Genomic DNA, 121,896 nt, shown 5'->3' with positions numbered 1-121,896 from the left:
CCCCTTTCCCCTCATCTGTCTGAATTTTGGAAGGCCAGAAGCTGGGGGGGGGACCGTCCTGCCTGCAACTTTCCTGCGAGGGTTGGACTAGATGGGGGTACCTTCTTGTGAAAACAGGAACGCAACCGATGGCTTTGGCCAACAAAGGTTGGCCCCAGTGGTGTAGCGTGGGGGGTGCAGGGGAGGGGCCGGCTGCACCGGGCACAACATCTGGGGGGGCGCGCTCGCACTCACAGCTCTCTGCCCCTACCTGGCTCACTCACTCTCTCTCACTGCAGTGCTGGCTGTGCGAATCCGATCCGAGCCGCCGGGTCGCCGCCCACTGTGGAGGGGAGGGTGCCAGGCGTGTGGTGCGGTGCAGAGAGAGAGCGAGGGACTATCTGGGGGAGGGACAGTGCAGTGGGGGGGGGGTTATTTGCCTTGCCCCGGGTTAGGGGGCGCAAATTACTTGCCTTGCCCCGGGTGCTGACAACCCACGCTACGCCACTGGTTGGCCCCCTTGGGTATCTTGACAACAGGCTTTCTAAGCAAGGGTCCGAGCACCTTTCTGTTTGTGCTGCCCAGGAAAACCCATTCTTTAGCATGGAATTTCAGCAAATGACGTTTGTTCCGATTCAGCACCAAAGAGTGGGTTTTCCTGGAGGAAAGCGGTGGGACAAGCCAAAGTCTGGATGAGACGTGGCCAGCTGAATAAAGGATGGCCTCCAAGTGCCACCAGACTGGCTTTCATTGTGAGAACGCAACCGATAACATGCAACTTTCAGGAAAAGAAATCAAAGGAAATCTAGCCGCTTTAACTGTATGCTGATGTATGAATACTGGAGAAGGGGAATAATCAGTAAGGCTGTTGTGGGGGCAAAACAGTTTGTGGAAGTTCTGCCTTAATAATGTATCTGGTGGTCTTCCAGGTCCCACCAAAGGACAAATGCTAACTCCTTCCAAAAAAAGGTCTAAGCTTTCTCTTAGCTTAGGGAGAAGAGTCAGTGGAAGAAGATTGGAAGAAATTTAAAGACTATTTACAGAAATACTGTAAAATTAATGAATGTTAGAATGATGCTGGATTGAAGTTAAGTGGGATTTTTAGCAGCAATGTTAAGGAATATGTAAATGGATTTTTAACAGGTGATAATTTAAAGCTATAATATATTAAGATAAAAGATTAAGATAAAATTAAAGAGGGAAAGGATTTGCTGAATTAACCAATTGAACTGGAATGCAAGAAAGGGAGGTGTGAGGAGGTCAGGGAAATAAGTAAAGGAAAGATAAGATATGGAAAGACTGGTTTGTTTTTAACTGTTTTTATTTTGTATTTTATTTTTATTTTTATTCTTCTTTATTCTTTTTAATTTTTGTAATATGTTGAAAATTTTAATAAATATCTTTTTAAAAAAAAGGTCTAAGCTTTCTCATTTGAAAAAATGAAGGATAAATAAATAAATAGTGGTGCAATTGACTTCCAACAAGCACACAGAGTGCGAACAAGACTGAGTGTATGTGGGGGGGCTTGTTTAATTTCACTGCACACAGGTGGTGTATTGACAATAAAGCTATTTATTTATTTGTTTATACATACATACATACATACATACATACATACATACTATTTTGTTAAGAGCATCCATGCTTCTAGTGGACAAGGGGCGCCCTCTGCTGGAAGATCCACACAATGGCGCCAGGTCTTAAGCTATGTAGTGTTTTGGTTACCTTTCTTCGTTGCTAATCATTCAAATGACAGATCCGTCTCCATGCTCTCCCTGTGCTCATGGCCCCTGGTTCCTAGAACAGCCCAGCATGAGCACCGAGTGGAGCAGTCCAGCTTCCCCAGAGCTGGATTTCCACGGTGTCATGCCTAAGAAGGCAGAGGAGAGCAACTTGGAGAACAATTTGCCGAATAGAGTTGGGACGAGAAAGCAACCCTGTTTCACACGGCTCTTTATAGGGAAGGCATCCGAGGATGAGCTGCCGTCCTGGAGAGTGGCATGCATGCTCTCGTGGAAGGGACACAATTATCTTGGTGCAACCATAGCAGTGACCAGAGGACGCACGACCGCTGGAAAGAGTGCAGAGAGAACAAGCATTGTGGTACATCTACAGCAGCACAACCGGGCGCCCAGCTGCAACAAAACATGTCTCTCCTCCAGTGGCGTAGCGTGGGTTGTCAGCACCCGGGGCAAGGCAAGTAATTTGCGCCCCCCCCGCTGCACTGTCCCTCCCCCAGATAGTCCCTCACTCTCTCTCCGCACCACACAGCACAGCACGCCTGGCACCCCCCCTCCACAGTGGGCAGCGACCCGGCGGCTCAGATCGGATTCGCACAGCCAGCACTGCAGTGAGAGAGAGTGAGTGAGCCAGGTAGGGGAAGAGAGCTGCGAGTGCGAGCGCGCCCCCCCCCCCAGATGTTGCGCCCGGTGCGGCCGGCCCCCCCTGCACCCCCCACGCTACGCCACTGCTCTCCTCCATCGGTCTCTACAGCCACAACAGGTGCTGTAACACTTCCAACAGTTTGACTTCATCCCTGATGGGGAACTCAATAATAATAATAATAATAATTATTATTATTATTATTATTTATTTGTACCCTGTCCATCCGACTGGGTTTCTCCAGCCACTGTGGGCAGCTTCCAACAAAGATTAAAAATACATTAAAATGTCACACATTAAAAACTTCCCTGAACAGGGCTGCCTTCAGATGTCTTCTAAATGTCAGGTAGTTATTTATCTCTTTGACATCTGGTGGGAGGGCGTTCCACAGGGCGGGTGCCACCACCGAGAAGGCCCTCTGCCTGGTTCCCTGTAGCTTTGCTTCTCGCAATGAGGGAACTGCCAGAAGGCCCTCGGCGCTGGACCTCAGTGTCCTGGCAGAACGATGGGGGTGGAGACGCTCCTTCAGGTATACTGGGCTGAGGCTGTTTAGGGCTTTAAAGGTCAATACCAACACTTTGAATTGTGCTCGGAAACGTACTGGGAGCCAATGTAGGTCTTTCAAGACCGGTGTTATATGGTTCCGGCGGCCGCTCCCAGTCACCAGTCTAGCTACCACATTCTGGATTAGTCGTAATTTCCGGGTCACCTTCAAAGGTAACCCCACGTAGAGTGCATTGCAGTAGTCCAAGCGGGAGATAACCAGAGCATGCACCACTCTGGCGAGACAGTCTGCAGGCAGGACAGTCCTGAGATGGACAGTTGCTAATCATACATAAGAATTAAATATCTACAGCAGGATAGTAAAGGTACAGGTAAAGGTACCCCTGCCCGTACGGGCCAGTCTTGACAGACTCTAGGGTTGTGCGCCCATCTCACTCAAGAGGCCGGGGGCCAGCGCTGTCCGCAGACACTTCCGGGTCACGTGGCCAGTGTGACATCGCTGCTCTGGCGAGCCAGCGCAGCACACGGAAACGCCATTTACCTTCCCGCTAGTAAGCGGTCCCTATTTATCTACTTGCACCCAGGGGTGCTTTCGAACTGCTAGGTTGGCAGGTGCTGGGACCGAACAACGGGAGCACACCCCGCCGCGGGGATTCGAACCGCCGACCATGCTTTCGGCAAGTCCTAGGCGCTGAGGTTTTACCCACAGCGCCACTCGCGTCCCACAACAGGATAGTAAATCCCCATAAAACACTAACCAGCAATACAGTGGTACCTCGGGTTACAGACGCTTCAGGTTACAGACTCCGCTAACCCAGAAATAGTACCTCAGGTTCAGAGCTTTGCTTCAGGATGAGAACAGAAATCGCACGGCTGCAGCAGGAGGCCCCATTAGCTAAAGTGGTGCTTCAGGTTAAGAACAGTTTCAGGTTAAGAACGGACCTTCGGAACGAATTAACTACGTAACCCGAGGTACCACTGTATAATGAAACTTAGAAGAAAGAAATGGCCGATTTCTTTGTGTATCTGCCTCCATAAGGACATAGGAACAGCCTCCAGGATCAGGCCAGCCTAGTCCAGCATCCTGTTCTCACAGTGGCCAACCTTCTCCCCTCCTGTGGTTTCCAGCAGCTGGTGTCCAGAAGCCTTGCTGCCTCCAGCTGTGAAGGCAGAGCCGAGGCCTCACCATGAACTTGTCTAACCCTCTTTTAAAGCCATTTAAGGTCCCCATTGCTTACTGGGGGAGGGAGTTCCACAGTTGAATTTTGTGCTGCAAGAAAAAGTCTCTTCTTTTATCTGTCCTGAACCTTCTGCTTCACTGGATGTCCAAGAGTTCTAGTGTTTTGAGAGAGGGAGAAAAACTCTGTCCACTCTCGCCATGCCCTGCACGATTTTATTAATGTCTATCATGTCACTTGGGACGCGGGTGGCGCTGTGGGTTAAACCACTGAGCCTAGGACTTGCCGATCAGAAGGTCGGCAGTTCGAATCCCCGCGACGGGGTGAGTTCCCGTTGTTCGGTCCCTGCTCCTGCCAACCCAGCAGTTCGAAAGCATGTCGAAGTGCAAGTAGATAAATAGGTACTGCTCCGGCGGGAAGGTAAACGGCGTTTCCGTGCGCTGCTCTGGTTCGCCAGAAGCGGCTTAGTCATGCTGGCCACATGACCCGGAAGCTGTACGCCGGCTCCCTCGGTCAATAAAGCGAGATGAACGCCGCAACCCCAGAGTCAGTCGTGACTGGACCTAACGGTCAGGGGTCACTTTACCTTTACCTTTTTATCATGTAACTGCATAGAACAGGGGTCAGCAAACTTTGCCAGCAGGGGGCTGGTCCACTGTCCCTCTGTCTTTGTGGTGGGCCAGACTATATTTTGGGGGAAAAATAATGAATTCCTATGCCCCACAAATTACCCAGAGATGCATTTTAAATAAAAGCACACTTTCTACTCATGTAAAAACACCAGGCAGGCCCCACAAATAACCCAGAGATGCATTTAAAATAAAAACGCACATTCTACTCATGTAAAAACACGCTGATTCCTGGACCATCCGTGGGCAAGATTTAGAAGCTGATTGGGCCGGATCTGGCCCTCCGGCCCTTAGTTTGCCTACCCATGCCCTAAGCCAGGGGTCGGCAAACTTTTTCAGCAGGGGGCCTGTCCACTGTCCCTCAGACCTTGTGGGGGGCCGGACTATATTTTTTTGGGGGGGAATGAACGAATTCCTATGCCCCACAAACAACCCAGAGATGCATTTTGAATAAAAGGACACATTCTACTCATGTAAAAACACCAGACAGGCCCCACAAATAACCCAGAGATGCATTTTAAATAAAAACGCACATTCTACTCATGTAAAAACACGCTGATTCCCAGACTGTCCATGAGCCGGATTTAGAAGGTGATTGGACCGGATCTGACCCCCGGCCTTAGGTTGCCTACCCATGGCATAGAATAGTTTTAGAGCTGGAAGCGACCCCAAGGGTCATCTAGTCCAACCCCCTGCAATGCAAGAATGCCTCGCCTTTTCTCTGATCTAAAATGCCCCAAACGCTGCAACCTTTCAGGAGAGTCGCTCAACCCTTGATCGTTTTGGATGTCCTTTCCCGAGCCTGTCCCAACTCTCACACATCCCTTTGGCAGCGAGCACCGCGTGCAGCCTTCCCAATGCGGTCGCGCCATAGGTTTATGGTGTATAGATCGCCTTATGGTCTCAGGATCGCTGGCATGAAACTGCGAGGCGTGTGTGTTCGAGAGCGCCTGGCGCGCTTCTGGAAAGCGCCTCCGGCGAGCTGCAAACGCGCGCATCTTGCAGAGAGCCCTTTGCAGGATCCCACCCCTTCTTTCCCCCCGCCCGCCCCACTCTCCCCACCCCAATCAGGCCCGGGAGGGGTCCGCCTGCAGCTGGGATGGCTGCCTGGGAGCAAGAAGAGGACGGGGAGCTGGTGTTCGCGTTTGCTGCGGGGAGAGGCTAAAAATACGCACCGGCAGGAGGAGCAAAGTCCCCGGCAGGGGAGCGCAGTCGTGGCGGGGAGGCGGGGGCGCTGGCCAGCCTGAGCGAGCGGGGCAGCCCTCCAAGCCCAGGCACAGCAAGGGGGGCCGGGAGGCTATGGGCTGGCGGGGGGCGGGAGGAGAAGGAGGGCCATCAGCTGGGCCGGGCTGATAGCCTCCTATCTCCCGGGTAAAAGGGAGCAGGCCGCCTCCTCGCCTCCTCCTCCTCCGCGCCAGCCGCTGTCAGAGGATGGGCAGCATCGCCAGGGAGCCCGCCGACGGAGCCATGGAGCCCCGCGCCGAGCTGAGCGCCCCCGAGACGCGCGCCCCCGTCAAGCGGGACTACCATCACCGGTAAGGGGGCAGGCGTGGGGAGGCGCTGCTACCTCCAGACCCAGGGAGAGCATACCGGGTGGCATCCGTCGAACTGGAGAGCTGGAAGGGGGACCCCAAAAGGTCATCCAGTCCAACCCCCTTGCAAGGCAGCAATCACAGCTCAAGACTCCCGGGCAGATGGCCAGCCAAGGAAGGAGAGCCCAGAGCCCAGGGCCAGCTGCTCTGTAGAGTTGGGGTGGGGGTGGGAAAAGGGGGCAGCGGGCTCCCCCTCTGAGCGCGTGGGGCAAGGGAGCGTTTTTGAGCGAGATCTCTTGGCAGCGGCTGTGATGGTTGTTTATCCAGTGGCAGGGAGTTCCTCTGGTCCCCTTTGAGGATGTGGGGGCTTGTTGGGCAGGGGTGGGGGAATATGTCTCTCTTCAGCCGAATATGGTGCGTGGGGGGGACAGTGAAGAAAGTGGATTATTGAGGGGAGCAGTGCAGCTCCGGCCTCCTCCACCTGCACTCAGAGATTTGCAATGGTTGCTGATATAATCCCTGGCCAAGTTCAAGGTGTTACTTAACAGCCTTGTTACCTGTTACTTAACCAGTTTACCTGCAAGATCACCTCGCCCCATAAACGCCTAATTCGACTGCTTCCATCAGCAGAACTGACTCTGCCACATAAGACCTCAATACTCTAGATTTTAGGGTGACAGCACTCTCACTATGGAACTCCCTGCCTCTTGACTGTGCTCTTTCTGTTGCCTGCTAAAATCATTTTCGTTAGGGCAAGCCTATGCAGGTGTTCAGGAAGCTGATGCTAGTCTTAATCGGTTTCTAGTCCATTGCCATTTTAATCTTACGGATGTCTTCAATTATGATTGCAAATTTTTCTTGGCGATCATTTTATTGTTTTATCTCTTTCGTGAACCCCTTGGAGGTTTCTCCTTTACAATCAAGTAGGGTAAAAATGAAATACCGTATTTTTCGCTCTATAAGACGCACCAGACCACAAGACGCACCTAGTTTTTGGAGGAGGAAAACAAGAAGAAAAATATCTGAATCTCAGAAGCCAGAACAGCAAGAGGGATCACTGCGCAGTGAAAGCAGCAATCCCTCTTGCTGTTCTGGCTTCTGGGATAGCTGCGCAGCCTGCATTCGCTCCATAAGACGCACACACATTTCCCCTTACATTTTAGGAGGGGAAAAGTGAGTCTTATAGAGCAAAAAATACGGTAAATGTTACTGGGGACGGGTGAGGACCAGGCCGTCCCTGGTGAGAGAAGGAAGCTTTGCTGCATCCAAATTGGCCTCCCTTCCACTTCAGGACTCATTTCCATCTCAAAAGCGCTTTCTGCTCTAACAACTTGTATTGTCTCTCTCTCCCCCCCCCCAGTCCTCCTCCTCCTCCTCCTCTCCTGGCAAGGCCTTTCCTTGCTTTCTCCTCCTGCTGGCTCTTTGGGGCCAGGACTACACGCTCCCCCCCCCCCATGCCCCAAGGACAATGTCAGCAGGGAAGCTGCCCTGAAGACAGGGCCCAAAGGACAGGAAGGCTGGGGGAATGGGGTGTCCCTGGAGGGCGGTCAGTCCTGAACTGCCAAACAGCATTGCAGGCCCAGAATGTCAAGCTGGGGGAGATAGGAGGGGAAGGACTTTTCCTTTGGGGTGCTCCTGTATTATTATTATTGTTGTTGTTGTTTATTTTAATTTTTGTTATTTTATTTACCGTATTTTTCGCTCTATAAGACGCATCAGACCACAAAACGCACCTTGTTTTTGGAGGAGGAAAACAAGAAAAAAAATATTCTGAATCTCGGAAGCCAGAACAGCAAGAGGGATCGCTGCGCAGTGAAAGCAGCAATCCCTCTTGCTGTTCTGGCTTCTGGGATAGCTGCGCAGCCTGCATTCGCTCCATAAGACGCACACACATTTCCCCTTACTTTTTAGGAGGGAAAAAGTGAGTCTTATAGAGCAAAAAATACAGTATATCCCACCTTTTTCTCCACAGAGCTCAAGGGGGCATCTATTTATTTTTTATATAATTTTTTATTAGTTTTTTTTTAACATACCATTTTCAACAGTAATTAAACATATTTTTACATATTATTCAATTTTTTCTTGACTTCCATCAGTCCTGTCTGAAAATGTTCCCATCTAATCTCTTAATATACATTTCTTATTTTCCCTGTTACATTTAAAACTCATAACCAATATCTCTGTTCTTTATCTCCTTTGTAGCGCTTCATTATATTCCTCCTTACAAAACTTCTTGCAGTCCTACTAGCGTAATTTGTTGGTTACAATTGCTTTTCAAATAGCTCATATATGGTACTTCTTCCAATCTTCTGTAAATCTCTGGTCCTGCAGGTTTCGAATCCTTCCTGTCATTTTGTCCAATTCTGCACAGTCCATTATTTTCGTCCGCCATTCTTCTTTCGTCAGAATTTCTTCTTGTTCCCTCAAGGGGGCGTTTAATCCCCCACAACAATCCTGTGAGGTAGGTTAGACTGAGAGGCAGTAAGGGACCGGCCCCAGGTCACATCCAGTGGGCTCTGTGGCTGAGTGGGGAGTTGAACCCTGGTCTCCTGGGTCCTAGTCCAACACTCTAACCACTATGCCACGCTGTCTCTCAACAACAAGGGTCCCTCCTCTCGGCACTGGCGGCTGAATATGCAACCTAGGTGGGGGTGTCAAAAGATCCCTCCTGAGGCCCTTCTGTGGCAAAAGTGTCACTGGGTCCTTGTGGCATCTCCTTTCTTTCTCCCCCCCCCAATTTTTAAAAATTAATTTCCCAAAAATTCAAAAACAAACAGACACACAAACATACAGACACCCTGTTTCAATCTTGGTAACATTATTAAGTGACTTCCTCAAATGCCCTTGATTGAATTTCATTATACAGTGGTACCTCGGGTTACATACACTTCAGGTTACATATGCTTCAGGTTACAGACTCCGCTAACCCAGAAATAGTACCTCGGGTTAAGAACTTTGCTTCAGGATGAGAACAGAAATCGTGCTCTGGTGGCGTGGCGGCAGCGGGAGGCCCCATTAGCTAAAGTGGTGCTTCAGGTTAAGAACAGTTGCAGGTTAAGTACGGACCTCCGGAACGAATTAAGTACTTAACCTGAGGTACCACTGCATATCATTTTAACAGTTTTCCAAAATCAATTTTCTCAAAAAAATTCACTGGATCACTTAACATCTTTCGTTCTTTCTAATTTAGCTTTAAACATCTTAAATCTTATCGTTACATATTTCAATCCCAAGCCTATCTAATATTTGCAAGCTTTTCCAATTAAGTTATCTTGACATATTTAGCTAAATAGTCTTTAAATTTCTTCCATTCTTCCTGGTATTCCTCCTTCTGGTCGCGGACTCTTCCAGTCAGGTCGGCCAGCTCCAGAAAAATCCATCATCTTTATCTGCCATGTGACATCTCCTTTCAACCGTCAGTAAGGAACCCAGATCAGCCTCATCTGCATTCCAAGAGGGCTTTGGTTCAGATCTGGGTCAGGGAAGCTTGGATGCTTGACGGCACTTTCCTCGCTTCCTTCAGATTCCGCTCACCTCTTGTTGGCAAGGAGGATGGGAGAGACCCTGACCTCATGGCTTTTCCTGCTTCCCTGTTGCACCTGTGGCACCTGTGGCCTGGTCCATCAGGGCAAAATGGGGCACTGCCAGCTTCATACTTTGACCAGGTGACCCTGGAGGGTCCCTTCCAACTCTTAGGAAAAGGTAAAGGGACCCCTGACCATTAGGTCCAGTCGTGGCCGACTCTGGGGTTGCGGTGCTCATCTCGCTTTATCGGCCGAGAGAGCCGGGTTTCCCCAGCCACTCTGGGTGGCTTCCAACAAAGATTAAAAATACAGTGGTACCTCGGGTTAAGTACTTAATTCGTTCCGGAGGTCCCTTCTTAACCTGAAACTGTTCTTAACCTGAAGCACCACTTTAGCTAATGGGGACTCCTGCTGCTGCCACACCGCTGGAGCACGATTTCTGTTCTCATCCTGAAGCAAAGTTCTTAACCTGATGCACTATTTCTGGATTAGCGGAGTCTGTAACCTGAAGCGTATGTAACCTGAAGCGTATGTAACCCGAGGTACCACTATACATTTAAATGTCACACATTAAAAACTTCCCTGAACAGGGCTGCCTTCAGATGTCTTCTAAATGTCATGTAGTTGTTTATCTCTTTGACATCTGATGGGAGAGCATTCCACAGGGCAGGTGCCACTACCGAGAAGGCCCTCTGCCTGGTTCCCTGTAACTTGGCTTCTCGCAGTAAGGGAACCGCCAGAAGGCCCTCGGCGCTGGACCTCAGTGTCTGGGCAGAACGATGGAGGTGGAGACGCTCCTTCAGATATACTGGGCCGAGGCCGTTTAGGGCTTTAAAGGTCAGCACCAACACTTTGAATTGTGCTTGGAAACGTACTGGGAGCCAATGTAGGTCAGTGTAGACAGTATTGCGCTAGATGGACCAAAGGTCTAATTCAGTATAAAGCAACTTCTTGTGGCTTTAAAAGAAGGTAAGACAAATTCATGGAGGAGAGAGCTATCAAGGGCTACTAGCCATTTTGGCCTCCACAGTCAGAGGCAGCAATGCTTCTGAAAGCCAGTTGTTGCAAACCACAGGAGGGGAGAGGGCTCTTGTGTTAGAATCCTGCATAACAGGTTTCCCACTGGGTGGCCACTGTGAGAACAGGATGCTGAGCTTTGGTCTGATCCAGCAACCTCTTCTGATGCTCTTTTTTTAAAAAAAAATTATAACTAACATATAAAACACATACATATACATTTACACAATACACGTACACAACACACTACCTTATTTTCATGACATAAAACATACCTCCATTACTCTATATAATACCTACCTATACTGTACATTTCAACATACAGTGGTACCTTGGGTTACATACGCTTCAGGTTACATACACTTCAGGTTACAGACTCCACTAACCCAGAAATAGTGCTTCAGGTTAAGAACCTTGCTTCAGGATGAGAACAGAAATCGTGCTCCGGCGGCACAGCGGCAGCAGAAGGCCCCATTAGCTAAAGTGGTGCCTCAGGTTAAGAACAGTTTCAGGTTAAGTACGGAACTCCAGAACGAATTAGGTACTTAACCTGAGGTACCACTGTACCTACACTCCTACCCCACACGGACACCCACCATGTGACTTGACTTCCAGCCGTTCTTGTTACGCTACTTTATTTTTCCAACTGGCTTAAACGCATTTCATTATTTCTTTAATCTCTTCTTCTATCTTGACTTTACTCTCCTTTCACTCTAATCATTTTCTGGATTAACTCAAAAATCTGTCAGAAATTCTACTTTTCCCACATAAATTTTGATGTATTCCTTAAAGATAGCCCACGCCTTATTCAATTTTTGTACCACATCTCCTCTTATCCTCCCTGTTAGTTCGGCAACATGGAAGTATTCCATCATTTTAGATAAACAGTCTGTTTTCGTTGGGACGCTGCTGCTTTTCCAATTTTTGGCAATCAATAACCTTGCCGGCGTAGTTGCATACATAAATATTGGTCTGACTCTTCTTTTTATTTCCTCTGACACGATACCTAGGAGAAAGGATTCTGGTTTTCCCCCCAAATGAAAATCTAAACATCTTTTTCAGTTCGTTCTAGATATTTTCCCAGAATCCCACTATCAGTATCTTATGATGTTCTTATGTAAGCGTGAGCCATGAAAAAGTGGTGTCCTCCCAGACTCAGGACTATTTGCACTGGCTCAAAGCAAACAGGAGGGTCTCTAACCTTTGGCCGGGGCCTCCTCTCATCCTACCAGGAAGGCTTTTGGCTACACACCTCCTTCCTGGCCTCTCCTGGCGGACCTTGCTTTGGCAAGAGAGGGATCCGTCCCCAAGGGAGGAAAGGTCGCCCTCCTGTGTGGGCACAGCCTGAGGCCATTACATCAGCCGGCGCTGGGGGAATCAGCCAGGGGACCCTTTCCAAACTCTGACAGGGAAGGTAAAGCCACCGCTTATGATGCAAGGCTCTGACGCACGCCCCGAGGTCAGGGGCGTCCCTTGGCCGTTCAAGGCCTTTCTGCTAACACCTCCCTGGGACAGGGTGGACAGGACGAATCGCTGCATTCCCAGGGGTTGGACCTGATAACTTCTTGGGTCCTGTTGTAAACAAAACCTGGCCTTTTTCGCTTATGGGGTATCCAAGAGCCCGTATAGAGTCCTTAAGTGGGTTCCCTATCGGTAGGAGAAAATAACAGAGGCCAACCAGAGAATATTGAGAAGCAAAGCAGCTAGTAAGCCTGATCTTTATTAAAGCTGTTGCAACAGGGTGCTCCACTCACACGCAGGACAACGGAGGAGGACCCAGAACAAAGGTGTGCCTGCCCTTATACAGTGGTGCCTCGCAAGACGAAATTAATTCGTTCCGCGAGTTTTTTCGTTCTGCGAGTTTTTTCGTCTTGCGAAGCACCACTGCATTTAAACACTGACAACGGCGGGGAGGGGCGGGGAGAAGCAGGACAGCTGCCGCAGCCGGTACCTCAAACTCACCCGCGCGTTGTGGCCACCGTGCGACCCGGCTGCTGGAGGGCGGCGGGGCTCAGGAGCGCGACTCCAGGGAGAGAGAGGGGCTGGCGGCAACGGCTCTCTGAGGGGAGCGTGCGAGGGGGGTGGGCAGCGGCGCGAGGCACCAACCGTCAGCAGGAAGGTGGGAGGGAGCCGGAGGAGCTGGGAAGCAAGCGTGCGTGCAGTGACCGTCGCCATGACACGAGAGGCAGGGCCGTTTCGTCTAGCGAAGCAAACCCTTAGGAAAATCCGTCTTGTGAAGCACCTCAGAAAACGAAAAACCCTTTCGTCTTGCGAGTTTTTCGTCTTCCGAGGCATTCGTCTTGCGGGGTACCACTGTATAGACATTTTAAATTCCCTGCCCTGGAGCTCAAGACCACCCCTCCATACATCATACCTACATCACAGAAGGGGTGTAACCCAAGACCACCCCCCACAAACATCATACCTACATCACAGAAAAGGCGGTCTACAGCAGAAATTTGAATGTTGCTGTTTTTCCTGTCTGCCAGGTTATCTGATAATGCCTTATCGGATTGCCTTTCCTGGTAGTCTGGCCATTCCTTTGAGATGGTGATTTCCCAATTCCTGAGACAATGGGAAGGTTCCCTCACCCCCTCCCTCCTTGCAGAGAAAACATTTGGCCAGTTTGGGAGTCAAAATGGTTTCAGGATGGTCTTGTGCTGCTCCAAACATGTGGCCCACATAGCTATCATAGCTGTCAACGTTTCCCTACTTTTAAGGGGAATTCCATTATTCCGAATAGGATTCCTCGCAAGAAAAGGGAAAAGTTGACAGCTATGATATCTATGTACAGAGGTGCCTCACAAGACGAAATTAATTCGTTCCGCGAGTTTTTTCGTTGTGCGAGTTTTTTCGTCTTGCGAAGCACCACTGCAGTTAAACACTAACAACGGCAGGGAGGGGCGGGGAGAAGCAGGACAGCTGCCGCAGCCGGTACCTCAAACTCACCCGCGCGTTGTGGCCACCGTGCGACGCGGCTTCTGGAGGGCGGCGGGGCTCAGGAGCGCGACTCCAGGGAGAGAGAGGGGCTGGCGGCAACGGCTCTCTGAGGGGAGCGCGCAAGGGGGGTGGGCAGCGGTGCGAGGCACTAACCGTCAGCGGGAAGGTGGGAGGGAGCCGGAGGAGCGGGGAAGCGAGCGTGCGTGCGTGCAGTGACCGTCGCCATGACACGAGAGGCAGGGCCGTTTCGTCTAGCGAAGCAAGCCCTTAGGAAAATCCATCTTGCGAAGCACCTCAGAAAACGAAAAACCCTTTCGTCTTGCGAGTTTTTCATCTTCCGAGGCATTCGTCTTGCGGGGTACCACTGTACGTGCTTGGTTGGTACATTTATGAACATTTATTTTATATATATAAGACCTTTTTTTTTTATTGCACTTCTTTCCAATGCTACGATTCTACGATTCTTCACTACTAGCATTTTGTGGCTGGCCACAGGGCCTTAATGGCAGGCTCTGTGCCTTGGACGTGGCTGCGTCTACCCAGTTAAGGAGCTGGCAAGCAGCCTCTGGCAGGCACTGACTCCTTCCCTACAAAGTGGTCCGCTCCCTCCCCCCGTCCCTTGCTCATTCAAGGAATCTGTTTGGAGTCTTCCAACTAGGCCACATTGCATTTAATGTAGAACTTGGAAGCTCCTTTGGAAGAATGTGAGTGTGAGATCTGCTTGGGCATTTTGTTAGCAAGGGGGATTAGTTTCTAGACCTCATGGTGAGGGTGGGAAGCCCTCCCCCAAAGGCAGGGTTGGTTTCAGCTTGTGAAGGGGTGGTGTGGGAATTTAAGCAGTTAGGTAAAGGGACCCCTGACCATTAGGTCCAGTCGCGGACGACTCTGGGGTTGCGGCGCTCATCTCACTTTACTGGCCAAGGGAGCTGGCGTACAGCTTCCGGGTCATGTGGCCAGCATGACTAAGCTGCTTCTGGTGAACCAGAGCAGTGCACGGAAACACCGTTTACCTTCCCGCCGGAGCGGTACCTATTTATCTACTTGCACTTTGACGTGCTTTCAAACTGCTAGGTTGGCAGGAGCAGGGACCGAGCAACGGGAGCTCACCCTGTCGTGGGGATTCGAACCGCCGACCTTCTGCTCGGCAACCCCTAGGCTCTGTGGTTTAGACCACAGCACCACCCGCGTCCCACAGCAGTTAGGGATCCTCAAATAAGACTTCAGGGAACACATTGCTGAAAACATTAAGATCACCGACCAGAAGCTCTTCAAATATATTAGCAGCAGGAAACCATCTAGAGAGGCAGTTGGGTGACAAGGGAGTCAAAGGAGGATAAGGAAATTGCAGAGACACTGAATGAGTTACTTGCATCAGTCTTAGAATCATAGAATCATAGAAGAGTTGGAAGAGACCACAAGGGCCATCGAGTCCAACCCCCTGCCAAGCAGGAAACACCATCAGAGCACTCCTGACATATGGTTGTCAAGCCTCTGCTTAAAGACCTCCAAAGAAGGAGACTCCACCACACTCCTTGGCAGCAAATTCCACTGTCAAACAGCTCTTACTGTCAGGAAGTTCTTCCTAATGTTCAGGTGGAATCTTCTTTCTTGTAGTTTGGATCCATTGCTCTGTGTCCGCTTCTCTGGAGCCGCAGAAAACAACCTCTCTCCCTCCTCTATGTGACATCCTTTTATATATTTGAACATGGCTATCATATCACCCCTTAACCTCCTCTTCTCCAGGCTAAACATGCCCAGCTCCCTTAGCTGTTCCTCATAAGGCATCGTTTCCAGGCCTTTGACCATTTTGGTTGCCCTCCTCTGGACACGTTCCAGTTTGTCAGTGTCCTTGAAGTGTGGTGCCCAGAACTGGACACAGTACTCCAGGAGAGGTCTGACCAGAGCAGAATACAGTGGCACTATTACTTCCCTTGATCTAGATGCTATACTCCTATTGATGCAGCCCAAAATTGCATTGGCTTTTTTAGCTGCCGCGTCACACTGTTGGCTCGTGTCAAGTTTGTGGTCAACCAAGACTCCTAGATCCTTTTCACATGTACTGCTCTCAAGCCAGGTGTCACTCATCTTGTATTTGTGCCTCTCATTTATTTTTTTTGCCCAAGTGCAATACTTTACATTTCTCCCTGTTAAAATTCATCTTGTTTGTTTTTGCCCAGTTCTCTAATCTGTCAAGGTCTTCACAGTGCAGGATGTTGGACACACCCCAGGGCCTGAACTAACTTTTGCAGAAGGTGTGTCCTGGAAAGACAGATAGTAGTGAGGAGAGGTCAAGTTCTAGGCCTAGTAGTCATTAAGTATTCTTGTGCTTGAATCCTGCAAGCTGGTTTCCCACGGGTTGGCCACTGGGAGAACAGGATGCTAGAATAGATGGGTCATTGGCTTGATCTAGCAGGCTGTTCTTCTACTCAAGGAACCCAGGAGGTAGTTGGCAGGACCAGAAGCCCACAGCAGGGTGGTGTGGGAAGGGGTGATCTCACCAAGAGAGATGCTGATGAGTGGATGGCCTTTTCCCTTTCAAGAAAATGACCTTTGCCACCCCGGGAATATTGACCCAACCAGCTGCAGCAACTCGGCCCCCAAACAAGCCACAGGGACTTCCAGATACTGTGATTATTGGGCACTCATCCTGATTAAGGACAAGAAGGACCACTTCTTCCCATATCAACCTACCTGGTCCCCCTGAGATCATCTTCTGAAACTCTCCTTTGTGTGCCTCCTGCTTGAGAGGTCCGGATGGTGGCAGCACAAGAACGGGGCCTTCTCTGCAGTGGCTCCCCGCCTGTGGAATGCTCTCCCCAGGAAAGGTCGCCTGGCACCTTCATGATACACCTTTAGGCACCAGGCAAAAACATTCCTTTTTAACCAGGCTTTTGGTTGATTTGATTGACATCCTATGCCCTTCCCAGCGGAGAGGTGACGGTGGTTTTCCTTGCTGCATCCCCTTTGCCGGGTTGCTGCGCTGTGGGAACCACCGCTTGAGGCTTCGTTTGGCTGCTGGTTGGGCTTTCTGCCTTTGGCTTGGAGGGACTCAGAAGTTGAACATACCTGTGCTTGGAAAATCCCTTATTTTGGCTGCTGATCCCTTATTTCCAAGGTTGCTGGTCCCTTATTTTCAAATCTGTAAGTTGACAGCTATGCCTTCCGCGCAGTGGGGAGACCCCCGGGGGAGAAAAAAGAAGAGCAGCGTTTTGCCTAGGTGCCTTTGGAAGCAACAGTTGGGCAATTGCAGAGCCCCAGTAATGATTCTCAGTATCATAAAACATAATTAGAAAATGCCTGGGATGCCTGTGGCAGAACCCTCGCTCAGTGTCAGGGAATGTGGGTAGGAGAGAGAAGCCCGCCTTTTCTGGAAGGCTGTGGGTGTATAAGGGCTGGCGGATGTATTAAAAACTCCTTTGCGAGCTGGTCTGGGTCTCGAGATCTCGCATTGAGGACTCTTTCGGTGAATGTTAGGTTCACGTGAGGTGTGTGTGTGTGCGTTAAACAGGCAAGGCTGAGTTTCATAGCTCATAAATCCCTGTAATGGGAAACCTGTTGACATAGCCTGCCCAGGAGCCCTGCTAATGTTACACAGCTACGCTTAGTGCCCTCCAAGCCAGCTCCCTCCCTCTCTGTGCATCAACGATGGTCTGAGGCTCATCACACAGAGCCACCCAGGACCAGCAGCCACGAGTCAGGCCTGGGTGTGCAATAAGGTAAAGGTAAAGGGACCCCTGAGCATTAGGTCCAGTCGTGGACGACTCTGGGGTTGCGGCGCTCATCTCGCTTTATTGGCTGAGGGAGCCGGCGTACAGCTTCCGGGTCATGTGGCCAGCATGACTAAGCCACTTCTGGTGAACCAGAGCAGCACACAGAAACGCCGTTTACCTTCCCGCCGGAGTGGTACCTGTTTATCTACTTGCACTTTGAGGTGCTTTTGAACTGCTAGGTTGGCAGGAGCAGGGACCGAGCAACGGGAGCTCACCCCGTTGCGGGGATTCGAACTGCCGACTTTCTGATTAGTAAGTCCTAGGCTCTGTGGTTTAACCCACAGCGCCACTCATGTCCCTGGGTGTGCAACAGCTGCAGTGAAAAAAATGGAAACCTGAAGAAATGGGATGCAGGGGAGTCTTCCAGGAAGATTGGGCCATCTAGTCCAACCCCCTGAGCTACAATTCGCACTCAGAACTCAGGGCTCTCCGTAGCCAGATGACCTCCCAAGTGTGACTTGGAGTAACTGGAAGATGGTTGGGCTTTCTCAGTTTCAAAAGGACTCCACACCAGTGAAGGCAGAGAGTGGAGTGTGTGTACCTTTCGAAAGAGGGTTTGGGTAGAAAACCTTCCATGAAATTGCATCGCAGTTTCCTAGCTCCTTTCCAGACAAAGCACAGCCGATTAGATGAGGCACCAAAATTGCCGGCAAGTCAGGGGGCAGATTGTGGCTCTTGAGAACCTCATGACACAGCCTCTCCTTTTCAGGATCTTTGTGAACCGGAGTCTGGCGCTGGAAAAGATCAAATGTTTCGGCTTTGACATGGACTACACTCTCGCAAGTAAGTAAGAGGCCGCCAGAAAACAAGCTTGCTCCATCTTCCATGTGACACAAAGGAGACGGGGAACAGAGCCCTGTGCATTTTAAGCTGAGGAGCCAGGTGATAAAAGTTGTGCCCCATGATGGCTAAAAACTCTTGTTTTTATACTTTATTTTAATGCTTCCTTTCTGAATCACTTTGAGCTACAGTGGTGCCCCGCAAGACGAATGCCTCGCAAGACGGAAAACCCGCTAGACGAAAGGGTTTTCCGTTTTGGAGGTGCTTCGCAGGACGAATTTCTCTATGGGCTTGCTTCGCAAGACGTCTTGCGATTCCTGGGGGTTTTTTTCCCGCTCCCCACCCCCTTTTTCTAAGGCACTAAGCTACTAATAGCCTTTTAGCAGCTAATCCGCTAATCCCTTAAGCCTTTAATAGCCGCTAATAGCCGCTAAACCGCTAATAGCACTAATCCGCTAATCCGCTAATGGGGTTGCTTCGCAAGACGAAAAAACCGCTAGACGAAGAGACTCGCGGAACGGATTCTTTTCGTCTTGCGAGGCACCACTGTATTTTTGTGAAAAAGCAACTAATAAAGGGGGGATATACCGAGTCCTTGGGGGGTGTTGGGCTATCAAAGCCAACCCCCCATTTTTTTTCTTATATCAAATACTAATACTAAATGGTTCCTCCTGTTCAGGGGCAGTCTACCTCTGAGTATACAAGCAACAGGGGAAAGTTAGCCCAGCTTGGGTGCTCCCAAGGGCACCTGGTTGCAGTTCTTGTCCACAATGCATAAATACTTCGTTTTGATTGCTTTCTAAAATTTGCTTGTTTGTTTATTTATTATTTCATAAAATGTTTGCACCGCTTGACTGTAGAAAACATCGAAGCGATTTCCAAAGAAGCCCCCAAACAAACAAAACACACACATACACAAAACACAACACTAAGAAAATTAACAATAATTGAAGACATTAAAATAACGATAGACTAAAAAATAATAATTGTTTAGGCTTGTTCATAGTTCTTTGACACAGAATAAAAGTAGAATCCAGTTGACTCTAGAATATGCAAAGCAAGATGATGAAAAAGAATTTGAGGATATTGACAAATACAGAAGTGCAAATGGAAGTTTGCTTTATTTAGCAAACATATCCAAGCCTGATAAAACAAATGCAACTAACGTACTTAGCAGAAAAACGTCCAAACTTATAATGAATGCTTCCTTTAAAGTATCCTAAAACACGTTTCATTGCATTCCAATCTTGCTGTATTGGCTTGGACATTTTCCTGCTAAGTACGCTAGTTGCATTTGATATGTCCGGCCTGGATATGTTTGCTAAATAAAGCAAACTTCCAATTGCACTTCTGTATTTCTCAATATCCTCAAATTCTTTTTCATCATCTTGCTTTGGATATTCTAGAGTCATTGGAGTAATCATTGCAAAGGGGGAAAAAGACCACCGGGCTGTATTTGATAGATGGGGCCCAAGATTTCCTGAGTTTGCTTTGCAACTTTTTTTGGGGGGGGGGGCAGTCAGACCAGCCTGCAAAGATAAAGCCAGGAAATGCCTCCTCCAAAGGGCCGGATTTAGGTTTGATGAGGCCCTCAGCTACTGAAGGTAATGGGGCCCTTTATATGTCCAGCTGTCCTTGGTCAACAACAAATTGTAGCTGTTTTTTGTGTTGAATATATATGCTATATGGTAATTTATGGACCTAATAGGTATCTAAAGCCATTTGGACAGAACAAAATATGTATTTTATCAAAGTAATTGTTGAACTGAAATACAATTAAGAAGTACAGTGGTACCTCGGGTTACATACGCTTCAGGTTACATACACTTCAAGTTACAGACCCCGCTAACCCAGAAATATTGCTTCAGGTTAAGAACTTTGCTTCAGGATGAGAACAGAAATTGTGCTCTGATGGCGCGTCAGCAGCAGGAGGCTCCATTAGTTAAAGTGGTGATTCAGGTTAAGAACAGTTTCAGGTTAAGTACGGACCTCTGGAACGAATTAAGTACTTAACCCAAGGTACCACTGTAAGAAGTATATTAATAGTGAAATACACACTGTTGCTGTATGTAGGTTTTACTTTATTTGTTTGTTATCTTATATTTTGGAAATGTACATCCAGGGTTTTTTTCCCCTTTGGGGCCCCCAAGAGCGCATAGCTGTCAAGTGTCCCTTATTTGAAGGGACAGTCCCTTATTCCAGCGCCATGTCCCTCTGCTGTCCCTTATTGATGGATGTCCCTTAAATGTCCCTTAAATGATGTCCCTTAAATTTCAAAGGAAGCAGCTCCTCTCCCTCCCTCCCTGCCGGCCAGGGAGGAGGGAGGCTCCAACTGTGTTGCTTGGCTGTGTTGCTCACCCAATAAGAAGTCTAAGAACGACTGGGGGGTGGAGCTTGCATGCCTTGTGTGTGGCTAGTTAATGCAAGCTGAGGGGGGTTTTGAATACTGGACACACGTGCTCCTGCAAACTTTGCAGTGCAAAGCCAGGCCGGGGAGCCATCTTAAGTTGAGGCTGCATAGGCCTTGTGGTGCATGTGATTCAGATTCTATTCAGTTGAACCTCTGGTTACAAAGTTGGTTGGGCAGTGTTCTCGAAGCTACCAGCATGAGTTTGACCAGACTGCAGAAGGACAGGAAGACTGGAGTGCCTGGAACAGGGGAGGCTGCATGTCCCTTATTTTGGCTGCTGGTCCCTTATTTTCAAGGCTGCTGGTCCCTTATTTTCAAATCTGTAAGTTGACAGCTATGAGAGTGTGGGGCCTTAAGCTATAGCTTGTTTAGCTTATCTGTAAATCCTGCACTGCTCCCCAAACTGCCTTTTGCCTCTGCAGTGTACAAATCTCCAGACTACGAGGAGCTGGCTTTTGAGCTGCTGCTGGAGCGCTTGGTGTCCATTGGCTACCCCCATGAGATCCTGGAGTATAGATACGACCCCACTTTCCCCACCAGGTAAGGGAACAGCGATGCCTTGGCAGCCCAGAGGTGGACAGGGGAAAAGGACCCACCCTCCTCATGTTACCGGAAAAATCCGAGGGCTCCCTTGGACAAAAAGTAAAGACACCAACCAGAGTAAATTGGAGCAAATCAGCAGCCTGTAGGCTTGGCCTTTATTGAACTGTTGCAGCAGGGTGTTCCCCTCACTCGCAGGAGAGAGGAAAGACACAGAAAATGGTGTGCAAGACCTTATAAAAACTTTTGAAATTCCCCTCCTCTAGGTCAAGCCCACCCCCAGAAACATCATGCATACATTACAGAAAGGAGGGGTTGAGGGAGGAGTTGTGGTGGTAACCTGAGTGTCCTGTCACCTGGCTGGTTCCCTTCTACCCCTCCCCATGAGTCATTTTCTGAAGACAAAAGGTAGTCGCAGTTTCCTGCCTCCTGAGGGAAGATCTGATCATTGTCCTTTGTTCCAGTCTGTGCTGAATCCACTCCCATATGCAAGTTCTTTGTGATCTTGATTGTCTTCTGTCTGGGATCATCAGGGTTGGCATAGCAACTGGGCAGGGCTCCTGTGGATGTGCTGGTATGGTGAAGGGATTATGGCGCCCTGTATCAACCTTCCCCATTTTGTAGTCTTTCCTTCATGGAGTAAAATAAAAGTGGAACAGTGCAAATCCGATGTATGGTTGATTTTCTATGAATTTATAACAGAAGTGTAGCATATGTAGTGTGTGAGTGTGAGTGTGTGTGAAGTTTGTACAAACTGAATGATGGGGGGGGGGTGTTTCCTGCTACACTCACCCGCCCTCTCCTCTTCCTCAGGGGCCTCGTATTTGATGCCATGTACGGGAATTTGCTGAAGGTGGACTCCCACGGGAACCTGCTGGTCTGTGCCCACGGCTTCCGCTTCCTCAAAGGGTAGGTGACGTCCTCCAACACAAGCAGGACCACATAACACCAGGGACCACATAACACCTGTCCTGAGAGACCTGCATTGGCTCCCAGTACGTTTCCAAGCACAATTCAAAGTGTTGGTGCTGACCTTTAAAGCCCTAAATGGCCTCGGCCCAGTAAACCCGAAGGAGCGTCTCCACCCCCATTGTTCTGCCCTGACACTGAGGTCCAGCGCCGAGGGCCTTCTGGCGGTTCCCTCATTGTGAGAAGTGAGGTTACAGGGAACCAGACAGAGGGCCTTCTCGGTAGTGGCACCCGCCCAGTGGAACACCCTCCCTTCAGATGTGAAGGAAATAAGCAGCTATCTTATCTTTAAAAGACATCTGAAGGCAGCCCTGTTTAGGGAAGTTTTTAATATTTAATGCTGTATTGTTTTTAACACTCGATTGGGAGCCGCCCAGAGGGGCTGGGGAAACTCAGCCAGGTGGGCGGGGTATAAATAATAAATTATTATTATTATTATATTTACTCTCTTCAGTCCCCACCAGCTGTGGGCTTCTGTTGCTCCCCCAAGAAAAGCAGTCAGCCCTGAGAAGCCCCAAGGAGAAGGTCCTCTTACGTCTCCTGGGATGTGGGGGGGGACGGGACTTTCCTTCCTCTGAGGTTTTTAAGAAGACCATCTGCAGGGATTCTTTAGCTGTGGTTCCTGCATTGCAGTGGGTTGGACTGGATGACCTTTGTGGGTCCCTTCTGATTCTGTGATTCCAAAACATAAAAATAAAGAAGGTCCTTTCGAACCTTCGGACCTCCTTCCCTCCCTCCATGGGTTCCATTTCCAAAAATGTAAACTTTTTTTCTGCATCTTTTACCGTTACCAATCTATTTATATATATATATAATGTTAATTTTTTATTTTTTATTATTTTTTACCAACAACCAAACCACAGTGAACCCCCCCCCCAAGGCGGCTGATACATTGGGTATACATAATCAATAATAACATATTCAAATCAACCATATGTACAATTTTATATACGTTAACACTCTTCCATCCACAAGGTTTGTTTAACTTTTAACATTTTAATTGCCCCAAATTGTTCAAACCTACCCAAATAATTCAATATCTTCTCAAACCAATCCTCCTCTTTCTCACTGACCTGAAACCATTTCATTCTGTGTATCTTCACAGTTAGATATTCTAAAATTATAATATTATCCAGTTTTTTCCTCCATTGGTTCACCCCTAACTCTTCTGCATTTTTCCAATTATTCGCTATAACCTGTCTGGCTGCAGTTACCATCAGTTTTACCCATTTACATTCCTCTTTTGTTTTTAACTCAGTGCTTCTCAGACTAATAAGAACCAATAAAATTGTGGGTAGGAAGGTGGGAATATCTAAATTAATGGTTCTTATCAATCTGTCATATTAACCAAAGTTCATTTCAATTTACAGGTGTCAACTGTTTACAGTGATCTTTTAAGTATATTACAAATTTCTTCCAGTCTTTTAAGAAATACTTGGTCTTCCTGGTTTCTGATCTTTCATGTCAGTCTTGCCATTTCTGCATATTCCATCAGTTTGGTTTGTCATTCTTCTCTGGTCGGTACTACTCCTTCTTTCCATCTCAGTTATACTGGGCAGAGGCCATATACCTTGACAATATCAAATCCATAAAATGGGATTCTCCCGTGACTTCCCTCTGCCTCCCCCCCCCCGGTTCCTTAAATTTTCTTTTCAGCTGCGTATCATTTCTATTCCAAATTATTATTATTTTTACCTCAGATTTCCAGTACTATTTCTAAAATTACAAGTGTTTCTAAAATCCTGCCAGTGTATTAACCTGTTTACAATACTTTTGAAAATGCATAATAAACATTTCCCATTATGTTTCAAATTTCTTGTCATCTTGATTCCTGAGCTTTCCAGTTGGCTTTGCCATTTCAGCACAGTTCCATTTACTTGGTTTCCAAATCTTCTTTAGTCGGGACTGCTTCCTCTTTCCATCTTTGCGCTAACAATATCTGGGCAGCCATCATAGCATACATAAACAATCCCCCCACCCCCTGGTCTTTTAGAATCTCTGCTCCTACAATACCTAATAAAAAGGCTTCTGGTTTTCTTTTAACAAAGGTTACTCTAAACATTTTTTCATTTCGTTATAAATTGTCCCCCCCCCCCTTTTTAACCTTCCTACATTCCCACCACATCTGATAAAACGGTACCCTCTGTTTCTTTCCATTTCCAACCCTGATTAGGTCTTCTTCTATACATTTTTGTTAATTTAACCGGGGCTAGATACCATCGCGTTCATATAATTCTCTTTCAATAGAGAATTTCATATCTGTCTTCCAAAGCCTTTCCCAACCCGTCATTAATATGTTATGTCCCACGTCTTCCGCCCATTTTATCGTGACGCATTTGACCTGTTCCTCTTTGGTGTCCCACTCCAAGATTGTACATAGATGGGTCTTTCACCTTCCCTCTGTGGGTTTTCCTACAGCAAGGTCACCAGATTTTTTCCAATGAATCCTGGGACACTTTAATTAATTAATTAATTACTACACATCCAGGACGGTGATGCTGCAGCGATGGCGGTGGCAGAGGGGCCACCACCTTTTGAGTTGTTGGTTCTTTGGTGGTGGTGAAGTGGTGCACAGTGGGTCAGTCAGGGCTCAGGCAGCGCGATGCCTCCCTTCCCATCGGAGCAGCCCCAATCCCATTCCTACTTGCGTGCAAGCAGAAGGGGCAGGGATCCCTCAGTTGGGAAGGGAGGCTTCACACTGTCTTTCGGAGCAGCCCCATCCCAACTCCTACTTGCGTACAACTCCTACTTGTGTGCAAACAGGAGGGGGAAGGGATCTCCCTTCCCATTGGAGCAGCCCCAATCCCATTCTTACTTAGAATCATAGAATTATAGAATCATAGAATCATAGAATCATAGAGTTAGAAAAGGCCACAAGGGCCATCGAGTCCAACCCCCTGCCAAGCAGGAAACACCATCAGAGCACTCCTGACATATGGTTGTCAAGCCTCTGCTTAAAGACCTCCAAAGAAGGAGACTCCACCACACTCCTTGGCAGCAAATTCCACTGTCAAACAGCTCTTACTGTCAGGAAGTTCTTCCTAATGTTTAGGTGGAATCTTCTTTCTTGTAGTTTGGATCCATTGCTCTGTGTCCGCTTCTCTGGAGCAGCAGAAAACAACCTTTCTCCCTCCTCTATGTGACATCCTTTTATATATTTGAACATGGCTATCATATCACCCCTTAACCTCCTCTTCTCCATGCTAAACATGCCTAGCTCCCTTAGCCGTTCCTCATAAGGCATCTTTTCCAGGCCTTTGACCATTTTGGTTGCCCTCCTCTGGACACGTTCCAGTTTGTCAGTGTCCTTCTTGAACTGTGGTGCCCAGAACTTGCATGCAAGCAGGAGGGGGCAAGAATCCCTCAGCTGGGAAGGGAGGCTTCACACTGCCTTTCGGAGTAGCCCCATCCCAACTCCTACTTGCGTGCAAGCAGGAGGGGGCAGGGATCACTCAAGCCGCGCAATGCCTCCCCTCCCATCGGAGCAGCCCCAATCCCATTCTTACTTGTGTGCAAGCAGGAGGGGGCAGGGATCCCTCAGCTGGGAAGGGAGGCTTCCTGTTGCCTAACTGAGAGATCCCTGCCCCCTCCTGCTTGCACGCAAGTAGGAATGGGGAGGCTGCTCCAATAGGCAGCATGAAGCCTCCCTTCACAGCTTAGTTACTGGGGTCAGGGAAGGTGGAGGCAGCCCGGAAGCTGCATCTTAGAGCCCCTGCGCCACCATCATGTGGGGACTTCTGAGCAGCTCCTGAAGCCAGCCAGAGCCAACTGCTCCGGGCTGCTGAGACTGCCGCCGCTGCGTTTCCCGGGGACATTAGATGAAATCCGGGGACGGAATTTGTCCAGGGACTTATTCACAAATCCGGGGACTGTCCCCGGGAAAAGGGGACATCTGGTAACCCTATCCTACAGGGCCAGAGCTGGCAGTCACCTTCTCAGGTGTGATCTTGGCGGTAGCTTCAGTTTGCCCCTTGGAAAGCTGTTCTACCTCCCCCCCCGCCAGCACATTCCTGCCTTGCATTGTTCTGATATCTGGGATGGTTCTTTGCCCTCTACTGCACCCAGGCCTGGGCAGGAAGGAGAAGGGACTCATGGCAAGGTCACTCCCTGCCCCCCTGTCTCCCCAGGGCTTCCCAAGCTCTGGGCACCCAAAACACCAGCCGGGCATTTGCTTGCTCTGAACCAAGAACCCTTTGAGGTGTGTCCAAAGGGACCATGCTCTCACAGTGGCCAGCCAGGGAGTCGGAATTCTGCAAGCAGGATTTGAACTCAAGAGCAACGCTCCCCGCTCCTGTGTTGCTGGTATTCAGGAGGAGGCAGAACACAGCTCTGGTGGCCGCCAGTAGCCCTCTCTGCCATGAATCTGCCCAATCCAGGAGGCTGGATTGCTGCCTTTTCAGGATCAAGGCCCCATACCTCCCCTCTTCCAGGGTCGGCCAGTTCAGATAATTGGCGTCGCTTTGCCTTTGAGTTTGCCCCCTTCCCTGCCAATTTCCCTGCCATTCTGAGAGCAGAACCAGCGCCCTCTTTGCCCTCCCTGCCAGCAAGATGCCCCTGCTCTTCCTTTCCCCACCAAGGTGCCCCCCCTCTGTTTTTGTCCTTGGAACAGGCTGAGAATAGCTTTTGCAGGCGATCCAGCCTGCAGGAGGGGGAGGCTGCAGTTGGGGGGGGGGGATAGTTCCCAGCTGCTGTCATGATGCTAAATCCTGCGCAGATGACTTTCCCTTTCCTATAGCGCGGATACTTCTCCTTCCCTAAGTGCCAGGCTTATTGTCCCCGGATTGCACCAGCTCTGACGCCCCTCCTGATGCCGCGGGGCACAGATCCCTCTTGCCTGAAACTAGGACAGGGTTGGGCAGCTGGGGGTGCAAGGAATTGGCAGAGAAATGGGGAGGCCCCAAATTAGACGTTGGTCCGAATGCAGGCAGAGCCTCAGTCAGTTGGGGAAAGCTGGGCTGCAAGGAGGCCCAGCTGATCACTGGGAAACAGGAAGAGACAGCGTGGTGCAGTGGTTAAAGTGTTGGATTGCGACCTGGGGGACCAGGCTTCAGTTCCCCACTGAGTCACGAAGCTCGCTGGGCGTGATCTTGGGGGTTAGTCCCTGCCCCTTGGTGCTACAGGGGAAAAGGTGGGATGGAAATAAATAAATAAACTTAAAAAGGCGATGGCAGCCAAAGCGGAGGACTTTCTGCTGCCCCCCATGGTATGGTGAGCCGAACAGGGTTTCGGTGGGTCCAGAGCCAGCTTGTCACTCACCTGGCATCAGGTGACATCAGGTGTAGGGTAGGTAAGGGACAGCTGCCAGGGAACCACCTGGCCGCACAAGCCTCCCCCCCTGCCCCCATCACGGCTTTCAGCAGGGAGCAGAATGTCCACCGGAGGTCAGGTGGTTGACAAGTGACCCATAGGTCAGTGATTAACTGGAACCCTAAGGTACATCACTGCCAAATGACGGACAGGCTATTCAGGAGGGTCGCACAACACATAATTTAATTTTCCGCCGTGGGGTTTAGAAAAATTCATGGAGAAGAATGTTATTTATTATGTTACGTTACTATCTGTGATTATATATGATGATAAGGGACGCGGGTGGCACTGTGGGTTAAACCACAGAGCCTAGGGCTTGCCGTTCAGAAGGTTGGTGGTTCGAATCCCCGCGATGGGGTGAGCTCCTGTTGCTCGGTCCCTGCTCCTGCCAACCTAGCAGTTCGAAAGCACGTCAAAGTGCAATTAGATAAATAGGTACCGCTCCAGTGGGAAGGTAAACGGCGTTTCCGTGCTCTGCTCTGGTTCGCCAGAAGCAGCTTAGTCATGCTGGCCACATGACCCGGAAGTTGGGTCCCTCGGCCAGTAAAGCGAGAAGAGTGCCGCAACCCCAGAGTCATCCGCGACTGGACCTAATGGTCAGGGGTCCCTTTACCTTTTATATGTTGTTGTTTAGTCGTGTCCGACTCTTCGTGACCCCATGGACCAGAGCACGCCAGGCACTCCTGTCTTCCACTGCCTCCCGCAGTTTGATCAAACTCATGCTGGTAGCTTCAAGAACACCATCCAACCATCTCATCCTCTGTCGTCCCCTTCTCCTTGTGCCCTCCATCTTTCCCAACATCAGGGTCTTTTCCAGGGAGTCTTCTCTTCTCATGAGGTGGCCAAAGTATTGGAGCCTCAGCTTCAGGATCTGTCCTTCCAGTGAGCACTCAGGGCTGATTTCCTTCAGAATGGATGCGTTTGATCTTCTTGCAGTCCACGGGACTCTCAAGAGTCTCCTCCAGCACCAGAATTCAAAAGCATCAATTCTTCGGCGATCAGCCTTGTTTATGGTCCAGCTCTCACTTCCACACATCACGACTGGGAAAACCATAGCTTTAACTATGCGGACCTTTGTTGGCAAGGTGATGTCTCTACTTTTTAAGATTTTATATATGATGATATTATTCTCCTCCATGAATTTATCTAAACACTGTGGTGGAAAATTAAATTACATGCTGCCTGAAGCCCCTGAGTAGTCTGTCCATCAGTTTGGAGGGGCGGGAGATTAACTTCAAATTTTATTTTATATACTGCCCCATCCCAAAGGAGCCCAGAACAACAAGACAGTCACAATGGAGTGTGTGTGTGTGTGTGTGTGTTTATCTCTCTCTGTGTAATCTCTCCTGCTGGGCAGAATCTGCCTTTGTTCTCCTACCCAGTTTGAGGGTTTCTCATTGTGGGATGCTGGATTTACTGGGTCCCCTCTGGCCCAATCCAGCAGCCAGCCAGGGGGCAGCGGTGAGCAATGGGGCCCCCAATTCACCACTCCCTTTGTACACAGCCTTACTCTCAAAACCTCTGAACAGAGGAGGAGGTTTGGGGGACCCAGTCTACCGGTTCCTTCCAGCCCCCCTCACCTGCTTCCCCGTTGCACCCCTCCCACCTCATGCCTGTGTGCTGTCCCCTCCCCCTCCCTGCTTTTAGGGCTGAGATCTGGAATTATTACCCCAACAAGTTTATCCAGAGAGATGACATGAAGAGGTTCCACATCCTGAACACGTTATTCAACCTGACAGGTGAGTGCAGATGGGGGAGACAGCGATTGATGGCTCCTTGCCACGATATCTCTGATCTTCCTCCACAGTTAGAGACAGAAATGCTGGAAGTTTCTGGAAGGCACAGGAGGGGAGAGTTGCTCTTGCGCTCACATTTTGTTTGCTGGTTTCCCAGAAGAGGCATCTGGTTAGCCACTGGGGGTAGAAGAGGGTGCCAACATGGGACTGCCATGCTCGTGCTGGTCAAGTGATCTTCGGCAGCCTAGGGACAGAGGTGGAAGCTGTTTCCTAGTTCTGCTGGATCTCTCAGCTGCCTTTGATACCATTGACCATAACATCCTTCTGGACCGTCTAGAGGGGCTGGGAGCTGGGGGCACTGTCATACAGTGGTTTCACTCCTTCCTCCAGGGCCATGTTCAGAAAGTGGTGGTGGGGGATGAGTGTTCAGACCCCTGGGCTCTCACTTGTGGGGTGCCTCAGGGTTCCGTCCTCTCCCCCATGCTTTTTAACATCTACATGAAGCTGCTGAGAGAGATCATCACAGGGTTTGGGCTGGGTGTTCATGAGTACAGTGGTACCTCGGGTTAAGTACTTAATGCATTCCGGAGGTCTGTTCTTAATCTGAAACTGTTCTTAACCTGAAGCACCACTTTAGCTAATGGGGCCTCCCGCTGCCGCCAGAGCACAATTTCTGTTCTTATCCTGAAGCAAAGTTCTTAACCCGAGGTACTATTTCTGGGTTACTGGAGTCTGTAACCTGAAGTGTATGTAACCTGAAGCTACTTTAACCCGAGGTACCACTGTATGTGGATGATACCTAGCTCTACCCCTCCTTTAAATCGGAACCAGTGAACATCCTGTGTGAGTGTCTGGAGGCAGTGGGGGTGGGGTGGTGGATGGCGGCTAACAAATTGAGGTTGAATCTGGACAAGACAGAAGTACTGTCATACCTTGAGAGCCAGTGTGGTGTAGTGTTTGAGAGCGGTAGTCTCCTAATCTGGGGAACTGGGTTCGCGTCTCTGCTCCTCTACGTGCAGCTGCTGGGTGACCTTGGGCTAGTCACACTTCTTTGAAGTCTCTCAGCCCCACTCACCTCACAGAGTGTTTGTTGTGGGGGAGGAAGGGAAAGGAGAATGTTAGCCGCTTTGGGACTCCTTAAAGGGAGTGAAAGGCGGGATATCAAATCCAAACTCTTCTTCTTCTTCTTCTTCTTCTTCTTCTTCTTCTTCTTCTTCTTCTTCTTCTTCTAAAGTAGCTTCAGGTTGAGTGCTTTCAGGTTGCATTCCACGGCGACCCGGAAGTAACGGAACGGGTTACTTCCGGGTTTCGCCGCTCGCGCATTAGCAGACGCTCAAAATGAAGTCACGTGCATGCGCAGAAGCGGCGAATCGCGACCCACGCACGCGCAGATGCAGGTTGCGTTCTGCTCAGGATGCGAACAGGGCTCCGGACCGGATCCCGTTCGCATCCAGAGGTACCACTGTACTGTTTTGGGGTGGACAGGACAGGAAAGTGTGAGGGACTCCCTGGTCCAGAATGGAGTATCTGTGCCCATAAAGGACCAGGTGTGCAGCCTAGGAGTAATTTTGGACTTGCAGCTGCCCATGGAGGCCTCTTCACTTCAACTGACCTCTTCCTTTGAGGTGCCCCACTGACGTCTCCCCCCTCTTTTCCTGCAGAGACCTACCTGTTTGCCTGCCTGGTGGACTTTTTCACCAACTGCTCCAGATACGTGAAGTGAGTGCCATGGATTGTTTGGCCTGGGGCGGTCTGTGTCGAGGGGGCACGAGGTGCTGAACAGTTTCGGGGGGAGGAAGGTGCCTGAAATGGTCCAGAAATCCAAACATCTGTTTGTGGTGTGTGTTCCTCTTTCCCCAGCTGTGACACAGGCTATAAACACGGAAACCTGTTCATGTCCTTCCGAAGCATGTTCCAAGATGTCCGAGACGCCATGGACTATGTCCACCTCTCAGTGAGCACCACAGGGTGGGCAGTGAGGGGTGGGCGTGGAGAGTGACAAGGGAGCGTCACCCACCTTTAGAAACCTTGCCCTCTGCCAACCTTCCCCAATTTGGCGTCCGCCAGATGTTTTAGACCTTGGCTTCCACCAGCCCAAATCCTCTCAAGATCTCATCAAATCAAATGCAGGAGGTGTTGATTGATGGCTGGTGCTTTTATGCCATGCTGCGATCTGTGCTGGGGGGGTCTGGGAAACCCTGAGGAGGCCCTGCTGGCTGCCCCCGAAGCCTTGCCAGAGTTGATGACCTCTTTGTGTCTTCATCTTCTAGGGCTCCCTCAAGGAGAAGACGCTGGAGAATCTGGAGAAATATGTGGTCAAAGACGTGAGTGTTGCCCTAGGTGCAGAATTACTGTCAGACAGGAAGCTTTCTTTGGGGTTGACCCCTTTGGCCCTTGACAGGCAGGCCTGTCCACCTTGAGCTCACCTTGCCTCCCTCCCACCAAGCCTGCTGAGGCAGGTGCCAGAGGGCCAGGAAGTGTGAGGCAGCTTCCGGCTCAGCAGCTGCAGCTGTCCATTTTTCAAATTTCCTGTGCTCGGTCGTACTTCAACAGCTGTTGACAAAGAATCTGGGGAGCGCAGATCCTTCCCCAAGGTCATTTCGCCCAGAGGAACCAGGGGGCTGAGTGACAAGTCCAGAAGTCCCTAATTTGAATCTCGTCTCTGCCCTGACTTCACCAAAAGGGGGTAGAGCTTAGGCAAGCCCCTCCCACCCAGCCTCAACCTTCCCTTCTGCAATATGGGGTAATCATACTCACCCTGCTGGACGTTGCAAGGATTACATCAGTCCATTGAACCTAAAGCCAATGCAATTGGCAAATCCTAAGTATTAAAAGGTTGGGACATGGGTGGCGCTGTGGGTTAAACCACAGAGCCTAGGACTTGCCGATCAGAAGGTCGGCAGTTCAAATCCCAACGACGGGGTGAGCTCCTGTTGCTCGGTCCCTGCTCCTGCCAACCTTGCAGTTTGAAAGCACCTCAAAGTGCAAGTAGATAAATAGGTACCGCTCCGGCGGAAAGGTAAACGGTGTTTCCGTGCGCTGCTCTGGTTTACCAGAAGCGGCTTCGTCCTGCTGGCCACATGACCTGGAAGCTGTACGCCGGCTCCCTCGGCCAATGGAGCGAGATGAGCCGCAACCCCAGAGTCGGTCATGACTGAACCTAATGGTCAGGGGTCCCATTACCTTTACCTAAAGCCCACAAGCAGGCCCTCTCCCCTCCTGCGGTTTCCAGGAACTGGTACCCAGAAACATTTACCGCCTCTGATTGTGGAGAGGCATGCAACATGCATGCAACACAACTAGCCGTTGTGGCTAGTAGCCATCAATAGCCCTCTCCTCCATAACTTGGTCTGTTCGTAAAACCTTTTATTGGTATCACATACAACATCCAAAACAAAACAAATCAATACAGAATTAGCACTTCCCAGTGGCACAAAACATTTGCTAAAAGAAAGGAGGCAGAGCAGTCTGTCGTATAAAAGGTTTTATGCATGAATTGGTCTGTTCCCCTCTGAGGTCTTGCTGCTTGCCTTCTCCATTTCCTCCTACCTTGCTTCCACAGCCACGGGTGTCTCTCCTGCTCAGCCGCATGAAGGAGCACGGGAAGGTCTTTTTGGCCACCAACAGCGACTACAATTACACAGATGTAAGTAAGCCCCGGGGACGCGGGTGGCGCTGTGGGTTAAAACACTGAGCCTAGGGCTTGCCAATCAGAAGGTCGACGGTTTGAATCCCCGCGATGGGGTGAGCTCCCGTTGCTCGGTCCCTGCTCCTGCCAACCTAGCAGTTCAAAAGCACCTCAAAGTGCAAGTAGATAAATAGGTACCGCTCCGGCGGGAAGGTAAACGGCATTTCCGTGCGCTGCTCTGGTTCACCAGAAGCGGCTTAGTCATGCTGGCCACATGACCCGGAAACTGTACGCCGGCTCCCTCGGCCAATAAAGCAAGATGAGCGCCGCAACCCCAGAGTCATCCGCGACTGGACCTAATGGTCAGGGGTCCCTTTACCTTTTATATGTCATTGTTTAGTCGTGTCCGACTCTTCGTGACCCCATGGACCAGACCACGCCAGGCACTTTTGACTGGACCTAATGATCAGGGGTCCCTTTACCTTTAAGTAAGCCCCACCCCACCCCACCCCACGGCTCACCAATGGTGGATGGGTGCACCTCTGTTCTCCCCCCTTTGTGTCTGGCTCCACCCATGGGGAGAAGACGTGGCCGGCTGCCAGACGCATGCAACACTCTGCCCCCCACTTCTGTGGGTCTTCCCCACTGAGCTATCCGCCGAGTGCCACTGCCCCACACAATGCCATTGCAGGCAGGGGGATGTTGTTGGCTGGCAGGGGTCAGAAGGGGGAGCCACAGAGTCAGAGAAGTGATGGCGGCTGGGGTGGCTCCTTTGGAAACAAGGAAGACGAGCCTGTCTTGGGTTCGGGTTCCTGAAGGAAGCTCCAGTGACACGTGGGTCTGTCCCTTTGCAGGCGATCATGACGTACTTGTTTGACTTCGGAGAAGACGACGTGGTGAGTCGCCGCTTTCTCCGATTGCTAGCTCTCGCTCTTTCTCTTGCTCCCTGCTCCCAAGTGTAGCATTCCCAAAGCAAGGAAGGATTGGACTCTGATTAATAATATACACACGAGGCTTGACCAGCAAGACTCTGGGAGGGGTGCCAATAATAATCCTGTCCACCCCTTGGCCCAGGTCGTTTTATTCACGAAAGAACTTTTTACACAGTGTTCGTAAGAACCAATTAGATTTCCTCTGAGCATTTTAAAAAAAACCCACGTGGGGACAAAGTTAAAACTACAAAGAGCTAATTTGAGCATGCATACATAGTTCAGAGTAAATAAAATAGGAATCAAGGAGGAATGCTTTTAGGAAACCCCGGAGGTCATAAACAGCAGAAAACAGGAGAGAAGGATGGCAGTATTTACCATCTTGTGAACTCTCTTCCTGGCCCTTAGATTAACAAAACTAAAGAAAGGTACATCAGAGAAGCTACCTACTATCTTTATGACCCAGGATGCCTGATGAACAACTGCCCTGTGTATTTAGAATGCTTATAGGTGCCTGTCAGGCGTAGAGAAAGCAAATGGCAGAGGTGCAGAGGATTGTGGGATTCGGTCAGAAATTATTGTCTTTTTTTAAAAAATAATATTTATTAAATGTTTAATAGTTACAGAAAAAGAAAAAGTAAGAAAAGAAAAAGAAAAAACAATAAAAAAATTAACAAGCAGTACATCAAAAATAAAAGGAAAAAAAAACAGAAAAAACAATACATCAAAACAAGAAAAACAAAAAAATTTAAAAACACATCCAATATTTCCATATCTTTACCTTTCATTTACTAGTTTCATCGACTTCCTCACACCTCCCTTTTTTGTATTCTAGTTCAATTAGCTATTTCAGCAAATCCTTTCCATCTTTCTTAATTTTTTGTTCTAAAATTTATCTTAACACAATCTAACTTTAAATTTTCCACTTTAACCCCTTAACAATCAGTTTTTACTTAATACTTTATAACATTTCTGCTAAAACCATATAAGTTCATTCCAGCATTTTTCTAACATTCATTAATTTTGCAATATTTCTGTAAATATACTTTGAATTTTTTCCAATCTTCTTCCACCGATCAGAAATTATTGTCAATGAATCAAACCCAGTCACACAATGCTTTCACCGCGGACGCAATGGCTTGCTCCATATTTCTTAACTCCTCATAGCAATCCCACCTGACCCCCACACTCTGGATATTTGCACCCCTACATCAAGGACCAGTTGGAAAACTCCACCAGGGGGCCTCATGTGAGGAGAGCTTCTTGTCTCCTGCTGGGTGACAGGAATGGGGGAGATTCCCCTTGGCGGGGTGCCGCTTCATGGGTGGGCCAGTTCTGGGTTAGAGTGTTGGACTAGGACCTGGGAGACACCAGGGTTTGAGTCTCCTGCATGAATCTGTCACTGGGTGTGACATTCCATCTCAGCCTGACCTAGCTCATAGGGTTGTTGTGAGGACAAAATGGGGAGGAAGAGACTCCCCACACGCCACCTTTCAGAGGAAAGGTGGAATAATAATAATAATAATAATAATAATAATAATAATAATAATAATATATTATTATTTATACCCCGCCCATCTGACTGGATCTCCAGCCACTCTGGGCGGCTTCTAACCAAATATCAAAAACAATACAGCATCAGACATTAAGAACTTCCCTAAACAGGGCCGCCTTCAGGTGTCTTTGAAAAATAAATAGTTGTTTATTGGCTTGACATCTGGTGGGAGGGTGTTCCACAGGGCAGGCGCCACTACCAAGAAGGCCCTCTGCCTGGTTCCCTGTAACCTCACTTCTCGCAGCGAGGGAACCACCAGAAGGCCCTCGGCGCTGGATCTCAGTGTTCGGGCTGAACGATGGGGGTGGAGATGCTCCTTCAGGTATACAGGACCGAGGCCGTTTAGGGCTTTCAAGGTCAGCACCAACACTTTGAATTGTGCTCGGAAACATACTGGGAGCCAATGAAGATCTTTCAGGACCAGTGTTATATGGTCTTGGCAGCCACTCCCAGTCACCAGTCTCTCTGCTGCATTCTGGATTAATTGCAGTTTCCGAGTCACCTTCAAAGGTAGCCCCACATAGAGTGTATTGCAGTAGTCTAAGCGGGAGATAACCAGAGCATGCACCACTCTGGCGAGACAGTCTGCAGGCAGGTAGGGTCTCAGCCTGCGTACCAGATGGAGCTGGTAGACAGCTGACCTGGAATACAAATGTAATAAATAAACCAATAAGCTTCCAGACTCAGAGGTCAGCCTCTTCCCAACAAAGACCCCCTCCTACCCAGCTCTAAGCTGCCCTGGTTTTTCCTGTCCCCCGGCAGGAAGCACCCCAGAGCCGGCCTTGGCGCTCCTACTTCGACCTGATTGTGGTGGACACTCGCAAGCCTCTGTTCTTCGCGGAGGGCACTGTCCTTCGGCAAGTCAACACGGTAAGTGCCCTTTTGGTACCAGCTGGCAGGCTGGATGGGGGTAGAGGCATTGCAGGGGGTTGGACTAGATGGCCACTGGAGGGCCCTTCCAGCTTTACTGTTCTATGATTCTATGATCCCTGCTGGGATGGGCCCAGGATCTCTGAGTCTGGCTGGGAAAGCCCCTCTTAGCGAAGTTTCTAGAGCAGAACACATGGACAAAGGCAATTCCTTTAGCTTGGGTTCCTGCATTGAAGGGGGTTGGACTAGATGACCCCTGAGGGACCCCTTCTTAACTCTACAATTATGTGATTCCGTGCTGAGCAGCTGGAAAGCCACTCACCCTGCCCTTCCAGCTTCCCTCGTTCCTCCCCTGCCCGACGTAACTCCCTGTCTTTTTTCTCAGGACACAGGGAAGCTGCGGATCGGTACCTACACAGGACCCCTTCAACACTGCGCTGTCTACTCGGGAGGTAAAGCCTGCACCAAAGCTATAGGCCACGTTGGGGAAACTGCCTGGCCTTTAAAAGAACCACTAATATTAGCCAAACGTGGGCTGCTGCAGAAGGGAGACTGAGCCACAGGGAGTGGCATGAATCCATCAGGTCTGGACTCTGTTGCCTCTGTTGTAAACAAATTCTGCCCTTTCTCCCTTATGGGGTATCCAAGAGCCCATACAGAGTCCTTACGTAGGTTCCCTATTGGTAGGAGAGAATAACAGAGGCCAACCAGAGAATATTGAGAAGCAAAGCAGCTAGTAAGCTTGATCTTTATTGATCTGTTGCAACAGGGTGCTCCCCTCACACACAGGAAAGGAGGAGGAACCCAGAACAATGGCGGGCAGGGCCTTATAAAGACTTTTGAAATTGCCACCCTGTAGATCAAGACCACCCCCAGAAACATCATACATACATCACAGAAGGGGTGTAACCCAAGACCACCCCTCAGATACCTACATCACAGAAAAGGTGGTCTACAACAGAAATTTGAATGTTGTTGTTTTTGCCAGGTTATCTGATTGCCTTTCCTGATAGTCTGTCTCCCATTAAAATGCTGATTACTCAATTCTTGAGACAATGGGAAGGCTCCCTCCCTCCTTGCAGGGAAAACATTTGGTCGGTTTGGGAATCAAAATGGTTTCAGGTCGGTCTTCCTGTGCTGATATATGTACGTGCTTGGTTGGTACACGTATGAACATTTGACATATATCTGTTACGGTAAAATCTGGGTGCGAGGCTGCTCTGCCACCCAGCTCGTCGGACTAAGTCCGCGGGTCCCTGCGGAGGAAAATGAGCTCAGCCGGAGACAGGAGCAAACTGCAGAAGATCCAAGTTTATTGCGCAACAGGTTCGAGGCGAGATTGAACAGCGAGAAAGGGGTGACATGAACTTTTGAAACTTCCCTCCATGTCCCAGAATACAGTGCAAAATACATCCCAGTTACATCATGAATACATTAAGAAGAGGTTGGGTTACACAGGATTAACATATGGAGGAGGGAGGGGAGAATATGCAGAGCTGGAGATATGCGCAGATAAGCACATCCTGAGTACCGGTGATGAGAAGACAATGGTCCATGTATGCATAGTCTGCCACCTGGCATTGCCCGGAGGAAAGGCTTGGCAGAGTGATTTGACAGGATTAGGGTCTTGACACCTTGCTTGAGGGATTATGGAGGACAGGGGAGGTGTCATGGAGTCCTAGAGAAATTGAGCAAATTGGCACGTTGATTTTCTATGAATTTTATAGATTTTAGTCCCTTTTGACATTGACAATTGGAAATAAATGGATATATTGTAGCGAAGAAGAAGGTGAAGAAGACATGCCCCCCCTTCCGTATCATATCTAAGACCTCAAAATTCCTATCACAACTCTTCTCTTTCCAGGCTCTTCAGACCTGGTGTGTGACCTTTTGGGAGTGAAGGGCAAGGACATCTTGTACATCGGAGACCACATATTTGGGGACATTCTCAAATCCAAGAAGAGGCAGGGATGGAGGACCTTCCTGGTGGTGCCTGAGCTGGCCAAGGAGCTGCAAGTCTGGACAGAGAAAAGCGGTGAGGAGGAGGAGGAGGAGGAGGAGGAGGAGGAGGAGGAAGGTTTCGGTGGGTGGAGGCAGGCTCCTCTCACCCCTTTGCAATGACCCAGAGAGCACCACCAGCCAGATTCTTTGCACAGTGCCTTGTTAATCTCTGGAACTCCCTCCCACAGGAGTCAGTGCTGGCTAGCAACTTGGGTGGCTTTCAAAGAGGATTGGCCAAATTTGTGGAGGAAGAGAGGGCTATTGATGGCTCCTAGCTAGGTGGCTCTGCTCTAGAGTCAGAGGCAGCGATGCTTCTGCATTCCAGCTGGTGGAAACCACAGGAGAGGAGAATCTTGCTGGTGGTCTTCATCTGGTTGGCCACTGTGAGATGAGGGTGCTGGATTAAATGGGCTATTGGCCTCATCCAGCAGTCTCTTCTTATGTTCTCTGCTCTCCCGTGGTTAAGGGGGTGTTCCAGCCCACCCTACCTCCAGATCTTGGCTCCAATTCTTTTACTGGTGCCCAAATCCCAGGGACATCTTATTTCCTAGATGTGTTTCAGAGAGATTTGCTATTTGCTGATACAGTGGTGCCTCACAAGACGAAAAGAATCTGTTCCGGGAGTCTTTTCGTCTTGCGGTTTTTTCGTCTTGCGAAGCAAGCCCATTGACGGAGTAGCGCTATTAGCGCTATTGGCACTTTAAGGGCTAAAAACGGCTTTTTTAGGGGTGGGGGATTAGCGGTTTTGCTGCTAAAATGCTTTTAGCAGTTTAGCGATTCAGAATAAGGGGTTTTGGAGCAAAAAAAATAATTCAATTTTTTTCATCATTTTTCGTCTTGCGAAGCAAGCCCATAGGGAAATTCGTCTTGCGAAGCGCCTCTGCAGACGGAAAACCCTTTCGTCTTGCGGGTTTTCCATCTTGCAAGGCATTCGTCTTGCGGGGCACCACTGTACCAAGAATCTAAAGACCCACCTCACCCCCAGTCCTAAGAGGTTGAGCTGGCAGGTCTTTTGCACCTCTTTTTCAGAAGCCACACTTAATAGTGTCCGTTTCCCCCTCCACAGAACTTTTTGAAGAGCTGAGGAGCCTGGACATCTTCTTGGCTGAGCTATACCAGTAAGTCGGGATTTCTGCCCATTAGCACTTTGCCCGGGTGCTGCCTGTTGTGCGCACGTGAGAAATTTGCAAGGAGCCCATGTTTCATATTACTAGAAGAGAAACTTTGTTTTTAGAAAGACGAACAAGATTCTGAACGTGGAGTCATTGCCAGGGACAGCTGCCTCTGTTGGAGGCGTTGCCATGGCTGGAACTGGACTGGACATGTCCTGCGGTGCCCCCTGCCCTGATTATGGCGATTATAGAATCACAGAATTGTAGAGTTGGTTGGGACCACCAAAGGGTTATCAAATTCATCCCCCTTAAATGCAGGAACCACAGTTTAAAAAGCCCTGACAGATGGCCATCCAGCCTCTGCTTAAAAACTTCCAGCGAAGGAAAGTCCACTACCTTCCAAAGGAGTCCATTCTACGGACAAACAGTTCCCACCCTCAGGAAATTTTTTCTGATAATTAGTTATAATCTCCTTCCTTGCCATTTGAATCCATTGGTTCAGGACTTGCCCTCTAGAGCAGCAGAAAACAAGCTGGCTCCAACTTCCATGGGGACAGCCCTGAAGATGCTTAAAGATGGCAATCAGATCCTCTTTGTTTATGTATTTAGAGCATCTGTATGTTGTCCTTCAGGGACATGGGTGGCGCTGTGGGTTAAACCACAGAGCCTAGGGTTTGCCAATCAGAAGGTCGGCAGTTCGAATCCCCATGACGGGGTAAGCTCCCGTTGACCGGTCCCTGCTCCTGCCAACCTAGCAGTTCAAAAGCATGTCAAAGTGCAAGTAGATAAATAGATACCACTCTGGCGGGAAGGTAAACGGTGTTTCCGTGCGCTGCTCTGGTTTGCCAGAAGTGGCTTAGTCATGCTGGCCACATGACCTGGAAGCTGTACGCCGGCTCCCTCGGCCAATAAAGCGAGATGAGCGCCGCAACCCCAGAGTCGGTCACGACTGGACCTAATGGTCAGGGGTCCCCTTTACCCTTTTTATGTTGTCCTTCATCCAGAAAGAATGGGCTTACATACAATATGATAATTGTCATTGTCCCATACAGAACAACAAAATTGAAATAATCTACATCAGACATTCAAAAACCAACAAGTCTGCTATCCCAGTCTGGTTAACCCCCTAAAAACTCTGATACCCCATAATTAAATACAATATACTCCCATAGAGACTACCTTACACTGTGTTTAAAACCAAAATCGCATTTGGATAGAAACTGTTTCTCAGGCGGCTAGTCCTAGTCTTTATAACCCTGTACCTTCTTCCAGAAGGCAGAAGCTGAAAGAGATCATTTCCGGGGTGCGCACTATCCTGCGCTATCTCTGCAGCTTTCTTATGGCACCTGGAAGCGTAGATTTGATCCAAGGTGGGAAGAGTGCACCCAATTATTCTCTCCGCAGTCTTTACAACCTTGGACAACATTGTTTTTCCCCTGACCATGCAGCTCCCAAACCACACACATACAGTAAAAACAAGACAGTCCATACTTGCAGGCTTACAATTAAAAAAAAGGGCCTATGACAAACAAAGGAAAAATGACAGAGAGGGAATAGGAAAATCAGCATCCAAATTTAAGCACCAACTTCAAAACAGCTGTTCCTATAATCCCCAGCTTGTACAGTTCTGGGGCAAGGAAGTGCTGGGTGGAACTGGGCCCACAGGCAGGCAATGTGACCTCCACACAGAAGGGATCCAGGTGAGATTTTGAGCACAGGTGTCCTCTTTTTCCCCCCAGGCACCTGGACAGCGGGAGCAACGAACGGCCGGACATCAGCTCCATCAAGAAGCGGATTCAGGTATCCCCCCCAGTTCCCAAGCAGCATCTTGGCCTATGGCCTTCCTGAGCCCATCACTCAACCCTTTGGTCTGCTGGTCAAGGCTTATGGGGCCAGAGCTCAGCCTCACTCAGACATAAATCCCTTTAGGGCTTGCTTAGTAGGCAGCAAGGGACACGGGTGGCGCTGTGGGTTAAACCACAGAGCCTAGGACTTGCTGATCAGAAGGTTGGCGGTTCGAATCCCCGCGATGGGGTGAGCTCCCATTGCTCTGTCCCTGCTCCTGCCAACCTAGCAGCTCAAAAGCACATCAAAGTGCAAGTAGATAAATAGGTACCTCTCCGGCGGGAAGGTAAACAGCGTTTCAATGTGCTGCTCTGGTTCGCCAGAAGCAGCTTAGTCATGCTGGCCACATGACCCGGAAGCTGTACGCTGGCTCCCTCGGCCAGTAAAGCGAGATGAGCGCTGCAACCCCAGAGTCGGCCACAACTGGACCTAATGGTCAGGGGTCCCCTTTACCCCTTTACCTTAGTAGGCAGCAGAGTTGGTTAAAGAATGGAGCCTTCTTTAAGGCTCTGCTGTCTTATGGTCCAGATGCCCAGCCACATCGTTCTCTTGGTTCCTACCTGGGGGGCTATGACAGGCCGCAGGTGACAACCAGAAGCCCCAATGGAGAAACCTGCAAACCAGATCTGAGAGCAAGAGTCCTCACCCTCCTCCTGTAGTTTCCAGCAGCTGGTGTTCAGAAGCATTGATGCCTCTGCTTGTGGAGGCAGAGAATAGCCTTCTCCATGAATTTATCTAGTTCTTTTTTAAAGCTGTCACTGCCTCCTGCAGGAGTGGGTTCCATAGTTTAACAATGCGCTGCATGAAGAAGACCTGGCTTCTGTGGGCCGGAGTGGGGGGAGGCGGGTTTCTCACAGAGCCTGTTTTCTCCCACAAAGCAAAGGTCGTCTTGCTGGTCCGAGGCAAAATCCCAAAACCCACATGAGGGCAGGAGCTTCTTTAAGCCAAGCAACACGTTGCACAAAAGCTCCTCTTTATCAGTGGAGAGAAAGTCTGTGGGCAATGACAGAAGTGTGGGAGACACCTGTTTTAAGAAAAATACCTCTAATTCCCTTATGGGGTTATCTAGAGCCCGTATAGAGTCCCTCAGGAGATCTGGAAGCAGAGGCCAACCAGAGTTTATTGAAAGCAAAGTGGCTAGCAAGCCTGATCTTTATTTCTATTTTTTTTTGAAAAAAATAATTGGTTTTCTCTTATAACACAAAAACATAAACACAAAAGAAGTCTTTTAGCAATGTAAATACCAGGAAATAAGAAGAAACAATTCTTCTTTTATTGTTTTGTTTTTATTGTTATGTTTTTATGTTGTGTTAAGCCTGATCTTTTAGAAGGGACGGTGGTGGCGCTGTGGGTTAAAGCCTCAGTGCCTAGGGCTTGCCGATCGAAAGGTCGGCGGTTCGAATCCCCGCGGCGGGGTGCGCTCCCGCTGTTCGGTCCCAGCGCCTGCCAACCTAGCAGTTCGAAGGCACCCCTGGGTGCAAGTAGATAAATAGGGACCGCTTACTAGCGGGAAGGTAAGCGGCGTTTCCGTGTGCGGCTCTGGCTCGCCAGAGCAGCGATGTCACGCTGGCCACGTGACCCGGAAGTGTCTTCGGACAGCGCTGGCCCCCTGCCTCTTTGAGTGAGATGAGTGCACAACCCTAGAGTCTGTCAAGACTGGCCCGTACGGGCAGGGGTACCTTTACCTTTACCTTTAAGCCTGATCTTTATTAAAGGAAATAAACTGTTGCAACAGGGTCCCCACTCACCACATGCAGGAGGGAGGAGAACCCTGAATAATGGTGCGCAAGCCCCTATAAAGACTTTTGAAATTGTCCACCCTGCAGCCCAAGACCACCCTCCAAAACATCATACCTACATCTCAGAAGGAGGTGGTCTCCATCAGAAATTTGAGAGTGTTGCTTCTTTCCTGTCTGCCAGGGTGCCTGAAAATCTCTTATGGATAGTTGGCTCAGCTTAGCAGATACTTGCCAGGCTGTATTTACAGGGAGGTGTAAGCAGTCCGAAGAAAATTGGAAAACATTTCCCATTTCCTTCCTCCTTGCAGAGAAATATTTGAGTCCAATTTGGGAGAGACAAAATGGCTTCAGGGTTGCTCTCCTGTACTATTTCAGACACGTGGTTTATATACTTCTGTGTGCGTTTGCCTTGTACGTTTATGAACATTTATTCTATATTTGAGACCTTAGGATTCTTATGACAACCCTCTTAGAATGGAGTGTGGGAGGAGGGAGAAGTGGGGCTGGCTGTGATTGGGACAGGATGCTGGACCAGATAGGCCATTGGCCTGATCCAGCAGGCTCTTCTTATGTTCTTAAAGGTAAAGGGACCCCTGACCATTAGGTCCAGTTGCGGACGACTCTGGGGTTGCGGCGCTCATCTTGCTTTATTAGCCAAGGGAGCCCGGCATACAGCTTCCGGGTCATGTGGCCAGCATGACTAAGCCGCTTCTGGCGAACCAGAGCAGCGCACGGAAACGCCGTTTACCTTCCCGCTGGAGCGGTACCTATTTATCTACTTGCACTTGACGTGCTTTCGAACTGCAAGGTGGGCAGGAGCAGGGACCGAGCAACAGGAGCTCACCCCGTCGCAGGGATTCGAACCGCCGACCTTCTGATCAGCAAGCCCTAGGTTCAGTGGTTTAGACCACAGTGCCACCTGCGTCCCCTTTCTATGTTCTTATGCTAGGCCAAATCAACACAATAGCACAGGTAGAAGTTGCCTTCAGGTGGGGGTGCATGAGCTCTCAAGGCTTCCCATCACAGAAGGGGTGTAACCCAAGATCACCCCCCACAAACATCATACCTACATCACAGAAAAGGCGGTCTACAACAGAAATTTGAATGTTATTTTTCCTGTCTGCCAGGTTATCTGATAATGCCTTATCTGATTGCCTTTCCTGGTAGTCTGGCCATTCCTTTGAGAAGGTGATTACCCAATTCCTGAGACAATGGGAAGGGTCCCTCACCCCCTCCCTCCTTGCAGAGAAAACATTTGGTCAGTTTGGGAGTCAAAATGGTTTCAGGATGGTCTTCCTGTGCTGCTCCAGACATGTGGTCCACATATCTATGTACATGCTTGGTTGGTACATTTATGAACATTTATTATATATATGGTGACGTGGGTGGCACTGTGGTTTAAACCACAGAGCCTAGGACTTGCTGATCAGAAGGTCGGCGGTTCGAATCCCCGCGACGGGGTGAGCTCCCATTGCTCAGTCCCTGCTCCTGCCCACCTAGCAGTTTGAAAGCACGTCAAAGTGCAAGTAGATAAATAGGTACCGCTCCGGCGGGAAGGTAAGCAGCGTTTCCGTGCGCTGCTCTGGTTTGCCAGAAGCGGCTTAGTCCTGCTGGCCACATGACCTGGAAGCTGTACGCCGGCTCCCTCGGCCAATAAAGCGAGATGAGCGCTGCAACCCCAGAGTCGTCCGCGACTGGACTTAATGGTCAGGGGTCCCTTTCCCTTTATTATATATATAAGACCTTAATTTTTTTATTACAAAAATTTTTATTTTTATTTTACCTAGAGGCTCTGCATTGTGATACCAAAAGCGGTTCCCTCAGAGCCCACCAAGTTCGTTTTTAGCTCGATTTAAATATCAAATAAAAGAATGGAGTATTTTTTTTAAAAAAGTAGCGCAGAATATCTGATGGGCCAGCCTTTTGGAAGGCACCCTCAAGAGCTGTAGCTCTCATCATGTCCACTTTTCCCCATGCTCTTCCCCCCGCAAGCCCAAAAACGGTAATCCACCCCCACCCTGGTTTTAGGAGGTCATAGAGAGGTCTGCTCACGCAGCACAGATTATTCAGGCAGTCGGGAAACATGGGCTAGAACCGCCAGAACATTGCAACATAAGCTTGCCACAGAGGAAAGTTTGTTTTTTTCTCAGGCCCTTGAGCGATGCAATCCAGCTGACCACAGCTGGTTTTGCAACATCCTGAGGGGGTTACTCCAACTTTAATTACGCCACTCTCTGTTTCCTGTGTTAAAAGTTAACCAATCCTGATAAGAGACTTCTGGGTTTTTTCTCTCTCTCTCCAAATGTTCTGTTATAGAGAAGTGGTTCCCAAACATTTTTGGGCCACTGCCCCCTTGGGTCCATATTATTCGGCATTTTGCACACCCTATTATGGAAGATAATAACACAATGAAATTCAGAACAGTAAGGGTGAATTGCACATTTATTCAAAACCCAATTAGAACAGTTTTTGTTTAAAGAAGTCAACAAAAGTGATGAACTTGATCAAGTGATACCAGCTTTTTGAAACAGGATAGTCATTTATACCTCCAGCGCCCACCACCCGCCCCCTTGGTCATCCTATGACCTCAGTGGGTGCTACAACCCAAGTTGGGAACTCATTGTTAGGGAGTCCTGTATATTGGTTCTCAAACTCAATCCAATCTGGAAGTCCGTTTGACTTCCAAAATGTTTGAAAACCAAGGCACGGCTTCTGATTGGCCCCGGAAACCATGCCAACAGCCGAAATGGAAGTTCGGCTTCCAAAAAACGTCCGTAAACCGGAACACTTACTCTGGGTTTGCGGATTTTGGGAGCTGAATTGTTCGTCACCTAAGCTGCTCAGGAACCAAGGTACCATTCTACTTAAAATGCCCCTGGCACCTGGACATTGTTGGCTGGGTGGGGGAGCATTAAATGTTTTCCTGTTGTGAAAGTCATGGAAGAACATGAGGAAGAATACACAATTAAGGGTTCAATGCAAAAACTTAAAATACCCTATTTTTCACTCCATAAGACGCACCGGACCACTAGGCGCACCTAGTTTTTAGAGGTGGAATGCAAGGAAAAGAAATTATTTAAAGGGAGCGATGAGCAGAGCCTGTATGCATCCCAGGCTCTGCTCAGCGCTCCCTTTCATGAGCCGCGTGGAGCATGTGCGCAGCGTTTGCAGGCTTCTCCCTCCTCGGGGAAAAGCCCCCAAGACCTACACACACACTCTGTGCAGCTCTTTAAAGGGAGCATGGCTCTGGGGGGCTTTTGCAGGAGGTGGGGGAAGTGAGAGAGCCGCGCTCTGTCCCTTCCCCCACCTTCCGCAAAAGCCACAGATAGCCGCGCGAAGCCTCCGTAGGGCAGCGGGATGAAGGCTGCCCTGCGGAGGCTTTGTGTGGCTACGCCAGAAGCTAGAACAGCAAGAGGGAGCACTGCGCAGTGCTCCCTCTTGCTGCTTTGGCTTCTGGCGTACCCCGTGAAGCCTGCATTTGCTCCATAAGACGCACACACATCTCCTTACTTTTTAGGAGGGGAAAAGTGCATCTTATAGAGTGAAAAATACGGTATTAGTCGGAGCAGCCACAGATCACTTAGAATCATAGAATCATAGAGTTGGAAGAGACCACAAGGGCCATCGAGTCCAACCCCCTGCCAAGCAGGAAACACCATCAGAGCACTCCTGACATATGGTTGTCAAGCCTCTGCTTAAAGACCTCCAAAGAAGGAGACTCCACCACACTCCTTGGCAGCAAATTCCACTGTCAAACAGCTCTTACTGTCAGGAAGTTCTTCCTAATGTTTAGGTGGAATCTTCTTTCTTGTAGTTTGGATCCATTGCTCCGTGTCCGCTTCTCTGGAGCAGCAGAAAACAACCTTTCTCCCTCCTCTATGTGACATCCTTTTATATATTTGAACATGGCTATCATATCACCCCTTAACCTCCTCTTCTCCAGGCTAAACATGCCCAGCTCCCTTAGCCGTTCCTCATAAGGCATCGTTTCCAGGCCTTTGACAATTTTGGTTGCCCTCCTCTGGACACGTTCCAGTTTGTCAGAGTCCTTCTTGAACTGCGGTGCCCAGAACTGGACACAGTACTCCAGGTGAGGTCTGACCAGAGCAGAATACAGTGGCACTATTACTTCCCTTGATCTAGATGCTATACTCCTATTGATGCAGCCCAGAATTGCATTGGCTTTTTTAGCTGCCGCGTCACACTGTTGGCTCATGTCAAGTTTGTGGTCAACCAAGACTCCTAGATCCTTTTCACATGTACTGCTCTCTTGGGATTGCTATTAAGGCTGAGACCTTGTATAGGGTGGTATACAAATTTTAATATAATAATATGGTAAAACTTGCATACTAGAAAAAGCTACCTTAAATGTGGAGCAAGGCCAGCATGATGGGTCATTTGCCAAGAAGCTGCCCCCATTGGCGAGCTTTCTTGCTTATAGGATCTGCTGACTTCTTCAGGGACACTTCCCGGTTGAGGGAGTTGGGGATGTTTATCCTGGTGGAGACTGAGAGGTGACCTGATAGTCAATCTTCAAATACCTGGAAGATGGAGCGAGCTTGTTTTGTGATGCTTCAGAGGGGAGGACCCGAACTGATGGATTCAAATTGCATGAAAGGCGATTCTGACTCAACGTTAGGAAGAACTTTTTGATGGCAAGAGCCGTTTGCCAGTGGAACGAATGACCTTGGAAGGTGGTGGAATCTCCTTCATTTGTGGTTTTGGACGGCCATTGGTCAAGGATTCCTGCATTTCAGGAACCAGATGACTCTTGACTTCCCTTCCAACTCTTCAATTCTAAGATTCACTTGGGCTTTCATTTGCAAAAGTCCTGAGAGCCAGTGTGGTGGTGTGGTTAAGAGCGGTAGACTCGTAATCTGGTGAACCGGGTTCGCGTCTCTGCTCCTCCACATGCAGCTGCTGGGTGACCTTGGGCTAGTCACACTTCTCTGAAATCTCTCAGCCCCACTCACCTCACAGAGTGTTTGTTGTGGGGGAGGAAGGGAAAGGAGATTGCTAGCCACTTTGAGACTCCTTCAGGTAGTGATAAAGCAGAATACAGTGGTGCCCCGCAAGACGAATGCCTCGCAAGACGGAAAACCCGCTAGACGAAAGGGTTTTCCATTTTTCGATGCGCTTCGCAGGACGAATTTCCCTATGGGCTTGCTTCGCAAGACGAAAATGTCTTGCGAGTCTTGAGATTTTTTTCCGCTCCCCACCCCCTTTTTCTAAACCGCTAAACTGCTAATAGCCTTTTAGCAGCTAATCCGCTAATCCCTTAAGCCTTTAATAGCCGCTAAACTGCTAATAGCGCTAATCCGCTAAGCCGCTAATAGGGTTGCTTCGCAAGACGAAAAAACCGCTAGACGAAGAGACTCGCGGAACGAATTAATTTCGTCTTGCAAGGCACCACTGTATCAAATCTAAACTCCAAACTCCTCCTCAATGTACAGATAGTAGACTTGGAAGTTGTGGCTGCATCTCGCACTTGTGTTACCACCACAGAGAGCATTTGTGTTACCACCACAGAGAGACGGGTGTGTGTGTGTCTCCTCTCCCCTGACAAAGGTCATCAAACCAAAAAGGGGTACCTGGTTGCCAGGACGCCACCTCTCAAGCCTAGGTTTCCCTGCTTCTATCCTTGCCACCTGACTGAGCAGAGACTCCTCTTCTCTTGCAGAAAGTCACCCACGAGATGGACATGTGCTACGGGAAGATGGGGAGCCTCTTCCGCTGTGGGTCGCGCCAGACCCTCTTTGCCAACCAGCTGATGCGCTACGCAGACCTTTATGCCGCCTCCTTCATCAACTTCCTCTATTACCCCTTCAGCTACCTTTTCCGGGCACCACCCACCCTGGTATGTGGCTAGGGCATCCTGGGGCAGGAGATGGGTGTCTGTGTGTGTGGACCTGCCTCTTGGCCCAGGGAAAGGGCTGAGGATTAGACAAGTTCAGGGAGCAAAGGGCTATCGATGGCTGTCAGCCCTGCTGGCTGTACAGTGGTACGTCGGGTTAAGTACTTAATTAGTTCCGGGGGTCTGTTCTTAACCTGAAACTGTTCTTAACCTGAAGCACCACTTTAGCTAATGGGGCCTCCCGCTACCGCCGCCACACGATTTCTGTTCTCATCCTGAAGCAAAGTTCTTAACCCGAGGTACTATTTCTGGGTTAGCGGAGTCTGTAACCTGAAGCGTTTGTACCGTATTTTTCGCTCCATAAGACGCACCAATTTTTAGAGGGGGAATGCAAGGGGAAAAAAATTATTTAAAGGGAGTTCAGAGCAGAGCCTGTATGCATCCCAGGCTCTGCCGGGCTGCCCTTCTCCCTCCTCGAGGAAAAGCCCCCAAGAGCTGCACACATGCTCCGTACGGCTCTTTAAAGGGGGTGCGGCTCTTGGGGGCTTTTGCGGGAGCTGGGGGAAGTGACAGTCGTGTGCTCTGTCACTTCCCCCACCTCCCGCATGAACCACCCGCTCTTTAAAGGGAGTGCAGCTATCCCTAGCTTTTGCGGGAGGTGGGAGAAGGGACAGAGCTGCCCGCAAAAGCCAGGGATAGCTGCTCGAAGCCTCCGCAGGGCAGAGGGGAGCCTTCATCCCACTGCCCTGCGGAGGCTTCGTGGGCTATCCCAGAAGCCAGAACAGCTAGAGGGAGCGCTGCGCCGTGCTCCCTCTTGCTGTTGTTGCTTCTGGCTTAGCCGCGCAGCCTGCATTCGCTTCATAAGACGCGCATGCATTTCCCCTTACTTTTTAGCAGGGAAAAAGTGTGTCTTATAGAGCGAAAAATACGGTAACCTGAAGCATATGTAACCTGAGGTACCACTGTACAGTGGTGCCTCGCAAGACGAAATTAATTCGTTCCGCGAGTTTTTTCGTTATGTGAGGTTTTTTTGTCTTGCGAAGCACCACTGCATTCAAACACTGACAACGGCGGGGAGAAGCAGGACAGCTGCCGCAGCCGGTACCTCAGACTCACCCGCGCGTTGTGGCCACCGTGCGACGTGGCTGCTGGAGGGCGGCGGGGCTCAGGAGCGCGACTCCAGGGAGAGAGAGGCACTGGCGGCAACGGCTCTCTGAGGGGAGCGCACGAGGGGGGTGGGCAGCGGCGCGAGGCACCAACCGTCAGCGGGAAGGTGGGAGGGAGCCGGAGGAGCGGGGAAGCGAGCGTGTGTGCGTGCAGTGTGCGTCACCATGACACGAGAGGCAGGGCCGTTTCGTCTAGCGAAGCAAGCCCTTAGGAAAATCCGTCTTGCGAAGCACCTCAGAAAACGAAAAACCCTTTCGTCTTGCGAGTTTTTCGTCTTCCGAGGCATTCGTCTTGCGGGGCACCACTGTATTCTGCCTTCACAGTTGGGGGCAACAATGCTTCTGAATATCACATGGCGGTCGGGGAGAGGGATTCCCACAGGGGCATCTGGTTAGCCACTGTGAGAACAGCATCCCATAATATATGGGGCCCTTTCGGCCCGATCCAACAGGGCTCCTCCAATGTTCTTACATCACAGGCTTTCTCCATGAAATTGACTCCTCCCCTAAGCTGGCGGGGGGACAGGACGAGAGGGGCAACCATCTAGCCTTCTGGCACAGGCTTGCAGCTTTTGGCCAGTTCTGCGGCAGCTTCGCTTTTTTCTCGTCTGGGAGGCTGGGTCTGCCCTCCTGATGCCCACCCCCAACCCTGACAGTTGTGTGACAATTCTTGCCCCTCCAGATGCCCCATGAATCCACCGTGGAGCACACCCGGGTGGAGTTCAGCGAGACGGGTCTCCTGGCAGGGTATGTGATGCCCCAACACAGGCTGCTGCAGGTGAGTCTCTCTCTGCTCTTCTGCTTCCCCAACACACCCCTGTTTTCTTCCTCCTTTCCCGCCCGTGGTTTTTGGCTGCCCTCTACTGACACCCACACCGGCACACTGAAAATGGCTTTAGGTTTCAGTTAGTCATTGCCAATACAGTGGTTCTCAAACTTGATCAGTTCCGGATGTCCGTTCCAAAACCAAGGCACGCAATCAATCAGTAGCTGAACTGGGTTACACATAGCCACAAAAACAAAACAAAAAGAGCTGCAGAAACAAAAACGCAAAATGAAGAGCAAAAACAGACAGTAACACTCAAAATGGAAGTGTGGCACTCAAACTGAGCATGTTCGGCTTCTGAAAAAAGTTTGCAATCCGGAACACTTACGTTGCAGTGTTTGGGTTCCAAGTTGTTTGAGTACCGAGGCATTTGAGAACCAAGGTACCACTGTACAGTGGTACCTCTGGTTACGTACTTAATTTGTTCCGGAGGTCTGTTCTTAACCTGAAACTGTTCTTAACCTGAAGCACCACTTTAGCTAATGGGGCCTCCTGCTGCCCCTGCACGATTTCAGTTCTCATCCTGAAGCAAAGTTCTTAACCCGAGGTAATATTTCTGGGTTAGCGGAGTCTGTAACCTGAAGCGTATGTAACCCGAGGTACCACTGTACTCCCAAAAGCTTTGCCACACTAACTGAAACAGGCAAGGGTTTCTGCAATGCAGGAATATGCAGCTGTCCCACATGGGGATTGAACCTGCAACCCTGGCATTATCTGCACCATGCTCTAACCAACTGAGCCATTGTGAAAGGATGGAGCAAAGAGATCTTGACCTCTTGGACATCTAAGGGCCAGCACCCGAATACAATGAACACCCTGGGATCCGATGTCCGCACCCCACGCAGCTTCTTCAACGGGGTGGCACTGTTGAAATCCTCACTCGGCCCTGAAGCTCACTGGGGTGACCTTGGGACAGTCGTTGACTCTTAGCCTAGCCTACCTCACAGGGTTGTTGTTGAAGATAACATGGGTGAACTGTGCCACCTTTTTGAGCTCCTTGCAAGAAAAGGTAAAGGGACCCCTGACTGTTAGGTCCAGTTGTGGCCGACTCTGGGGTTGCAGCGCTCATCTCGCTTTATTGGCTGAGGGAGCCGGTGTACAGCTTCTGGGTCATGTGGCCAGCATGACTAAGCCGCTCCTGGCGAACCAGAGCGGCGCACGGAAATGCTGTCTACCTTCCCGCCAGAGTGGTACCTATTTATCTACTTGCACTTTGACGTGCTTTCGAACTGCTAGGTTGGCAGGAGCAGGGACCGAGCAACGGGAGCTCACCCCGTCGCGGGGATTCGAACTGCTGACTTTCTGATCGGCGAGTCCTAGGCTCAGTGGTTTAACCCACAGCGCCACATAAATGCAATAGATAGCCAGCTCCCCTCCGCCTGTCCCAAAAGAGGCAGTGAAAGGAGGGCAGTGGTGGCCCCCACCCTCTGCTGCTAGCAAGGGCAGGGTGGGGCTACAGCCAGGGCAGAGAGCACCCCTCTGAGGAATGGGCGACTTTGGCACGATGAGCCACTGGGGTGGAGCATGGGTGCCGCTGCAGTAGAGTGTGCAAGGCACCCACCCAAAAACCGAGGGAGAAGGGCAGGCATGTCTTCTGCCCGCTAGAGAAAACACACAACAGGTCACTAGCTTTTAGATAATTCCCCCCCCCCAATATAGACTTATTTCAATTTGCGTGTTGCTGTGAACTACCTTTAAAAAGGTAAAGGTACCCCTGCCCGTACGGGCCAGTCTTGACAGACTCTAGGGTTGTGCGCTCATCTCACTCTAGAGGCCGGGAGCCAGCGCTGTCCGCAGACACTTCCAGGTCACGTGGCCAGCGTGACAAGCTGCATCTGGCGAGCCAGCGCAGCACACGGAAACACCGTTTACCTTCCTGCCAATAAGCGGTCCCTATTTATCTACTTGCACCTGGGGGTGCTTTCGAACTGCTAGGTTGGCAGGCGCTGGGACTGAGCGACAGGAGCGCACCCCGCCGCGGGGATTCGAACCGCCGACCTTTCAATCGGCAAGTCCTAGGCGCTGAGGCTTTTACCCACAGCACCACCCGGGTCCCTGTGAACTACCTTTAGAGGGCTGCATAACCTGGAAAGGTGGGACACAAATACCTACTTAAACAAAGAGGAGCAAAGGACCCAGGCCAACCTGAAGAAGCGCCTCCGTCCCCATCATTCTGCCAGGACACTGAGGGCCTTCTGGTGGTTGCCTCCCTGCGATAAGTGATGCTACAGGGGACCAGACAGAGGGCCTTCTCAGTGGTGGCGCCCGCCCAGTGGAACGCCCTCCCATCAGATGTCAAGGAAATAAACAACTGCAGTGGTACCTCGGGTTAAGAACTTAATTCGTTCCAGAGGTCCGTTCTTAACAGGAAACTGTTCTTAACCTGAAGCACCACTTTAGCTAATGGGGCCTCCTGCTGTTGCCGCACCATTTCTGTTCTCATCCTGAAGCAAAGTTCTTAACCCGAGGTACTATTTCTGGGTTAGCGGAGACTGTAACCTGAAGCGTCTGTAACCTGAAGTGTATGTAACCCGAGGTACCACTGTATCTGACTTTTAGAAGACATCTGAAGGCAGCCCTGTTTAGGGAAGTTTTTAATGTTTGATTCTACTTTTAATATTCTGTTGGGAGTCGCCCAGCCAGATAGGTATCAATAAATTATTATTATTATTATTATTATTATTATTATTATTATTATTATTATTATCCTCCCCCCACTGCCTGAGGGTTACACTTCATGCAACTAGATTTGAGTCCAGGAAAGAAGCTGCTTAGCATGCAAAAGAGCAGCTTAGGGGCCTCTCTGAACGCTGTACCACTGTTTCCCTGTCCCGTAGAAGCTGCACAGCGCTTCCTGGGACGACGCCGACGATGAGCACGACTGAGCCAGACCCCAACGGAGGATGCGGAAGGAAAATCTTGAGTGGAACGAAGGCCTTAAGCTGCTAAGGGAGGGGTGGGGGGAGGAGAGGTCCGCCCCAGACCCTTCCCTGTGACGCTCCCGATTCCAAAGAGAGGCAAAGGGCCCCCACGGCTGCTTTCCAGAGTGGGAGCTTTCTGGGGAGCAGCCCCAGCTGAGCCCCTTATGGCTGCTGGCTTCAACCACCTCCCCAAAGGGCTTTTGAGACCCCCTTCCTACTCCCAAGCACCGCTGCGGTTGTGGGGCCAAGGATTTAAGGGAGAAATCCAGTGTGACCCTCTGCTGCTGTGCTGGAGGCAAGCCCCTTCCCTCAAGGCTCCAACCACTAGGCCGCCCTGCTCTTCCAAAGACTCAAGAAGTCCTGGGAAGAAACCAGGAGAGATGCTTACAGCAAAGGAGAGGCTCTCTGGTGGGGAAAACCCAAGCCCCTCTTCTGCCTGGGCACTGAGGGAGGTCAATGCAGTTGCCACAAATGTAGGGGGCTGTGGCTCTGTGCTTTGACAGGAACAGCTGTGGCCTCGTCGCTGAGCACTGGAAACCCAGACGAGGCCCTCAGCTGTCCCTTGAGCACAAGGACCTCCTAAAGGAAGAGAATGTCCGAGGGAGAAGAGGGGCATTTGGGGCCACTGAGGATGGCTTGCAATGGAGCGGATTCTAGTGTCTTGCAGAGAAGCCAGAAGGAGCCCTAGAAAGGAGTTTAGAAACTACCCCACGCCAGGTCCAAGGAGAGCCCCACGCCAGGTCCAAGGAGAGCCCTTTGCCACAATATCCCTCTCTTGCGAGAAACGCGGAAGAGCTCACAATCCACTCGCAGCGCCCAGAAAATCCACACAAATGCCACCGCCAAGGGGCTTCCTGTTCACGGGCACCGGGCAGCCAAGACTTGGACTTCGTTGGGGTCTAGGGTGAGACCTGGCGGTGCCAAGCCCAGGACGCCAGGCCCCCATCCCACTCTGAAAAACCCATTCCACAACCAGACCCTTCTCTGCTTGTGCCCACAAAATGGCAGGCAGAGGCTCCCCCCCCCAAATTCCTCTTGCTTAGAGACAAATCCAGCTGGGAGAGATGAGGGACCCCCCCCCCAAATTCTTGGCGCTTCCTAAAGCCACCCGTGTTGTCAAAAAGGTTGTTTTCTTTTTTTTAATCATTTCAAGAATAAAGATGCATATATATATATTATGAAAAGGGTCCCATGCCATGACCCCCACATTTCCAGTCCGCCGATGCAGCTCTAACAGAAAAGGGGCCTGCGCAGGGGTGAGGCTGGGGAGGTTGGCGCTGAGGTCCGTGGCAGAAAGCCCTCCACCTCCACCGTCTCTGGCAAAGCGTCGTTCTTGCGGAAGATGAAGCGACAGCCGTCCTCCGCGTCCATGATTTCGTCCAGGCAGGACACGACGGGGTCGTGGTCCCTCAGCATCTGTGGGTAGCGAGCAGACGCCCGCTCGATCCGCAGGGACCGCCGCACGGGGGTCAAGAGCTTCAGGCTTGGCCTCGCACTCGGCTCCTTGGCTCTGGGAAGGGACAGAGGGCATGGAATCATAGAGCCCCCTCAGAACCAGAAGGCCGCCAGTTGCCCTGACCTGCTCCGCCATCTTGTCCCTCCTTTCCTGGTTGCCTCACCTCAGAAAGGATAAGGTAGAGTTGAAAAGGACAGAGCTAAGCCCCACCCCTTACCTGGGGAGCGATGCCACTTGAAGCTTGATCGCCGAAAGAGGCTGGCAAGCCGGTCCTTGCCCGCTGCTCTGCGCCTGCTCCTTGCCTGGAAGTCGGAGTTCAGCCGGGGTTCCTGTTGGGGGAGAAGAGAGTGAGAGAAGCCATTGAAGGACAGGCAGTGGCTGAAGAGGAAGAGCCCTGAGCTGGGCCTGCCTTTGCCCAGAGCAGCCTGGAGGGGCCTTGCTGGCAAGGGCAAGAAGGGCAAACCCGTTCTGGTTTTGCAGAAACTGCTCAATTTCCCCATGCAGAAGACCGTCGTGCTTCCAGGGGCAGGCAGTCGCCCAGAGGGCCCATTGCCATTGCCTGGAAACGATGCCTTATGAGGAACGGCTAAGGGAGCTGGGCATGTTTAGCCTGGAGAAGAGGAGGTTAAGGGGGGATATGATAGCCATGTTCAAATATATAAAAGGATGTCACCTAGAGGAGGGAGAAAGGTTGTTTTCTGCGGCTCCAGAGAAGCGGACCCGGAGCAATGGATCCAAACTACAAGAAAGAAGATTCCACCTAAACATTAGGAAGAACTTCCTGACAGTAAGAGTTGTTCGACAGTGGAATTTGCTGCCAAGGAGTGTGGTGGAGTCTCCTTCTTTGGAGGTCTTTAAGCAGAGGCTTGACAACCATATGTCAGGAGTGCTCTGATGGTGTTTCCTGCTTGGCAGGGGGTTGGACTCGATGGCCCTTGTGGTCTCTTCCAACTCTATGATTCTATGCCACAGTTGGCAACCGACAGCAAGCGGGTCATCTTTCTTTCAAGCTGGCTCCAGAGGGTCCTGCCCATAGCTGTCAAGCGTCCCGTATTTGGCAGGAAACTCCCTTATCCCAGCGCTGTGTCCCGCTGCTGTCCCTTATTGATGATGTCCCTTAAATTTCCTGGGTTTCAAAGGAAGCAGCTCCTCTTCCTCCCTCCCTGCCGGCCAGGGAGGAGGGAGGCTCCAACTGTGTTGCTTGGCTTCGTTGCTCACCCAATAAGGAGTCGAAGAATGACTGGGAGGTGGAGCTTGCATGCCTTGTGCCGATCAAATCGGCCGCATTGCCTGGGGACTCGCCTTTGCTCAGCGCTTCCCAGCGGAGAGGTGACGGTGGTTTTCCTTGCTGCATCCCCTTTGCCGGGTTGCTGCGCTGTGGGAACCACCGCCTGAGGCTTCGTTTGGCTGCTGGCTGGGCTTTCTGCCTTTGGCTCGGAGGGGCTCAGAGGTTGAACATACCTGTGCTTGGAAAATCCCTTATTTTGGCTGCTGATCCCTTATTTTCGAGGCTGCTGGCCCCTTATTTTCAAATCTGTAAGTTGACAGCTATGGTCCTGCCCTGCTCCTGCCTCCTGCCTACCCAGCCATGCTGCCAGGGAGGCAAGCCCAGCGCTCTCAGGCCCAACAAGATTCAAACGGCACTGAGATTCTCCAGCGTTACTCCTCCCTGCCTGCCCCCTCCGTCCAGGTCCAAAGCTCTCTCCCTGCAGGGCTGCATTAGGACACGCAGAGCGAGCTATGGTGCATTAAGACACAAGAGAACCAAAATATAAACTGAACATAGACTTAGAAATGCAGAAATCGCAATTGGGTAAAAAGAAAAAAGAAACACGCACACAGCTTTCTCAATGAGCAATGCTTGAAAAACTCTGAAGAACAGGGAGCCGCCTCTGCTGAAGGAAAGCAGGGCATGAATCAGTCCATGGCCACTGTGGGGATCGAGGACGGGGTCAAGAGATCCACTGTGTTGTATTTGGAGGTGCATGGTTCCTTGCAGATACTAGGCCCAACCTGGGACACACTCCTTCAGGGAATGGTCCTGAGCTCTAAGGAAGCTTTGGCAAGAAGCAAAGGAACATCGCTCCCTCGCAGGAAGGTTTTGACACAAGGGCGCCAGAAAATGGAAGCTTTGACTGGGATCCACGAAGGCCCAAGAATGCTTAGCCCAATCCCATCTGGAAAAACCAGGAGCATTGCCTGCAGAACTGAGAGAGGGACGCAGGGCTCGCTTTGGGCATTGCCTGCAAAAGGCCGCCTGCGTATATTCCCAGATGCAGAGATACAACATTAACGTTTAGTTAGGAAACTGAAAAATCATTTTGTTTACAATTCCTTCGCTAGGCACTGGCCGTAAAGCAACAGTAAGGTACAGTCGTACCTCTTGTTACGTTCGGTTCAGGTTATGCTCTTTCAGGATACATCCCGCGGCAACCCGGAAGTAACGGAACGGGGTACTTCCGGGTTTCGCTGCTCGCGCATGCGCAGATGCTCAAAATGACGTCATGCGCATGCGCAGAAGTGGCGAATCGCGACCCGCGCAGACACAGGTTGCGTTCTGCTCAGGTTGCGAATGGGGCTCCAGAACGGATCCTGTTCACAACCAGAGGTACCACTGTATTCTACACGGGGGAAGAGAAGCTGCCCTCTCTCCACTCTTTCGTGTGTGTGTGGGCGGGGGGAAGAGTTTGGCTGGCAGACCCGAAGCCCAGACCAGCCAGCGATGATGGCTCTCCTCTGGCCTCCACAGCTGGAGGCAGCAGTGCTTCTGAATCTCAGCAGCTGGAAACCACAGGAGGGGAGAGGGTTGTTGGGTTTGAATCCTGCTTGCGGGTTCCCAAAGGCATCTGGCTGGCCCCTGTGAGAACAGGATGCTGGGACCAGATGGGCCCTTGGCCTGATCCACTGCTTACCCCAGGCTTGACTGGAACGCTTCAGAGTGTCAACAAGGGCATCTCTCAACTCTCGTAGAGGCTGGAATGAGAGCAAAAGGAAGTCCATCACTGAGTGACCAGAGCAGGCTGTTGCATTCCAAAAGCAAGGAAGGATTGGACTCTGATTAATAAAATACACACCAGGCTTGACCAGCAAGACTCTGGGAGGAAGTGTTAATAATAATCTGTCCACCCCCTGGCCCAGGTTGTTTTATAAACCAAAGAACCCTTTACACAATGTTCGTAAGAACCAATCAGATTTCCTTGAGCATTTCAAAAAACCCCACGTGGGGACAAAGTTAAAGTTAAAACTACAAAGAGCTAATTTGAGCATGCATACACGAAAGCACCTCCGGGTGCAAGTAGATAAATAGGGACCGCTTACCAGCGGGAAGGTAAACGGCGTTTCCGTGTGCGGCTCTGGCTTGCCAGAGCAGCTTCGTCACGCTGACCACGTGACCTGGAAGTGTCTCCGGACAGCGCTGGCCCCCGGCCCCTTGAGTGAGATGGGCGCACAACCCTAGAGTCAAGACTGGCCCGTACGGGCAGGGGTACCTTTACCTTTACATTTTGGGGTAAGTAAAACAGGACTAAAGGAGGAATGCATTCAGCAACCCCGGAGGTCATAAACAAGCAAGTAAAGATTAGGCATCTTTATCACTTCCATGTGAAACTCTGTTTCCTGGCCCTAAGATCTACCTAAAGGTAAAGGTAAAGGGACCCCTGACCATTAGGTCCAGCTGTGACCGACTTTGGGGTTGCGGCGCTCATCTCGCTTTACTGGCCGAGGGAGACGGCGTACAGCTTCCGGATCATGTGGCTAGCATGACTAAGCCGCTTCTGGCAAACCAGAGCAGCACACAGAAACGCCATTTACCTTCCCGCCGGAGCGCTACCTATTTATCTACTTGCACTTTGACGTCCTTTCAAACTGCTAGGTGGGCAGGAGCTGGGACCGAGCAACGGGAGCTCACCCCGTCGTGGGGATTCGAACTGCTGACCTTCTGATCGGCAAGCCCTAGGCTCTGTGGTTTAACCCACAGTGCCACCTGCGTCTATCTAAAGATTAACAAAAGCTACATCAAAGTAACCTACTATCTTTATGGCTCAGGATGCCTGGTGAAGCAACCAGTCTGTGTTTTAGAATGCTTTACGTGCCTGTCATGCATAGAAAATGGACAGTAACAGAAGATGGGCAGAGATGCAGAGGCTTATGGGATTTGATCAGAAACTACTGTCAATGGCTCAAACCCTCTCAACGCAATGCTTCCATTGCTAACACAATGGCTTGCTTCATTTTTCATAATTCCTCAGAGCAATCCCACCTGACCCCCACATCAGGCCTCAGAGCGCTGCCTGCAGGATTTCTCAGAATCATAGAGTTGCAAGGGCCCCCAAGGAGTCATCTAGTCTAACCCCCTGCAATGCAGGAATCCCAGGTGAACGGTCCTCCACCTCTGCTAAAAATACCATATTTTTTGCTCTATAAGACGCACCTAGTTTTTGGAGGAGGAAAAAAAGAATTCTGAATCTCAGAAGCCAGAACAGCAAGAGGGATTGCTGCGCAGTGAAAGCAGCAATCCCTCTTGCTGTTCTGGCTTCTGGGATAGCTGCGCAGCCTGCATTCGCTCCATAAGACACACACACACATTTCCCCTTACTTTTTAGGAGGGAAAAGGTGAGCCTTATAGAGCAAAAAATACGGTATATCCAATGAAGGCAAGTCCAACACCTTTCGAGGGAGCAGGTTTCATGCACCAACATCGTTTTGCTACAGCTGTTTGTGGGGCAGGGGGAGAGACGCACATTGTGGGGGCCCAGATCTGGCGGCCCCAGCAAGGGAGATTCCACAGGACTGGCTGCTTAACAGCTCCACCCCAGGACGGATGGTCCTTTATAGCAGAGGTGGGGTGACCACAGCCAATTGCAACCCCCTCCCCTGCCTGTGGGCACACGCTTCTTCCAGCAGCCCCCAGAGAATCATAGACTTGTAGGGACTCCCAGGGGTCATCTAGGAAAGTCCAGCCCCCATGATCTGAACAAGAGCCCATAGCAAGAAATGGCTCCTTACTGGGGGTGCACCCCACGTTCTGGGGGCACCTCTTGTGCAAATACCAGTCAAGCAGATGCTTTGAGCATTCTCAATCCAGGTGGGATGGGCAAAGGGACCCCGCTTTGGGGTTCAAGAAGCTCAAGCCCAGACGCTTAGGGAGGCAGGAGGCTGGCGTAGGGCTCCGCCTTTGCCTGGGAGCCCTGCACCTTCCCACACCTCTTGGCATGTCCTTGCAAGGGGAAAAGCTCCTTTGGGCCTCCGTGGGTCTGATTTTGAACCCTGGCCTCCCAGGTCCTGGCCTGCCACTCTAACCACTGTACTACACTGCCTCTCTGCCGCAGACACAGCGGACGAGAGGCCAAGAGCGAGGGGATTCCACCCACCACAGCTCCAGCGCAAGCAGCAGCACGGTACAGCCCGGCTGCATCCAACGGGCCTTGGCGGGCCAGCAGCTTCGCCTTGCAGGCCCAGAACCGGGCAAACTTCTCAGCCTCTGGGATGCGGGAGAGCATGGCCAAGAGCTCTTCCGAAGGAACCCCCTGGAGGGAAACAGAAAGGTGTCAGAAGGAGGCCGGCAGATGAGAGACATTTTGGGCTCGCTTTGTAGGCAGACTGTTTCCACTGGGCAGCGCTAGCCCAACAGTAAGGGTGTGTTTGTGCAAAATCGGTTTTTGTTTTCCTTTTGCCCCGGTGCTCAAGGATAGAACCAGCAGATGGCAAAGTCGCTGGCACTGAAGACAGAAAACTGGGTGGGCATTCCTGTACCTCCGGACATTACAGAGCCGGGCATGGAAAAGGAGGTGTAAAAAAAAAAATCAGTCCCTCTTGACCCCGGAGACGTATATTTTAGGACCCTCCGTATTTCTGTAATTTTGAGTTCTTTTAAATTGTTTTTTGTTTTGTTTTTGGTGTAATTTTGTGTTTTAATTGTTACCCGCCCCTTGAACCTTAGGTCACCCAACCTCCCTTTAAAAACCTCCAATGAAGGAGTCACCTAAACATTAGGAAGAACTTCCTGACAGTAAGAGCTGTTTGACAGTGGAATTTGCTGCCAAGGAGTGTGGTGGAGTCTCCTTCTTTGGAGGTCTTTAAGCAGAGGCTTGACAACCATATGGCAGGAGTGCTCTGATGGTGTTTCCTGCTTGGCAGGGGGTTGGACTCGATGGCCCTTGTGGTCTCTTCCAACTCTATGATTCTATTATTCTATGATTCTACCTACTTTCCAAGGTAGTCTGTTCCACTGTCAAACAGCTCTAATAATAATAAATGCACATGGGTCCTGCATTCTGACTTCCCCATAGAAAATGGGCTTGAACTCGCTGCCCGTCAGGCCTGACATTCCCCGCTTTGGTCTGCAAAGGGTCAGGGAGTTCCACAGGCTCAGTTCAGGAACCCCCCCCCCCCCATCTAAATGATTTAGGGAACTTTCCCTCTGATGTTGGACAACGGGCACTTCTGAAAACGTCTCTGTTTCAACTGACTCTTGGACTGCCCAGTTTGTTTCTTGAAAGTTACAACGCAGTGGGCCAAGGGCAGCAAACAATAAAAACCTGACTGACTTCCTCATTTCATTCATATCCTGCTCAATTGTGGAAAAACTCTGCTCCCGGCAGGGTGGGAGAAAGGATAGTTTCAAAGCAAAGAAAAACAATATTGAGGCTGCCTTGGTGTCCCATGACAGGTTTTTCTCCCTGCTGTTATCATTCCTTGTGGGTTTTAATGAGTGTGTGTTTTATTTTGTAAACGGTTCTGCTTTTAAGCCACACAGTGAATACTTATTGATGGGTGGTGCTTATCAGTCTAATCAACCAGGCCTGCACTTTCTGCCCCATCGAAGGATGAAGCTTCCGGGCAACTTTCCAGACTAGACGGAAGACCCAAAGCTCACCTCGTCTGCCAGCTTCATGCAGTCTGCCAAGGTGCTGGCGATTTGCTGTGCCACCTTTTGCTGCTCCATCTCTTCCTCCATGCAGTCCCAGAAGGAGCGGTCCAGGGCCTCCTTCTCCTTGGGCGGGGGCCGCCTTTTAACGGGGAAGGTCATCGGGGGCCGCTTGTATTGTTTTCCTCTGGATGCCAACCACTCCTCTAGCTGCTTCCTAAGGGAGAGCAAGGAGAGGACAGACAACGTGAGAACCGACAGCCGCCACTTTCATTTCACTTTTAATTTGTCTACCACCTTTCTGTATTGCTCCAAACGAGGCGGTTTGCAAGCTGAAGGAGCAACAAGACAGACAGCAAAGGTCACACGCCTAATCACAATCTGACCCAATACAAAAATGTCGTAACAACATATCTAATGAAGACATATTCAATAAGGCATTAAAACTGAACAGTACAGTGGTACCTCGTGTTAAGTACAGTGGTGCCTCGCAAGACGAAATTAATTCGTTCCGTGAGTTTTTTCGTTGAGCAAGTTTTTTTGTCTTGCGAAGCACCACTGCATTTAAACACTAACAACTGCGGGGAGGAGCAGGGAGAAGCAGGACAGCTGCCACAGCCGGTACCTCGGACTCACCCACGCGTTGTGGCCACCGTGCGACGCGGCTGCTGGAGGGAGGCGGGGCTCAGGAGCACGACTCCGGCTGCAACGCTGGCTGCTGGCGGCAACGGCTCTCTCAGAGGAGCGCGCGAGGGCGGTGGGTAGCGGCGCGAGGCAGCCAGAAGGTGGGAGCCAGAGGAGTTGTCAGCCGGAAGGTGGGAGGGAGCCGGAGGAGCGGGGAAGCGAGTGTGCGTGCATGCAGTGACAGTCGCCATGACAGGAGAGGCAGGGCCGTTTCGTCTAGCGAAGCAAGCCCTTAGGAAAATCCATCTTGCGAAGCACCTCAGAAAACGAAAAACCCTTTCGTCTAGCGAGTTTTTTGTCTTCCGAGGCATTCGTCTTGCGGGATACCACTGTACTTAATTCATTCTGGAGGTCCGTTCATAACCTGAAACTGTTCTTAACCGGAAGCACCACTTTAGCTAATGGGGACTCCCGTTGCCGCCGCGCGATTTCTGTTCTCATCCTGAAGCAAAGTTCTTAACCTGAAGCACTATTTCTGGGTTAGCGGAGTCTGTAACCTGAAGCGTATGTAACCTGAAGCGTATGTAACCCGAGGTACCACTGTAAACAGTAAAATTAAATGCCAGCAGATAATAATTAAATAGTTCACACTTAACAATAAAGAATTGCAAAAGTATAATCAATAAAAACGGCAGCAGTTTACAATGCGTAAAATACCGCAAAACATACCAAACCACGTAAAAGGATCAAATTGAGAAACGAGGACATACAACTTATGGACTTTTTTATTTAAAAAATTATCCCTTCTCTCTTCCCAGCTGCTTCTGCTGGTTCTCAAAGTCATGGTCTGGGAAAGACTCCTAGAGCTGAAGGGTAAGGCAGGTGGGAAAAGGCCTCTCCTCCTCCATGAATTTGTCTAATCCTCTTTCAAAGCCATTTGAGTTGGTGGCTCTCACTGCCACTCTTGAGGCATCTCCCAGGCTACAGTGAGAAGCCTGGTCTTGATCAGAACCTCTGTGGCTTTGAGGGCAATAGGATGGCCAAGGACAGAATCATAGAATCATAGAGTTGGAAGAGACCCCAAGGGCCATCGAGTCCAACCCGCTGCCAAGCAGGAAACACCATCAGAGCACTCCTGACATATGGTTGTCAAGCCTCTGCTTAAAGACCTCCAAAGAAGGAGACTCCACCACACTCCTTGGCAGCAAATTCCACTGTCGAACAGCTCTTACTGTCAGGAAGTTCTTCCTAATGTTTAGGTGGAATATTCTTTCTTGTAGTTTGAATCCATTGCTCCGTGTCCGCTTCTCCGGAGCAGCAGAAAACAACCTTTCTCCCTCCTCTATGTGACATCCTTTTATATATTTGAACATAGGGTGGCCAAGGACAGGGGTCAGGAAACTTTTTCAGCAGGGGGCCAGTCTACTGTCCCTCAGACCTTGTGGGGGGCCGGACTATATTTTGAAGGGGGGGAAAAATGAACGAATTCCTATGCCCCACAAACAACCCAGAGATGCATTTTCAATAAAAGCACACATTCTACTCATGTAAAAACATGCTGATTCCTGCACTGTCCACAGGCCGGATTTAGAAGGCGATTGGGCCGGATCCGGCCCCTGGGCCTTAGTTTGCCTACCCATAGTCAAGGAGGTCCAATTAATAGTTAGAGGCCAGAGCAAAATTGGGGTCATCTATGACCCCTTGTGGGATGCGAGTGGCACTGTGGGTTAAACCACTGAGCCTAGTACTTGCCGATCAGAAGGTCGGCGGTTCAAATCCCCGCAACGGGGTGAGCTCCCGTTGCTCGGTCCCTGCTCCTGCCCACCTAGCAGTTCGAAAGCACACCAAAGTGCAAGTAGATAAATAGGTACTGCTCTGGCGGGAAGGTAAACGGTGTTTCTGTGCGCTGCTCTGCTTCACCAGAAGCGGCTTAGTCATGCTGGCCACATGACCCGGAAGCTGTACGCTGGCTCCCTCAGCCAACAAAGCGAGATGAGCGCAGCAACCCCAGAGTCGGTCACGACTGGACCTAATGGTCAGGGGTCCTTATGACCCCTTGCAGGCCTATCACTTTTCTTCTTCCTTATCCCTCCTTTGTTTGGAGCTGCTTTCTGCATGCCTTCAGTATTCATAGAATTGCAGAGCTGGAGGGGACACGAAGGGCCATCAAGCCTGACCCACTGCAATGCAGGAATCACAGCTCATGGTTCCCAAGATACATCTCTTGCCCTTCAGCTAGAGGGTGGCTCCTCATGCACACAAAGTAACACATGGACATGATGTCCCCGGTCAAGTGTGGAAGGTCTATTTGCAAGCAGATTCACCCACAAGGAGGCACTTCAATGTGCCTTTTCCGCACTGTAATCTTGAATCTCCTATTAGTCCATCAGCAGAACCTGGTGGAGATATTGAGCACCTCAGCTGAATAAAGATCTAGGGGATCCTCTGCACATTACAACACACAGGTGCATGAAGGATTGAGGAAGCAGTTTGGCCATGCGCTGGCCCACCCTTAAGGGACACGCCTAGACCCCATTCCCCACACAGGAAAGACGGACAGATGGAACAAGACGGTGGCATCAGTCCTGTCCTGTGGAACTCTCTGCCACTAGAGATTCAGCAGGCAACCTCTGTGCCAAACTTTAAATGCCTGCCTGTGCAGACAATTAAGGATACATCATCCCACAATGGTTAATCGATGTATGTCCTAAACTTCTTTATACAGTTGCACCTTGGTCTGTTCGACCTTCAAAACGTTCGAAAACCAAATCACATCTTCTGATTGGCTGCAGGAAATTCCTGCAGCCAATCAGAGGCCGCGGAAGCCCCGTCAGATGTTCGGGTTCTGAAATAACGTTTGCAAACCGGAACAATCACTTCCGGGTTCGCGGCATTCGGGAACAAAAACATCCAAGTTCCAGGGCCTTTGGGTACGACTATATAGTTTTATGGCATAGTTTTATGCATTTATTGCTGTAAGCTGTTCTGATGTATTTTTATAAATGAATACCGTATTTTTCGCCCTATATGGCGCACTGGCCCATAGGACGCAACTCCTTTTTTGGGGGGGAAATGAATAAAACAAATTTATTCCCCCCCCCCAGCCCACAGAACAGGCTGCTGCCCACAAGCCTTGCGAGCCTGCAGGAACTCCCAAGGCTCACAAGGCTTGCGGACACCTACCCAAACCACGGGGGACGCTTCGTGCTGCAGGCTGCCGCCCCAAGCCTTGCGTGCCTGGCAGGACCTCCCCCCGGGCACGCAAGGCTTGTGGACATCTGCCCGAAGCACGGGGTGTCCTCCGGAGGGCGCCCCGTGCTTCCGCCTGCAAGCCTTGTGAGCCCGTGGGAACTCCCGCCATGCTCAGAAGGCTTGCGGATAGCTGCCTGAAGCCTGGAGAACGAGAGGGGTTGGAAAGCCTGCATTCGCCCCATAGGACGCACACACATTTCTCCTTCATTTTTGGAGGGGGAAAATTGCGTCCTATAGGGTGAAAAATACGGTAATTGAAGTGGGTGCAAGAGCCACACGGGCACCTACTTCTCGATCTGTTGTGAACAAGAGCCTAAACATTCCAGGCGCAAACCCTGACCCCCACCCCGCAAAGCCCAGACCCCCCACAATGCACCCTTGCTAGTCACTGCTCAGGGCAGCCTCAGCCCTGATGGGATGAGCGAATGCAACCTGCTCTGGGTTCAACTTGCCTCCGATCCAGATTGCCTGGGGTCTTGGGCTCTTGACCTGTCTCCCTCGCCGGCTGCTTTTCTCTGGGTGCGCCTCTCCCGGGTCTTCCAGACCCCTGCTCTGAGGCTCTGTGCCTGGATTTTGGCTCGGGAGTCCTGGGCGCTTGCTTGAACTTCTTGCTGCCCGGGTCCCTCCCTGCTGGGCTTCTGTTCTGCTTGGTGCCACCAGGTGCTGCTGAACGGCATCTCTCCGGAGTGGCCTTCCGTTTCCTCTGCAAGTGACCGGGCAGCGTTCTCTCCTGCAGAGCACCAGCCCTGGACCGACCCCTCTGAAGAATGCCCAGGGATGAGGATGACGCTGTTCCTTCCCTCCCAGCCAGAGACCCTCCAGGAACAGGCGGCCCAGCGGCCCGTGGAATCACCGCAGGCTGCTTTATCAATCTGGGATTTTGGCCCTGGACTCCTGGCCTAGAATCAGCCGAGGGCCGTCCACGGGGTGGTGAAGTCCGCACCACTGAGATGCTGTGGACTTGCCTCTGAGGACCCCCTAAGGGTGCTCTGGGCTTAACCTGTGCCGCAGCAGCCCTGTGGTTTTTCGAAAGGGTGCTGTTCCCCACAGCTTGCTTGCCATTCTTCACGGGCGGTTTTGAGCCAGCTTGGGATTTGGCTTGGAGGCTGAAGCGAGACGTCTCTCTCTTCTGAGGCTGCCCAACATGCTTCAGCCCGGAGTTCTCTTTATCCCGCTCTAAATTGCTCGAGTCTGAAAGGACTTTTGACGTCCCGGATGCTGTGGCCAATTCCTGCTTTCCAAGCTCTCTTGTCCTGCTGATCAGCTTCTCAGGGTGTTTTCTAGCAGGGGGCTTTGAGGGGAGAGGAGGTACGGGCCCCCGCTTCCTTGGAAGTTGTGTGGGTGCATTGTTTGGCTCCCCGTGCACGAGAGCCCTGGAAGGCTTATCTGGAAGGACTTTGCTAGCAGGTCCCGACCCCTTTGCCTCCCTGGTCGATGCACTTTTGGCTGTGCTTGGGACAACGTTTTTCCGGGATCCGACAGTCTGGAAATGGAGAAAATAATACGGTGAAATTATTTGAGAGACTATTTAAATCAACTTTTCACCAAATAGAGCTTTCGGGGCATTTTACATAAAACAGAATTAGAAAAATAGTACAGGCCTTTGAACAAACAAAAATATTCAATTGCCTTTAGTGCCATGGTTCCCATCCTGTGGAACTCTCTGCCACTAGATTCAGCTTCTGTGCCAACTTCTAAGCACCTGCTGAAAAGCATTCTATTCCGTCAGACCTATGCAGGCAACTAAGAACGAATTCTTCCACAATGGTTAACTGATGTCCAATTTTAACTTTCTTATGCTTTTATTGTTTTTATTGCTGCAAAGCACACACACACACACACACACACACACACAGAGTATACAGTGGTACTTCGGTTCTCAAAAGTCTCCGTTGTCGAACGTTTCGGAACCCGAACACCGAAAACCCAGAAGTAAACGCTTCCGTTTTTGAATGCACCTCGGAAGTCGAACGGCTTCTGCTCTGTGTTTTTTTCAGTTTTCTTAAGTGCATTTGCAGCCATCCCTTTGCATCTCAGTTTTCAAACGTTTCGGAAGTCAAATGGTCTTCCCGAATGGATTATGTTCGAGAACCAAGGTTCTACTGTATATATTTATGATTTAGCAGTATACATCTATTTTTATAGATAAATAAAAGTAATAATAGCATGGAGACCTTGGACAATTTCATCCGATGCTCCGCAGAGCCAGAGCAAACAAGTGCCTCTTAATCTGGTCCTGTGAACCCAGCAAAGCAGGCAGCCTCTCCTGCCACTATTCAGATCTCAACTTAGCTTGAAAGGTGCCATATCGGTTCAGCTATTTTGAAGGAGTTTTAAAATTATATATATATATAATATATATATATATATATATATATATATATATATATGCAGGTTTTGGTGTCCTCGGGTGTCTTCCCGTGTAAAAGTTGGGGTGTCTAGGCGACGTTTCGACGAGGTCTCACTCGTCATCTTCAGGCTGGTGCTTTCGGCCGAAAGCACCAGCCTGAAGATGACGAGTGAGACCTCGTCGAAACGTCGCCTAGACACCCCAACTTTTACACGGGAAGACACCCGAGGACACCAAAACCTGCATTCCTGTACCCGTGAAAATCTACGAAAGCATATATATATATATATATATATATATATAGAGCCCTATAGACAGATTTGCTTTAACAGAACATTGTGACAGACTCAAGGGATAACTTAATGCCCACGCAATCATCACATGAGGACAATTTTAGTGAGGAATCTTAGAGAAATACTTTTAAGTTGAGTAAGTCAATGTATAGAAAGACAGGAGCATTTGGGAAAAGAGTTTTTAGACAGCAGAGAAAAGGGTGGGGGGAAGGGAGGATGAGAAATATTGCACTTTCACATAAAAACAACAGTGAATCTGACATGTTACTTGTTTGAATTTGGGGGAACTAAGAGCATGTGCAGAGTACAAATACAAGATGGGTGACACCTGGCTTGAGAGCAGTACATGTGAAAAGGATCTAGGAGTCTTGGTTGACCACAAACTTGACATGAGCCAACAGTGTGACGCGGCAGCTAAAAAAGCCAATGCAATTCTGGGCTGCATCAATAGGAGTATAGCATCTAGATCAAGGGAAGTAATAGTGCCACTGTATTCTGCTCTGGTCAGACCTCACCTGGAGTACTGTGTCCAGTTCTGGGCACCACAGTTCAAGAAGGACACTGACAAACTGGAATGTTTCCAGAGGAGGGCAACCAAAATGGTCAAAGGCCTGGAAACGATGCCTTATGAGGAACGGCTAAGGGAGCTGGGCATGTTTAGCCTGGAGAAGAGGAGGTTAAGGGGTGATATGATAGCCATGTTCAAATATATAAAAGGATGTCACATAGAGGAGGGAGAAAGGTTGTTTTCTGCTGCTCCAGAGAAGCGGACACGGAGCAATGGATCCAAACTACAAGAAAGAAGATTCCACCTAAACTTTAGGAAGAACTTCCTGACAGTAAGAGCTGTTTGACGGTGGAATTTGCTGCCAAGGAGTGTGGTGGAGTCTCCTTCTTTGGAGGTCTTTAAGCAGAGGCTTGACAACCATATGTCAGGAGTGCTCTGATGGTGGTTCCTGCTTGGCAGGGGGTTGGACTCGATGGCCCTTGTGGTCTCTTCCAACTCTATGATTCTATGATTCTAGTGCCTTGCAGAAAACATGGTGCATGAGATCTTTGGGGGAGGTTTTTTCCCACCCCACCACCCTCACAGGCATGCTTCAGGATGTGGGAGAGGGCCATTGGATCTCCCTCCCTAATGACCCTAGACTGCCTCCCTCCTTGCTTTCCTTCTGCCAGCAGGTGAAAACTGTTTTACAGTGTTACCTCGGGTTAAGTACTTAATTCATTCCGGAGGTCCGTTCTTAACCTGAAACTGTTCTTAACCTGAAGCACCACTTTAGCTAATGGGGCCTTCCGCTGCCGCCGCGCCACAGGAGCACGATTTCTGTTCTCATCCTGAAGCAAAGTTCTTAACCTGAGGTAATATTTCTGGGTTAGCAGAGTCTGTAGCCTGAAGCATCTGTAACCTGAAGCGTCTGTAACCCGAGGTACCACTGTATTCTGGCAGGTCTGCAGGAACTGACTGTTTTTTAAAAAGGAAAGAGCTTTAAATAGGGTTATGCTGTTTTTATTATCTGTATTTTAATAGAATTAAAATAATATAAATAACAGATGTAGTTGAATTTACCTACTTTTAAACTTAAAAAAAAATGTTTTTAGCATCCTATATTTTGTCTGTGTTGTTTCAATTTGTGCAAGCCACCTTGAGTCCCATTCTGGGAAAACGGTGTGATATAAATGAATATAGTGATAATTCAGTAACGGTCACCAAATTTGTACGGCTCCAGAGGAGAGAAAGAATGAGGATGACACTCTATATTTGTCAGAACCGGAGACCAGAGGATGCCTCCCTTCTGAGTGGCCTTGGGCTCCACTGCCAAGAGAGCTTGCCAGCTCACACAAGCTGTTGTGAGGAAAAGAGAGATTATCCTGGTAAAAGGGACTGGATCTAAATCCCAAGCAAGGGTGGCCCCCAGAAAGATCCAGAGTCTCAGACACTCTGCATGCCATTGGTCAGAATATGTTGGGTTGAAATAAACGACAGACGAGTGACAAGTGTCACACGGGAGGCATCTCTCGAGCATGTCTCAGAGAGTCCCTTTTATTGAATATTACAGCATTGCCACGTATGTGCTTGTTGCTGATTGGTTAACACAAAGACAAAGCAAGGGTTGCATATAGGCATTAATCATCAATAGATTAAAGGTTGGGAAAGGAACACAGAGTTGGACAGGTATGAAAACCTCCTTATTAAACTATTTACTATTGATTGATATACTCCTTTATTAAACTAATGATTGATATAGCAAAACTTAAAAGGGCATAACCATTGCATTCCTAGATGTGGTCAACTATGCATTAAAAGCAGGAACAGGTCACGGTACGATGTTTCATGAACTCAATATGAACTGAACATTCTAGGCAGAAACAAAACTTCCCATCAAGAATAAACATTTATTATTTATTTATTGCATTTATATTCCAATTTTTCCTCCAAGGAGCTCAAAGTGGGGTACATGGTTCTCCTTCAATTAACCTGAGAGGCAGTGACCGCCCTGGGTCACCCAGGGAGCTTGATGGCCAACTGATTTGAACCCCGGTCTCCTGGATCCCAGTCCAGCAATCTAACCGCTACACCACTCTGGCTCTCTAGATCACAATACAGAGGCTCACGGGATCTTGTCTACTTACAGGTTGTGCTTTGGAGGGAGCTGGATTCTTCTGCCTGCTGTTGTCCTTCAAGTAGGGCCTGTGCGGCATAAGGAAAAGCTTGAAAATAATTTACTTTCTTTAAAAATTTCCCCCCGTTTTACAATTTAAAGGACTCATTTTTGCATCCTTAACATATCAATGACTTCCCTTCTTTTCTTTCCATGGTTCATTTTACATATAATAAATCCCTGCATATTTTACAAAAACTATGCCGGTCAGTATTCCGTTATTACATCCATCAAAACTTATTTACACTGTTGAATTTATCTTAATGCTGTCTGTGTTTTCAAGTGTACACAATTTCCCCCTATATATTCAATAAACATTTCCCAATCTTCTTTAAATGCATGTTCTTCTTATTGTCTTATTCTATATGTTAAGTCTGCAAGCTGTGCATATTCTGTCAACTTAAGTTTCCATTCTTCTTGGGTTGGGACCTCACTCGTTTTCCATTTTGGGGCTAACAAAACACAGGCCGCCATAAATATTTATTACATAAATAACCTTTTCTGAAACCTGGGAATTTCAGTCTGAATTCTCCCCAACAGAAAGGACTTTGGTTTTTTGGGGAAAGTAAACAATTTTCCAATTCATCATGGATCATTTCCCAATACTCTTTTACCCTTTTACACCACATACGGACGAACCTTCCCTCTATCTTCCCTCTACAGTGGTACCTCAGGTTAAGTACTTAATGCGTTCCGGAGGTCCGTTCTTAACCTGAAACTGTTCTTAACCTGAAGCACCACTTTAGCTAATGGGGGCTTCCGCCACAGGAGCCCGATTTCTGTTCTTATCCTGAAGCAAAGTTCTTAACCTGAAGCACTATTTCTGAGTTAGCAGAGTCTGTAACCTGAAGCGTATTTAACACGAAGCGTATGTAACCCGAGGTTCCACTGTACTTTCAAGGGATAAAAAATGTGACCAAGATTGCAATTCATGCACACTTGGGATAGCTCAGTTGTCTAAAGTGTGGCGATAATGCCAAGGTTACAGGTTCGATCCTCATGTGAGACAGTTGTAAACCCCTGCATTGCGGGGTGTGTGTGTGGGGGGGGCAAGATGACCCACAGATTCCCTTCCATCTCTATGATCCTATGGATCTGCAGTCACACCAAATCCCATACAATTTACACCTGAAGAATCTTGCACAGGATCAGGCTGCAGAAGTGCGCATTTATTTCTCAGCCTAACCTACCTCACAGGATAAAAATGGGGAGGAAGAAAACTTATATAAAGGTAAAGGGACCCCTGACGATTAGGTCCAGTCGCGGATGACTCTGGGGTTGCGGCGGTCATCTTGCTTTACTGGCCGAGGGAGCCGGCATACTGCTTCTGGGTCATGTGGCCAGCATGACTGAGCTGCTTCTGGCGAACCAGAGCAGCGCACGGAAACGCCGTTTACCTTCCCGCCAGAATGGTACCTATTTATCTACTTGCACTTTGAGGTGCTTTTGAACTGCTAGGTGGGCAGCAGCTGGGACTGAGCAACAGGAGCTTATTCCGTCGTGAGGATTCGAACCGCCAACCTTCTGATCGGCAAGCCCTAGGCTCTGTGGCTTAGACCACAGCGCCACCTGCGTCCCAAAAACTTATGTATACCACCTTGAACTCCTTGGAGAGAAAGGTAGGATATAAATGCCACAAATGAATGAGGGTTGTGAGCCCAGGATGAAGCACACCCCTCTTCTCATGCCAGCAGGCCTTCACTATCCTCAAAGGGTCCTGGTCTGTTTCTGGGGTCAACCCCAGGGACTGATTTGGGTGTGGCTGGTGCACAGTGCCCAAAGGACAGAGTGGCATTGAAAGGCTGTTTGGTTGCAAGGGAGAAGAATGAGAATCTTTGACAGAAGCCTGCACCCCACTTGCATGTTTCCAGCTGGCCCATTGAGGCAGGCAGGGGTTAAACAGTGCCACCTTGGCGCCTGCATTCTGAGGTTCTCTTATTGCACTAGGTTTACAGGAGGGCCTGATCCAGGGAGCAACTCTTTGCGTTAAACTGTGCCACCTTGGCGCCTGCATTCTGAGTTTTCCTCTTCCCTCCATGTCCCTTTCCCCTTGCATGCCATGCGATGATGATGATTGATTGTAAGGTAGAAGAGGGACTTTCTTGTTTCGATGCTATGTAAGCAACTCCAAAACGGACGCGGGTGGCGCTGTGGGTCAAACCACAGAGCCTAGGACTTGCTGATCAGAAGGTCAGCGGTTCAAATCCCCGCGACGGGTTGAGATCCCGTTGGTAAGTCCCTGCTCCTGCCAACCTAGCAGTTCGAAAGCATGTCAAAGTGCAAGTAGATAAATAGGTACTGCTCCGGCGGGAAGGTAAACGGCGCTTCCGTGAGCTGCTCTGGTTCGCCAGAAGCGGCTTAGTCATGCTGGCCACATGTACCAAGTACGTTTCCGAACACAATTCAAAGTGTTGGTGTTGACCTTTAAAGCCCTAAACGGCCTCGGTCCAGTATATCTGAAGGAGCGTCTCCACCCCCATCGTTCTGCCTGGACACTGAGGTCCAGCTCCGAGGGCCTTCTGGCGGTTCCCTCACTGCGAGAGGCCAAGTTACAGGGAACCAGGCAGAGGGCCTTCTTGGTAGTGGCGCCCGCCCTGTGGAACGCCCTTCCACCAGATGTCAAAGCGATAAACAACTACCTGACATTCAGAAGACATCTGGAGGCAGCCCTGTTCAGGGAAGTTTTTAATATGTGACATTTTAGTGTATTTTTCATCTTTGTTGGAAGCTGCCCAGAGTGGGGAAACCCAGCCAGATGGGCGGGGTACAAATAATAAATTATTATTATTATATGACCCGGAAGCTGTACGCCGGCTCCCTCGGCCAATAAAGCGAGATGAGCGCCCAACCGCAGAGTCAGTCACGACTGGACCTAATGGTCAGGGATACCTTTACCTTTAAGCAACTCCGAAAAGCAAAGCAAAAGCAAAGACTCACTTGGTGCTGGCAGGTCTCAGCCTTCCTTTGGCAGCTAAATATTCTTGCAGCTTCTGCCGCCGCTCCTCCACTGCTGCTGCTGCAGGAGAGAGAGAGAGAGAGAGAGAGAGACAGGAAAAGCACTCAGAGGGTAGCAGTCAAACGGGCGCCCCTCATTCCCTGGAGACGCCCCACCCCAGCCCCTCTGGAAAGTCAGCAGAGAAGTCCCCCCAAACGGCCGCTTCCAGAGCTTCCTTTCCTTCTGGACCCCCTTCCCCGTTCGCACTCTGCACATGCTCCGGGGACCCCTGCACCCTCACCGATCTCCTCCCTTCTTCCTCCTCCGCGCCGCAGCCCCGGCCCTGCAGAGCTCCGAGGCGCCTCCATGACAGCCAGCGGCAGCGGCATCGCCCTCGAGCGGCCGCTTCCCTTCCCGTTCAAAGGGACCAATGGGCTGCGAGGGGCGGGGAGGAGCCTATTTAATTGGCCGGGGAGAGCGGAGTGGGCGGAGTCGGCGATGTTCTTTCAGAAAGGGAAAGGCGACTCCCCCGGCCGCGCCCCTCGCCCCTTAGCCACGCCCAGGGCCAACTCCCCTTGCCACGCCCCCTTCTCAGCTTGCCTGCCGAAGTTTTCCCACGTGCAAAAAGCCCCGCCTCGGTGGGGTATCCAGCCCCTCCCCGCCCCCCCCCCCCGCAAATCCTGTGCTCAAACATTAGCGCCAAGACTGCAAGGGGTTTTGTCCTGGGTGGAGGGTGAAGGCAGCCCCATGGGATCACGGGATTCCTGCATTGCAGAGGGTTAGACTAGATCACCTCCTGGCAAATAGAAGGGGAAGAAATGGAGGCAGTGAGAGATTTTACTTTCTTGGGCTCCATGAACACTGCAGATAGTGACAGCAGCCACAAAATTAAAAGACGCCTGCTTCTTGGGAGAAAAGCAATGACAAACCTAGACAGCATCCTAAAAAGCAGAGACATCACCTTGCAAACAAAGGTCAGTATAGTTAAAGCCAATGTTTTCCCAGTCGTGATGTACGAGGACGAGATGGTTGGACAGTGTTCTCGAAGCTACCAGCATGAGTTTGACCAAACTGCGGGAGGCAGTGGAAGACAGGAGTGCCTGGCATGCTCTGGTTCATGGGGCCACGAAGAGTCAGACACGACTAAACGACTAAACAACAACAGACTGGATGACCCTGGGTGGTCGCTTCCCAGTCTATGATTCAGTGACGGGTGTCCCTGCCCACCTATCAAAGTTGGGCCCTAGGTAGAGATCTGGCAGCCCCCTCGCACCACCCAGACAATGGAACCCTTGCTTCTGGGCTTAACTTTACTTTCAAGTTACAGGTAGGTAGCTGTGGTTTTTTAAAAAATAATTTTTATTGATTTTCTTTTCTCAAACAAATATTCAACATCATCATTTAACATCCATTTTCTAGTTTCCACCTCCCCGTTGACTTCCCCCACCTTCCATTTTTGGTTTATTAAACCAAATGTTACATTCTGCTGTTTATACATAATGTTCTGTTATCACTAATTGTATTTCTTGTTTTCTGTAAAGAAAATTGTAAATGTTTATATAAATTCTGCCAACGAGTCCATGTTTTTTTGTTGTGTCTGCAAGTATGTTGTAAAAGGTTCCCATTCTTTTCCAAAGTCACTATTGTCCTTTTCACACAGTTTGTCCGTTAACTTTGCCAGTTCTGCCTATCTCATAAATGTTTCTTATTGTTCTTTTGGTGGTATATCTCCAGTCTTCCAGTTTTGTGCTGTTAGAATTCTTGCTGCTGTAGTAGCATACATAAATAATGCCCGATTTTCCTTCGGCATTTCTTGTCCTAGAATACCTAACCGAAAGGCTTCTGGTTTCTTCACAAAAGTTATTTTAAACATTTTTTTTCAAATCGTTATATATCATTTCACAAAATTTTTTAATAATCTTACAATCCCACCACATATGATAAAATGTACCTTCTCATTCTTTACATCTCCAACAGTTCTTTTGTTCTGTTATGTACATTTTGGCCAGTTTTAATGGTGTAATGTACCACCTGTACAAGGGATGCAGGTGGCGCTGTGGTCTAAACCACTGAGCCTTGGGCTTGCCAATCAGAAGGTCCCGTTGTTCAGTCCCAGCTCCTGCCCACCTAGCAGTTCGAAAGTATGTCAAAGTGAAAGTAGATAAATAGGTACCACTCTGGCGGGAAGGTAAACGGCGTTTGTGTGCGCTGCTCTGGTTTGCCAGAAGCGGCTTAGTCATGCTGACCACATAACCCAGAAGCTGTCTGTGGACAAACGCCAGCTCCCTTGGCCAGTAAAACGAGATGTGCACCGCAACCCCAGAGTTGGTCATGACTGGACCTAACAGTCAAGGGTCCCTTTACCTTTACCACCTATACATCATTTTCATATAGTTCTCTTTCAGCAATATACAATCCATAAACTTCAAGTTCACTTTCCAAAGCCTTATCTAGTCGTCCAATTGTATGTTGTGACCTATATCTTGTGCCCACTTAATCATCACCGCTTTAACTTCCTCATCTTTTGTTTCCCATTCCAACAGGATATTATATGCCTTCTTTAACAATTTAGACTTGTCATCTATGATATCCTTTTGGAATTTGGAAACTGTGTAGGTGAACGTTGTGTAGCCGTCTTGGTCTGCTGTAGTCGAAACAAAATAATAAAAAAAATTCCTTCCAGTAAGCATCAAAATGTTCAAGTAGGTCAATGCTAATAAATAAATAAATAAGCAAGTGAATGAGTGAATGAATAAACAAACAAATAAATGCAACATTTCCATATACAGTATATACATGATAAAAAACATTTTGACAAAAACTGCTCCGAGAGGTTTTTTTTTACAATCAAGCAGTGTATAAATTTTATGAAATAAATAAATAAATAAATAGACAAATAAATAAATAAATAGTATAACATGCAAGACCAGGAACTGGGATTTCTGTACGTGGTACATACGTGGCCCCTGAGAAATTCAGGCAGCCTAAAAAGACAACCAACCAACCAACATACCACTGTGGTTGAAAACATTAAAACAAATGAAAGTCGGTATAGAAGCGTTCTCCGATGACGTTGTGCATCTGTACGTAGCCGTTATCGCTTGGGGTGGCCATGTACCACCCGGGACAGATCAGGGACTGGAAAGTGAAGGTTTCGCTCGCTGTGCTGGTGGGCTTGTAATAAAAGAGGTACTTCTGGTTGTCTCCGGAGATTTCCTTCAGGGGCTTCTCCGCTTCCTAGAGGAAAGGAAGAGCAGTCAGGGGGCTGCCACACTCCCCAGCACACACAGCCAGAGTCTTGGGGGCCACACAGAGCTGCCTGAGGAGCATAGCTGTCAACTTACAGATTTTAAAATAAGGGGCCATCAGCCTCGAAAATAAGGGATCAGCAGCCAAAATAAGGGATTTTCCAAGCACAGGTATGTTCGACTTCTGAGCCCCTCCGAGCCAAAGGCAGAAAGCCCAGCTAGCAGCCGAACGAAGCCTCAAGTGGTGGTTCCCACAGTGCAGCAACCCGGCAAAGGGGATGCAGCAAGGAAAACCACCGTCACCTCTCCGCTGGGAAGCGCTGAGCAAAGGTGAGTCCCCAGGCAACGCGGCCGATTTGATCGGCACAAGGCATGCAAGCTCCACCCCCCAGTCGTTCTTCGACTCCTTATTGGGTGAGCAACGAAGCCAAGCAACGCAGTTGGAGCCTCCCTCCTCCCTGGCCGGCAGGGAGGGAGGGAGAGGAGCTGCTTCCTTTGAAACCCGGGAAATTTAAGGGACATCATCAATAAGGGACAGCAGCGGGACACAGCACTGGGATAAGGGAGTTTCCCGCCAAATAAGGGACGCTTGACAGCTATGCTGAGGAGCCCCATGCATTTTGTGGGGGGCTCTGGAGCCCTACTGCTCACCTCCTACTCACCTCCAGCTGCAGGCGGCACCCGTCTCCCTCCTTGACGCATGTCAAGTACAGCTTGCTGTCTACAATGTCCAGAGCGACCAGCTGCCCAGACGTGGCATCGCTGCCCAGCGGTGAGCGATAGAAACGCAGGTCCAGTTCCACTGGGAAGAAACCAAAGGGCAAATCCTGCCTCAGTTCTGATGAGCTCAAGGTCCAGAACCCTTGCAGAGGGAGGGGCTTGAGCTTTGGCTATCTCTCCCCAAGCCCCCTGCTCCTGGGTGTGGACTTCCAGTACACAGAATCATAGATCAGGCACAGGGTGGGTTTCTGGTTTCCTGCCTATGCCCCTAGCTGATGTCCTCACTGATTCCCTGCTGAAACGTCTAGAGGGGTGACTTGAAAGGCACCCCTTAAAATCACAAGCAGGCCGTATCGCTATCTTGGGACACTTTTTCATGTGACCCAGGTCAGCAGACTTTCACAGCTCCTTGGCCCTGAATTTTCCGTCTTTCATTTTATTTATGAACATTTATAAATCGCTTCGTGGGTCCCATGCAACTTGGTACATTTGAACAACCTAATGCATGGGTAGGCAAACTAAGGCCCAGGGCCCGGATAAGGCCCAATTGCCTTCTAAATCCGGCCCGTGGATGGTCTGGGAATCAGCATGTTTTTACATGAGTAGAATGTGTTCTTTTATTTAACATGCTTCTCTGGGTTATTTGTGGGGCCTGCCTGGTGTTTTTACATGAGTAGAATGCGTGCTTTTACAGTGTTACCTCTGGAAGCAAACGGGATCCGTTCCGGAGCCCCGTTCGCATCCTGAAGCGAACGTAAGGCGTGACTGCGCATCTGCGTGTGCACGGGTCACGTTTCTCCACTTCCGCGCATGCGCGTGACGTCACTTTGAGCCTCTGCGCATGCAGCGAAACCCAGAAGTAATGAGCTCTGTTACTTCCGGGTCGCCGCGGAGCGCAACCCGAAAATATTTAAGCTGAAGCGTATTCATCCCGAGGTATGACTGTACAGTGGTACCTCGGGTTAAGTACTTAATTCGTTCCGGAGGTCCGTTCTTAACCTGAAACTGTTCTTATCCTGAAGCACCACTTTAGCTAATGGGGCCTCCTGCTGCTGCCACGCTGCTGGAGCACAATTTTATCCTGAAGCAAAGTTCTTAACCCAAGGTACTATTTCTGGGTTAGTGGAGTCTGTAACCTGAAGCGTATGTAACCTGAAGCGTATGTAAACCGAGGTACCACTGTATTTAAAATGCATCTCTGGGTTATTTGTGGGGCATAGGAATTCGTTCATTTCCACAAGGTCTGAGGGACAGTGGACCAGCCCCCTGCTGAAAAAGTTTGCTGACCCCAGACCTGATACATAAGCATTAGATGCCAGGGATGTTCTGATCTCGCCCTCCGCCTGCAAAAAGATGTACCTTGACATCGAAATATATGCCATGAGGAGGCTGAGCTTGCCACAAACTGGGAGCTAGCACAGAGAAAACCCTCTTATTGTTTCCCTATGTTTCATTGACCAAACTGTTGGAGACCATTGGAGACAGACCCAGCATGGACCTCCGCCAGCCTGCTATACCCTGGCACCTTTCAGATGCCTTGGAGCATCTATAACTCACCCTACAGTGGTGCCTGGCAGGAGAAAGGAGGGAGGCTGGTGTATGAGGGAAGATGGAGAGGTGGCGTGCTGGCACTTTCAAATATCTGAAGGGCTGTCCCACAGAAGATGGAGCCAGCTTGTCTTCTGCTGCTCCAGAGGGCAGAACCCAGACCAATGGGTTCAAATGGCAAGGAAGGAGATTCTGAGTAAATGTTAGGAAGAGCCATTGCACAGTGCAACTGGACTCCCTCAGAAGGTGGCAGATTCTGCTTCATTGGAGATTTTAAAGCAGAGGTTGGATGGCCGTCAGTGAGAGATTATTTAGCTTTGCAGGGGGTTGGACTAGATGACCCCAGTGAGTCCCCTCCAGCTCTACGCTTACATGGTTCCTTACCTGGCTTGTCGTTGACTTGTAAGTGCAAGGCAAGGAGCTTGGGCTGCCCTGGGGTCCCGTCCAGGAAAAAGCTCTTGTTGTCCAGGTCTTGGATGGTCCACCTTTCCACTTTGACATAGGTGTAAGCAGACGGAAGCCCTGAAGACACAAGGCTGGCTTCAGCAAAGGAGGATGGACCTGGATATGCAAGAGGGAACAGGGAGCATTATGGTCAGCACAAGGGAGAGGCCAGCAAGACTTGGAAGCTCTTTCTGCAACCCTTTCAGAACAATCCTCTCGACGCTCCTTCTGGTGGAAGCGATATTCTCCCAATTTTAACACCTCTTTATCCTCTAAAGACCTCAGATTGCTACACATGGTTCTCTGCCAGCTCATGTTTCCCTGTGAAGTAGGTTAGGTGGGACTAATGTCACCCAGTGAGCCTCATGGCCGTGTGGGAACTTGCAAAAGAACATAAGCAGAGCCAGAAGGAACATTTTATCACATGTGGTGGGAGTGTAAGAAAGTAAAGAACTTCTGGGAAAGGATATATAACGAGATGAAAAAGATGTTGAAATATACGTTTTTTAAAAAACTAGAAGCATTTTTTACTTGGTATTATAGGTCAGGATATTAATAGGCAAGATGTTAAACTGTTTTTATATGCAACAACAGCAGCAAGAGTATTGTTAGCCCAGAAATGGAAGCAAGAAGACATTCCGACAAAAGAAGAATGGCAGGCGAAATTAATGGACTATGCAGAACTGGACAAAATGACAGGAAGGATTTGAAACCTGCAGGAACAGAGATTTACAGAAGATTGGAAGAAGTATATGAACTATTTGAAGAGCAATTGTAATCAGCAAATTACGCTAGTAGGATTACAAGAAGCTTTGTAAGGAGAAATATATGAAACGTTACAAATTAGATAAAGAATAGAGATATTGGTTATGAGTATTAAATGTAATAGGGAAAGTAAGAAATGTATACTAAGAGATTAGACTGGAAAATTTTCAGACAGGATTGATGGAAGTCAAAAAATTGTATGAGATGTAAAAGTATGTTTAATTACTGTTGAAAATGGTATGTTAAAAAACGAATAAAAAATTATATATATATATATATATATTTGCTTTCGTAGATTTTCACGGGTACAGGAATGCAGGTTTTGGTGTCCTCGGGTGTCTTCCCGTGTAAAAGTTGGGGTGTCTAGGCGACGTTTCGACGAGGTCTCACTCGTCATCTTCAGGCTGGTGCTTTCGGCTTCTTGTTACTGGAACAGAGCAGGATCTCAGTGTTTGAGTTCCTATAAATACTGTTGAGGAGGTGTGGTGTATAGCCTCCAATGTTCTGGGCAGAGAGGAAGATATCCCTCAAGTAATTAAGGAACAAAAGAAGAAAAGGCACACCAGCCTGGGAACCTCCTCTCTGCCCAGAACATTGGAGGCTATACACCACACCTCCTCAACAGTATTTATAGGAACTCAAACACTGAGATCCTGCTCTGTTCCAGTAACAAGAAGCCGAAAGCACCAGCCTGAAGATGACGAGTGAGACCTCGTCGAAACGTCGCCTAGACACCCCAACTTTTACACGGGAAGACACCCGAGGACACCAAAACCTGCATATATATATATATATATATATAAAAGAACATAAGCAGAGCCTGCTGGATCAGACCAATGGACCGTCTAAGTCCAGCTTCCGGTTCTCACAGGGAAATCCCTGTAGAAAACCAGCAAGCAGGATTTGACCACTAGGACCCTCTGCCCTCCTGTGGTTTCCAGCAATGGACATTCAGAAGCACTGCTGCCTCCAACTGTGGAGCCAGAGTCCGGCCGTAGTGGCTAGTAGCTGTCAATGGCTTCCTCCTCCTCCTCCTCCATGAGGATGTCCAACCCCCTTTTAGAGCACTGCCATCCTTTGGAACTCCTTGCCACTCAAAACTAGGACTGGCTGAATAGAGGGAGCTCTGTACCTTCCACTAAGTTGCTGCTCAGCATCTTGCTCAGGTCGGCATCTGTGAACAGCCTGGGCCCTCTCCGTCTCGGTGGCTGCATGCAGGGCTTGGTTGCGGCATCTTCTAGAACGGAAAGGATACCTGCGTGCTGGAACGACTGATAGAAGGAGATCTATAGGGGGGAAATCAGCTGGAATAGTCAGAACGGGGCCCTGGAACAAACAGCGCAAGGTGTCCCCTTATGGAAAGAGTTCAAGGGAGCAGCCCCTTCCTCACGGGCTCTGGCTCATTCTGGTGAGACCTCCTGCCGCTCCCTCCCAATGCACCCTGCACTCGCCCCTTCTCTCCTGCCTGCTCCCATTGCACCCAGCCAAGGGCTTGGCTCTCAGGCACCCGAGGGAAGGAAGTGGTTGCTGCTGTTGTCTGCTGCTGATAAGAATGCTCAGGCCTTTCTTCTTGGAATAACAGCTTTGGAATTGCCCAAGAAAGATGTCAAATTGTTTTCGTATGCCACAACTGCAGCAAGAATTTTGTTAGCTAAGAATTGGAAAGTTCCAACAGTGGAGGAATGGCAGATGAAGATGATGGGTTTTTCGGAGCTAGCTGACCTGACCGGAAGAGTCCGCGACCAAAAGGAGGAGGAGTACCAGGAGGAATGGATGAAATGCAAAGGCTATTTAGTTAAATATGTTGTTGTTTAGTCGTGTCCGACTCTTCGTGACCCCCTGGAGCAGAGCACGCCAGGCACTCCTGTCTTCCACTGCCTCCCGCAGTTTGGTCAAACTTTAAATATGCTAAGTTAATTTAATTGGAAAAGCTTGCAAATATCAGATAGACTTAGGATTTAAATATGTAATGTTAGGAATTAATATGTTTAATGCTAAAACAGAAAGAAAGAAAGACGTTAAGTGATTAAGTTAATCTTATGAGAAAATTTGGTTTTGGAAAACTGTTAAAATGATATACAGTGGTGCCCCGCAAGACGAATGCCTCGCAAGACGGAAAACCCGCAAGACGAAAGGGTTTTCCGTCTGCAGAGGCGCTTCGCAAGACGAATTTCCCTATGGGCTTGCTTCGCAAGACGAAAATTGACGAAAATTTTCAGGTTTTTTCCCTGCTCCAAAACCCCTTTTTCTGAATCGCTAGGCTGCTAAAAGCATTTTAGCAGCAAAACCGCTAATCCCTTAAGCCTTAAAAAGCCGTTTTTAGCCCTTAAAATGTCAATAGCGCTAATAGGGCTAATCCGCCAATGGGCTTGTTTCGTCTTGCGAGGCACCACTGTATACTGAAATTCAACTGGGGCAGGGGTGTCAAACTCAAATTCATCGGGGGCTGCATCAGCAGTTTGGTCACCCTCAAAGGGCCGGCTGTATCTGTAGGACTTACAGTACAGGATAGAAGAGTTCAGGCAGCCGTTGGATCTGTCACATCACAGGATGGCATGCACTCAATATAAAAACAAGTGGAGGTTTCCTGAATGCATGTAAAGTGGAGGTTTCCTGTGTAGAACAGCCGGCGCCGCTAGAGGGCAGACGTTCTCTGGCTTGTAGGCTGCCGCGCATGCGCTGGAGAGGCGGCTTTCTTGTGTAAAAAAAAAAAAAAAAAGCGAGAATAAAAGGTGAAGGCTGGCGGCCGGCGGCGACTACACGGGCCACATGACGAGGTCTGGCGGGCCGGATTTGGCCCGCGGGCCTTGTGTTTGACACCCGTGAACTGGGGGATACGAGGCAGTCACTAAACAATGTCACTAAGAGCATGCGTGAGCGGCGAAACCCGGAAGTAACACGCTCCGTTACTTCCGGGTTGCCGCGGAGCACAACTGGAACGTGCTCAACCCGAAGCGCATTCAACTCGAGGTATGACTGTATTCTTATTCTATTGTTAGCCTTTCTTTAGATTGCAGAATATCCAGATGTGGACCCCTCCCTCTTTATTTGTTCCCTCAGAGCAGTGTGGGGCAGTGGAATTCCCGGGGGGGGGGGACCAGAATGCTAAAAGGCAAGCAGGCAGCAGGGGGCACTGGAGGTATATCAGACTTTGCAAAGCTGGTATCACCAGATCAAGTTCATCAGTTCTGTTAAATTAATTCAGCTAAACCATTCCAACTGGGTTTTGAAGGTGCAGTTATTAATTGTTGCTGTTTAGAAATTTTCATTGTAGTAATGATACATTGGGCTAAAGATATAGGGCATAATATACCAATAGACGCAGGTGGCGCTGTGGGTTGAACCACAGAGCCTAGGGCTTGCCAATCAGAAGGTCGGCAGTTCGAATCCCTGCGATGGGGTGAGCTCCCATTGCTCAGTCCTTGCTCCTGCCAACCTAGCAGTTTGAAAGCACCTCAAAGTGCAAGTAGATAAATAGGTACTGCTTTGGCGAGAAGGTAAATGGCGTTTCCGTGCGCTGCTCTGGTTCGCCAGAAGCGGCTTAGTCATGCTGGCCACATGACCCGGAAGCTGTACGCTGGCTCCCTCGGCCAATAAAGTGAGATGAGCGCCGCAACCCCAGAGTCGGCCACAACTGGACCTAATGGTCAGGGGTCCCTTTACCTTTACCTATACCAATAGACGATTGGGGGAGGTTGGGGGAGGTTATGGGGAGAAGGAATAAACTTTACTGACTGCAGTGCATTAAAAGAAAATATAATGAAAATGATGTACAGATGGTATATAACACCCGTGAAACTAGCCAAAATGTATAAAACAAATAATACATGTTGGAAATGTAAAGAAAAAGAGGGCACGTTTTACCACATGTGGTGGGAATTTTAAAAAGTGAAAGACTTCTGGGAAATGATTTATAACGGAATCAAAAAATGTTGAAATAGACATTTCCAAAAAAAAAACAGAAGCTCTTTTATTGGGTATGGTAGGTACAGAAATTCATAAAAATGATAAAAAACCTGTTTTTTATATGCGACCACAGCAGCAAGAATACTATTATCCCAAAGATGGAAGCAAGTAGAGATGCAAACAAAAGAAGAGTGGCAAATAAAATTTATGGAGTACGTTGAGCTGGCAAGACTTACAGGGAAAATTCGAAACCAGCAGGACCAGCCTTTCCTGAAGGACTGGAAGAAATTTATGCTGCATTTGAAAGACAACTGTAACTACTTAATATCGCTTGTAGGATTGCAAGAACTTTTGTAAGGGGGTCTATCCAAATTATTGTGAGAAGTATTAAGATTAGCTGATGTAAGATTGGATTTAAAGCAATAAGCATAGTTGCAAAATGCACACCGTATTTTTCGCTCCATAAGACACACTTTTTTCTTCCTAAAAAGTAAGGGGAAATGTCTGTGCGTCTTATGGAGCGAATGCAAAGCACAGATCCACATGGATCCTAAGGATTTTTGCATTGGGTCACCCCAAATTCAGCATCAGATCACGTGTCTGTGGCCACAGCACGAACCACAAAAATCATACATCCACTGTTTCGTTCAGAATATTTTTTCTCTTGTTTTCCTCCTCTAAAAACTAGGTGCGTCTTATGGAGCGAAAAATTCGGTAATTAGAAAGGAATTCAGAAAACCATTAGAAGAGGTTGCTGGAAGTCCTAGGCTACGACAGCCAAGGATTTGTCATCTTGTGTTGGAAAAATTGTGTAAAATTCAATAAAAATTATATTGAAAAGAAAAGAAAATTTCATTGTGTTATCCTCATTGACAGCTCATGCACGCCGCTATTCTGAACAATGTTTTTCATAGGGGAGGGTAGAGGGAGGGAGGGAGGGCAGGTGGCCTGGGGGCCTGGCGGAAAAGATCTGGGGCTGTGTCCTTCCCCAGCAATGGCCCTGAGCCTAACTATGGCACTGTGCTTAAGTGCCAGGTGAAAAACACCTTGGCCTACAGCCCTCTGTCTGGAAGGGCGAATTCCTGGGCTGAGCCCCAAGCCTCTCCTGCCCTCTGGGTACCACTGAAGCCACTCTGATAGCCTTGTGCTGCGTAGTTATCTGGAGATGATGCTGAGTAGTCGCCTTTCTGTACATTCCTTTCTCAACCACCCTGGCACCAGCTAGCCTGGAATGTTAAGTGTGTCATCATGCCCTGACCTTCCTGTCTATCTGTATACATCCTCTCCTTATCACCCTGGAATGTTAAAATGCACTCTGTACATTCTCTGAGTCTCACCATATCAATCACTATAGATTGTTTACTAAGGAAGTCTCCATGCCTGTCTAACTCTGTGTTCCCTCTATCTAACGATGATTAATGTCTTATACGCAACCCTTGTATGTCTTATACACAACCCTTGTAACCAATGTAACGCACCACGTGTAACCAATCAGCAACAAGCACATACGAGGCAATGCTGTAATATTCAATAAAAGGGACTCTCCGAGACATGCTCAAAGAGATGCCTCCCACATCAACTCCCTTCAACTCCCTTCAACTCCCTTCAACTCGTCTGCCAGTTATTTCCAACCCAACAGCCTTGCAAGCCATCCCTCTTCTCAAGTGGGAGCGAATAAGGGGGTGAGCTGTGTTATGGGGTTTTTCCCTCCCACCCCCCAAAATGCTGAAGGCGTCTTACCTCGTTGCCGAATGAGAACTCCATCTCCATCTCTTCCTCACTAGAAGGGAAGGGGGACGGGGAAGGAGGTGAAGAAGAGAGTTTAGATTCTGAGATATCAGACCCTTCAGGATAGGACCCATAATAATAATAATAATAATAATAATAATAATAATAATAATAATAATAATTTATTTATATCCTGCCCTCCCCAGCTAAGACCGGGCTCAGGGTGGCTAACTCCCGATATAAAAACAAATTGATTGAAATACAACTTAAAAACAAGATTAAAATACAACATTAAAACATCAAAACATTACAATTAAAATACAGCCTCATTTCAATGGAAACTCAAATCAAAAACTTTTTTGGGGATGAAAATGTCAGGTCTTCACCAAGGCTAACTTTCCAGACTGGTCCTACATGGGCCAGAAAAAAGTCAGGGAAGTCCCCAAATAGGAGTTCCATCACAGGAGGAGAATGGGAAAAAGAAAAGGGGGAGTAAAAATAAATAAATGGTGGTAATGCCCACCACTGCCCTGGCCCATCCAGACGACAGCAGGGCTAGGAAGGCAAGAGGGCCGTCCTGGGGCCTTGCAGCACTGGTTGGGGTGGGGAGATGCCAGAGACGGTGGCACTCCTCAGAGGGGTACCCAGGAATCCCGCAATGGGAGAACGGACTTTGGGTTGGGGCAGAAAAATAGACAGCAGTGACGGGGTCAAGCAAGGCCTTCATGTTTCATAACATTTATACAATGCTTGAGCGTTCAAAAACAACAACCCTCAAAGCAATGTACAAATGAAGATTGGCAGAGGGAGGCGGGAACTGTCTCAGGCGGCAACCGCTGGAAGGCAAGGGAGACTGTTCCTCCCAAGGTCAGGGCCGGGCCGAGAGATTTAGTGGCTTAAGGCAAAGGACAATATGGAAACTGCCTGGAGCTACAGCTGAACCTCAAAATGTTAGTGATGGGGCACTGTCCTCCCCCATCCCTGAGGGCAGCAAGCTGGCACCTGCATGGCATTCGTAGCTGCTCGGCCCTCTAGCATCTTCCGCCTGAGGCAAGGCCTGGCTCTGCCTCTGCTCCGCATTGTTTCCTGGGGGTCTGAGCCGTGGGTGCCTGGACTGAGTCTCTGTCACAAGCCCCTGGCCTTCAAGGTTGGCGCAGGATGCGATCCCATTGCTGGCATGGAGGCAAGATTCAGCTGCTGGTAGATTTGGCTTCTGTGTAAGAACATCAGAAGCGTCTGCTTGGTCAGGCCAGTGGTCCATTTGGTCCAGCACTCTGTTCTTACAGTGGCCAACCAGGTGCCCATTATAATAATATAATTATTATTTATTATTTATACCTCGCCCATCTGACTGGGCTTCCCCAGCCACTCTGGGCGGCTTTCAATAAAATATTAAAATACAGTAATGCATCAAACATTAAAAGCTTCCCTGAACAGGGCTGCCTTCAGATGTCTTCTAAAAGTCTGGTAGTTGTTCTCTTTGACATCTGGTCAGAGGGTGTTCCATAGGGTGGGTGCCACTACCCAGAAAGCCTTCTGCCTGGTTCCCTGTAACTTGGCTTCTCGCAGTGAGGGAACCACCAGAAGGCCCTCAGAGCTGGACCTCAGCGTCCAGGCAGAACGATAGGGGTGGAGACGCTCCTACTGGACCGAGGCCATTTAGGGCATTAAAGGTCAATACCAACACTTTGAATTGTGCTCGGAAACGTACTGGGAGCCAAGGTAGGTCTTTCAAGACTGGTGTTATGTGGTCTCGGTGGCCACGCCGTCACCAGTCTGGCTGCTGCATTTTGGATTAGTTGTAGTTTCCATTATGGGATTAGTTGTAGTTTCCATTATGGGAAACCTGCAAGCAGGTTTGGAGCGCAAGGGCCCTCTCCGGTCAGCAATTTGCCAGCGACTGGCATCCAGGAGCATTGCTACTTCCAACTGGGAAGGCAGAGCCAGCCTCTGGCAGTGGCTAGTAGCCATTGACAACCCTACTCTTCTTTTACAGCCAGCCACGTTGGTGGCTCTTGCGTGCAGAGCCATGGTGTTTGTGAGCATCTTGTCCTCTGTTCCAGGCAGCAAGTGGGTCAGCCCTAGACAGGCCCTGCTGAGGAGCAATAATGAGGTTCATGGGCTATGTGTGGGGCGCTCCATGACTTCCTATGGGGCCACCCATCACACCCCACCACAGAAAACCCTGCTTCTGCCTCTGCATAAGCAGATACAGTGGTACCTCAGGTTAAGTACTTAATTCGTTCCGGAGGTCCGTTCTTAACCTGAAACTGTTCTTAACCTGAAGCACCACTTTAGCTAATGGGGCCCCCTGCTGCTGCCGCGCCGCTGGAGCCCGATTTCTGTTCTCATCCTGAAGCAAGGTTCTTAACCTGAAGCACTATTTCTGGATTAGCGGAGTCTGTAACCTGAAGCATATGTAACCTGAAGCGTATGTAACCTGAGGTACCACTGTATCAGGAGTGCAGATGACCCAGCAAGGAAAGCGGGGAATATGCTCACCTGATGTCTCTCAGCAACACGTCCGGGACTCTGGTCATGGTTGTGTCTGCAAAGGGAAAAGTGCAAGGGTGAGCCCCACCAGCTACAGCCCCCCCCCCGAATAGAGTTGCCATGTGCCCCCTTTTTCCGGGACACGTCCTCTTTTTCAGGGGTAAAATTTCTGTCCAGGTGGATTTTTTAAATTTGCTGAAATGTCTCTGGTTATACTTTCTGTTTGAGACATATACATAACTGGTGGTTGAAGGCTTGCTTTCCTCTTCTCTCCTCCTGCCCCCCCCCCAATAGAAATATACCACAGCTTCTATAGCCTACATAAAGTATTGCACTTGGGCAAAAAAAATGAGAGGCAGAAATACAAGATGGGTGACACCTGGCTGGAGAGCAGGACATGTGAAAAGGATCTAGGAGTCTTGGTTGACCACAAACTTGACATGAGCCGACAGTGTGACGCGGCAGCTAAAAAAGCCAATGCAATTCTGGGCTGCATCAATAGGAGTATAGCATCTAGATCAAGGGAAGTAATAGTGCCACTGTATTCTGCTCTGGTCAGACCTCACCTGGAGTACTGTGTCCAGTTCTGGGCACCACAGTTCAAGAAGGACACTGACCAACTGGAACGTGTCCAGAGGAGGGCAACCAAGATGGTCAAAGGCCTGGAAACGATGCCTTATGAGGAACGGCTAAGGGAGCTGGGCATGTTTAGCCTGGAGAAGAGGAGGTTAAGGGGTGATATGATAGCCATGTTCAAATATATAAAAGGATGTCACATAGAGGAGGGAGAAAGGTTGTTTTCTGCTGCTCCAGAGAAGCGGACACGGAGCAATGGATCCAAACTACAAGAAAGAAGATTCCACCTAAACATTAGGAAGAACTTCCTGACAGTAAGAGCTGTTTGACAGTGGAATTTGCTGCCAAGGAGTGTGGTGGAGTCTCCTTCTTTGGAGGTCTTTAAGCAGAGGCTTGACAACCATATGTCAGGAGTGCTCTGATGGTGTTTCCTGCTTGGCAGGGGGTTGGACTCGATGGCCCTTGTGGTCTCTTCCAACTCTATGATTCTATGATTCTATGAAAGGTAAAGGGACCCCTGACCATTAGGTCCAGTCGTAGCCTACTCTGGGGTTGCGGCGCTCATCTCGCTTTACTGGCCGAGGGAGCCGGCGTACAGCTTCCAGGTCATGTGGCCGGCATGACTAAGCTGCTTCTGGCAAACCAGAGCAGTGCACGGAAACGCAGTTTACCTTCCCGCCGGAGTGGTACCTATTTATCTACTTGAACTTTACATGCTTTCGAACTGCTAGGTTGGCAGGAGCAGGGACCGAACAACGGGGGCTCACCCTGTCGCAGGGATTCAAACCGCTGACCTTCTGATCGGGAAGCCCAAGGCTCTGTGGTTTAGACCACAGTGCCACCCGCGTCCCTTTTATAGCCTACATAGAGTAGGGGTATTTAAAATGAGAGTCATCATAGCGCCCTCCTTTTTGCTCTTCAAAATATGGCAACTCATGCCAGCTGGCCCTTGGACATACCACAGCTCAGGGCCGGAACATTTGTTTTGTTGCTGGAAGTTGTTCACTACCCAGTGAAAAACAAATCCTTAGAGAGATTAATAAAACAAAAAATCTATTAAATATTTTCCAATGATTGATTGGTAAACATAGATCCTATAATATAGGGCAGGGATCAGCAAACTTTTTCAGCAGGGGGCCGGTCCACTGTCCCTCAGACCTTGTGGGGGGGGGGGCAGACTATATTTTGAAAAATAATAATGAACGGATTCCTATGCCCCGCAAATAACCCAGAGATGCATTTTAAATAAAAGCACACATTCTACTCATGTCAAAACACCAGGCGGGCCCCACAAATAACCCAGAGATGCATTTTTTAAAAAAGTACACATTCTACTCATGTCAAAACATGCTGAATCCTACACCGTCCGTGGGCCGGATTGAGAAGGCGATTGGGCCGCATCTAGCCCACGGGCCTTAGGTTGCCTACCCGTGCCTTAGACTCTTATTTATTGCATTTATATATCCCACCTTTTTCTCAAATGAGCTCAAGGTGGCGTACATGGTCCATCCCCCGTCCTCCTTTAATTTCCACAACAACAATCTTGTAACGTAGGTTGAGTTGAGAGGTAGCAGCTGGCCCAAATTCACCACCCAGCAAGCTTCATTTGAACCCAGCTCCTATTCCGTCACACTAACCCAGACCTTTCCAAACCTTTCATAATGGTGACACACTTTTTAGACATGCATCATTTCGCGACGCAGTAGTTGAGTTTTCCTAGCAAACCAGAGGTTAAACAGCCCTGGCAGGAGCACGGGGAGCGTTTGCACGACACACCAACACACAGTTTGGAAAGCTCTGCTCTAACCACTACGCCACATTGCCTCTTGAGCGGCAACCTGCCAGTATCTGAAAGACATGACCATTCCCTGGAAGCTTCTCTTGGCAAGCTCAATTGGGGCAAGCTCTGGCAATCTGGGTGGAAGGGGCTGCAGGTTGGAGGGGAAGGAGCTTCAGGATTTGGCTGCAAAGGTGAGCTTGGGTGTCCTCTCCAAAGGAAGTCTCCCCATCCATCATCTCCTCAGCAGAGCCACCAAGAGAGGAGGATACCTGTGACCAAGAACCAGATGGGAGGGGGAATCTATGGAGGCATCCTTACCTGTGGTTCTCGATCCAAGGCTGCTTGCTGCTCCTCTGCTTTGCTTCTCACTCTAGAAGCCTCTGTCCAAATTTATAGCATGGAGAAGGTGGGGCTTGAGCTTGGAATTTCCACCTCTGCCTTTTCTACGAACCTGCTGTCAAGCTCTGATTGTGCAATCTACTTTTGATTGCCTGCAAGGCTGGAAAGTCTTTTGCGTGGGGTGGAGAGCTATCTTGGCTCCACCCTTGAGGAAGACCAGCTGCTTCCTTCCAGGGATCAGACCTTGGAGAGTTCGTGGCCTCTGGCCTGGTTTCTCTAAAATACAAACCATCTGGCTGAACATTTGATCCAAGCTGCAGAATCTGTCCCCCAAGCCAAGCTTTTCTCTGCTTCTCAAGAGCACAAGCCCAGAATTATTATCCTTTTTTTTTTTTTTGCAAATACCAAATGTATGCTTTCAGTTTTTAGCTCCATAGGTATGAAAGCTGCAAATGCTGGGATAGAGCAGATATTCCCCAGATCGGAAAATTTTGGAAAGATATTGCAGTGGAAATTGAAGGAATAACCGGCTATACCTATGGATCTTCTAATTTTACAATTTGGATATGCTAAAGAAACTGTGCTAATAGAGGACAGGAAATTAATGCAACATCTCTGGCCCCATTATTCTATGAACTCTTAACTGCTGCCAGAGTTATTATTTGTCAAAACTGGGGGGCGGTAATGAGGACACTGTCCACGAAAGAATGGAGAACTAAAATGTGGGCCTCTGTATGCATGGTCAGTGGCGTAGCGTGGGGGGTGCAGGGGGGGCCAGCCGCACCGGGCGCAACATCTGGGGGGGGGCGCTCGCTGGGGGGGGGCGCACTCGCACTCACAGCTCTCTGCCCCTACCTGGCTCACTCACTCTCACTGCAGTGCTGGCTGTGCAAATCCGATCCGCCGGGTCGCCGCCCACTGTGGAGGGGAGGGTGCCAGGCGTGTGGTGCGGTGCGGAGAAAGAGCGAGGGACTATCTGGGGGAGGGATAGTGCAGCGGGGGGGATCGCAAATTACTTGCCTTGCCCCGGGTGCTGACAACCCACGCTACGCCACTGGGTACAGAATAATGTAAACACAATTGTATTACTTGCAGCCTTCTGATATTAATTAATTAATTAATTAATTATGTTTGACTTTGGTGTGGAAATTTGTTCCTATGTGTTTGGTTCTAGATATCCCCTTCTACTTTTGCTTCATTGAAAGGGCATCTCCTTCATGCCTCCCATTTCACAGCTTGGAGAACTGAGGCTGGGGGCTTTCCTTATTATTTATCATGGAACATAGTTCACTTCTGAGTGAACAGTCACAGGATGACACAGCTCAACAGCTCTTACATATTTGGCCACAAGGAAAAGCCAGTGCTGTGGTTAAAAGCAGGGGTAGGCAACCTAAGGCCCGGGGGCCAGATGCGGCCCAATCGCCTTTTCAATCTGGCTTGTGGACGGTCCGGGAATCAGCGTGTTTTTACATGAGTAGAATGTGCCCTTTTATTTAAAATGCATCTCTGGGTTATTTGTGGGGCATTCCCCCCCCCCCAATATAGCCCGGCCCCTCACATGGTCTGAGGGACGGTGGACCGGCCCCCTGCTGAAAAAGATTGCTGACTCCTGGGTTAAAGTGTCAGATTAGGACCTGGGAGACCAGGATTCGAATCCCTGCTCAGCCATGGAGCTCACTGGATGACCTTGGGCCAGCCACAGTCTCTCAGCCTAGCCTACCTCACAGGGTTGCTGCGAGGATAAAATGGTGAGGAGGAGAACAAAGGTGGTATAATGGTGCAATGAAGAAACGAATAAGCTCTTTATTTGGGCTAATAGCAGGAAGTGCTAGATGCAAGCACAGAGTCTGAGGTCAGGATCCTTCCAAGGTTCAAGGGCAAGGGAAGAGCTGCAGGACTGAGCAGAAGCAATGACGACATCCCAACGGCTGCCATGCTTCCTCCTTCAGGGCCACCTGATTGGCCACTGTGGATACAGGATGCTGGACTTGACGGGTCAAGGCTCTTTTTATGTTCTTATTTTGGTCATACGAAGCAAAATTCCAGCATAAGCATCTAGCACTTCCTGTGACTCACTTCCTTGTTATTTTGTGATGTTAGAAGCTTCCTTGGACACCCCATTGGGTTTTTCTATCTTTTAGATCTATCTAAGAAAATAGTTTAGTTCCTTATTTGAAAAAAGGCGGGGGGAAGGCATGGAAAAAGCAATTATTTAAAAAGCAAGAAAGGCAACATATTGTCCCAAGGTTAGGAATGAAAACCTACAAAAATATTTTTCATTATGGTGGAAACATGAAAGAAACTCAGGGATTCTTAGTAAGTTTTGATTCTAAATGATCAAAATTCTTGTGTCCAAGTTTAATATTGCTATGAGTTTGTGGGTGCCAGCATTTGTGGGTGCAAGACACCCATCATTCCTGGACTTAGTAAATGTTAGAATTTAATCAGTGCTTGGAGAGTTAAACAGACTTTCATCTCCCTGTGTTCAAAAGATCTCTTGAAAGATGGGCTATTGGTAGAGGGGAAAGACAGAAATTTGGGCTATCAGCAAATCAAATATTCTGTGCCAACCTGCAAACGGTGGTGGGGGGCAGGGAGAGCCCCTCCCTGAACTCAGAGTTTTTGTTAGATAGAAGTTTTAGGATTTCAGTTGGCTGTGGCATGATCAAGGAAAAGAGGTTTCAGTCTGTCAAATGCAGCAAACTGGAGGGGTGGTGGTGAAAGGTCAATTTGGGCTGACAGTTTGAATCCAATGGGAAAAATGGGACCCTCTTGGAGTGTAGAAGAAGAAGAGTTTGGATTTGATATCCTGCTTTATCACTACCCTAAGGAGTCTCAAAGCGGCTAACATTCTCCTTTCCCTTCCTCCCCCACAACAAACAGTCTGTGAGGTGAGTGGGGCTGAGAGATTTCAGAGAAGTGTGACTAGCCCAAGGTCACCCAGCAGCTGCAGGTGGAGGAGCGGGGAAGCAAACCTGGTTCCCCAGATTACGAATCTACCGCTCTGAACCACTACACCACAATGCCTTGAACCCCCTCCACGGCAGGCTCAGGTTGCATATATGTGTAAATAAACCAGCTATCATAAAGACACCACAATCTCAGCTGTGCCTCACTTCCAAAGGAAACCTAGACCCTGTGTAAGCCCCTGGATTCCTGGAAACTTGCACCGCTCAGAAAGTGGGGTGGTGGCATGTAACAATATCTTAGTTTTCCAAAGGATGTTTTCAGTCTGCTGTGACGGCCAACTCACACCCACAAGGATATTGACAAACTGTGCAGAGGAGGGCAACCACGATGGTCAAGGTCTGGAAACCCTAGAGGGAGTTGGGTATTTTTAGCCTGGAGATGAGAAGACAGAGGTGACACGTTAGCCATCTTCAATAACTAAAGCGCTGTCACACGGAAGATGGAGCAATACAGTGGTACCTCGGGTTACAGAAGCCTCAGGTTACAGACTCCGCTAACCCAGAAATAGTACCTTGGGTTAAGAACTTTGCTTCAGGATGAGACTAGAAATCGTGCTCCGGCGGCGCAGCGGCAGCGGGAGGCCCCATTAGCTAAAGTGGTGCTTCAGGTTAAGAACAGTTTCAGGTTAAGAACGGACCTCCGGAACGAATTAAGTTCTTAACCTGAGGTACCGCTGTATTGTTTTCTGCTGCTCCAGAGGGTAGAACCCAAACCCAATGGATTCAAGTGACAAGAAATGAGATTGCAAGCAAACCATTAGAAAGAACATTCTGGCGGCAAGAGATGTTCAACAGTGGAATGGACAACCTCAGTGGACTTGCCTTCATTGCAGGTTTGTAATCAGAGGTTTTAGGGCCCTCGGTGGCCAGGGATTCTTCAGCTGCCATTCCTGCATTGCAGGGGGTTGGGCTAGATGATCCCTTGGGTTCCCTTTCAACTCTGCAACTCTGTGATTCCTTCATTTGAATTGCAAATAAATCCCCAAGGCTCCACCCACTGGCATGTGGCTCCCTGCTCAGACCTTCCCTCTGGGGAACTTCCGTATCTTATGTCATCATCAGGAAACTGAAAACCACAATTTCCACTGCGAGCAATAACCAAACTAGCTATAACTGTCCTGATTTATAAGACATCCTGGGTGCTTCTGGCTATCACCCCAACGAGGCTCATAGCTCTGCCACTTTGTGGTTTCTTTTTTAAAAAAAAACTTTATTGCAAAACAATTTACATATAACAACACAAAGACAATACCTTAATGACAACTAAACATTAACTAACAACACATCGCCTAACATCACACACACTTTTGACTTCTGATTCACCTCGTTGTGCTTTCTACATATTCTTAACCTTTATGCATTTCCTGTTATATCTGTTACATATCCAGAAAATTTTCTACATTTATAGTTTTTCTTAATATTCAAGATTCAGTCTAGACCTGTCAGGAGATTTGCATTTTCACAATATTGTTTTAGATATTCTTTTAATGTTATCCATTCTTTACACACTTTCTGGTTTGAGTTTCCTCTTATTCTCCCAGTCATTTTCGCAAGTTCCAAGTATTTTATCATCTTCATCTGCCAGTCAAGCTTTGTAGGAATTGAGTCTTTGTAGAAATTGTAGGAATTTCCAGTTTTTTTGCTACTAAAATTCTCTGCATTTCTTTTGACAGGGAAAGAGCTTCCATGTGAGAGCGTCAAGATATGATTTTGAGATAAAAATAACTATATCTCTTATTTAGAAATTAAGCCATACTGCATGCCATAAGTTTATGAATTTATGTATTTATTACATCTACACATCCATTGCCAAAAAACTAAAACACCAAAGCTTTTCAAATGTGCAGGACACTTAATTCCATTTGCATGCAGTTTTCCTCCCTCCAAAAATTAATTTAACTTTCCCCTTGAAATTAAAAGGATTCTAACCTACAGACAAACAATGATTATTTTATAACAACAACAACAACAACAACAACAATTTAGTATTTGTACCCCACCCATCTGGCTGGGTTTCCCCAGCCACTCTGGGCGGCTTCCAACAAAGATGAAAAATACACTAAAATGTCACATATTAAAAACTTCCCTGAAGTTCAGATGTCTTCTGAATGTCAGGTAGTTGTTTATCGCTTTGACATCTGATGGGAGGGCATTCCACAGGGCGGGCGCCACTACCGAGAAGGCCCTCTGCCTGGTTCCCTGTAACTTGGCCTCTCGCAGTGAGGGAACCGCCAGAAGGCCCTCGGCGCTGGACCTCAGTGTCCGGGCAGAACGATGGAGGTGGAGACGCTCCTTCAGATATACTGGACCGAGGCCGTTTAGGGCTTTAAAGGTCAGCACCAACACTTTGAATTGTGCTCGGAAACGTACTGGGAGCCAATGTAGGTCTTTCAAGACCGGTGTTATATGGTCTCGGCGGCTGCCCCCAGTCACCAGTCTAGCTGCCGCATTCTGGATTAGTTGTAGTTTCCGGGTCACCTTCAAAGGTAGCCCCACGTAGAGCGTATTGCAGTAGTCCAAGCGGGAGATAGCCAGAGCATGCACCACTCTGGCGAGACAGTCTGCAGGCAGGTAGGGTCTCAGCCTACGTACCAGATGGATTTTATTTTAGCCAGAGTGTAAGCATACAGGATCAGGCCAAAGGCTCAGTTGCGCTCCCTGCAGCAATCAGCTGATCGCTGCTGAACATGTTTCTTCAAAGGAGGTTGCTGCAATCGCTGATCAGCTGATTGACAGTTGCAGCAACCTTCTTTGAACTTTGACTGGAGTCAATCACCTGACATCATTATGACTGACAGGTGATTGGTCCCAGCCACCTGCCCAATTGACCAACCAACCCTGACTGGGGTAGAGAGAATCCCTATCAGATTTTCAGACAACACAAAGCTGGGAGGAACAGCTGACACTTTGGAAATCAGGTGCTGTATACAATACAACTGGAGAAGGTTTTGGGACAAGCCAGCAAAATTAATGGGAGCTACTTAACCCCAGAGGGACGTGGGTGGCGCTGTGGGTTAAACGACAGAGCCTAGGGCATGCCGATCAGAAGTTCGGCGGTTTGAATCCCTGTGACGGGGTGAGCTCCCGTTGTTCAGTCCCGGCTCCTGCCCACCTAGCAGTTCGAAAGCACCTCAAAGCGCAAGTAGATAAATAGGTACCACTCTGGCGGGAAGGTAAACAGTGTTTCCGTGCGCTGCTCTGGTTCGCCAGAAGCGGCTTACTCATGCTGGCCACATGACCCGGAAGCTGTACGCCGGCTCCCTCGGCCAGTAAAGAGAGATGAGTGCTGCAACCCCAGAGTCGTCCGCGACTGGACCTAATGGTCAGGGGTCCCTTTACCTTTTTACTTAAACCCAAATGGAACTAGATGGCTGGCACTTAATATAAAAACTGTTGCAGAGCAGCTTTTAAACTGACCTCTAGGGGAATTCCGAGAGGAGCTGGGTACATGAGGCTTGGGATGAATCACCCCAAAGAATTAGGGCAAAAGCATCTCTTGATAGTCCAAATAAGGGCAGAGGAGATGGAAATTGGAATGCAAAGGAGCATGGCAGCCATTTGAAGAGGGCAAAGTAAACACACCACAGACATCTGGAGAAAAATCAATCTCATTTACTTGTATGCTGCCTTTCCATAGTTAAAACCATGCTCAAGGCAGCTTACAATATACAAGATTTGCAGTTAGAGATATATAACAAAAGAAGTCCCAAGCAACAGATTAAAAAACAACAACCCCAAAATGTACACAATAGGGTTATTGCAATTCCCACCTAAGTCACAATAAGGTCTCAAAATACAGATACAAAGAATTCATATCAATCAGCAAAAATTCACATCTCCAGATTTAAATCTTGACAAAAAGCTTTATTTTTTTTATATAATATTTATTGCTTTTTGAACAATTTAAACACCACAGAATAAGAAGAAAGAAAAACAAAAAACAAAAAAGGAAACAATACAATACAATACAAATACACTAACACATTAAACTAACAATATACTACACTAACACACTAAACTACCAAATCCAAACAAAAACAATGTAAACAATTTAAGACAAACAAACAATTTCAATGTCTTATCTTTCATTCACTTATTTCACCGACCTCCTCACACCTCCCTTTTTGTATTCCACTTCTGTCAATTGTTTCAGCAATTCCTTTCCATCTTCCTCTGTCCTATAATTATCTTAACACATTCTAACCTTATTTTACCTTTGAAATTCTATTAATCTATTTATACTTAAATCCTTATAACATTTCTACTAAAGCCATATAGCTTCTTTCCAACAATCTTTTAACATTCATTAATTTTGCAATATTTTTGTAAATAATCTTTAAACTTTTTCCAGTCTTCTTCCACCGACTCTTCTCCCTGGTCTCGGATTCTGCCAGTCATTTCTGCCAATTCCATGTAGTCCATCAACTTCATCTGCCATTCTTCCCGGGTGGGTAGATCTTGTGTCTTCCAATACTTTGCAATAAGTATTCTAGCTGCTGTTGTTGCATACATAAAAAAAAGTTCTGTCCTTCTTTAACACCAATTGGCCGACCATGCCCAGGAGAAAGGCCTCTGGTTTCTTCAGAAAGGTATATTTGAATACCTTTTTCATTTCATTATAAATCATCTCCCAGAATGTCTTAATCCTTGGGCATGTCCACCAAAGGTGAAAGAATGTACCTTCAGTCTCTTTACAAAAAGCTTTAAACCATACCCCACCCCAAGAGACTGCAGACATCCTGAGAAGCAGGTCTTGAAGGACTCTCTGTTCTGGCACTCACTGTTCAATAGCTGAAGTCAATCAGTCAAGTCCCTTCCCTGCCCAGCCAGGTGGAATGAGGTTAGCAAGACAGGGAGTAGGTCTAACAAGACTCACTGCCTTGGATATGCGAAACCGGAGAGGTGATTCAGATACCTCAAGAGCTGTCAGGTGGAGGACAGAGCAAGCTGGTTTTCTGTTGCTCCAGAGGGGCGGACTCAAATGGCAAGAAAAAAGATTCTGACTAAACATCAGGAAGAACTTCCTTATGGGAAGAGCTGTTTGACTTTTAGGAAGAACTTTCTTTTTTTTCTTTTTATACCTTTTTAAAAAACATATCAGTTCCAACAGTCATACAACATATCTTCTCATCTTATACAATATTTTAGACTTCCGTCAACACCTCTGATGATTTTCCGTTCTTTATCACTTATTCTGCATTTCTTAATTTCTATATTTCATTTAATTATCCTTAACTAATAATTCTTATCATAGTCTTTCTTGTAATATTTCAGATAATCCACCTTAGAAAACTTCTTGCAGTCCTACTAGCATAATCCGTTCATCACAATTACTTTTCAAATAGTTCATATATTTACTCCAGTCCTCTAAGAATCTCTGATCCCGCAGGTTTCGAATCCTCCCTGTTAATTTGTCTAATTCTGCATAGTCCATCAACTTCATCCTCCATTCTTCTTTCGTCGGTAGTTCTTCTTGCTTCCATTTTTGTGCCAATAATATTCTTGCTGCTGTCGTTGCATATAGAAACAACCTACAGTCCTGTCTGTTAATATCATCTCCTACAATGCCAAGTAAAAATGCTTCTGGTTTCTTAATAAATGTATATGTCAGCATCTTTTTCAGCTCATTATACAGTGGTGCCTCGCAAGACAAAAAGAGTCCGTTCCGCGAGTCTTTTCGTCTTGCGGTTTTTTCGTCTTGCGAAGCAAGCCCATTAGCGGATTAGCGCTATTAGCGCTATTGGCAGTTTAAGGGCTATTAACGCCTATTAAAGGCTTAAGGGATTAGCGGTTTAGCTGCTAAAAGGCTTTTAGCAGCTTAGCGCTTCAGAAAAAGGGGTTTTGGAGCGGAAAAAACCCTCAAAGATTTTCATCAATTTTCGTCTTGCGAAGCAAGCCCATAGGGAAATTCGTCTTGTGAAGCGCCTCTGAAAACGGAAAACCCTTTCGTCTTGTGGGTTTTCCGTCTTGCGAGGCATTCGTCTTGCGGGGCACCACTGTATATCTTTTCCAAGTAGCTTTTCACTTTTTTACATTCCCACCACATGTGATAAAAAGTTCCTGACTTTTAGGAAGAACTTTCTGACAGTACGAAGTCATGTTTGACAGCGGAACGGACTGTCTCAGAAAGTGGTGAATTCTCCTTCTCTGGAGGTTTTTAAGCAGAGGTTGGGTGGCTGTCGGACCGGGATTCATAGCTGTGATTCCTGCTTTGCAGGGGGTTGGACTAGATGGCCCCTAGGGATCCGTCTAATTCTTTCTATGAAGTAGTTTTGCTCTCTGTGTGTCAAGAAGGGCATTTTCCAACAAGCTAGAAATCTCAGAAAGGGCAGACTCCTCCGCAAAGCCAGATGCATGCTTACTAATAAACTTTTCCTTCTATGCAAATCGCAAGGGGGAAAACGTCCACACACACCCCACTTACACATACACAGAGCAGACATTCTCCAGGCTCTTTACTAGGAAGTATAAATGATTCTCAGTGCTATTGTTGGGCGAAGATTATGTCATTGCCTGCTGACAAAAGCACGATGATCAGCCAGGAAGTGATATTTCCAAACCGCAAAATTTCCGGCAATTCGAAATGTGACAGAGGCTTAATGCAGCAGATGGCCTCAGGGCTGCAAGAGAAGCAGTGATTTAGAGCAAGCAGTGTGTACGATTTAATGGCCAATCCATTCGGTGAAGGTTATCCATCAATTTGGAGGGCCAGTAAACTTTGCCAGATCATCTCAGTCCTGGAGGCTGGAGTTATTTTCAGGCAGTGGCTGACTCTGATATGTAAATTTTTTTGGGAGACAATTCTATTTTATCTTCTTTGCAAACCGCTTGGAGGGTTCCCTTCCCCCACAGGCAAATTTTATGAAATAAATAGCTTAAAAGAACAGAAAGCCTCCTTTTTCACCGCATCCCTAGCATCAATTAGCTGCGATTGCAGGGGGTTGGACTAGACCATGGGTAGGCAAACTAAGGCCCAGGGGCCGGATCTGGCCCAATCGCCTTCTGAATCCGGCCCACAGGTGGTCCGGGAATCAGCGTGTTTTTACATGAGTAGAATGTGTCCTTTTATTTAAAATGCATCTCTGGGTTATTTGTGGGGCGTAGGAATTTGTTCATTCCCCCCCCAAAATATAGTCCGGCCCCCAACAAGGTCTGAGGGTCAGTGGACCAGCTCCCTGCTGAAAAAGTTTGCTGACCCCTGGACAGTGGCGTAGCGTGGGGGGTGCAGGGGGGGCCGGCCGCACCGGGCGCAACATCTGGGGGGGGGGCGCGCTCGCACTCGCAGTTCTCTGCCCCTACCTGGCTCACTCTCTCTCACTGCAGTGATGGCTGTGCAAATCCGATCCGAGCCGCCGGGTCGCCGCCCACTGTGGAGGGGGGGGTGCCAGGCATGTGGTGCGGTGCGGAGAGAGAGCGAGGGACTATCTGGGGGAGGGACATTGCAGCGGGGGGCGCAAATTACTTGCCTTGCCCCGGGTTAGGGGGCGCAAATTACTTGCCTTGCCCCGGGTGCTGACAACCCACGCTACGCCACTGCCCCTGGACTAGACCAGGGGTAGTCAACCTTTTTATACCTACCGCCCACTAATGTATCTTTCTTGATGGTAAAATTTCCTTACTGCCCACCAGTGCTCAATGGATGGAGGATTCAGCTTGCACCGTAGAACCCCACACCGCCCACCTAGAATCCTGAAACGTCCACTAGTGGACAGTAGGGACCAGGTTGACAACCCCCTTGGGGTTTCCTTCCAACTCTCCTATGATTCTAGGAGCAGAACTCAGATACCTTTCCCTCCCAGTTGCTCCCAGGGGACAAGGCAGGGGCCTGGAAAACCAGAAGGGCCAGGCCAAGACATTTTGCTGCCTGAGGCCAACACGGTACCTGCACCCCCATGCCTATTCCATGCACCAAGAAGCCGATGGGATTTCAGGCTTGTCGAAGTGCCCGGATGGCCATGTACACCAGGCAGGAGTCAGAAGAGCTGAAGGGGCGATGCTTTCATTAGAGTGTGATGCTCTCACCAGAGAGATGGCCGTTAGAGGCTTGGTCTTTGGCTGCAGGCATGTTCTCCAGGAAAAACCCTGGATTAGCACGAGGGAGGCAGGGGCAGGCCTTGATTCAGGGAAAGGGAAAGCACAGGGATTTTTTTAAAAAAATGTTCTTTAAGCCCAAATGTTTCATTGATGACACAACTGGGAAATTTGTTGTGCTGAACCTTCAGGCACGTAATCCCAGCGTGTCTGTTGCCAGTGGTGAACTGAGTGCGTGCAAAGATGCACTCCAGCTGTCTTCCATCTGCATGCACATCCCAGTCTATTTTTCACGGCTACACGGCTGCACGGACTCCCCCCTGACGTGCTGTTGCGCAAATGCACACACTCCCCCCGGCCCCCGTGAGAAATGAAGACCGAGTAGAGCGGAAGGAAAAACTCAAGTCTGCGAGACTCAGAAATACAACTATTTTAACATAGAAGCACTGCAAATAAGGAAGTCTGGGGCAAAAGTCTGGCAGGGTTGCTGAGTAGGCACCTACAAATTAGCCTGAAACTTGTGTTGTTGTTTAGTCGTTCAGTCGTGTCCAACTCTTCGTGACCCCCTGGACCAGAGCACACCAGGCACTCCTGTCTTCCACCGCCTCCCGCAGTTTGGTCAAACTCATGCTGGTAGCTTCGAGAACACTGTCCCACCATCTCGTCCTCTGTCGTCCCCTTCTCCTTGTGCCCTCCATCTTCCCCAGCATCAGGGTCTTACCCATGCTAATATATATATAGAGAGAGAGAGAGAGAGAGCACGCACGCTAAATTGAGACAGGATTACATGTATTCTGATTTAATTAATTTATTTTATTGCATTTCTATCCCATCCTTTTCTCCCAGGAGCTGCTCTCGGAGCCTTTTCAGCTGAACATCGGGGTACAAATGCTTCAAACAATAACCAACCAATCAATCAATCAAATGGCGGCATATGTGCTTCCCCCTCTCCTTATTTAACCCCCACGACAACAACCCTGTGAGGTAGGCTAGTCTGAGAGGCAGCGACTGGCCCCCACCGAGCTTCGTGGCTGAGTGGGGATTCGAGCCCACGTCTCTCAGGTCCTAGTCCAACACTCTAACCACTATGCCATACTGTTGGTGTGGTAGCAATACACTCCAGCATCTCAGGCCAGTGGAGGAGGCTTTGCTTGTGTGTTTGTGTGCTGTGCCCATGGGGACTGCAGGGATGGAGGTAGTGACGGGGGGTTACGGAGGAGGCAGTAATTGGGGGGGGGCTGTGGAGGAGGCGGCAGTGGTGGGTGTGTGCATTGCATTTTCTGGTTTTTCTCAGACAAGCAGCGAAGCATCCTGGGTCAGCCCTGACTTCATCCCATAGCATGGCGAGGGCACTCAGGAGAGATTGTGGCAATGCCTCCCACTCTCCATTCCAGAGTGAGACAAGAGCCTTGAAAGGGTGTTCTGGTCACATGGACCAGGAACTCCTGGTATCACTCAAGAACCTACCAGGCCCCACAAGTCTCCAGGGGCAGATCATCTCAGTGGTTCCCCTACCCCTGGCAGAGCAGAGGAGCCATGCAGTCCAAACTTTACCAGGTCGTGACCCGTCCATGAAAATAACTGACCATGAACTCCCCCTCCAGTCAACATCATGCCACTAGTCCGCTCTGTGGCAAAGACCAGGTTGAGGTGATGTCTCTCCACAAGGGCCAGGTGGGTGATGTACGGAGACAGCCCAGGTTTGACCTGGAGACCAGGAAGTTCTGAGGCGGCCTGCTGGGATGGTTCACTTGTGGGAATGTGCAGGAGAGGATATATTGTTTGATTATATCCTTATCCAACTTGTGTTAACAAGTTCCAGAATTTAGCAGAGTAACATTCCCCTTTTTTAAACTTGGAGTGGATGCGTTTGCTCAGGCTCGCTAAAGCCTCCATAATAACTGTTCTGGTATTTTCCCCTTATTCCCTCATAAAAGATAAGACATGGCACAGTCTTCTATAAAAGTATAAAAAAGGTTTACTCACACATCATTCTGTTCACGATAAGATCCCAGAAGGCAGACTTAGCTTAGAAAAGTAACATATACCTGGATACTATCTCAGAAGAAGACAGTCCCTTTGTCCTCTCTTGGCTGGAGGCCAAGAGGGCATCTTTGGCATGTTGCTTGTTCGATGCATGTAGTCAAAGAGAGGGAGATGTCTGCCCTGCCCTGTGCTTTTGCCGTTACAGGCCACGCTCACCTCTAGTCACATGCAGAGGAAGTCTGTCCCAGCCCAGAAAGAAACAGGAAGTTTACCTGCTGGCTGGAGAAACATTCCTCCCCATGTGTAAACATGTTCACTCTAGGAATGTTGTACTTGACTGCTCTTGTGTTTCACATCCCACATTACTAACAACATCTGCTTTAACCCAGACCCAGCGCAGGTTGGCATCCTAGCAGGGGAGGTGGATGGGTTTGGTTTTTTAACCTGCCTTTCACCATGACACATTGCCCCTCTGACCTGCAATGGTGTTAAGACCCTACGACCCAAGAAGAGCTTGCTGGATCAGTCCAGCATCCTGTTCTCACAGTGGCCAACCCTCTGCCCTCCAGTGGTTTCCAGCAACTAATGTTCAGAAGCATTGGTGCCTCCGTTTGCGGAGCCATTGTGGCTAGTAGTCATCAAGAGTCCTCTCCTCCTCCATGAATTTTCCTGATCCTCTTTTAAAGCTGTCTAGCTTGGTGTCCATTGCTGCCTCCTGTGGCAGAGAGTTCCGTAGGGTACCTGGGTAGGTTAACATTGGGCCACCCAGCTTACCCAACCAGGCCTTTGCTATACACGCCAGGCTGGGCCCCGGCACCTGAGAGCAAATTGTGTGAGGCAGATGTTTGATTGTGGGCAGATTAGGCACTTAGCACCACCACCTCCAGACCAGACGCTGTGCTAACAGGCAGCCTCAAATCCGGGCACATAGGAGTGAATTGGGGGGGGGGGGGAGGCAAACAAACAAGGACTCTAGCCCTCCTCTTGGGCTGCCTTGGCTCCAGGCCAGCCTCTCCCTCTTGGGGGGGTCTGGCCAAAGGGACACCCCCACCCTCTTTCGGAAGGCCCTTCTCTTTCCGTCTGGCTCGTTCATTTGGGTGTTGGAGGTACAATTTACAAACAGCCGTTAGAGGCCAACCTTACATACCAGATAATTTATTAAGATGGGCCGTCAGGCAAAAAATAATTATTAAATTATTAATAAATACTTGCAATAAATATACAACAGAGAACAGCAGAGTCGAAAGGGACCCAAAGGGCCATTTAGTCCAGCCCCCTGCGGTCCTCATTATCCACTGCTTTCTTGGCAACTGCCAAGTCCTTCCAGAAAAACGAGGCGAGTGTTGCGTTGTCTCAGTGACAGGACTTTCCTAGTCACAGAGTCAGGAGGCTGAAATTTGTCCAAAGGCGCATGTAAAGGTTCTGCGCGTCTTTATGCGCGTATTTATGTGACAATATAATCCACGATGGAGACCTCCCCGATCCGGTTTGTCACGCTGACAGCTTTGTTGACCTGGGCAGATGTGCAGATGTACCACTGAGGAAAGGCAGCTGACTCGAACCTGGTGTAGTCCCCAACTGCAACTCTGTAGAAGAGGAAGCGCCCTTTGTCGGATTTGTCGAGGTCCCCTTCGATGCTGGCTTCCTGCGGGTGGAAAAGGTGAGATTACATCTAAGGAAATCCACTTTCCAAGGCGCCTACACTAGCTCCACAACAACAGCAACAACACCAGGTCTCAGGGCGGTTCGCAACATAAAACCACAACGAAAAAGCACAAAATACATAGTAAAAACAAGAACAGCCCAATAACAGCCCCCAACACATTTTAGAAGGGCACTGGATGTCAATTGGCCAAAGCCCTAGTTAAAGAGGAATGCTTTTGCCTGGTGCCTAAAGGTGGATAATGAAGGTGCCTGGCGAACCTCCCTGGAGAGAGCACTCCACAAATGGGGAGCCACTGCAGAAAAGGCCCCGTTCTTGCATTGCTACCCTCCGGACCTCTCAAGGAGGAGGCACGTGAAGTAGGGCCTCGGAAGATGATATCAGGGTCTGGGTGGGTTCATATGGAGAGAGGCGGTCCTTTAGGTACTGTGGTCCTGAGCCGTTGACTCTGGCCATTGCAATAACAAAAGAACCACCGGCTGGATCAGGCCAATGGTCCACCTAGTCCAGCATCCTGTTCTCACTGTGGGCAACCAGCTAGCAGGATCTAAGCACAAGAGCCCTCCCTCCTCTTGGGATTTCCAGTAACTGGAATCATAAGCTGTGAAGGAACCTCTCACCTCCAGCTGAAGTGCTGGTTGGTCTCCACTCTGCACGCAAGACAGGTATAGCTCCTTCCCTTTGATTTTCAGGGCGATGGGGATCTTCGCTACGCCTTCCTCGATTTTCGGCCGATAGACGTACATTTTCACCCTCGCTGGAAAATGTGAGGAAACAGGATTAATAGCAAGAAACATTTCAGCCCGGCTAGGACTGGCCACCCGTAGGAGATGGCTGGTGAGGAACATCAAGGATGGGGGTTCCTACCTTCTTTGCTGATGTCCGCCTGTTGGAGCTCCAAGGCCACCAGCTGGGTTGTCCCGTTCAGGACAAGGGACTTCTGGTTGACGTCTCTGATGTTGCAGGAGATGCTCCTGCTGAGGTGGTAGATGGGATCTGTGGCATAGGTGCATTCGCAGGTGTCAAAGTCAACTGGCTCTGAAGAGGAAAAGACACTTTGGGTCAAGACATGCCACTTGCAATGCAACAGTAAGAGCTGTTCTTTGGTGGAACATATGATCTCAGAAGGTAGGGAGCTCTCTCCTTCATAGGAGGCTTTTAAACAAAAGTTGGATAGCAGGGTTCCTTTAGCAGTGACACCCCACCTGCTGCTGCCCCCACCCTTACCAAGCCAGAGCTGTTCTTTTGGGCGCCTGGGGTGGCGTACGTGCCCTGCGCCCAGGAGTGGGGCCAGCTGCCTGTGGGGCTGCGCAAGCCAGGGCAGGACGCTCCGTGGGGCCTCTGAGGAGTCTGCCTGCCTCCTCCCACTCAGTTGCCCTATAGCTGAGGGGGAGGTGGCAGGTGGACCATTTGGGGCAATGCAGAGCCTGCGGGCGCCCAAACCACCACGTCACTCCCAGGAGAGACGCATGGCTCGGGTGCGCTGCAGGCCCCGTGGTGAGTGCCACCTGGCATTTCGTCACCCACCTCAGTGGTGACACCCGGGGCGGCCCACCCCCACCACCCCCTTCCTCTGCCCCTGCCCACATCTTAAAGGGACCCCTGTCCATTAGGTCCAGTCGTGGCCGACTCTGGGGTTGCGGCGCTCATCTCGCTTTATTGGCTGAGGGAGCTGGCGTACAGCTTCCGGGTCATGTGGCCAGCATGACTAAGCTGCTTCTGGCGAACCAGAGCAGCGCACAGAAACGCCGTTTACCTTCCCGCTGGAGTGGTACCTATTTATCTACTTGCACTTTGATGTGCTTTCGAACTGCTAGGTTGGCAGGAGCAGGGACTGAGCAATGGGAGCTCACCCCGTGGCAGGGATTCGAACCGTCGACCTTCTGATTGGCAAGCCCTAGGCTCTGTGGTTTAACCCACAGCGTCACCTGTGTCCCTTGCCCACATCTTATTCAGTGCTAACTCCCAGAAGTGTTTAGGCAAGCAGGAAGAGATCACGGCCTCTGTGTGTCCCTGATCCACCTCAAAGGAAACTGTTAGGGAAGATTTTAATGTCTGATGCTCTCTTGTTTTTAATATTCAGTTGGAAGCCGCCTAGAGTGGCTGGGGAAGCCCAGCCAGATGAGTGGCGTATAAATAATAAATTATTATTATTATTTTGAAGGGTCCTGCAGTCCAAAGTCTGTTGCTTCCCTCTAAAGCCAGAGGGATGGCGGAAAAGAACAGCGACACGACAGCAGCTTCCAGTTGGGTCTGCTTGGCCAACAAATGGAATAAAGAAGAAGAAGAAGAAGAAGAAGAAGAGTTTGGATTTGATATCCCGCCTTTCACTCCCTTTAAGGAGTCTCAAAGCGGCTAACAATCTCCTTTCCCTTCCTCCCCCACAACAAACACTCTGTGAGGTGAGTGGGGCTGAGAGACTTCAAAGAAGTGTGACTGGCCCAAGGTCACCCAGCAGCTGCATGTGGAGGAGCAGGGAATCGAACCCGGTTCCCAAGATTACAAGACTACTGCTCTTAACCACTACACCACACTGGCTCTCAAAGTGCAGGAAAATGTCTCTACACGCCTTCCTTGCTGGGGATTTCCATCACACCCAATATGGCAGCCAGCTGGTGTTCCATACCATACCTAAGACGGCATTGATGATGTCCATCAGGTCGTCATCTGTGAAAAGCGCCCTGGCTTTGGAGGACTTCTTCTTCTTCATCCTCTCAATCGCCACCATAATGATCGCTGCCTTCTGGAAGCCCAGAGATGAAGGGCTGTTGCCGATCTTCACCTGAATGCCGACTTTGCAGGCAGGATGGCTCAGCCCTGGGAAGGCCTCCTGGGGTGGGGGAGCAAAGCAGGCCTCTGCTGAAGTCAAACCATCAGCAGCAAAGTCCCCTCCTGTCCACCTGGGGACAAGAAGTCTCATTCCGCAATTGTAAGGACTTGATTATTTCCATGTGGCGGCCCCTGAACTCTGGAACTCCCTGCCTATTGACATCAGGCAGTACTCTTGAAATTTTATGATATTAAATAAATAAGGCAAAGTGCTGAGGGATGGGGCACCAGGCAACGCTCATTGCCCCTCAGGGAGGAGTTGTCTAGCCTCCTTGGAATGATTTTAAACACCCCCCCCCCAGTTCATTATACAGTGGTGCCTCTCAAGACGAAATTAATTCGTTCTGCGAGTCTCTTCGTCTAGCGGTTTTTTTGTCTTGCGAAGCAAGCCCATTAGCGGATTAGCGCTATTAGCGGTTTAGCGGCTATTAGCGGCTATTAAAGGCTTAAGGGATTAGTGGATTAGCTGCTAAAAGGCTATTAGCAGTTTAGTGGCTTAGAAAAAGGGGGTGGGGAGCGAGAAAAAATCTCAAGACTCGCAAGACATTTTCATCTTGCGAAGCAAGCCCATAGGGAAATTCGTCCTGTGAAGTGCATTGAAAAACGGAAAATCCTTTCGTCTAGCGGGTTTTCCGTCTTGCGAGGCATTCGTCTTGTGGGGTACCACTGTAAATCATTTCTCAGAAGGCCTTAGCTATTTTGCAAGTCCACCACATGTGGTGAAATGTACCTTCTTTAACATTACACTTCCAACATACGTTGGTCGTGTTCTTATACATTTTCGCTAGTCTTGTAGGAGTCAAATACCATCTACACACCATCTCTATACAATTCTCTTTTAACGTACAGCAAGCTGCAAATTTCAAGTCCTTATTCCATAACTTCCCCCATGAAGCAAATTGTATATTCTATCCCACATCTTTTGCCCAGTCAGTGTATCGTTACAGACTTCCTAATCTTCTGTTTCCCATTCCAGCAACAATTTATACATTTTTGACAGAATTTTTCCATTATTATCTAACAGTTCTTTCTGCACTGGGTTCAGTCTAAAAAGCCGACTCCTTTGTTCAATCTAAAAATGTCATTTAATTGATGATATTGGAGCCAATCGGTTAACAAATGTCTTATATCCTCATTTTAGTTTATTTTTTTTACTCTCAATTGATTTCCCCCCTCAATTAACTTTTCTCTATATGTTGGCCATTCTTTTTCCATATTTGTTTTTTTCACTGACAATTCTTCTAATGGTGATAACCACCATGGGGTGTCTAGCTTGCTTGGAAGGCAAATGGCTTTCTTGCTTGGAGGTGGTTCTGCATCTCCAGCCATCTGGCTGACTAAGCCCTTTTCAGGTGTTCATTCTGCTCATGATCAGGAGGGGACAGAGTAGTTTTCTTGAACTGAAGCAGCCTGGAGAAATTCCTTACCTTGGCCAGAGAAGGCCGGTGCTCTTCGTAGAACTGCATCTCGTCCACACTGCAACCAGAAAGCAAGAGGAGCAGGTCAGAGACTCCCAGGCAAAAGTCAACATCATTGGAACTAGGCTGGATACGAGCATCACACACGGCACATTTCTTGGGGTATTTGCTGGCATTGTAAGGGGAGTCAAAGTGTTGGGTAAACAAACCCCAGGTGTCACCTTCTGGAACCGCCTCTTTAGGAAAGGCAAAGATCTCGCCCACCCTGGTTGTCCAAAAGAATATCATGTCCAGTGGGATCAATAGAGATACACACACACACACACACACACACAATCCCCCTGTCCAGTTCCTATAGTACATCTTCTACCAGGGACTCAGCTACATTAGTTTTTGTTTTTTTTAAGCGTTTTAAATGCGTTATAACACTGTGACACCAGATGGTGCTATAGAGTTCTATCCTTTGGCAATATGGTTTCCCATTACAGTATGAGCTTTACAACACATTTTCCTGATTTTTTTTTTTATGTGTCTAGATCCAGCCAAAAACAACACTGGCTGGTTCTGTTCCATGTCCAGACCAAAAGGTGGATTAAAATGGGTCTAGCTCAGTGGTTCTCAAAGCGGGTGGTGGGATTACCTGGTGTGTGTGTGTGTTTGTGCACACACTAAGAGTCAAGAGGGGCAGGGAGGCACCTGAGGTATAAATGACTATCTGTCCTTGCAAGCTGGCTTCACTGGATCGTTCACCAGTTTTGTCGAATTAATTAAACTGAATAGTTTGAATTGGATGCTGAACAAACGTGCAAATAATTTCTTACTGTTTTGAATGCTAATTGTGCTATTATCTTCCTTTCTGGGTCATGCAAACCATTATTATGAACAATGCTTTTTATAGGGTAGGAGCACTGGGGGTGAGTTTATGCTGGGAACCGTTGGGCTAGGGAATCAATATCTGGACCTGAGAAGCAGGTGGCAGTCATAGTGGCGTGATTAATCTCTGCTGGAACCATCGGGGGCACCAGCTGTTCCACCTGCCTTGGACCTATATAAGCGGGAGCTGCTGCTTAAGTGCTAATTCTTGCTGTCTCTTAATGTTTTCACATCAGTTGCCTTTCTGGCAGGAAAATGAATGTTGTATTTGCTGTTTGGAATATTCAGATTTAGTCTGATTTTTATTGAATTACTGTGTTTGCACTGGCATGTTTGCATTTGCATAGTTTGTGAGCCGCCTTGGGGTGTCTTTTTTGGCCAAAAAATACCACAATACAGTGGTGCCTCGCAAGACGAAAAGAATCCGTTCCGTGAGTCTCTTCGTCTAGCGGTTTTTTCGTCTTGCGAAGCAAGCCCATTAGCGGATTAGCGGATTAGCGCTATTAGCGGTTTAGCGGCTATTAGCGGCTATTAAAGGATTAAGGGATTAGCGGATTAGCTGCTAAAAGGCTATTAGCATCTTAGTGCCTTAGAAAAAGGGGGTGGGGAGCGGAAAAAAACCCCAGGAATCGCAAGACATTTTCGTCTTGCGAAGCAAGCCCATAGAGAAATTCGTCCTGTGAAGCATCTCCAAAATGGAAAACCCTTTCGTCTAGCGGGTTTTCCATCTTGCGAGGCATTCGTCTTGCGGGGCACCACTGTATATGTGTGTGTGTGTGTGTGTGTGTGTGTGTGTGTGTGTGTGTCTGTGTGCCTGTCTGTCCCTGAGCACCCAGCCCAGCTTCACAGCCTGGGGCCATCCGTGGTGGTTACCTGCAGAAGTCCATCACCTCCTCTTCGCACTCAGGCACTCTAGACATGGGGGCTTTTGATCTAGGGAGAAGAAGGAAATGGACGGAAGTTAGCGAACGAGTCTCACGCTGGAGCACCTTCAGAGGAAGGAGAAGCGAAGCTGCTGTTTCGTAACCAGACGAACAAGATTGCGATTGAAACTATGTGCACACTGTGTGGACAGATTACGAGCAGCCCCAGGAACGGCTGTTGTGGTTCCACAGAAAGAAAACATCTGCAACTCAAGCAAATGACTTAAATAAAGGTGGCGTTTATGATCTTTGTTGTCTGAAAACAAGCAAATCCCTTAACCACTTAGAAACTCAAGAGAATTTCGATGTGATTTAAGTCAGAGCCTTTGCTGAGTACTCCTGACTCTTACTTAGCACCCTCCCCTAATTCACACAAACTTTCATCTCCAGCCTGCAGAGGGAAAGGGAGAATTTTGGGGAGCGTGCAAGAAAAGGAAAGCAGTCAGGTCAAGTTCACAAGTGCCTTCAAATAACTTTAGCTTGCACAAGGAATTTTAGCTTGCAGACTTCCCAGAGTCTTCTGCAAGGAGCTGCAGAGCTTCTGCAGAGAAGGACAGGCCCGGGAAGATAACTTAGTAGTTAGAGCATTTGCCAGGCAAGCAGAAGGTCCCAGATTCGCTCCCTGCTAGCATCTCCAGGTAGGGTTGGAAGAGACCCCTGCCTGAAATCCTGGAGGGCAGCTGTAGTCAATGGCCCAGTTTCTTACGTTCCTGTGGGCTGGGGCATCAAGGCAGACTGTCAGGTGGCCATGGGCATGTTGCTCTCTCTTCTCCAATAACACCCAACCAATGACCATACAAATAATTTACCATATCTCCGTGGGCCTGAGATACAGCAGTTTATAAGTATTGCAAGTCAAAGTACTAGCCAAGTGGTTGAAGACAGCCTTGCATTCTGAAGGGTCAGGCAAAGCAGGGCGGACTATTTGGGGATGAATCAAGAACTGTAGAGTGGGAACGGATCCAGTGGGTCATCGACCCCAACCCCATGCAGGAATCACAGCTAAAGAAGGTTGAGGTCTCTTCATGAAACCTGCAAGTCTCCCCTTTGACCGCAGACTGGTGCATGCTCCGGTTATCTCCCGCTGGGGCTACTGCAATGCGCTCTACGTGGGGCTACCTTTGAAGGTGAGCCGGAAACTACAACTAATCCAGAATGCGGCAGCTAGACTGGTGACTGGGAGCGGCCGCCGAGACCACATAACACCGGTCCTGAAAGACCTACATTGGCTCCCAGTACATTTCCGAGCACAATTCAAAGCGTTAGTGCTGACCTTTAAAGCCCTAAACGGCCTCAGTCCTGTATACCTGAAGGAGAGTCTCCACTCCCATTGTCCAGCCCGGACACTGAGGTCCAGCGCCGAGGGCCTTCTGGCGGTTCCCTCGCTGCAAGAAGTGAGGTTACAGGGAGCCAGGCAGAGGGCCTTCTCGGTGGTGGCGCCCACCCTGTGGAACACCCTCCCACCAGATGTCAAGGAAATAAGCAACTATTTTACTTTTAAAAGACAACTGAAGGTGGCCCTGTTTAGGGAAGTTTTTAATGTTTGATGCTGTATTGTTTTTAATATTAGGTTGGAAGCAGCCCAGTGTGGCTGGGGAAACCCAGCCAGATGGGTGGGGTATAAATAATAATAATAATAATAATAATAATAATAATAATAATAATAATAATAATTAGACCCCTCCCTTCTTCATGAGATGATCTGGCTCAGGCTGGGCCAGCTTCCCCCTCAAACCGGTTCCTTCTTCTCTGCTTCATAGGAATCTGCCTTTCACAGAGGACTGGGTCTACCTGGCTCCATAATACCTGACTGGCAGTGGCTCTGTGGAGTTTGAGGTAGGAGTCTCTTCCACACTTGCCAGAAGATGCTTGCTGGCAAGGCAAGATCCTCTGCCATTTAACTACAGCTTCTTAGAGTTCTGATTCCTAAACCACCCCTTTTTCACATGGAACCCTCAGCCAGATGTCTGCCTGGGGGTCCGTTTAATCCTTGCAGACCCTCTCGGCTGACACTTAATGCAGCTAATCATAGACTCAGCCTTGCAAGCCAGACATATTCCTCAAGGCAACCTCCCTGCAAAGCAATGCAGAAGTTTTACCTGTCCAAGGAAGTCTCGCCGGTCTTTTTCCAGAACAGAGGATTTCTAGCCTTCCAAGCTGCTCCTCTTGCTGTGAAGTGGTCTCTGCTACAGCAGGGATGCCCCTCTTATCTGTTTCTCGGCAGCGGAAGAAGACGTGCTCATGCAAATGAACTTCCCTCTCGTACCTGGATGTTTCGAAAGCGGCGAAAAGGAAGTCCTTTCCTTCTTGCTTCCATGAACAGGAAGTGGTTGCATTGCAAAATGAGCACAACAACACAAATTGTGAAAGCGCAGAATTTTGTGGGGATTTGCTGTGCCCAGCAGAGGCAAATGACAAGAATACCACAAGAAGTGACATCCTGGAGGCTTTCAAGAATTTTGCTTCTGCTGTGTGATGTAATCAGGCCGTTTTGGGATTTTTCCGGCATCCCAGGGGGCCCAGCTGGTGAGGAACCAATGGCTAGGTTGGGGGGTTAGGTCAAGTAGTATTCCTGCACCCCCACTTTTTTCATGTGGCTTCCCACCCAGTAATCTAAATGAAGGAGAGAATGGGGAGTTGTTGTTTAGTCCTTTAGTCGTGTCCGACTCTTCGTGACCCCCTGGACCAGAGCATGCCAGGCACTCCTGTCTTCCACTGCCTCCCGCAGTTTGGTCAGACTCATGTTTGTAGCTTCAAGAACACCATCCAACCATCTCATCCTCTGTCGTCCCCTTCTCCTTGTGCCCTCCATCTTTCCCAACACCAGGGTCTTTTCCAGGGAGTCTTCTCTTCTCATGAGGTGGCCAAAGTATTGGAGCCTCAGCTTCACGATCTGTCCTTCCAGTGAGCCCTCAGGGCTGATTTCCTTCAGAATGGAGAGGTTTGATCTTCTTGCAGTCCATGGGCCTCTCAAGAGTCTCCTCCAGCACCATAATTCAAAAGCACCAATTCTTCGGCGATCAGCCTTCTTTATGGTCCAGCTCTCACTTCCATACATCACGACTGGGAAAACCATGGCTTTAACTATACGGACCTTTGTTGGCAAGGTGATGTCTCTGCTTTTTAAGATGCTGACTAGGTTTGTCATTGCTTTTCTCCCAAGAAGCAGGCGTCTTTTAATTTCGTGACTGCTGTCACCATCTGCAGTGATCATGGAGCCCAAGAAAGTAAAATCTCTCACTGCCTCCATTTCTTCCCCTTCTATATGCCAGGAGGTGATGGGCCCAGTGGCCATGATCTTGGTTTTTTTGATGTTGAGCTTCAAACCATGCACAGATCTACTCTGATATTTTCTTTTGTTGGCCACCTTCCTGATGCCCATAAATAGTCTCCAAAAATGCCTACTCAGAACTAACAATATGTAAGCTGAGGGGGCCTCAGAGGTTTCTCAGCTCTTATCCCTCCAGAATTCCTTGCTGTGAGCAAGAGGCACCCCACATTAAACCTCTATAATATAACAAACTTGTTTTGAAGTGGTTTAATTGTCAGTGAGCACTCAGGGCTGATTTCCTTCAGAATGGATAGGTTTGGTCTTCTTGCAGTCCATGGGACACTCAAGAGTCTCCTCCAGCACCAGAATTCAAAAGCACGAGAGCATCCCACAAATGGGAAGGCACCATTAGCTGGTGGGGAGGCCCACCCATTTGTTTGATGGTGCAGAGCAACCCCTTTGGTTATGTTCATTGTGGTGCTTAACCAGTCAGCTAAAAACCATTACCGTCCTAGACAAAGGGGCTGGTTTTTGCAAGCTTGGTCTCATACCTTCTACCCTACAGATACAGGCTCCTGAGAACTAGAAGAACAGAGCATCACCCAGATTGAGCCCCAAACCCACAGCCTTGTTAATGCAGGACACCTAGGTTTGCTACGACTGGCGGCTCAGTGGATGGGTATGTGCTGCTTGCTGAAATGCCAGCATGGTTCATGCATTCTCAAGGGGGACGTGTATCCAAATGAGACACAATGAACAACAGCACTGTCTGGACAGGCTCTTCAAACTGAACTCTGGGTTTGCCAGCAGCCCTGCTTCTGAAGCCCATCTGAGAAAGCCTCTCTGAGTGTTCCTGCTCATGGGTTTCCATGGTAGCTCAGTGGTACAGCAGCCGCCTTGCATGCAGACGTTCCCAAGTTCAATCCCCAGCAGCTCCATTTACGGCGGAGAGAGTAAAGGTAAAGGGACCCCTGACCATTAGGTCCAGTCATGGCCAACTCTGGGGTTGCGGCGCTCATCTCGCTTTACTGGCCGAGGGAGCCGGAGTACAGCTTCCAGGTGATGTGACCAGCATGACTAAGCCGCTTCTGGCGAACCAGAGCAGCGCACAGAAACGCCGTTTATCTTCCCGCTGGAGCGGTACCTATTTATCTACTTGCACTTTGACGTGCTTTCGAACTGCTAGGTTGGCAGGAGCAGAGACCGAGCAACGGGAGCTCACTCCGTCGCGGGGATTTGAACCGCCGACCTTCTGATTGGCAAGTCCTAGGCTCTGTGGTTTAACCCACAGCGCCACCCGTGTCCCAGGCAGAGAGACTACCCTGCCTGAAACCTGAGAGCAGGAGAAGGGCTGTCCTATTTATTTTTTTAAAATCAATTTTATTTTATTAATGTTCTTATGTCACATATGTATACATTATCATATTGCATTACAGGGCATATTATAATATAATTTCCAACATGTATACAAAGTTTATATACCAAATTTATGTACCTAAAGAAACAATGGTCTACGGCCATACTACCCTGAACACGCCCGATCTCGTCTGATCTCGGAAGCTAAGCAGGGTCAGGCCTGGTTAGTACTTGGATGGGAGACCGCCTGGGAATACCGGGTGCCGTAGGCTTCTGCCTCCTTTTGGGACGCGGGTGGCGCTGTGGGTTAAAGCCTCAGTGCCTAGGGCTTGCCGATCGAAAGGTCGGCGGTTCGAATCCCCGCGGCGGGGTGCGCTCCCGTTGTTCGGTCCCAGCGCCTGCCAACCTAGCAGTTCGAAAGCACTCTTGGGTGCAAGTAGATAAATAGGGACCGCTTACTAGCGGGAAGGTAAACGGCGTTTCCGTGTGCGGCTCTGTCTCGCCAGAGCAGCGATGTCACGCTGGCCACGTGACCCGGAAGTGTCTTCGGACAGCGCTGGCCCCCGGCCTCTTTGAGTGAGATGGGCGCACAACCCTAGAGTCTGTCAAGACTGGCCCGTACGGGCAGGGGTACCTTTACCTTTACCTTTAAAGAAAGAAAAAAGAAAAGAAAAAACAAAGACATAAAGCCATTTCAAAATAATATTTGTACCAACACTACGGAGTTCCTGTCAATCTCGTTGTTGTGTTTTTTTTTACAGGTTACAGACCTCGGCTTACAGATGCTTCAAGTTACAGATTCCGCTAACCCAGAAATATTACCTCTGGGTTAAAAACTTTACCTCAGGATGAGAACAGAAATCGTGTGGCGACAGCAGGAGGCCCCATTAGCTAAAGTGGTGCTTCAGGTTAAGAACAGTTTCAGGTTAAGAACGGACCTCCGGAATGAATTAAGTTCTTAACCCGAGGTACCACTGTGCTCTAATTTTTGTATATTTCTTTACATTTTATCTAATGCATTCCTATATCAATATGTACCCTTAATCTTCCATCTCAACTCAGGCAGGGCCGTCTTAAGCATATTCGGCACCGTGCTGCAAAGATCCACCCAGAGCCCCCTCCCCGTTTCCCAGAGTTGTCGACCTTTTTTAGGAAAGGCTGCTCCCGCTCTCACACGTGGCCGGACATCGACTCCTGTGGCGGGATCATGGTGAGGGCTGGGTAGCTGGGCGCAATAGGGGTGACACAGGAGGCAGGTGGGCATCTCGTCCGGGCAGGGACAGGCGAAGCAAGCTGGGCCGTCCGCATCGCCGCCAGTGTGGTGGTTTAGAGTGGTAGACTCGTAATCTGGTGAACTGGGTTCGATTCCCCGCTCCTCCACCTGCAGCTGCTGTGTGACCTTGGGCCAGTCACACTTCTCTCTGAAGTCTCTCAGCCCCACTCACCTCACAGAGTGTTTGTTGTGGGGGAGGAAGGGAAAGGAGATTGTTAGCCGCTTTGGGACTCCTTCGGGTAGTGATAAAGCGGGATATCAAATCCAAACTCTTCTTCAGAGAAGCGTGATCACTCAGCCGCAGTCTCGCCGTCCTTGCTTGGGGAGGAAGCGGGCAGGAGGACAAAGCGTGACTGGGAGGGGATCGGACGGGGAAGGAAACATGGTTCGTGTGAAGGCGTGCAGAAGTGGTTGGGGCAGCGGGAGGAGGCAGGCTCCGTGCAAGGTGGTGGAGAAGCAGGGGAAGGAGGGAGGGGGGCTGGGGGGAGCAATTGCAGCGTGTAGCTGCAAGCACGGGGATCTTTCGAGGTAGAGTGGATGGGAGGAGCAGTGGTAGAGTCCATAGCTGTCAACTTACAGATATGAAAATAAAGGATCAGCAGCCTCGAAAATAAGGGATCAGCAGCCTGACCTGTCCCGGGGACAGTCTACGGTTCAACTCTGTAACCAGAGGTTCAACTGAATAGACTCTGAATCACATGCACCACAAGGCCTATGCAGCCTCAACTTAAGATGGCTCCCCTGCCTGGCTTTGCAGCAGCACGTGCAACAAAACGGCATCCAGCATTCAAAAACCCCCTCAACTTACATTAACTAGCCACACACACACACACACACACGAGGCGGTGGCAGCCTCCCCTCCTTGCAGTGACGTAGCGTGGGGATGCAGGGGGGGCCGGCCGCACCAGGCACAACATCGGGGGGGGGGGGCGCTCGCACTCGCAGCTCTCTGCCCCTACCTGGCTCACTCACTCTCTCTCACTGCAGTGCTGGCTGTGCGAATCCGATCCGAGCCGCCGGGTCGCCGCCCACTGTGGAGGGGAGGGTGCCAGGCGTGCGGTGCGGAGAGAGAATGAGGGACTATCTGGGGGAGGGACAGTGCAGCGGGGAGGGGGCGCAAATTACTTGCCTTGCCCCGGGTGCTGACAACCCACGCTACGCCACTGCCCCCTCGCCATGAGATTTTAGCCCACCATTTTAGTCAACCAGCTCCTTTCCTTTCCCCCATAACAGTCAATCGAAGGGGGCTGGTCCACTGTCCCTCAGACCTTGGGGGGGGGGCCGGACTATATTTTTTTGGGGGGGGAAATGAACAAATTCCTATGCCCCACAAATAACCCAGAGATGCATTTTAAATAAAAGGACAAATTCTACTCATGTTAAAAACACGCTGATTCCCGGACCGTCCACGGACGGGATTTAGAAGGTGATTGGGCCAGATCCGGCCCCCGGGCCTTAGTTTGACCTTGTGGGGGGGCGGACTATGTAAAAAATAATGAATGAATTCCTATGCCCCACAAATAACCCAGAGATGCATTTTAAATACAGTGGTACCTCAGGTTAAGTACTTAATTCGTTCCGGAGGTCCGTTCTTAACCTGAAACTGTACTTAATCTGAAGCACCACTTTAGCTAATGGGGCCGCCGGAGCACGATTTCTGTTCTCATCCTGAAGCAAAGTTCTTAACCCGAGGTACTATTTCTGGGTTAGCAGAGTCTGTAACCTGAAGCGTATGTAACCTGAAGCGTATGTAACCCGAGGTACCACTGTAAAAGGATACATTCTACTCATGTAAAAACACGCTGATTCCCAGACCGTCTGCATGTTGGATTTAGAAGGTGATTGGGCCAGATCCGGCCCCCGGGCCTTAGTTTGCCTACCCATGCCCTAGAGAGTGGCTGCTGCCAATCCGTGTAGACAATACTGAGCTAGAGGGACCCCAAGGGCCTGACTCAACATTAGGCAGCTTCTTATGTTCTGCTGTGCTCCAGCAATTAGGGTGACTCAGAGATTCACCCATCTCACCCCACAGTCTCGCTGGTGATGGCCTGGCCTGAATCCCAAGAGCCACAGCCTGGTCAGGATTCCAAGTACCCCTTGAGCAAAACTGGAAGTCGGATGTCACAGATGCTATGTCTGAGTGTGCATTGTTGGGCACTCCTGGGTGCGCGGTCGCTGCTCGGCTGTGGTCACGACCGGAAGCAAACTTCCTCCTTTGCATCACCGCAACCCGCTTCCTGTTTCTCTCATTGGCTGGGCTGCATTGTCCTACGTGGGGTTTGACTAGGGCTGGCAAGTCTCTTGATTTACATATGTGGGGATTTGTGAAATTGTGACAAGTCCCCCTCTTTCCCCTGCTGACCCAGTAGGAGAGCAGGAATGGTGACTCAGGTGGGTTTCTAGGCTGGCTCCTGCGTTGGGAAAACCCGATCCCCATGCCCAGCGGATGGGGTGTAATGGAAGGGAGGGTCTGGGGGCACTTGGGGGTCTCCTTTTTGTAGCAGTGTCGGAGCTCAGGGAGCGGAATCTGCAGTGAGAGGCGTTTTGTGCATCTGCTGAGTAAAGAATCACCATATTTGTCGCTCTATAAGACGCACCAGACCACAAGATGCCCCTAGTTCAGGGGTCTGCAACCTTTAAGACAAAAAGAGCCACTTGGACCCGTTTCCGAAGAGAAAAAAAACGGAGCCACAAAACTCGTCATTATAAAAATAACTTTTTTGTCACTTTTTTATTATTTCTTTGTTTGACCCCTCAGAATTACTCCTCCTCATAGAAATAAACGTTAAATTAACAAGTTACCTTTTTGTGTGTGTGTGTTCTTCACTCCCCTTCAAAACAGTGACCAGCGTACATGCCCCCTTTCAATGCACTGACCAGCGTACATGCCCCTTAAAATGTAGCGGGCGGGAAGGTGACATCGGGACGGTGCGTGACTAACACACGCACCGCCCCCATGCGACGTCACAGCCAGTACAGCGCCCGCCACAGTGGGGAGTGTCGGGGCGCACAATGTGCCTCCTCCCCTAGCTAGTATCCGCCCCGGAGCCGCGGCAAAGGTGTAAAAGAGCCACATGCCGCTCCAGAGCTGCGGGTTGCAGACCCCTGCCCTAGTTTTTGGAGGAGGAAAACAAGAAAAAAATCTGAATCTCAGAAGCCAGAACAGCAAGAGGGATCGCTGCGCAGTGAAAGCAGCAATTCCTCTTGCTGTTCTGGCTTCTGTGATAGCATTCGCTCCATAAGACGCACACACATTTCCCCTTACTTTTTAGGAGGGAAAAAATGAGTCTTATAGAGCAAAAAATACGGTAAAAGGTAAAGGTAAAGGACCCCTGACAGCTAAGTCCAGTTGTGAATGACTCTGGGGTTGCGGCGCTCATCTTGCTTTACTGGCTGAGGGAGCCGGCATTTGTCCAGAGAGTTTTTCTGGGTCATGTGGCCAGCATGAATAAGCCGCTTCTGGCAAAAAAAGAGAGAGCAGTGTATGGAAACGCCGTTTACCTTCCCGTCAGAGCAGTACCTATTTATCTACTTGCACTTTGATGTGCTTTTGAACTGGTAGGAGGGCAGGAGCAGGGACCGAGCAATGGGAGCTCACCCCAGATTCGAACTGCCGACCTTCCGATCAGCAAGCCCTAGGCTCAGTGGTTTAGACCACAGCACCACCCACGTCCCT

At 49.2% G+C, this 121,896-nt stretch overlaps 4 protein-coding genes and 1 long non-coding RNA gene across 6 annotated transcripts; 2 read left to right on the top strand and 3 right to left on the bottom strand.

Annotated features, from left to right (window-relative positions):
• Positions 1-558: 558 nt before the first annotated feature.
• On the top strand, positions 559-1,438 carry LOC310683422. Its single transcript, XR_014514411.1, has 2 exons — positions 559-948; positions 1,395-1,438. It is a non-coding gene; the product is annotated as an uncharacterized lncRNA (long non-coding RNA).
• Positions 1,439-5,619: 4,181 nt separating this feature from the next.
• Positions 5,620-54,817, top strand: LOC310683721 (cytosolic purine 5'-nucleotidase-like). The gene is made up of 19 exons (XM_083454044.1): positions 5,620-5,649; positions 6,051-6,207; positions 18,165-18,238; positions 21,068-21,185; positions 21,999-22,094; positions 29,109-29,200; positions 30,859-30,916; positions 31,058-31,151; positions 31,468-31,521; positions 32,760-32,843; positions 33,680-33,721; positions 36,072-36,179; positions 36,565-36,631; positions 38,044-38,214; positions 39,247-39,298; positions 41,032-41,092; positions 48,557-48,733; positions 50,579-50,674; positions 53,560-54,817. Exons 2-19 carry the CDS (start codon positions 6,104-6,106, stop codon positions 53,605-53,607), a joined length of 1,596 nt encoding a protein of 531 aa, XP_083310170.1. The 5' UTR covers positions 5,620-5,649; positions 6,051-6,103; the 3' UTR covers positions 53,608-54,817.
• Positions 53,626-74,723, bottom strand: CKAP2L (cytoskeleton associated protein 2 like). Its single transcript, XM_083453949.1, has 9 exons — positions 74,383-74,723; positions 74,084-74,162; positions 71,118-71,175; positions 66,289-67,323; positions 61,974-62,177; positions 60,469-60,624; positions 58,012-58,072; positions 55,317-55,428; positions 53,626-55,153 (listed from the first exon to the last, which is right to left on the bottom strand). The coding sequence occupies exons 1-9, from the start codon at positions 74,468-74,470 to the stop codon at positions 54,874-54,876; spliced, it is 2,073 nt and encodes a 690-aa protein (XP_083310075.1). The 5' UTR covers positions 74,471-74,723; the 3' UTR covers positions 53,626-54,873.
• A 696-nt stretch (positions 74,724-75,419) lies between these two features.
• Positions 75,420-92,365, bottom strand: LOC310683869 (interleukin-36 alpha-like). 2 transcript variants are annotated; one of them, XM_083454315.1, is made up of 7 exons: positions 91,608-92,365; positions 88,943-88,988; positions 86,453-86,492; positions 81,939-82,092; positions 79,982-80,158; positions 77,992-78,131; positions 75,420-77,318 (listed from the first exon to the last, which is right to left on the bottom strand). In XM_083454315.1, exons 2-7 carry the CDS (start codon positions 88,978-88,980, stop codon positions 77,112-77,114), a joined length of 756 nt encoding a protein of 251 aa, XP_083310441.1. In that variant the 5' UTR covers positions 88,981-88,988; positions 91,608-92,365; the 3' UTR covers positions 75,420-77,111. The 2 variants fall into 2 exon arrangements, with proteins under 2 accessions (XP_083310441.1, XP_083310442.1); XM_083454316.1 differs by having other exon boundaries at positions 77,169-77,314.
• Positions 92,366-105,753: 13,388 nt separating this feature from the next.
• IL1B (interleukin 1 beta) lies at positions 105,754-114,562 on the bottom strand. Its single transcript, XM_083454297.1, has 7 exons — positions 114,420-114,562; positions 112,271-112,330; positions 110,534-110,582; positions 108,909-109,107; positions 107,145-107,315; positions 106,898-107,034; positions 105,754-106,259 (listed from the first exon to the last, which is right to left on the bottom strand). Exons 2-7 carry the CDS (start codon positions 112,315-112,317, stop codon positions 106,059-106,061), a joined length of 804 nt encoding a protein of 267 aa, XP_083310423.1. The 5' UTR covers positions 112,318-112,330; positions 114,420-114,562; the 3' UTR covers positions 105,754-106,058.
• Between the last annotated feature and the right edge of the window lie 7,334 nt (positions 114,563-121,896).

Source organism: Podarcis tiliguerta (assembly GCF_965153285.1).
Source record: "Podarcis tiliguerta genome assembly, chromosome: 8".
In the NCBI taxonomy this organism is placed as follows: Eukaryota; Metazoa; Chordata; class Lepidosauria; order Squamata; family Lacertidae; genus Podarcis; species Podarcis tiliguerta.
Note: the sequence above shows the minus strand (reverse complement) of the source record. Positions and strands in the feature narration are given on the sequence as shown.

What these genes read in the sequence shown, in the direction of transcription:
- LOC310683721 (XM_083454044.1), top strand. Translation starts at nt 6,104, where the DNA reads ATGGGCAGCATCGCCAGGGAGCCCGCCGACGGAGCCATGGAGCCCCGC. An exon ending in GGCTTCCGCTTCCTCAAAGG is followed by an intron (nt 22,095 to 29,108) that starts GTAGGTGACGTC and finishes CCCTGCTTTTAG; the next exon opens with GGCTGAGATCTGGAATTATT. An exon ending in CTGCGCTGTCTACTCGGGAG is followed by an intron (nt 36,632 to 38,043) that starts GTAAAGCCTGCA and finishes TTCTCTTTCCAG; the next exon opens with GCTCTTCAGACCTGGTGTGT.
- CKAP2L (XM_083453949.1), bottom strand. Translation starts at nt 74,470, where the DNA reads ATGCCGCTGCCGCTGGCTGTCATGGAGGCGCCTCGGAGCTCTGCAGGG. An exon ending in AGGAAGAAGGGAGGAGATCG is followed by an intron (nt 74,163 to 74,382) that starts GTGAGGGTGCAG and finishes TCTCTCCTGCAG; the next exon opens with CAGCAGCAGTGGAGGAGCGG. An exon ending in CAAGTGGCATCGCTCCCCAG is followed by an intron (nt 55,154 to 55,316) that starts GTAAGGGGTGGG and finishes GTCCCTTCCCAG; the next exon opens with AGCCAAGGAGCCGAGTGCGA.
- LOC310683869 (XM_083454315.1), bottom strand. Translation starts at nt 88,980, where the DNA reads ATGACCAGAGTCCCGGACGTGTTGCTGAGAGACATCAG. An exon ending in GTGTTGCTGAGAGACATCAG is followed by an intron (nt 86,493 to 88,942) that starts GTGAGCATATTC and finishes CTTCCCTTCTAG; the next exon opens with TGAGGAAGAGATGGAGATGG. An exon ending in AGTTCTCATTCGGCAACGAG is followed by an intron (nt 82,093 to 86,452) that starts GTAAGACGCCTT and finishes TCCCCCCTATAG; the next exon opens with ATCTCCTTCTATCAGTCGTT.
- IL1B (XM_083454297.1), bottom strand. Translation starts at nt 112,317, where the DNA reads ATGTCTAGAGTGCCTGAGTGCGAAGAGGAGGTGATGGACTTCTGCAG. An exon ending in CATCATCAATGCCGTCTTAG is followed by an intron (nt 107,316 to 108,908) that starts GTATGGTATGGA and finishes TTTCCTCTTCAG; the next exon opens with AGCCAGTTGACTTTGACACC. An exon ending in AACCAGCACTTCAGCTGGAG is followed by an intron (nt 106,260 to 106,897) that starts GTGAGAGGTTCC and finishes TTCCACCCGCAG; the next exon opens with GAAGCCAGCATCGAAGGGGA.